Source organism: Sycon ciliatum, chromosome 8 (genome assembly GCF_964019385.1).
Source record: "Sycon ciliatum chromosome 8, ocSycCili1.1, whole genome shotgun sequence".
In the NCBI taxonomy this organism is placed as follows: Eukaryota; Metazoa; Porifera; class Calcarea; order Leucosolenida; family Sycettidae; genus Sycon; species Sycon ciliatum.
The window spans coordinates 8,547,313-8,669,208 of NC_088650.1; the positions used below are offsets into that span (position 1 = coordinate 8,547,313).

General features: G+C 49.3%; 3 protein-coding genes and 1 long non-coding RNA gene across 7 annotated transcripts; 2 read left to right on the forward strand and 2 right to left on the reverse strand.

The window, feature by feature from the left end:
• Nucleotides 1–20,750: 20,750 nt before the first annotated feature.
• Nucleotides 20,751–93,546, forward strand: LOC135823528 (uncharacterized). Its single transcript, XM_065336371.1, has 23 exons — nt 20,751–21,820; nt 33,842–34,346; nt 43,458–43,560; nt 44,316–45,411; nt 47,305–47,458; nt 48,110–48,234; nt 48,725–48,902; nt 50,135–50,237; nt 50,678–50,939; nt 51,233–51,492; nt 54,367–54,458; nt 59,557–60,567; nt 61,449–61,664; nt 61,955–62,085; nt 65,134–76,218; nt 76,638–76,759; nt 78,227–78,700; nt 79,002–79,219; nt 84,203–84,417; nt 84,861–87,409; nt 88,334–89,895; nt 90,489–91,803; nt 92,458–93,546. The coding sequence occupies exons 2-23, from the start codon at nt 33,879–33,881 to the stop codon at nt 92,886–92,888; spliced, it is 22,170 nt and encodes a 7,389-aa protein (XP_065192443.1). The 5' UTR covers nt 20,751–21,820; nt 33,842–33,878; the 3' UTR covers nt 92,889–93,546.
• LOC135823214 (uncharacterized) lies at nt 55,495–58,509 on the reverse strand. The gene is made up of 2 exons (XR_010554628.1): nt 58,125–58,509; nt 55,495–55,695 (listed from the first exon to the last, which is right to left on the reverse strand). It is a non-coding gene; the product is annotated as an uncharacterized LOC135823214 (long non-coding RNA).
• LOC135823213 (uncharacterized) lies at nt 60,791–65,137 on the forward strand. Of its 2 annotated transcripts, XM_065336058.1 has the most exons (4): nt 60,791–61,664; nt 61,955–64,161; nt 64,327–64,683; nt 64,829–65,137. In XM_065336058.1, exons 2-3 carry the CDS (start codon nt 62,197–62,199, stop codon nt 64,666–64,668), a joined length of 2,307 nt encoding a protein of 768 aa, XP_065192130.1. In that variant the 5' UTR covers nt 60,791–61,664; nt 61,955–62,196; the 3' UTR covers nt 64,669–64,683; nt 64,829–65,137. The 2 variants fall into 2 exon arrangements, with proteins under 2 accessions (XP_065192130.1, XP_065192129.1); XM_065336057.1 differs by having other exon boundaries at nt 64,327–65,137.
• Nucleotides 93,547–98,150: 4,604 nt separating the features above from the next.
• LOC135823215 (FMR1-interacting protein NUFIP2-like) lies at nt 98,151–120,294 on the reverse strand. Of its 3 annotated transcripts, none has more exons than XM_065336059.1 (9): nt 120,081–120,294; nt 108,556–109,001; nt 105,489–105,830; nt 104,281–104,649; nt 103,573–103,770; nt 101,854–101,967; nt 101,113–101,331; nt 99,917–99,994; nt 98,151–99,243 (listed from the first exon to the last, which is right to left on the reverse strand). In XM_065336059.1, the coding sequence occupies exons 2-9, from the start codon at nt 108,800–108,802 to the stop codon at nt 98,876–98,878; spliced, it is 1,935 nt and encodes a 644-aa protein (XP_065192131.1). In that variant the 5' UTR covers nt 108,803–109,001; nt 120,081–120,294; the 3' UTR covers nt 98,151–98,875. The 3 variants fall into 3 exon arrangements, with proteins under 3 accessions (XP_065192131.1, XP_065192133.1, XP_065192132.1); XM_065336061.1 differs by lacking the exon at nt 120,081–120,294 and adding an exon at nt 110,536–110,647; XM_065336060.1 differs by lacking the exon at nt 120,081–120,294 and adding an exon at nt 109,246–109,469.
• Between the last annotated feature and the right edge of the window lie 1,602 nt (nt 120,295–121,896).

Genomic DNA, 121,896 nt, shown 5'->3' on the forward strand with positions numbered 1-121,896 from the left:
TAGCTGCAAATTCTCTGAAAATTGTGTCCCGACCTGACCGGCCGTTAAAGAGTTATGGCCGAAAATGTGCCCTTGCAAGGAAAGATTTTTTTGTTGCACGCTGTCATTTGTTGGCAGCACTATATTTGAATGTGAGCAGACCGTGCGCAACTTGTCGTATCATGGAAACACGTGAAAGTGTGCAGAATTTTGCTCCAAAAAATCAGGTTTTTGAGCCACGTATTGGGCTGCACGGCGGCGGGCTTCGTGCAGCAGGACTTTTGCCAGCACCCTCGTGACGTTGCAGATATGTGGCTTGATTATTGTAGTTGACGTTGATTTAGTGACTTTGGCAAGTTTGAGTCGTGTCAAGAAGTCAGGTAGGATTCAGTACTAGGCAGTAGTGAAACGTGAGTGGTAGTCTTTGCCGGTTTCTGAGGGTATCCTGGATTTGGTGTGCAGCGCTGTGGAAATGGCTTGCTGTGGAGGTCCCAGCACTGGATGTTGTGTCAAAGGTACGACCTCGTAGCACGTGCTAAACCTAAAAAATTCAAAAATTGACTTGGGTCTGTGGGAGTGTGTGAGAGAACGCCCACTCGTTCCGTTGTGACAGATTCCAGGGCCTCGTTGAGGGGCCCTACCCCATCACCCATGGCTGCTTCTGGACTTGTTCTAGGTTTGAGTCCCGCGCACGAACAGAATGAGCACGAAAATGTGAAAAAAATTGTAAATGCATTTGTTTGGCTCCTGGGTGGCTTGCACACCGTGGCACTATGCCGGAAAATTGAGTTTTTCCGGCCTGGAAAGCCTGTCAGTGAGGCGCAAGAACTTGTAAATCATGTCCTGAGGGCCAGCATAGTGGCAGGAGTGTGTGGTCAAAATTTCACTCAAATCCATTGAGAAACACCAAAGTTACGGTCAATTGAATGCCATATGAAATTTATGGGTAGGCTGCCCCCTTAACAACTCCGTTCCGTCGATGGAGATGTCAATCGCAAACTATACTTTATTTCGGCTTGACAGGCGCGACAAACCCGGAGGTGGTGTATGTTTGTATGTTAATAACTCACTGTTTAGTCACCTACGTCCCGACTTAACAGCCGATGGCGTTGAATGCATTTGGGTAGAGATCAAAGCTCACCCACAACCTCTTCTTGTCGGGTGTATTTACCGCCCACCGAGTCAGTCACTAGCTTACTGGCAGACTTTCGAGGCTATGTTACACAAGGCATCGGGAGAAGCCAAGAATATTCTGCTTTGTGGTGACTTTAATGTTGATCTGGCCAGTCAATCTCCCACATCCCAGCATGCCTCCTTGCATGACATCACAACCAGCTTAGGCCTGCATCAACTTGTAAAATCTCCAACACGCATAACGCTGCAAGGGAGCTGCACTCTATTAGATCATGTCTATAGTAAAGCAGTATATCCTCATTTCTGGACAAGGAGAATTTGTACCCTCCCTGTCAGTTTGGCTTTAGACATCAACATTCAACGGAAGACGCTCTAGTTTTCGTCACGGACACGTTTGTTCGCGCTTGCGATGCCGGACAAATTACTGGTGCTGTGCTCGTGGATATGTCCAAATCATTTGACAAGGTCAGGCACCAAGTGCTCAGTACTAGTACTCCTTTGTAGGGTCAAAAATCGAAGTTAAGAAATCGGCTTTTTTGACTCTTTCAGTGGACGCACAAGGCCCTGAACCTGTGGAATCCAAAATTTGAGGCGAATCGGCACAGTCTTTGCAGAGTTACAGGCCAGTGAAGTGCGTGGGTATGTACGATGTACGCACTGCAGCGTGACCATGCTAGCTGTCAGAAGAGCAAAAATGAGTACTCATGCCACGTGGCAAAAATTCAAATATTCGTTACCATGACTGCACAAAATGGCGACCCAGCGTATGTTGCAAAAGAAGGATCCACGAGCGGGATTCGAACCCAGCACCCCTGTCTTTCCGGGACAGTGCCCTACCGATTAGGCTACCGGGGATCACACACACTCATGGGTCCTTCTTGCTACACTGCTCCCCCGCCCCAACATGCTGTGTCCTCACGCCGTACCTAGCTCGCGGGGGGTACGATGGGTCGTGGGTTCGAGCCATTGCCAGGCGCCAATGTTGCAAAAGAAGGATCCACGAGCGGGATTCGAACCCAGCACCCCTGTCTTTCCGGGACAGTGCCCTACCGATTAGGCTACCGGGGATCACACACACTCATGGGTCCTTCTTGCTACACTGCTCCCCCGCCCCAACAGGCTGTGTCCTCACGCCGTACCTAGCTCGCGGGGGGTACGATGGGTCGTGGGTTCGAGCCAAAACTGGGTTCCCTTGCGCTTTTTGCATCACAAACAGCAACTATTCTGCACTCGCTGTGCTGAGCTTGAAGATGGGAAACAAAAAAATGGAAAGGTAGATACTACGTTGCCAAAAAGAAGAAATATTATGGAAAGAAGCCTGAAACAGCTCCCGATCCTAACCCTGTTCCTGTGGAAGCGGAGCCAGAAGATATTGGACGTAGCTCTTCATTTGCAAAGCTCGTCGGCTGCAAACCCTGGTGGGAGCAGGAGACATCAGACAGCGATGGCGATGTTGGAACGGAGTCTGATACCTCACTGACCTCGAACCCAGACACGAGTGACAGCAGTGATGACAGTGATTGTTTCGAGGCTGATGAGCCCCATACTGGTGCGGGAAACGTATTTTCGACTTGGAGCAGCTGCAGGAGATTCTGCTGAAATGTGTGTGCAGTTTGGAAAGTTGGCGGTATCATTTTGGAAAAGGAGAGACAGCAAGGCTTAGGATCACACATGGTCATATCCTGTTCATCAGAATCATGTCCTGGTGCTAATGTCAAGTTTTCATCGTCCATAAGAACAAGATTTTTTGACGTCAACCGATGCTCCGTTTTAGCTGCCAGGCCCATTGGCCGAGGACACTCTGGTCTCCAGAAATTCTGTGCCATTATGGACCTCCCCAAGCCTGTCAACAAGACGATATTCCAGAAACACCAACAAGCTGCAATTGAGGCTGCACACACGGTTTGCGAGAAAAGCCGCAACTACGCTGCCCAGCAGCTGTTAGCAGAAAATCCCGAAGCCGGAGGCCATCTACAAGTTGCTGGTGCCTGTTTACCGAAGACTGGCAGACCAGGCACTTCTGAAACGGTGCTTGCTTGGTGCCACACAAAATGCCAAAGAAGCATTCAATGGTGTCGTGTGGCGCATGTGCCCGAAGGAAGTCAATGCAGGTCGCTGTGTGGTGGAGCTCGCTGCAAATCTTGCTACATGCACTTTCAATGATGGTGCCATGAGCCTTTGTCAAGTTCTTGAGAGAAATGTCGTGTTCTGTTGGCCATAACACCATCAAGGCACTGAAGAAGGAGGATACGGACCGCATTGCACATGCCGAAGTGGCCAGTTAAGCATTGCAAAAAAAGCACAAGAAAGAAGAGGAGAAGAAAGAAAAAGGGCTGGGAAGAGCAAAGAACAGAGCAAGAAGGTGTCACATATGAGGCTGGTGGATTTTAGCTTGGTTTGGTGAGGTTTTGTTGCTGACATTACAGCTTATGCCTGCATTTTTGTCTGTTTTGGACCCCTTTTTTTCACTGTTTTTAGCCTACTGCGAGTGTGTTTTCTGAAGTTTTCTCTTGGATAAAGTGTCTGGACACCCCCCCCCCCCCAGAAAAAATACATTTTTGGAAAGGTGATGCCCAGGCCTAGGGCACCTGGGTGTTTTCAAGAGCAACACTTTAACTGGAACAATCTTTGCCCTCTCTCAAATGTTGCAACACGGTCGCGTATTATATATGTTGTTTTATAAGGTGTATTGTGCGTCCTTTGTTCCTTTGGATGGACTTCTGCTGACCCAGGTGCCCTTCCCCAGACCTAGATGGTTTGGATCCAACAAATTTGGACCCATCAAATAGTCTTTTCCTGGACATTTTTTTAAGAAAATGTGTAGCCCGTCATATCGACAGAAAGTGTACATTCTGATTTACATTTTCCAAGGATCTCGCAAAGCATGACACTATATGTTCTGCTGTTGCAATCACTACCCTTTCATCTGTGTGTGGAGAAAATTTGGAGTGATTTGCTTGTGTGGGACCAAAGTAATGCCTCTTCTTGTGCGGTCGGCCCAGATACAGCCGCGAAAAGAGTACTAGTACCTTAATGATTTGTTTGAGCTTGGCATATCTGGTTCAGCATTAGTTTGGTTTGCCGACTATTTGTCCAATCGTCGCCAAATAGTGCACATTGCTGAGAACTATAGCCCTCCTTTCCCCTGCATGTGTGGCGTTCCCCAGGGCTCTGTTCTTGGTCCGCTGCTTTTTGTACTCTATGTTCGTTCGATCCTGTCCATTGTCTCCGAGTTTTGTGTGAAAGTTATTCAATTTGCTGACGATATTCTATTGTATGTTTGCGGTACGCAGAAGAATGCGCTTAGCAACTCCCTGTCTGCAGCTGTCTCAGCCATTAGTACCTGGCTGTCAAACCGCAATTTAATTCTAAATGCCCGGAAGACACAAGTGCTCTTCCTGTCTACGCCACATATTACTGACCAGACCACCAATTTGCAGTCTACTGTCATGGAGTGCAGCTCAAGCAAGTGACATGTGCAAAGTACCTTGGAATACATTTGGACCAGGATCTTTCTTGGAGGACTCAAGTTGATTCTATGGTCACCAAACTTGCCAGTAAAATTGGTATTCTGTTCCGAAATCGAAACAATATTCCGCTGACTTGCCGAGAAACCTTTGTAAAGTGCCTAGTGTTGCCAGATTTTCTATATGCATCAAATTGTTTTTCTGCTGGCCTTTCCTTAACCCAGTTAGGTAGGCTTGAACGAATGCTAAAGCGAGCTTTGCGTTCAGTGTACAATACTGGTTTTTGTAGCCCATCAAGCCCTTTATTTGCGAGACTTGGTCTAGATCGTTTGGCATCCATGTATTGCAAGAAATTACTGTATCTGACGTGGCGCTGTTTGGAAGGCCGCTGTAGTGTCACATTGAGTCAAATGTTCGAGCGTTTAAATAATGGTCTTGCAACGCGCAGCCTTGTATCACGCACTCTTAAGTTGCCCATGCTCAGAACTGCCTTTGCCCGTCATGGCGCTTCCTTCCAATGTGCTAAGCTGTGGAATGATTTACACCCTCTAGCTCGCTGTGTGGATAACTCCGCCCGTTTTAAGAAACTGTTACCCCAATGCCTTGCTTTTTCACGCTAGTACTTATGACTTTTCAGCTATGCAAAATGCGAACATCATCACCTATCCAATACCGGTAGTCTATTATATTAATTATTCATATCTTTTTGCATCTTTCCCTCGAGTGGGTCTATTGTTATTAGGCAATTGTCTGTTATAGTCACCACTATAAATAAAAATCCAATCCAAAAAAATCCAAAGAGGAGGTCTTCAAGTTACGAGGTTTTTCAATCACGGTTTCCTGAATTGATTCATGATAAGCAGTCGATACTACATAGGGGTAGAGAAAAACCAATCATGAATGGGGGGAGTTGAACTTGAAATCATGGTATTTGAATTATTATTATTATTTTGAACGGATTGGGAGGACTTCAAATTCAAAGGATCATTTGGGTTTAAAGTTCTCCCAATCCGTTCAAAATTTATTACTCTCTTTCACTTCTGGCAGGGTCCAGAAACTGACCGTGGTTGGTCCCCTGGGGGAGGGAGAAAGACCCAAGTGCCATCAGTATGTGTGGCACGTGTTGTGAGCTGCCTTTGGAGTAAAAAAACTTGTCAGCGCCTTCTAGGTTCAGCCCGGTCCCATTGCTCAGTGGTTAGAGCATTGCTCATGACAAGCAAGGTCTCGAGTTTGAGTCCTGGTGGGTCTGGCGATTTCTCTCTTTTCAGGATTTTTCTCTTTTCTAACCAGACAACTAAGCGTAGCTTCAACACCTCGATGTTTACTCAGAACCCCCAGGTCTGTAGTCAATTCCAGGAGGAGGTAGACAAAGCACTGGCAACGCAACAAACGCAGCAGGGAACTGTTTCAGCTGAGGCACGTTTCGGAGGTGTGAGGGATGCACTGGAGTCGGCTGCAACAAAAAGTTAAGAGTTGGATATAAAAAGAGAGCCGAATGTAGCCGAAAAGCCCATGATCCTGGCATAGCCCTTCTATCAGCCCAACAAAAAGAACTGCGGGTAAAAATCGACTCGACAAAATGCCCAGACGAGAGGAAATCACTGAAACGCGATCGGAATCAGATATTACACCAGATACGAGATATCGCCCGGAACAACTCTGAAGCCCGCCTGGAGTCCTTCGCTCAAGAAGTAGAGAAGCTGAAAAACAATGCAAGGGTCTTTCAAGCAACCTCTTTGCTGCGGCGGCAGTCTCCCGCGCCATTGGTTGTTCATGACGCTCTTGGACGGATAATCGCCAACGATAAAGAAGCGGCAGAGAAGGTAGCTGACCACTTCAGGCAGCAGTTTCGGGATCCATCTGCAGTAAATGATATTCTGAGACCGCTGGGCTCGAAGTATCTTGAAGATAGGATCAGCGCTGCGGAGGTTGCCCTGGCAATTAGATTATTCAAATCGCAGAGGGCAGCTGGGCCGGATGGCATCCCCGGGGACCTGTTCAAGCATGCTGGTGAGAGGGTCGCACATGAGATCGCTGCCATTCTAAACCAATGTTTTGCGGATGGCAGTGGAATGGATCTTGGATGTGGAACACTAATCCCGCTCCCGAAACCAGGGAAACCCAGAGGGCCGCTAACCAGTATCAGGCCAATAATACTCTTGAACTCTATACGCAAATGCCTGTCAACAATCACACTTCGCAGGATTATGCCAAAGATTGACTCCTACCTATATCCAACCCAGAGCGCTTCCCGTCCGGGTCGGAGTACCGCGGATATTGTCTGGTGTGGCCGGTGGCTGGCAGCCAAGGCTGAACGTTTCAAGTGGCAATGTACGGTCCTCGGAATGGATATGAGCAAGGCGTTCGACACAGTGCAGCGGGGAAGATTGGTGGAGGTAATGAAACAAATAGTTAACACAGATGAGGTACGAATGGTGGAGATGTTGTTGCACAACACAAGGCTAAGAGTGAAGATAAAGAATGCGCTCTCGGCAGAATTTCCAACATCAATAGGCATCCCACAAGGAGATAGTTTGTCGCCGGTGCTATTCACCTGTTATCTCGAAGCGACAATGCGTTGCCTGCGTCCCAGGATATCGCCAAGACCTGCCATACTGAATATTGGAGGGACAGCCTACACGACTGTCGATATGTCCATACCTTGCGAAACAGCATACATGGACGACGTTAACCTGTACTCCACGGACCGTCAACATCTAGCGTGCGCACTAACAGAGGCAGAGGTAGTGTTCAAAGAGTGGAACCTCAACATCAACCCTACCAAGACCGAGTGGACCCATCTATACCAAGAAGAGGATGTTGCAAGAAGAGGTGAGGAACGATGGAGGTCCACCTGGTTGCTTGGTTCACTGTACGGAGTCACAGAAGACCTCAAGCGCCGGCGCCAGCAAGCCGCAGCTGCCTTCAACACACTTGTCAACCTGTGGATGCGGAGACAAGTTACCGGTATCTCTGAAGCAACCCGCCTGAGGTTGTTTGATGCATTTGTTCTATCTATTTTGACCTACAACTGTGGCGTGTGGGTGCTTTCATCCCGGGATGCTACAGCAATGGATGCGTTCCACAGAAAGCAGCTCCGCCGTCTATTAGGGATATCTTACCCGGAAATTATCTCCAACACAGACCTATATACCCGCTGCAATGCCGAGCCAATATCCGTACTAAGCAGAAGAGCACGGTGGAAACTGTTTGGTCATATTCTACGCCTCCCTGAAGCAACTCCAGCGCAGGTGAGCATGACAGCGTATTTCCAGCGACAGAATCGGGGCTGGCTCGGACGCCCACGCATCACCCTACCAGTGGTGATAGACAACGAATTAGCCAAGGCAACGTCCATGCGTCTCCGGAGTCTGAAGGACCTGGAGACACTGCGTTTGGTGGCTCGGAACAGGCAATCATTCAACGATATAATCGCACAGGTCACATTGTAGAGTGCAGATCACCTAGTGCTTTCAACAATAATAACGTACTTCCACATTATGGGAATTTGGTATAACCCCACACCCGTCATTGTTGAATATTCGATAATAGCGTGGATTTCCCCAACCATATATTTTCATTTTTTGTTATCCTCTCCCATGCCGTTGTACATAAGCGGCTTGCCGCGGATATGTCAATACTACTATACTACTACTACTTCCCCAAATGATCCTTTGAATTAATATTATTATTATTATTATTCAACGCAATAAATAGAGTAAGCTGCGCACTCAGTACAAACACCATAAGCAAAACTTGTTTTCATGTATAATAAATAAGCTTGTTCCTAAACGTTTTCGTCGCCATCTCATCAGAGGATTACTGGCAAATCAACAAAAGCTCTTAACTCAATATATATACGCACAATGCAAGTAATAATTTAGACCCTAACTAGCGCGATAAAATGAGAGCTGAAAGAAACATTACACCATTCAACGATATCAGGTGACAACAAATGCGATAAATTCACCACTAGAAAGTTACCAAGCAACCACAAACGAGAACTACTGATCTAAATTCACAAACAATTTCAACGTAAACAAATTCTTTTTCTGCCTACACAAAATCGGCCTGGTGGTAAAAATGTAAATAGACTCCAATACACGCAAATACCTTTGACTACGTGAACGAGACCAAACAGAAAAGCAATCATCAGCATAACTAGAACGACAATCACTATTCTGAACAAGATGGTTGGCGATAGAAGATTCATACACCCTAACAACGCTTGTTTGTGAATTTAGATCAGTAGTTCTCGTTTGTGGTTGCTTGGTAACTTTCTAGTGGTGAATTTATCGCATTTGTTGTCACCTGATATCGTTGAATGGTGTAATGTTTCTTTCAGCTCTCATTTTATCGCGCTAGTTAGGGTCTAAATTATTACTTGCATTGTGCGTATATATATTGAGTTAAGAGCTTTTGTTGATTTGCCAGTAATCCTCTGATGAGATGGCGACGAAAACGTTTAGGAACAAGCTTATTTATTATACATGAAAACAAGTTTTGCTTATGGTGTTTGTACTGAGTGCGCAGCTTACTCTATTTATTGCGTTGATTACATTTTTATCTCCACGGAAGCTTTTTAATTATTATTATTATTATTATTATTATTATTGGGGCTCCCCGCGTGCTAGAGTGTGCGTGAAGTGTGTGGGTACAGTGAGGGCTGCGTCCCACCCGCCTGTGTGGATTCACAGGAAGTGTGTGTTTCGAAGTCTGAAGAAAATGTTGAACGGTCTCTTCTGGGATGACGACTACACCATGCTCAGTGGTTAGAGCATCGCTGGCTACAAGCGAGGGTCCCTGGTTCGAGTCCTGGTGGTGACAGTCAATTTTTTCTTCAGACTTTTCCCGTTTGTCACTTTCCCTCAAACCAGTTAATATTTTATGACTTGGGGCTCCCCGCGTGCTAGTTTGTACGTGAAGTGTGTGGGTTACAGTGAGGGCTGCGTCCCACCCGCCTGTGTGGATTCACAGGAAGTGTGAGTTACGAAGTCTGAAGAAAATGTTGAACGGCCTCTGCTGGGATGACGACTACACCATAGCTCAGTGGTTAGAGCATCGCTGGCTTCAAGCGAAGGTCCCTGGTTCGAGTCCTGGTGGTGACAGTCAATGTTTTCTTCAGACTTTTCCCGTTTGTCTCTTCCCCTCAAACCAGTTAATATTACTTGAAGTATTATGATTATTATTAAACTCAATCTCGTAGCATGTGCACGCATTGCCAATGTGGGGAGCAACCCCAGAGATGAGGCCGATAACCAGTCATGGTAAACAAAGCTCAGCCAATTTTAAAAGTGAGATAGCGGGCATTACATTGTTTAGCTAAACACGCGAATCAATGTTGAACTCTTCTTTTTTTATTGCGAGTGGACTTTGCGCACTGGCACTCAATTCTGGCTTCACAGGACGCACTGAACTGCAATCCTTGGGGATACTTGCACATGCCGAACGAAGGTCAAAAGATTCGGGGGGGGGTACATATGCCCCCGTCCCCCCCCCCCCTTGGGCGACGGGCCTGTGCCGGGTCCTCAAAGAAGTACATGTATTCCTATCCAATGCAGAGAAAAGTAAGTTATACTCAGGGTGCCTGTAACAGCTACCCATGAAACACTCATGATGACCAGTAACAGCAAACATCTGGATCATGACTAGCTAGTCTTATTATTATTATTATTATTATTATTATTATTATTATTATTATTATTATACGCATTCCCGCATTGAAGTGTAGCAGCAGTATGCTGCGTCCACAGCTTCGCTTATGCAGAATGGCTTGGGTGAGAGGAGAGGGGAGAGAAAGCAACAAGGCAACCAACATCTATGAAATTGGTCACAATAACATGAAGAGAACCAACCTACATATGCATGATTGCACAAGAATGGAGACGACAAAATATAATGGCTATTCATTGTGCCACAAAACCGGTACACAGGAGATCTGTCGACAATGTAACGAAACATAAAACTCAGTTGCTCAATACAGGTTCCACTAAATTACAAGAGAACAACGCTACAACGTTAGAATTGCTGCTAAATTATCGCAAGTGTAGAGAACGAGTCCAATACAAATGAAAACCATGAACAGACTGTCCCGAAGTTATTTTGGGAACAAATAATTGTACTACACACCTGCTTTGAGGAAAGACTCTACAACATTGGATCTTCGAATGAGGACATCATTGGCTACAGCACCAGATAGCCCTGTTTCTCCCAGCTCCTTCTTTTTAGTTATGGTATGAAGTGTACTTCTCCAACGAAGCTGTTAGCGCTTGCTGGTGTAGCTGGGCTCGCGACTTTCGCTCTTTGGCCGTCTTGTGCTTTTGGCTCGAAATGTGTGATTTCACAATGCTGTTCTTCGGTTGAACTGTCAGGCTGCAAGCACTGCAGAAAATCTTCCCACTGGGCACGGTCAAATATTCCCCTGGAAATTGCTGCACGCGATGGTGGACGCTGACACGAGGTGTCAATGTGGAATTTCCACCGGCAATTCGCCCACGCTTAGCGACGGACTCCTTCCCACTTCTCTGGAAAGATCGTTTTCGGGATATCGTTGCTCTGGCTAGTTCGGGAAGACGTTCACACGCTGCCCTGACCTTGTCCTCTTCGGACTCTGATTCTGAGGCGTCTTATCGTCAAACTCGGAATCAAAGTGATCATCGCTACTACTTACTAGATCAACAATGTCTCTGGCTGCTTGCTCGGACATAGCCATGACGTGTGTTCTTCATCAGCTAACAAAGAATAATAAGCAAAAGTTGGTGGAAACAAAACGATCCCATTCTCACCGCCTTCTCATGTACACACACCCATCACAAGTTTTTTCCCAACCCTTGTGCCCAGACTCCCAGCCAGAGTCATAGATCTACTACAAGTGGTAGAGGGCTAGATTGAAGATTTGCAGTGCACCAGTGTTGTCGGATGCGAACACAGTTCTATAATTAGTTTGCGTGTATATTTTCTCTGCAATCGACTGGTCCCGTACTACTAGTATACGGATCCGATCGACCGTCCTAAAGATGGCAACAAAGATTGCAATAGTCTTGCACGAGTACTGGAACTGGAATTAGTTACAAGGACATTATACTTTATAGGTAACTGGTACTTGTGGTGGAAGATGGCCATTGTACGTCACTGACACTATGTGTATTGTAGTTAGGTGCCAGGCGAGATTTGCGTGACCCCAGATTCTAGACTTGAACTTTGTTACTTACCACCTTACCGTCCGGTACTGTCTCACTAGAGTGAGAGAAGAGCCAACATGTACATGTACATGACATTGTAGAGCCGTAGAGGATGCAGAGTACACCACTGCAGTCTGCACTGCCACATTATCATGCATGATCAAGGCTGCGCGCCCACCTCGCGCGATCGCGAGGGCTAGGGAATTGTGAATTCTCACGAAAATCCCATGTTTTGCAAGAATATGCTAGTTTTCTGCAAAACTTGATGATTATGCTAGTGCAATGCTAGTTTCCAGAAAGTGCTAAATATGCTAGATATAATGCTAGCATTATCCGCCGGGCCGCGGGGCCTAAACTCGGCTAAAGGCTAAAACACAGCCTAAGGCACGGTCCGTCACAGGGTGACTTGGACCTAATTTCTCGTTTTTCGGGACTTCTTTTCAATTATTTCTCCTTGAAAGAAGCGGAATCAAGTTCACAATACCAGTTTTTCGTGAAGACCCAAGCTCTGAAAGTTGTGGCATTCAAATAATAGCCCCAGGAAATGATAGAATAGTTGGTCTGTCACGCTTCTGAACTATCCCTAAATACAATAAGTGACATGAGATCTTATGTTGCTAAAATTCAACTCAAGTCGTGCTAGCCATTCTGTAAGTTACTGTGTTCGAAATGCTAAAAATTTCCAAGTACGAATCGGGAGCGGTCGGCGCACGACGTCGTCTCCTGTTCACACTCGAATTGCAGCCGTTTTGTACGCTTGCGTCCCCGTCTACGCCCGTCTACGGTATGAAAAGTTGGATCGATCCAACTCTTCCCGTCGCTTCGCGATCTGTACGGTAGTACGGTTGCGTTCCCGTTCCTGGTGTTCACATTGGACGCCGTCAGACAGTCCTGTCGCTTCCCGTCGATCCTTACGCCGCGTCCCGTCGCGCTTTGCACTTGGCCACTAGCTCCGATCGCTTGTTGATGTTCACCCTTCTGTCAGCATGCAAGATCTCCAGCTTCTCACACAGACAGAGAGGGCAGCGCTTGGTGGCATTGGAGTATGCTGGTGTTTGGGCGACAATTGACCAACTGATGCTGTACCCGGCATACTTGCGCTTCATGTCCCAGATGAGCTTCGACAACTCTTCTCCATTCGCTCATGCCTCATTGACGTCATGTGTCCGTCGTATCGCTTCTTGAACGTCATTTCCGTTAGGCCGAGGTACTCATTTCGTTCGTCATTTCCGGTTTCTGTCATGCTGGCCTTGTAATAATTGTATATGATTGACTGGATCTGGCAGTTTCCATGCATGGGGCAGTTAACTTTATACCTGCAGTTGCATCTTTTCTTTGTTCTCTGTTGATCATCTTTCTGCTTCTTCCGCAAGACTGAATTGTTGTGCGCCTTTAGTACACCAGACATGTTCTGCATGCAGCTGTAACTTACTTTTACTGTGTTACTGTTGAATATTTTGTTTAGGCGTGAGCGAGGTGGAAAATGCTTCTCGACGAGGTGTAAGAATCTTTGCGAAGACCGAATTGTTGTGCGCCTTTAGTACACCAGACATGTTCTGCATGCAGCTGTAACTTACTTTTACTGTGTTACTGTTGAATATTTTGTTTAGGCGTGAGCGAGGTGGGAAATGCTTCTCGACGAGGTGTAATAATCTTTGCGAAGACCGAATTGTTGTGCCCCTTTAGTACACCAGACATGTTCTGCATGCAGCTGTAACTTACTTTTACTGTGTTATGTTATGTTATGAAGTTGAAGTCGCAACTTCTAAGTTTGTTACTAGTATGTTATGTTACCTTTATTTTACTTCGCCATAGGTACAGGCATTGCTGCCTTCTTGCTGTGGATCATAAATGATGCCACAGCTCCTAGGCTATGATGAAAAATATAATAGTATGGTAGATTAATATGATCAAATATGAACAGCATGGGAAGTAATAAGATGTCATGACTGTCAGCAGGACAATTATAAAAATACCATGCAGCAGTGTATTTTATCATGTGTGTTGTGGTTGTACATGTAGATAATATTGATGATGGACAGGGGACAGAACGTACTAGTGTGTCAATAGCTAATGGAGTGAAGTGAGATCAAGATCTGAAAGAGATTTTTTGAAATGCACAAGGTTTGTTAGAGAGCGGGTAGCATCGGGTAGAGAGTTCCATGTGGTGCTGCCCAGAAATTGGATAGAACATCTCCCAGCAGGATTGGGTAGGAATGGGATGCGAAGTAAATTATGCAGCTGCCCACGGGTGACTATACGATCAGCAAGTGGTATCTGAGGCTGGGCAAGTAATACAAAATAATCTTGAAAAAGAGAGCTTGCAGATCCGTGTATAGACCGGAAAACAAATACAAGCAGCTTCTGTAAAAGGACTTGGTGAAGTGATGGCATGGATAACTTAGCAAGCAAGGGAGCTGTTGCAGTGCGGCGGGGAGCCTGAAACACGGCACGAATACCAGACTTATGCAGTTTTACAAATAAACTACGTGGAGATAATAATTTAAATATAGCTTTGAATAGGATGAAGGCCGCAGACATCACGCAACTACTAGTTCAACTTACTTCGTTCGGTGCCTTCTCGCCTTTGGTTATGTAATCTTGTTACCCTTTTTTGCGTTTCCTCTAGTGGTTTTATTGCACTTGTATCTTGATGTTATTTCTAACACCTTTCTATTTACAGTACTTAACTTCAGTTTCTTTGGTTGTATCTTAGTTCCGTTTTTTCCACTGATGATAGGAACGAGAAAATCGATTCTGGGTTTTCAATAATATTTTTGTTATAAAATACACAGTAATACATGTCAAACAAGTCACGTAGTTGCGTGATGTCTGCGGCCTTCATCCTATTCATACCTATATTATGCAGTTTTACAAGGCAATTTAGCAGAGACCGTGAAAGCGCAGGAAAGAAGCAATTAGAGGCGTAACAGAGATGAGATAGTATCATAGACATATACCACATTCGACGTGCTTTCAGTGACAAGGCCCGGCCATGCCTCCAAAGCTGTCCAGTGGTCGCCGCCAATTTATTTTTTCGCCAGAAACTCGATGTGGGGTGCCCAAGTTAGCTGGTCATCAATCAACACACCGAGGTATTTTGCCACGTGTGTGACTTGCAGAACACTGTTGTTGCAGGTGACCAGTGACGGAGCAGCGTCAAACGCACCTCTGGGACGAATAAACATCACTTGAGTCTTAGCTGAGATTTTTGTTTAGGCGTGAGCGAGGTGGGAAATGCTTCTCGACGAGGTGTAAGAGTCTTTGCGAAGACCGAATTGTTGTGCGCCTTTAGTACACCAGACATGTTCTCAGTGCATGCAGCTGTAACTTACTTTTATTGTGTTACTGTTGAATATACTCTTTCTTTTTCCCTCCCCTTATTTCTATTTATCGCCGGGGTTGGCAATCACCCACTCTCGTAACATTGGCCGGTGTTTCCGCCGAGTCTTGAGATGTTGTAATAAATAATAATAATAATTTTGTTTAGGCGTGAGCGAGGTGGGAAATGCTTCTCGACGAGGTGTCTGATCATTGTATGTGATGATCGCCACATGCGTGAAACTCTGAGTCACAGCCAACCCAAGCTCCGTATCCCATTCTATTCTTTTTTTGGCGATTCTGAATCAGCTAGCGAGCCCAAACCGTGAAAAAGAAAGTCGCTGCTTCTCCAGCTCCACAATCACGATCACACGCCGTTGGCTACACGACTACTCACGACTCAGGGGCAGAAGGCTATGGCTAGAAAGAACAAATACGCGATCGGCAGTATAATAAAAGGAGGAAATTTGAGAGTAGGGCAACTGAAAGTTGTTGTTTGTTATCACGGAGATACATTCCCGATAGTCTTCCTACGGGAGCCTTAGATAGCCGTTACGTTAGTCGTGATGAAAGTGGATAACTGGCCAGACCAAGTTACTAGCGCTACTTCCTGGGAAGAAGAAAAAGAGGAGAGAGGAACTGAGACACCACAACAAGATACTAGCGTGCAAGGAGGAAGCAACGACCGATCGACAGAAAGTTTAGTTCTTGGTACGTTGTACACGATCCAGGGTATGTGACCGGCTCAATTCTAAAGCTTGTTGTATTGTGCTTCTCTGTATAGTCCCTGCGGGGCTTGGTGCCAGCATGCAAATTTGATTTAGCGACGGTGTCTCCGACCCCGGTCGGATGCCTCTCTCCGGCTGCGAGCTAGCAATTAATTTGAGAATTAGTAGCTGATATAATTATCTTTATTAAAGGATCTCCCAGAGGCGATGGCCTCAGTGACTGTACTGCTCGCCCGTCGCGCCAAGACGCTTGGCAGTCACTAGGCTTCATGCCACCGATGTTGTCCGCAAGCTACCTTGTTATCTGCCCATCACCCACTGCCGCTGACACGCTGGGAGGCCCCGCGGCATTCGCCCAGTATATCGTCGTCAGAGCTGTGTCGACGGTACAATAACGCTGGTAGAAACAAACAGTTGGTCGTATGGTATTGCGTCCTCCGGATTGTCCCTTGACTCGTCTTGTCCCTCTTCTTGCTCTGACGCTAACGGCGCACGTATCATTCTAAAAGTACCAGTATAGTCAAATATACGGTTAAAAAAGAGTCCGCAGGATTGCCGTGGCGTAGACTAGTAGGTTATAACCGACCTTTAGCTTAGCAGTTAACCGTTAGGGGTAAAACCGTGACCGTTTGAGCCCTAGTATATTATAGTAATACCGTACCCATATCCGGCCTGCTCCGCAGTCGGGATGATATTCGGGAGGTATCACCCTCTGACTCGGGTACTAGTAAGGGGCCGTCCGTAAATATCGAACTTTTTTCACCAAACAAATTACCGGTATTTTAGTTTAGACCCAAACCCTCCCTCCCTCCCCCTCAGAACGTAAAAAATATTGACATACATGCATATACAACGGCCATGTACATGGATCAATGTTTTCTGAAACGAAATGGGTCAACCCCCGGCCCCTCCCATAACGAAATTATTTCGTTTTGTGAAAAAAGTTCGATATTTATGGACGACCCCTAATGTCCTCTACGTATCAGTAGATGGACTATAGTCTATAGTCGACTACCACTAGTCATGATTGTTATGTAGATCAGTCTACAATGCATGCTGCGCCAATGCACCTGATGAAGCACTCGATCTACTCATCTGCCTGTGCCTGTGCCTGTTTTGGGTGTGTGTGCGGACTGGGTGGTGTGAGGTCAGACTTCGGTTGGGTTTAGCATTCCGATGTAGACCTACGGAGTAGATGCAGTATTAACCCTTTGCGTGCTGAGTAGATCTACGAGTTAACTCGCACTTCATGCATGACCTGATCCACTACGTACGAGTTAAGGTGGCTCCTACCCCTCGGGTCCAATTTTTTTTTGTTTGAAACGTGGCTACAAACGATTGTACTTTGTTCCGTTGGATATCTAGTGTACGGAGACAAATTTGTATCAAGTTCTACCGGCCGGTTTCACTCGGGGGAGGGGCCAAACATAGCATACTCACAATTGCCAACTTAGGCCAAAAAATACCGGAAAACCACTTTATTGGCCGTAGCACTGGTAGTTACCCCATTTTTCTTGATGTCCAACATCAGGACAGTAGTATACTTGCTAAATATCAGCATAAGCTGTAGAAGTGGTTAGAATTCTGCGAGAAGGTGACCTTTTTTCTCTTTTCGGAATCATCCCATTTCAGCGCACACGTCCCACATATTAGCCCCGCCCACAAGTATTTGACACTGGACTTGCCCTGTATTCGATGGTTATGCTATCATAACCTAATAATGGTACTGTGTAACAAGTTTGAGCAGGTTCTACCGAAGGTAACTCGTGAAATAAAACTTTGAAGTTTCAAGTTATGCCATATTTCAAGAATCAGCACATTGCACTGGGACATTGTCCAACGCCTTAGAACCCCTGACTCCACCATATGACAGATACGTGTCTTACAATAATTGATTGAAATATCTTTCGAACATAGTAGTAGAGCTCTGGATCAAGTTTTGGCAGTTTCCACCGAAGCTAACTACCAAAATAGTACTTTGAAGTCGCCCACATACTAAATGCCATAGCTGAGCATGTGCATTGAGTGTATGGTCTAAAGGTTTTCACAACTAGCTCCAATGCGGCAGATACGTGTCTTACATTACTTGATTGCAACATCTTCAGAACATAGTAGTAGAGCTTTGGATCAAGTTTAGACAGTTTCTACCGAAGAAAACTACCAAAATAGAACTTTGAAGTCGCCCACATACTAAATGCCATACATGTAGCTGAGCATGTCTATTGAGTGTACATGTATGCTCTAGTGTTTTTCACAACTTTCTCCAACATGAAGCCGATAGTGATGTGGAATTTGTTGACTGCTTTGTCCAAAACATAGTGCTAAAGCAATGCACATTGGGCACTTTCTACTGGTAATGTAATTATTATATTATACAGTGTTTGCTCACAACTTTGCTGCCAACATAGCAAGACATACTTCTATACTAAATGCGTATTCCACGGGGTACGGTCCAATGGCTTTTCACTTCACATCTAGCCACTGTTCTTCGTGCATTACTTGAATGCTTAGCCGGTCTCCGTGGTAATGAAGCTAAGAGCCACACTGGAGAAGTTTCTACTGAAGCTAACTATCAAAAATATAAAATTTCCAAGATGCTACTACAGTCAACTTCGCTTATAACGACATTCGGCGGGCATCAAAAAATTGTCCTTATTCGCGAAGTGTCGTTATATCCGAAGTCTTATTATATATATTACAGTTGGAAGGGACTTTGCTCTGGGCATGGAAATGCTGTCGTTATTCGCGAATTGTCGTTATATCCGAAGTCGTTATTAGCGAAGTTGACTGTATTACATCAAGTAGCTGCGTGCAATGCCACTCTGTTGAACACAGTAAGCAAAATCGAGTCACTAAAACCCTATTTGCCAGATACAAGCTGTTGAGACTGATAGCAGCTGTATGATCTGATATGGATGGCGGTTCCACACTGACCAGCACATGTACACGCGCACAGGCAGAAGAACACACAAGTAATACACCTAACGTTACTTCGAAGTACACTGTGTACATCATGTAAATACAAGCGTATATACAAGCATAACTCCTGTTCTCCACAACTGGCAGTCCTGGGCCACTCCAGCTGGTCAGAGTGCAATAATTTCTGCAGCAGGCTTGACTTGGAAAGCTACTCACAACTGCCATGGCTGCAACATAAGACTTAGTATTACCAGCGCTTTTACAGTGCTACTTGTATTATATTATTGTCAATCCATTGTGGTGCGGCATGGCACTCGTTTTCAACAACCGAGTTTATGTCATTAGTTGCATATCCAACACCAGCAGAAAAAAAGAGGGGGTGGGGGCAAATTACCACAGTTCAACACTAGTCATACTGAACGGCGTTATGCCATGCCAGGCGCGCACACAAAACGCCCGCGCGAGCGCGCATGCATGTACACACCCGGGTGACACACATTGATGCGACTTTACATAGCCTGCACTGTCGTTCTATGTCATAGGAGTGAGTGCACACACATATTATATGTACATGTAGATTGCCTAATTTTGCATACGTAATAAAATTGTATAATTATGTATACACACATGTGCGTGCACATATAGATAAACTCAACGGCATACGCATGAGTGTGTGCCAGTAGGGCCACACGCCAATTATCGGATTAGTCTGTGAAAGTTGCACGGCACGACAAACTTTCGGACAGTCTAAAGATATGACACAATGAATGTGGAATACCCTCCAGTGTGTAAGACCATTTCATATCTATTTCGCAGCGTTTGTGATTTTCGGAGCGTCCCTGTTGATATTTGATGTCCTCACTTGGTTGATGACACAGTCACAAATTATCAAATTCACCTCCAATGCCATCCAAGCATCCAAAACTCCCAAGCAGAGGATACAATTCTCGCAACAGCGTATTGAAGTACGAATTGTTCTAAACAATTTTCAAGACACAATTACAAAAATTGAAGTGCGTCTTGAAACGTGTTTGAAGTGCTTCGATGTATTTACCTTCGATCTCCCTGAATCGATCCATCCACAGCTACCTGACGAATTTGCTAGTCAGTGCGGGAGATGATCGAGCAAGTTATAATATTTGAAGGTCGCGAGATGTCAGTGGCACTGGCAGGAAATCTACACAAGCGTGTTCTGAAATAATTTTCTAATACTCAGGCATGATTCAAGAGCGGACTTTGATTTCTCCCTTCTTATGGTACGAGCCACCAGTCGACATTGCATTCTTGGAAAATCTTCTGCGAGTGCTGCCTACTTCCCCTTTCAAAGAAAGAACGAGTGAAGAGGGACACTAGCAGCAGGTTCTAGCTAGGTCGCCAGAATTGCAGAAAAGCGAGAAGACGTTTCCTACAACGATTGATCGCACAAAAATCATCGCTACCGAAAAATTTACTGAAAATCTACACTTTTCAAACGATGCGCGCGCAGAGGGTGTGAGCCACCTTAACTCGCAAAAAGTTCGCGCGCTGTATCGCAGTGCATAGACCAGTGTACAAACTTTCGTAACTAATTACTTCGTCAAACATTAACACATCGCGACAATCAATACACCGTTGGAAAGATCATCACCTCATCTTTCCGGGGATATAAAGTTCTTCGCGATAGGATAAGAATTCATTGAGCGGCGACAAGATGAACACGGAAATCACGGCCCAGAGTGAACGCGCGCTGTATCGCAGTGCATAGACCAGTGTACAAACTTTCGTAACTTCGTCAAACATAAACGCATCGCGACAATCAATACACCGTTGGAAAGATCTTCACCTCATCTTTCCGGGGGTATAAAGTTCTTCGCGATAGGATAAGAATTCATTGAGCGGCGACAAGATGAACACGGAAATCACGGCCCAGACTCCAGAGTGAACGCGAATTTTTTTGTTCATAACTTCTTTTTGTTGCAGAGCTTGCCAGGGGATTTCCCTTTTGGCACGGCGCATGCGTAATGGACATCAAATGAAGCGCTTGGATCTGAGCTTTGCAGCGCAGTTTGAATTGTGAAAATCTGTTGAATTTGGGCAAGAAGCCGAACAAGAATGTGAAATTGAGTTGTTGTGCCGTTCCGAGGCACGGTGGAGTAATTCGGAGAGGACCTGGATGTGGCCCTGATGTGTCTATGGAGCTGAGAGCTGCCAGGATGGATTCGCTTGGTCCTGATCTTTCCAACGAGCCCAGGACGATGAAAATCCATCAAGGTTGAGTAAAATCAGAATAAATTTCGTTCGGAGCTGTGAGTGCATACTCCACCAAGAGAGTCAGTGCGCTGGACGGCCAGTGGATTGGAGAAAAGGGGCTCAGCATGCAAAGGGTTAATAGTAGGACAGCTCGTGTGCACTGGTGTGGATTTGAACATGTTCTTGTCGTTGGCTGCAACGGACTCAGTCAACAGTCGACTTGTCTTGCAAAACTCTTTGACGAACAGTCTCAGTCAAACCCGTGCCAGCGGCTGGCTTCGACGAGACAAGAGCTGCTGATCGGTAGGATCGACGACGACCGTGAACAACTGTGTTTCACAGAGTGAGAAAGAGAGTTCAATTGACCGGCGTCAGGGTCACCGCTGCAAGAGCTGTGTATGAAGATTGAAGTACAGTGTGCAAGAAGTCCGACATTTGCACTTGCTCATCGAACGACGTAGATCTTCGGGAAATCGACACTGATGCTGACTTCCGTGCTAAAATCTCGATGAGAAAAGCCGTAGATTGAACGTCCAGCGGAGACGATTGAGTAGTGGCTGGATAGCTTTCTGGGCGAGATAAGACACTCGTCTATTAGATTCAACCTCTCTCGGAAACAGCGCCACGATACGAGCCTTTGCATCTGTGGGTATCAACGTCGCTACACTCATCATTGTATGGGCGAGAAGCCCACATGCTTCAAGTATTCCCATCTGTATGAAGCGGCGGTCGCCGTTTCTGCTATTTGACGACCTTGTTGGCTACCCACTCTGGATAGCTGAGCGGACAACAACGCGATCCGAATCGTGACGACGAAAGCGTTCATTGCTTCTCGATTTTAGGAATACCATTGGCCCATTGGGTGAGTTGCATTTGGGCATAACCAGATCGTTAGGTCATGGGCGGCGTGATCTTGGTGATTACTGGTAGTCCATCGGCCAAATCTCAGAAAAGGCCTCTTTCGGAGAAGGTGATGCACTGAAGCTCCAAGTAAACGCCCTTTGGCACACTAGCTCATGAGACCCCATACTAAAATACGAATCCGATTGTTGGACGTTGCCAATCCAGTCCAGAATAGTCGAACTGGGTCGAATACCTTCTTCCGATTTTCGTAATTTCGTCCACCATTACATCTTTCTCATCGACTTTTTTTCGCTTGGCGAATGTTCTTGAGCCGCTGAGCAGAATCTACGCACGCTCGAACACTTGAAATGCCAGCATGTTGACGGTTCGCAAGATTCTAGCGAGCTTGGTGGAAATCTATTACTTATTTGGACATTTTTGGGGGAATCTGGATTAGAACGGTAGAAGCTCATTCGGAGAAGACGGCGTGTCGCCGCTGTCGGATTGTCGCTACTGTGTTTCAGACGCATTTGCTTGAACGTACTATTGAGGATGGACAGAAGATGAAGTGACGGCTTTCTTGAACACGGACGTTTTGTCTACATTGTAGCTGAAACATCTCATCTGGCGTCTAGAACGCAATTATTATGAGTTGTGAGTGCCAGCTGAGCTGAACACAAGCTGGACACCATTCGTCAGCTGGGAATTTGTATCGAAGCTCTTGATAGCCACGATACGCATAATTATACAGAGGTATCCTTGTTTAACTTAAAGGGGAAGTTAAGGCAAAAATTAAAATTTCACCAGTTGTAGTCTTCGGGGTGCTGAGTCGAATGGTCTTGGTCCGAGAAAGCTGAGACGCTCCCTTCCTACTTGAATCCCAATCGAACTCGCGCACTTCCACCGAAACTGGGTGACTGCGCCCTTCTAGATGGGGATTTGTATGCAAAATGTCACTAAAAGCGCCATTTCGTTCTTATAAAAGCACGGATGACCGCGATTGGCCCATATGTTGTAGTCTTTTGGATGCTGAGTCGACTGGTTTTGGTCCGAAAAGGCTGCGATGCAGCGTTCCTCCTTTATTCCCAATCGAACATGGTTGAAGAAGCGGTCACGTGCTCCTGGGTGCCCAAATCACCTGGTCACCACGCCAGGCGTCGCCAGCAGGCGACAACTTTCACACCAAGGTTCAACTCGAGTTCAACTCGAGTGACAGGACTGCACCCAAAAAAGGTCAAACAGGCTAGTAAGTTGTCTACTCTTCTGCTTCCCTGTATGTCCTTGCAAATGCTTGCCCACTGTCGACCCACCGTCAAAAATTAATTTGCACTTTTGCTCACAAATTTAACCTAGCTCTACATCCTCCTCATCTTAACGTGTATAAAAATAAATAAATTTCACGGTTCGCGTGAGACTCGGCTGGAAGCCGAGTTTTCCGCATCCGCCGTGGGAACGCCACCACCCTCTAGGATCAAAGGCGCAGATAACGTGTATAACTGGTTCCGAATCACAGATGGCTCCCAGACAAGATGCTCTGTTGCCCTCCCCTTGGCTAAAATGTCCTCCCTTGTACGCTCTCCACTCTTTGTTGCTTACTCTGCTTGGCTTGCGCTGCCCGCTACTACGCGCAATGCCAGTACCCTGGACGCATTTAAATCTGCTCACTAGATTCACCATCACCTGTCCCTCCCATGCTTCTCCGTCTTGACCATTACTTTTATTCTTTTATTCACCATGGTTGGTTAACACCCACATCTCCCGTACTGGCTGATTTTCTTCTCATGCCATGAGGTGTTGTCTATAATAATAATAATAATAATGATACCCTGCAGGCACGGTGACCAGGTGACTGGTGTACGCAGGAGCACGTGACCGCTTGTTCAACCATGTTCGATTGGGAATAAAGGAGGAACGCTGCATCGCAGCCGTTTCGGACCAAAACCAATCGACTCAGCGTCCAAAAGACTACAACATATGGGCCAATGGCGGTCATCCATGCTTTTATAAGAACGAAATGGCGCTTTTAGTGACATTTTGCATACAAATCCCCATCTAGTAGGGCGCAGTCACCCAGTTTCGGTGGAGGTGCGCGAGTTCGATTGGGATTCAAGTAGGAAGGGAGCGTCTCAGCTTTCTCGGACCAAGACCATTCGACTCAGCACCCCGAAGACTACAACTGTTGAAATTTTAATTTTTGCCTTAACTTCCCCTTTAATACGCATGCAGGTGATACCACTAGTGGCTCTACAATGTAAATGATGCAAAATTGATGCAACAGCGAATGTGTACTTCGTACAATCACGAACAATTGTAAGGCAAGTGTTCATGCCTGTCATAGAAGAATTTCAGCCCGGAATACTTGTTGTCATGGTCATAAATAATACAGGACTTGAGTTGGTTCTGGACATAAACACATTTGTGGTGAATACGGTCATTGTTGCGAGAAAAAATATTTAGCCATTGTATGTTAACACCTGATGCCGCACTACAAGCAGTATTTCATGTACATGTATGTGAGACTCAATTGCGTCCACAAGGCCGTAGATGCATGTAAGCACACAATGCTGTACAGTATAAGTAGTAGTCGACATGTGGTGCCTTCCTGCTGCACATGTAAATGCACATGCGGCAAGTTGGCAACGACGCATGACCTATCTGCACCGCACAGCGTGAGCTTAGAAAGGAATATTGCACACATAGTCCACCGAAACTGGGTGACTGCGCCCTACTAGATAGGGATTTGTATGGAAAAAGTCACTAAAAACGCCGTTTCGTTCTTATAAAAGCGCGGATGACCGCGATTGGTCCATATGTTGTAGTCTTTTGGCCGCTGAGTCGACTGGTTTTGGTCCGAAAAGGCTGCGATGCAGCATTCGGCCCTTATTCCCAATCGAACACGATTAAAAGTAAGCGGTCACGTGCTCATTTACAGCCTGCTTAGGCCCGTTTATGTCACTCGAGTTGAACCTTTGAACCAGGGAGTCGTAAACGCCTCTTACGACTCCCTGCTTTGAACCTTTGTGTAGAATGATGTGAAAGTAACTGTGCAGGCACGGTGACCAGGCGACTGGTGTTAGGCCTTGACGGATTATGCTAATGTTTTCGTGAAATTATGCTTTTCGCATTGCTGAAAAAATTGCAGAATTATGCTATTTTTATGCTAAAAGTTATCATATTATGCCGCATTATGCTCACATATGCTGCTAATGTATATGATGGTTCTGTGCAAAATAACAGGGGATTTTTTTATAGGGCATTGTACTGTAGTAGCAAAAGTTCAACGGGGTCAACGCACCGTCCGACCTACAATTGTAGCTACGACCATCACTGATTGTAATGGACTGAACATGGTATCAAGGGAGTCGTAAACCTACGACTTCCTGGTGTATCCACTTGTACTTGTAGAACATGTACAACTCTATGGAATTTGGTGCGAACAGGCGGATTATTCCATTATTTATGCAATTCGTATGCGATTTGCCTTGAATTAGGCGATTATTCGATTTTGGTAGGAATTATGCGAAAAATTATGCTAGCATAATCCGTCAAGGCCTAACTGGTGTACGCCTGAGCAAGTGACCGCTCACTCAACCGTGTTCGATTGGGAATAAGGGCCGAACGCTGCATTGCAGCCTTTTCGGACCAAAACCAGTCGACTCAGTGGCCACAAGACTACAACATATGGACCAATCGCGGTCCTCAGTGCTTTTATAAGAACGAAACGGCGTTTTTAGTGACTTTTTCCATACAAATCCCTATCTAGTAGGGCGCAGTCACCCAGTTTTGGTGGAAGTGCGCGAGTTCGATTGGGAATAAAGGAGGAAGGGAGCGTCTCAGCGTCCTCGGAGGCTCGGACCAAGACCATTCGACTCAGCACCCCGAAGACTACAACTGGTGAAAATTTGATTTTAGGGTATACTTCCCTTAACCTTAATGATTCATGCATGGTGGAAAATTACCACCAATGGCGATGATATTGCTTTCACAACAATGACATCAGTAGGAGCAGTGACACAACCTTACTGCTCCAAGTAGGATTTACAAGCGAGTGAAGGGAGAGCAGACTGGTGTAATAGCAGACCGGGTCTAAGCAAGGAAGTAATCGGCATCAGAGGTGAGCTTGCACATCAGAAAACAGATGATGATCACCAAACACAGAGACGTTGGCTATGTGTATGTTTGTGTCACTGTGTGCGCGTGTGCGTGTGTCTGCATGTGTGTTTGTGTGTATGCGCGCACATCTGTGTGTGAGAGAGAGGCAAACAGACAGCTGGCATGTGGTGGGAGGAATCAAGGTCTGACCTCAGAGTTAGATGTTGACGGTGTGGAATAGCAACAGTGCGAAATCGGGCAGGGTGGTCAATGGCCCACACTGGAGCCGAGTAGGAGCGCCAGTGGTTGAGGGCTAGCACAGGAGTAGCAGCAGCTCCAGCCTAGGAAGATCAGCTTCTGGATGAAAATCTCCCGGACACAGTAGGTACCAAGCTTCACTAGCAGATTGCTGGCAGGGACGCACGGCGAGCACCCGTACACCCCTCAAGCCACCAGAGCCGCAGTACTTGGACACGATCCAGGTGCTTACCCGCCAACAATGCTGAGAAGGCACTGGTGTAACAGTTCCCTGTTAGCGCTAACCTTATCTGCCCTCTAGCTCTGTATCTTGCACCTTTCCCTATCCTGTCAGCACTCGCGTTATCACCTTAGGGCATGAAGTGCCCTATATCAGTTGTGTTGCCTTGAGCAAGCATTGTCTTTTCCAAGAATACCTTCAAACGGTTACACTGGTAGCAGAGGATGGTTAGCATGGTGTTCTTGGAGCTCGCCATTGTCGTGGCGATCCTTGTTCTTTCTGTGTTGCTATTCAGGTTGGCCAGCGAGGTCCGTGAAGCCAGTCGCCAAGTCAGCGCCCGTCTGAGCAACCGACAACAACCGCTCCCTATGCCGCCCGCTCATTCGTCCGGGAAGCCTCGACACGCTAAGGAGCCGCCGATCTTCGATGGCAAGCCCTCGCAGTTCAAGGAGTGGGCTTTCTCCATTGAGCTGGCGATTCGGTCACTGGGAATCACCGACTCATCGGTGATGGTGGATTACGCAGCGGGCTTCCTGAGCGGCAACGCCAAGCTATGGCTCATCGCATCGTTGGATACGGGTGTGGAGTTCTCGACGTGGCCAGCGCTGCGTGAAGCCCTCGCCAAGGTGTACGGTCCGTTGCATCATCAAGAGCGGGTGCGACTGGATCTCTTCGCTGTCAGGCAGCACTCAAGCTTGGACAGAGCTATGTCACCGAGTTCTCGCGCCTAAGCCTACAAGTGCCTGAGATCGACGAGCTGACCCGAGGACTGCTGTTCGTAAATGGACTGCACCCATCTGTCAAGACCCGGGTGCTGCGAGAGCACCCCACTGATCTGAGCCAAGCGATCAGGTCAGCGCAAATGGCGGACCAACAGCCGAACCCGATTCAGCACCGAAGGCCAAAGACCCCAAAGGCTAACACCGGAGGAGAGGCGTCATCGGAGTCGGCAGGGTGGATGCTTCGCTTGTCGGAAGCCAGGTCACCTAGCTCGGGATTGTCCCAGCAATCAACACCCAAACGCTGGTCGCCAGTGAAAAATGGCGTGCGCTCGCTGGCGACCAAGCGGAAAGCACCCAACGGTTACCCGGTTGACATACGAAACCGTTACAGCGTACTAGAGCTGGAAGAACCGACGCTGCAAGCTGATTCGGAAGAGGTTGCCGAACAGGAATCCCATGTCAGCAACGTTGATATCGCAGTACAGGACACGGAGCTTCCTTTGGAGCATGACCTTCTCCGTGTTGAGGGCAGGATCAACGGCCGCCGGGCAATTATGCTTATTAACTCGGGATCGACGCACGACTTCATATCGGAAGCTTTCGTGCAAAGAAACGGCCTTGTTACGGAGAGCAAGGACGAAACACTGAAGGTAACCCTGGCTGATGGCTCATCGACATCATCGGGACTGCAGAGGACCGGTCCGGTAAAGGTTATCGTGAAAGACTTCAGCGACACCCAATCTTTCACAGTTTTTCCGTTGAGCCGCTATGATGCTATCCTGGGCAAGCCATGGCTGACCAGACACAATCCGGATATCAACTTTCAGACCAACGAAGTCAAACTGAACGGAGAGCCGCTCGTTGCTAAACCCCCTTCCGGCCAGAATAGTGATACGGAGCGTCAGGAGTCGCCGCCAATTGAGAGCATGCTCATATCTGGTTCTCAGGCTCGCCGCGAGTTGAGGAAAGGCGCGCAGGGAATCCTGGCGTGGGTCAACGCTACTGACGACGAGGAGGAGGACAGCAAGCCATCAGCCGCCAGACAACACCCAGATCATCAAGAGCAGCTGGCTAACCTTCTGCGGCGGTACTCGGACATCTTTCCAGACGACCTGCCGACCGAGCTTCCGCCAGAGAGGGATGTCGACCATGAGATTGTGACTGAGGAGGGTGCCGTTCCTCCATCACGGGCTGCCTACCGTCTCCCCAAACCCGAGATGGACGAATTGCAAGCCCAGCTCACGGAACTCCTCCGCAAGGGCTTCATCGAACCCAGCAAGTCACCATACGGTGCCCCAGTCTTTTTCGTTAAAAAGTCTGATGGCTCATTGCGCATGGTTTGTGATTGGCGGAATTTGAACAGGATCACCATCAAAAACAAAGCTTGCCTCCCAAACATTGATGACCTGTTTGATACCATTCAAGGTAGCTCATACTTCAGTAAGCTGGATTTACGCTCGGGATGCAATCAGCTTAGGATCCGTCAGGAAGATGTACCTAAGACGGCTATCAATACTCCCTTCGGTCATTTCCAGTTCCGGGTCATGGGCTTTGGATTAACTAACGCCCCTGCCACGTTTCAGTCACTGATGAACAGTATTCTCCAACCGTACTTACGGCGGTTTGTGGTAGTGTTTCTGGATGATATTCTTATCTTCAGCAAATCCTGGCAAGATCATCTTGAACATATCCAGACAGTTCTTGAGACGCTCCGGAAAAATAGGCTATTCTGTAAGCAGTCGAAATGTGAGTTTGGTGTCAAGGATGTTCTGTTTCTAGGGCATCGCATCGACGGTGAATGTATCGCTCCAGATCCAAAGAAGCTTAAAGCAGTGAGGGAATGGCAGCCACCGACGACAGTTACGGAGGTGAGACAGTTCCTTGGTTTTGCGAACTACTTTAGAAGATTTATTGAGCACTACTCTACTATATCGCGGCCATTAGAGGAGATCACTGGCAAACATGCCAGGTTCGAATGGAGTGGCCCCCGTCAGCATGCATTCGAATCCCTGAGACAGGCCTTGTTGAGTGCACCGCTGTTGAAACTAGCAAACGTGCAGAAGCCTTTCAGAGTTGCAACAGACGCAAGTGATTTTGCAATAGCAGGCGTCCTTCTCCAACAGGGGGAAAGCGATGGTGCTTGGCATCCTGTGGCATATGCCAGTCGTAAGCTGTCACAAGCGGAGCGAAATTACACTGCTGCAGAACGCGAAACCCTGGCGGTGGTGTTTGCACTGCGATCCTGGAGAATTTATCTATTCCAGCATTTTGAAGTGTTCAGTGACAGCATGGCCGTAGTCTACTTGAGCACAAAAGCCAATCTCACTAAGCGCGAAGCTAGATGGGTTGAATTTCTTGCAGACTATGACTTCACAGTTGATCACAAACCCGGCAAGGAAAATATGGCTGATGCGTTATCCCGCCGCCCTGATCTGCGCGGGTCAGCAATTGGCAATGTAGTTGGGGAAAAGGATTGCCCACCCATCCTACCAGCACCCCATTTGAATACGATTGAGTTTGCTTTGGAACTGAGTGATAGGGTTGCTGAGATGATTTCGGAAGCATATCAGAATGACGAGCAGCTTTCCCCAATAATTCAGCGGCTGCGCGGCGATTCCTCTGATAATCTACACGAGCGGTACTATTGGGATGAAGAGTCCAGGTACCTATACCTCCGTGCAGCACCAAACAATCGCTTGTGTGTACCCAAGTGTGCAGTAAGGCTTCAGCTCCTGCAGGAGTACCACGACTGTGTTACGGCAGGCCATCAGGGACGCGATCGTACATATTTCCGGCTTCGTCAATTCTTCTATTGGCCCAAGATGGGCCTTGACGTGAAGAAATTTGTTAAGTCTTGAGGCATATGTCAGCGCACTAAGGGTGGGTTGCCTAGATCCGGTTTGCTGCAATCGCTCCCAGTACCAGACACCCCCTGGAAAGATATTTCCATGGACTTTATCGTTGGCTTACCCCAGACCCCTCAGGGCTTTGATGCAATTTATACATTTGTTGACCGGCTTACAAAATGGTGATTTAGTCCCCACGACTTCCAAAATTGACGCTAAGGGTTCTGCTGATTTGTATCTCCAGAATGTGTTTAGATTACACGGTTTGAGTTCCACTATTGTTTGTGATCGGGACCCAAGATTTACTTCTGAATTTTCCGGGAATTGTTTCATCAATTAGGTACCACTTTTTCGTTTAGTACTGCCAATCACCCACAGACCGATGGGCAGACTGAGAGAATGAATAGAGTAATTGAGGATGTGCTTAGAGCGTTTGTTAACCACAAACAAGATAATTGGGACAAGCTTCTGCCTCTTTGCGAATTTGCAATTAATAGTTCATATCAGTCTTCCACTTCTAGCACGCCGTTTTATCTAAATTATGGACTTAATCCCAAGTCCCCACCAGATTTCCTGGCACGGAGGGGAGGAGGGAGTGCCCCAGACTGGATCCAGGATCGGGCGGATGCCGTCAAGTTGGCAAAGGACGCCATGATTGCCGCTCAGGCTAGACAAGCTCAGTATGCAGACAGGGGAAGGGTGCCCAGCAACCTGAAGGTTGGCGACATGGTGCTGGTGTACAAGGATTTCCTAACAACCGCAGAAGCCCGGGATCAGCCTTCACAGAAGCTACGCCCTAAGTGGTTCGGGCCCTACCCAATCATCAAGAAGATCGGACCCAACGCCTATCAGCTGGATCTACCCAGCGCTATTCGGTGCCACCCTGTCTTCAATGTCACTGCTCTTCGCCGGTATGAGCAGAATACTATTCCCGGCAGGCGGCAGCCACCCCCGCCACCGTTCACTGACTTGCACGGTCAGACCAGATACATGGTGGAGAAGATTCTTGACGATCGCCATCGAAGGCATCAGACTCAGTACCTTGTCAAGTGGCAAGGGTACCCAGACGACGAAGCCACCTGGGAGCCAGAAGGGAACTTGCTGGACGAGGCCGGTAGGCCGATAGTTGCTCTGAGGCGTTACAGGGCGTCCAGGGCATGTTAGTGACACTATGGTTACCGCGAAATGTTACTCGCTCAAATTCAATTGCACGTGTACCTTGAGAATTCCCACTTGATCCTTGTTGTGTTAAGCAATCCGTTCCCCTCCTGTTTTAGATTTTCCCCATTTCCGTTATCTTCACTCGCCTGACTGTCCTTGGTTACCTTGCACGGTGCTTCAATTAGATGAGCGTTATTGGGTTGACACGATTTCATTTTGATTATTCCCTTTCCACATATTCCTCGACTCCCTGGAGGCACCTGTGCCTCGCTTAGGAGGGAGGGATGGTGTAACAGTTCCCTGTTAGCGCTAACCTTATCTGCCCTCTAGCTCTGTATCTTGCACCTTTCCCTATCCTGTCAGCACTCGCGTTATCACCTTAGGGCACGAAGTGCCCTATATCAGTTGTGTTGCCTTGAGCAAGCATTGTCTTTTCCAAGAATACCTTCAAACGGTTACAACTGGAGCCATACAGGAACTTATGATCGAGCATGACCACAGACTTGGAATACAGGGTCCGGCGTTGAATACTGAGACAGCGACGTCTCCTCCACAGAACACCATTCAGCCCCACCATTGCATTATTTTCGCTTTTTCATGATTTTTACAATTGTGTTAGAGCACACAGCACTCGATGCAACATTTACCAGTGACTAAATAACTCCGCGTCTCCGACCACAACTGCAGCGTTCCCGTGAGCCTGTTGCATTTCCGTCAGCCTGTTGAGATTATCTTCATCTCGTCACATGTGAGCCTGTGTGTTTCATCCGTATCGTGGCACAATTACACAGACACGATTTCTAACACAGGCCGGTTCCGTTGCTCGAAGGGTTGGCGGTAAGGAATTGCTACGCCGTCTGTGGCTGCATGGGAACTTGGCGAGTCGTCGTCTTTCTCCATAAATCCTGATCGTCACGCGAACAACAGCCACTATTGCCTAAAAACTACGACACAACAGTATCAAGCTCGCCCCAGCAGAAGGACACGAATGACGAGCGCTAAGACGGAGAAAGAGAGACAGGGTTAGCGAGAGCTGACTAGTACAGGTACGCTGTCATCTCCTGAGGTGGTGGGCCAAGCAGCGAAGTGAAACGAAGGAAGATAGAAGGCATATACGGAGGCACCAAAACCTATTGCCTGTCACATACTAAGTGCCATATTTTAGGGTTGACAGCTGTCAGCTGACAGCCTCAAAAATTTGAATATCTGCTCAAAAAATTCTGGATCGGAACTCTGCGCACTCTCAAATGGAGCGCCCAGTAAAAAACTCGGCGACGAAGAACGCTTCGTATCGACGCCCTGGACTGAATTCGGCACGTCCAACAAACGGAATAGTGTTCTCTGATTATAATACTCTACGTGCTGGGTATGGTCGATTAATATGGTGGTAAAAACACACCTGGCAATATGGCGGTAAACACACGCCTGCCCACACACGCTCTCTAGGCTGCAAAGTTCTGGCACAGAGCTCTCCTTCTCACCACCACCACCATCAGTTCGCGCCTGGCGCCTGGTCGATGCATGGCTGGCGATATCCGGCATAGCAGGCTGGTACATCAAGTAGCGCATGGCACATAGATGATGACACAGCAACGACATAGCTCGATTGCGACGTACGTTTCGTCCCCGCTGGACTCATCAGGCAATCTTCTTCTTGGATGTCTTCATATGGAGCTTGACTCGGGAGAATGAAGTTGAAGACACCACTGCAGCTGTACTTATGGTTGATTAAGTTAATATGGTGGTAAAGACACACCTGGCAATATGGCGGTAAACACACGCCTGCCCACACACGCTCTCTAGGCTGCAAAGTTCTGGCACAGAGCTCTCCTTCTCACCACCACCACCATCAGTTCGCGCCTGGCGCCTGGTCGATGCATGGCTGGCGGTATCCGCCAGGCGCGAACTGATGGTGGTGGTGGTGAGAAGGAGAGCTCTGTGCCAGAACTTTGCAGCCTAGAGAGCGTGTGTGGGCAGGCGTGTGTTTACCGCCATATTGCCAGGTGTGTCTTTACCACCATATTCATCAACGATAAGTACAGCTGCAGTGGTGTCTTCAACTTCATTCTCCCGAGTCAAGCTCCGTATGAAGACATCCAAGAAGAAGATTGCCTGATGAGTCCAGCGGGGACGAAACGTACGTCGCAATCGAGCTATGTCGTTGCTGTGTCATCATCTATGTGCCATGCGCTACTTGATGTACCAGCCTGCTATGCCGGATATCGCCAGCCATGCATCGACCAGGCGCCAGGCGCGAACTGATGGTGGTGGTGGTGAGAAGGAGAGCTCTGTGCCAGAACTTTGCAGCCTAGAGAGCGTGTGTGGGCAGGCGTGTGTTTACCGCCATATTGCCAGGTGTGTTTTTACCACCATATTAACTTAATCAACCATAAGTACAGCTGCAGTGGTGTCTTCAACTTCGTGCTGGGTATGGTCGCGTTTACTTGGAAGCTCAGTGCATCACCACTTTCGATTTTGAGACTTGGCCGATGGACTATGGTGATTACTGGTGTATCAGCCCCAGCTGATCCGTTCACACCCCTTCTTGTCTTGATCTTCATCATAGTTCATGGTCTGTGTTTTTCTTCTCCGTGTGTGTGTGTGTGTGCGTGTGCGAGCGTGTGTGTGTGTGTGTGTGTGTGTGTGTGTGTGTGTGTGTGTGTGTGGTGCGTGCGTGTGTGTGTGTGTGTGTGTGTGTGTGTGTGTGTGTGTGTGTGTGTGCGTGCACGCGCACCACACAGGTTGTAGCTTGTCTTCGCCCATCGCTCCCAGCAAGTCATGACCGTAGCAGGAGCGACAGTCATCGCGGTCAGCTTAGTCCTGGGCCTAAGCACGACATGTTGTGTTGGCCAAATCCTGTTCAGCGGCCCACAGCAGGTCACCATCAACGAGGAGCTCCCTAGCGGTTCCCTGGTGGCAACGTATTCAACGAGGGACACCCTGGCACGGCCAGTAACTTTGTCCGTTGATCAAGTTGACGACTACAAGTATTTCAATGTTCTGCAGAATGGCGAGCTGCAGATGACATCCGAACGCTTGGATAGAGAGACGAGAACGGTCTACAAATGCACGCTTCGTGCTCGAAACACCGCCGGGGACTCGAAGACCCACAGCGTGCAGGTGAGCTTGAGAGATGTGAATGACAATTCGCCGAAGTTCAGCATGCGACTGTCGAGCGTGGTCGTGCTGGAAGATGCAGCCGTGGGTGATTTCATCTTTCAAGCCAACGCGTCGGATCCGGACGAAGTAAGTACTGTCATTACTAATAATAATTATTTTATTAGTGTCAGTATTTTAAAATTGGCAAACAGTTCATTATTTTCGAAACGTTGGAATAATTTATTGTGAAATGAGTCTGACTTTCGCAGTGTTAAATGGGAAGTTATAGGGGCACTCCGGCTTCATTTTCGACGCCGAGTTTTCGATGCCAAGACGAAGGTTGGTGAAAGAGAAGACCCCTCGAACAAGAACGAGTCTCCAGAAGCGATCGAGTCGAGCAGGAAGACGACTTTTGAATTTCGCTGAGCGAGCGGTGATGAAGTAATGAGGGATTAGCTTGCCAGTGGAAATGCACCTGCGCATATACATTTCACACACTTTTTGGCCAATTTTCAATCGAAGACTCAGAAGAGGAGGTTGTTTGCTATGTTCTTTCAACGTCGTGAGCGATCCCGTCTTCTATACCCTTCCAGGTACCCTGAAGGTTCTCCAGAGGAGAATTTATCTCCAGCAAAGCGTTGTTGATCCACTAAATTCGTCTCGAGACATATTCACCCAGTGCAGTGCTGATCAATGTAGAATGTTGAATCTGTGATAATTGTCGACAATGGAGAGAGAGAGGCTGATAGCCGCTGTCGCAGGGAGAATGAAGCTGCTGGAAGTAACAACGGGGAGCCCGTTTGTATCACCTGAACAACCAGACTTCAAAGCAGCTTGACCAAATCGGAGGGTGCCTCGTTGCTTATCGTGAATATTACACCGACATGAATTACTACAATTACAAGTATACTGGTGAGTTTTTATCTTGTTTTGTTCGTATGCTAGTACCCTGGCCTGGAGTTCTCGTTAGCAAATTCCTATTCCCTGGTGTTTTCTAAACGTTCCGTGCAGTACTGAATACGTGATCAAGTATTCCGATTTGGGTAGATGTGGAATTTGGATATGCATTTTATAACTTTTCCAAATAGAGCGTTTGTAGAGAAATGGTTGCCCAAATACAACAAAATTGATTCTGCAGTTCTACAACTTGTACTGAAATCTAGTCAAAGTAAAAATAATTCTTCATGACAGTTGGGGTCAATGAAATCTGATCCAGGCACAACGAATGGTGACGCCTGTCACCCCGGGAACGAATGCCCATTTGGTGGGGATACCAAAGTACTCGAAAGTGGTGCGTGTTTCAATGTGGCATTTGGAAGTTTTATAATCTCTGGTCAATGCAACATACGATAGCCATCATGAATTGCAGGCCTCGAATGCAACTCGGACCAGAATTGGCAGTTCCCTGAGTTAAACTTTATAATTCCATGGCCCTAGCTGTAGTTATAGAGGTTTTTTGCACATTATTCTTATAGTCGATAGGTTTATACTGATGGCCACAAACAACGGCAGTTCAAACTTCACTGATGTGTTTATGAGCTGAGAGATTTCTCTCCACTATTTCTGCTGTGCACACAGGTCTGTCTAATATGCATTGACCGTCTCTGAGAAGGGAATCGCTGGAGCCACAGTCCAACTAGACAGGCTTTCAAGAAACAGAGAGGAGCCATCTTTGCAAGCTGATACCTGATGTGTACCGACAGAATTCTCACGAGATCCTTACGGACTACGTCTGGTGTATACTTCATAGTACTCCTTCGACTACTGTCTAGAATCAAGTCGACTGAAACAAGTTCAAACAACTCTGGCTTCAAACGAGCCGTCGATAAGACAAACAAAACATTCTCTCATAATACTAAAGCACTCTGACAACTCCCGACCTATTCCTAACGATTGCCACCGCTTATAAATATGTAGAGTGCTGATTGGAATGTGCTCATAATCTCAACAATCCAGTGCTATAATTATATACATATTTCTATAGAAGGGATCTGCAACTGTAATACCACAGTATAGTAGCCGGCAAATATGTAGAAAACAGAAATGCATTCATTGTACATGGACGGGCGCAGCAGGCCGAAGCTATCAGCCAGAACAGGATTTACAATCACCTAGAGATACTTGAGCTATTCCAGTATTCTCCGTGAGCTGTCCCATTCCACAATGGTTCATGCCACCATTATTTCTGGTAGTATCCATGTGCATAATTCCAAGACCATCTCGGATTCTTCAGCAATTTGTGCCACGGCAAAAGACAACGCTTGACTCGGTCACTGGGGCTGTCAAACTTCCCATCACAAATGAACTTCAATTTCTCATCTGTTTCAAGTATATGTACTGCCATGACTTGACCATGCTTCATCCACAGCTGTGCGAAGATTGTGGCGTTGAATTCCATAGCGCACCTTTTTGCTGCCATGCAGGAGTATGTTGAGAGAAGTGAACATATTTTTACTAAAAAACAACAGCCACTGAAGAGGATAGCAATAGCCTTGGGTGAATTTCCTGCAGGTACACATTGTTGGTAGGTCTACTGGTCCGTCTCCATATCATCAAGTTCAGAAATCACCTGTACTACACTACACATCTTGTAGAAAGGATCCCGATCGACTAATTTCTGGTCATAAAATCCACTAAACTGAGGGCGAAACAAATAGTCAGTGCTCCCCGATTCCGTCAAGCTACTTTGAAGCCTGGATGCTCATGTGATGCTAACAAGCTCCCCGTCGTTACTTCCAGCAGCTTCACTTTCCCTGCGACAGCGGCTATCAACCTCTCTCTCCATCGTCGACAATTATCACAGATTCAATATTCTACATTTATCAGCCCTGCACTGGGTGAATATGTCTCGAGACGAATTTAGCGGATCAACAACGCTTTGCCGGAGATAAATTCTCCTCTGGAGGACCTTCAGGGTACCTGGAAGGGTATAGAAGACGGGATCGCTCACGACGTTTAGAGAACTTAGAAAACAAACTCCTCTTCGATTGAAAATTGGCCAAAAAGTATGTGATATGTATGTGCGCAGATGCATTTCCACTGGCAAGCTAATCCCTCATTACGTCATCAGCGCTCGCTCGGCGAAATTCAAAAGTCGTCTTCCTGCTCGACTCGATCGCTTCTGGAGACTCGTTCTTGTTCGAGAGGTCTTCTCTTTCACCAACCTTCGTCTTGGAACTCGGCGTCGAAAATGAAGCCGGAGTGCCCCTTTAACCGGACGCCCGTGGTGCAGCGGAAACTGGTCTGATATAACATTATTCCGCTAGACACAGGGATGCACGTTCGATCCACAGCCCTTTGGTGCAGGAACATTTCCTGGTCAATACGGCATTCTGCTTGGTATAGGAGCAAGCAAACACAGGTAGAACTGTTCTTGCCAATATGAGCATGGCAGAACGGCATTAAGTTATGGGCGTGACTCTGGGCATGAAACAAAGCACTCGCCGGTGCTTGCAAAGCCACGAGACCATCGTTCATCACCAATGGACTAATGAAGCCCCCCCCCGACGGGGCCTGCCCACTGGCGTGACGGAAGCCACCATATCTACAATGACCGCACAGTCCACCGACATGGGTGGATGCGAGTTGGGCACAGACATTGGAAAGGCACTCCTGCTTTTCATGAAATTGCCCTGACCACACAAGGAAGACACGACTCAGGGCAAGAAACAAAGCACTCGCTGGTGCTTGCAAACCCACGAGACCATCGTCCATGGATAGTGGATGGATGGATAGAGTGGTTAGCGTGCGGCAAGGCACGCGGCAGGGCCTCCCCACTGTAAAGACCGTCGTCCATCGACAGTGGACGGATGGTAAGAGTGTAGCAAGGCACGCGACAGGGCCTGCCCACTGGTTCGACCATCATCCATCCGCAGTGGATGGATGGTTAGAGTGGCTAGAGTGTGGCAAGGCACGCGACAGGGCCTGCTCACTGTAGACTATCGTCCATGGACAGTTGACGTATGGTTAGAGTGCGGCAAGGCACACGACAGGGCCTGCCCAGTGGTGTGACCATCGTCCATCGACAGTGAATGGATGGCTAGAGTGTGGCAAGGCACGCGACAGGGCCTGCCCACTGGAGAGACCGTCGTCCATCGACAGTGGACGGATGGTTTGAGTGTGGCAAGACACGCGACAGGGCCTGCCCACTGCCGGACAGAAGCCGCCGCATATCCGCCATGTCCGCGTCGTCCATCGATGGGGTTGGATACCAGTTACTTGTAGGCAGGGAGTCGTAAAAGCCCGGGAGAGGACACGGCACACATTCCCAGAAAACATCTTTGCCTCGCGCTGCCGGGGAACGCTGCCAGGGAACGGTGTTGCGAGGCAAGGAAATTATTATTTTCGAAAATTGTGATGTCTTCTTGAAATACTAATTGGGACATTCTCCGATTTCTCTTAGAGCACGGAGACGATTGCTCCGTCGAGTCTTCTGATCTCTATTTTCATCCTCATCTTCCAGCTGCCTCACTCATTCTCTCTCAGTTTATCGAAGTTAATTTATTCTGAGGCGATGGAAATGCAAGACAAATCCCTAATTGTACTTCACTTTTATTTGAGTTGGGGTGAACGAAATGAGATTTGTGGAAAATGACGCCACTTCCCGTGTTAGCCGCTGGTCGTATCATACAGCCCATATTCCATTGCAGGTGATGGGCCAACGTTCGTGTTGAGATCCGCTGAGTTTCCTCGTACTCGTGGAGTTGAATTTGTGGCAGAAATTGCACTGAATTGCAGTCAAATGGTTGTGAATGAAACGAGATTTGTGGAAAATGACGCCACTTCCCGTGTTAGCCGCTGGTCGTAGCATACATCCCATATTCCATTGCAGGTGATGGGCCAACGTTCGTGTTGAGATCCGCTGAGTTTCCTCGTACTCGTGGAGTTGAATTTGTGGCAGAAATTGCACTGAATTGCAGTCAAATGGTTGTGAATGAAACGAGATTTGTGGAAAATGACGCCACTTCCCGTGTTAGCCGCTGGTCGTATCATACAGCCCATATTCCATTGCAGGTGATGGGCCAACGTTCGTGTTGAGATCCGCTGAGTTTCCTCGTACTCGTGGAGTTGAATTTGTGGCAGAAATTGCACTGAATTGCAGTCAAATGGTTGTGAATGAAACGAGATTTGTGGAAAATGACGCCACTTCCCGTGTTAACCACTGGTCGTATCATACAGCCCATATTCCATTGCAGGTGATGGGCGAAAGTTCTTGTGGAGATCCGCTGAGCTTCCTCGGCGTACTCGTGGATTTATGAATTTGTGTCAGAAATTGCAGTCGAGTGGACTTCTGTGCGTGTGTTGTGAGTAAATCGCGACGGCTCCCTTCCTTCAGCATCGTCAAAACGCAACATAGAGCATTATTACGCACTCGTTCCATGATTCATGATAATGCCTGGATTCTTTTAAAAACAATCAATGTGTGTTCCCTATCTATCTACATTGTACATGGTTGCAGGTCGTTATTTATAAATCTTGATAATTTCAACACTTTTCTACTCGTATACTGAGTACGCGGTGACTTGAGCCGTTTAGGAAACGGAAGTCTTGGCGAGTGTACAAAAGGTAAACCTATCATTTGTACTTCATAACGGAATTGTGCACAAAAATGCACACACACGTTCGCGCGCACACACACAAGCACACACACAAACACTGTACAAACACACACAAAAGTACAAGCACATGTGCACATACACCCCCCCCCCCCCCCCACACACACACACTCAACTCCCCACCCCTGTACTGAGTCTGACAGACATACAATCATGTTTATCCTTCCTTCGCCACCAGTTTCGGATAATGGTGTCAACAACGAGTTGTAAAATATTGGTATTTTAGGACTCCCTGCCCTGAAGACAAGCACAGCGCCGTGGATCGAGCAGATCCGGCCGCGCCGGCCTAGCGTGCTTCACTTTCTGGCCGAGGCAAACATCGTCCGCGTGCGCGCATCCCGTGTCCTCTCCCGGGCTTTTACGACTCCCTGCTTGTAGGTACAGAGATTGGCAAGGCACTCGTCAGGGCCTGCCCAATGACGTGACGGAAGCCGTCTGTTGATGTTGCTACGCGCTAAGCGCAGAGCCTTGGCAAGGCACTCGAAAGAGCCTGCCGAACTCGTGAAGGCCGCCCTGACCCAACAGGGAAATCGTGACTCGGGGCATGAAACAAGGCACTCGTCGGTGTTTGCAAACCCACGGAACCATCGCAGCGTCGCCATCAGCATTGGCCGCCGAAAAGGCCGAAATTTCCATATCGGCACTAACTAGTTACTTCAGCACTTACCTACACGGACAGCACGACGATCCGGTAGGAACTCTTACTAGTCCTAGGCCTGGACTGCGAGCTTCAGCTTCGGAGTCATCATTAGACAATAGACACTGCCATAGCGGCAGTAGAAGACTGAAGTCTCAAGGATACTAGACAAAGGAAAAAGGTAACCTATCAGCAAAGAAGCGAAAGAAAAGGCCAAAGAAAGCAAGAGGTGCTAGGTGCAATCCAAGCGTGCATTTGCATTTTTATCTTTAAACCGCTGGAAATTTATGAAAAACTAGAGCAATATGAGGCCAAACACACTGTCACATTCGAAGCCGAAGCTCCGAAGTGTAACTAACTTTTTGTAGATCCAGGTAACAGTCGTGACTTTACTCCCTCGCACCCAGACGCTGATTTTTGGAAACAAGTAAGTTAGTTTCTATACTGCCGATGGGAGAATCCGACATGGCAGTGCATTTCGGCGTGAATTGCTTTATCTGAGAGAGGAGATGTTCGTGCCCTTGACTCGAGACCCGAAGTCCCGTTTCCATACGACAACATTTAGGAGCTCTGCGCTCAGCGCTTTTTCAGGGTATGAATTTCGGTTTGTTCTGGTCGGGTCGCAGCGTCGCGGACTATTCCATCATCTTCAGCGTCGCAAAACTACTGGCCATGTGAAATAACAAGGCGGTGAGACGCTTTCGTCTTCCTCTACGAGCGAATTTGTTCTGCGCCAGCATACCAAAGTATGCAATTTCGTACGCGCAGTTCGAGTGACGAGGCGTGTGCACTGTACACCATGGTACACTGTACTGCATGCACGGACTGTGCGGTCGTTCTCGATTCTCCCATCACTCCCATTCATTTATGTTTCCAGCAAAAGTACAACTGTACTTGGCGCACTTCAAATCACTATAACTCAAGAATGGCTGGGCCGATTTGAATAATACTTACAGATTTCCTATGTACTACGCCTGGGAGAATCGAAGGAGACCAAAATCGGAGCAAGTTTTGGAAATTGGGTGTAGTCACTAGTAACCATGGTAACAGCGCCGAACCAACGAAACAAATGTGAGCCAGCATGGAACGGTGGAAGTGCGCAAACGCACACATTCCAGACCTTACCCGGTTACCGTCCACAATGTTACAAAAACATTCTTCATCGAAGCAAGAGTCATGTCTTTGTCGAAGAGTAATGCTGGACTTTCACCGGACATTGACCATTGTGTAGGACCAGCTAACTAGCAGCCAACGCTGATGGCTGACTCGCCGCGATGCCGTTCTTGGGATTGGGAGGAAGCTGGGCTTTCTCCAGATAAAGTTTTGGCGGAGTCCTCTGATGATAGTGACGTCGTCGAGTTGGAAACTGCAGATCCTGCCGCGATAGCGAGGAAGCGGTCTTTTCAGAAAACAGCTGTTAGCCTGTTACCAAGTCTGAAAATGTTTCCAAAAGGACGCGAGTAGCTCATGGACAGAGCACTGAAGTGGCCATCAGTGCCGAAACACGGGTGCGGGAGTTCCCAGATGAGCCGCTCAAAAGCGACTGTGGCAAGTAATTAGTGTGCCTGGCATGCCATACAACATTGTCAGGGAAGAAGAGTATAATCATGTCCCATATAGCTACCGCGAGACACAAACAAGGAAAGTCCCGTTTGGAGAGGGAAATTCAGAGGCAGAAGCTGGTCAAGGAGTCCTTCTTGGCGTATCAGAAACGACTTGGGAAGGCTCTAGCTGGCACCGGTATGACTCAATATGACTACATGTGTTTCTACTTAGCGTACATGTTAGAAGGCGGGGCGGGAGGCTTCTATTATTTCAATATTACTTCAATGCCAATTTAGAGGAGGCTTCTATTTGAGAGGGGCTTTTATTGTTTCATTCCATACTAGTATTCCAATCGAATCTCTAAAACTTTCATATTCACAGCAACTCGGCCCCGAGTTAGTTTGCACACACTGCATCGACCAGGATATGTACCAATATGAACTTGCACGAGATGTTTTTGCGCACTTGACCTTCATACATGGCACTAGCTGGTCGTGCCATGCTTTGGGAATCATGTGAGTTTGGTTGATAATGATTATTGCTAGTATTAAAACTCACGCAAAGTCACCCACACCTGCAGTAGCCTACATGTAAAAATACATTCGTTGGACATTGTAGTTAGTGCTGTCTGATGATCGCAATAACCGTAAAGTTTCATTGATCCGCCCCCTCTCTAATTGCCGCCCCCTGTCGAATTTCTGCTAGTGAAGCGACTTTGGCGTATACAACGAAATACGATGTTGAACCGACGCATGCACTGCTGCACACAATACGTGCCAGTGCAGGATGAAAATGTGCGCAATCCAGCACATCAAGTCTGATCTTCTACGTTGTTGTACATCACACTGCACTTGACAGCCTTGATCGAATTCCCGCCCCCTGCCGAAAATCCACCTCGGAAGCGGGCGCGGGGCGGATCAACGGTACTTTCCGGTCCATGAAACACTGAGCCACCACACTATAGCTCTTGTTTCACTCTCTATGCATAGCCTTCGTTGATTTTTAAAGCCCTCGAGCTGGGGTGGTGGTGTTCCTGCGGACGGGGAAACAGTCTGTGGGTCTCAAGCGAACTGTCGACATTTTGAATAGAACTTTCCGCTCCTGAAAGGGGCTCTGAGAAAAACAACCACTGGGATCGCTAATCCCGTAAGGGGCGGACGTGAATATCGAACTTTTTTCACCAAACGAATTGTTTTAATTTGGACCCAACCCCTCCCTCCCTCCTCTCAGAACGTAAAAAATGTTGACATAATACATGCAAAAGTCGCAAGTGTGTCACTGCTCCTATGGCCATGTACATGTACATGTATCAATGTTTTCTGAAACGAAATTGGTCAACCCCCTCCCACCCCGAACGAAATTATTTCGTTTTGTGAAAAATCTTCGATATTTATGGACGACCCCTAAGTGTGTGCTCGCGCGTATGTGTGCTCATTCGACTTGTGTTATTGCCCTCGTCAGGTGGCGCGAGAGCAACGCACGGTAAAGGATGCAAACGGCCTGGACACAATCGTCTACGTGTACACAATCTCCAATGGACGGGTGTTCTACAGTATTGCGAGCGGTGAGTTGTAGCCTGACTTGGCGTAGCCCATGGGAAGTGTATGCTGGACAGGAGTGCGTGGAGGGGATATATGGATAGAGGATAGGGGATAGGGGTTGCATGCACACGCAGGGTGGGTCAAGGATTTTTAAACGCCTTCTGTCCTTTACAGTCCATTCACAAAAAGATGGGCCCTGGCTCTGGCGAGCTCCCGTATTTGGCGATTTTCAAAATGTTATCGTACAGTGCAGTGCTGCGAAATTTGAAATTTGGAAAAGGGTCCAAAAAGGGTACCTGAACTGGGGTTCAAACCACACAATGCACTGTTGCAGGCGGGGTCAAACGGCCTGGATTTTGATGGTTTTTCCCAATTCAGTGCGCTTGGGGCAAAACCTGGCCGAAATCCTATTCTTGCTACGGCTTGCTTTATGGAGAAATAGACTTCAGAAACAGAATTGGAAGAGGATTCCACAGGGGATTGCAGAAAAAAATTCTAAAAAAACTCAACATTTGACCCATTTATGGCCGAAAGCTAGAAGTCCATCTTTTTCTGAATGGACTGTAGTTGCTCATTGCTACTTCACATCATAGTTCATATCATTGTGCATATCAATGTTCATATCAATGTTATCAATATTCATATCAATGTTCATAACTTTATATCAATGTTCGTCAGTGTTCCTGCAAATAGGGCACTTCAAAGTAACTTTGCAAAGTAACTTTGCCTCTTTGCTGATTTCTTTACCTGTGGCTGTTGCGGTGTTGGTTGTGTTTAGGAAATGATGCCGGCAAGTTTTCTATCAACCAGGATACCGGCGTGGTCACTGTGAAAAGCAGTCTTCTGCTGGATGCCCGGCAGCAGTTCACTCTGGTCATCAATGCAACCGATCCGGACGGCCTCCACGACACGGCCGACCTGACGATACGCGTCGGAGACCCCAACGACAACTCGCCGGCCATATTTGAGCCTCTTCCGTTCAACGTGACGATATCGGAAGCGACTGCACCGGGCGTAGTCATCCTCTCACATGCCTATGCCAACGACACCGACTTTGGTAGTAACGCTGAGGTTACGTTTGCACTGGTCGCCGGTAATGCAAACGGGGAGTTCGCTGTCAATCGCACCACCGGCCGTATCGTCCTGGTCTCCATGTTGGACTACGAACACTCGCCGATAATCCATCTAGACTTGGCAGCACAGGACGGAGGTAGCCCTATGCGCCAGAGCACAGTGCGCATAACGGTCATCGTCGAGGACGTCAACGACAATGCTCCCAGCTTCCTGTTGCCGTCGTACCTCGCACCCGTTTCGGAGAGCGAATCGCCGGGCAGCACCAACATCCTATCTGTCTCGGCCGTAGACCCGGACGGACCGGGGAATGGCAGTGTAGTGCGGTACAGCTTTGCGCCTGGTCACGATGCCGGCGGTGCATTCTCCATTGATCCAGTTACCGGTGTGTTCCAGTTGTTGACCACCCTGGACCGAGAGACCACTGCAGAGTATCACCTAGTGGTGGTCGCCAGTGACCAGGATGTGATAGGCAAGCAGCAATCGTCGTCCGTCAACGTCACCATCGTCGTGTCCGACACCAACGACAACTCACCTCGCTTCGTCACCAGCCCGTTCGTCGGCAACATCCTGGACGGCCAGGTCCGCGGGAAAGACGCTCTCCAGCTGAATGCGACCGATGCTGACGAGGGTGACAACTCGCGCATTCAGTACAGCATTCTCGGTGGCGATAGTTCGTCCTTCGCAGTCGACTCCACCACGGGCACCGTAACGTACGAAGGGTTGCAAGCAGCGGACTACGCTATGAAGCGCTTCTACAACTTCACGGCACGTGCTGAAGACCAAGGCGCACTTGTGAAGAGGTAGATCTACACACATCCTCATGTACAGATTCGTATCGGCTATAGCGTTGGTCTTTGATTGGCAACATTTACAATGTATTATCACTCCCTTAGTATTGACTCACATAGATCATTTTTGCCATACCTAAGCAGTCAAATATTCCTGCATATTTTACTCCTTAGGGCTATATTGACTGCTTATATTTGACTGCTTAGGGGTTGCGCAGTTGAACGGTGCCTAGTGCAGCATTGTCACTGCATGAGTAGGTGGTGGTGCAACGGTTGTGCAATCATAAAACCGGGATTCATGAGGTTATCGTTTTGGAATTTGAAATACGGACTGTTTGTCGTGATAAATCTAATATTGACTTCGTACTTGGTCAGTATAGGAAATAAAAACCTCGTAAAAGACCTCGGCTTCGCCTCGGTCTTTTACTCGGCTTTTATTTCCTATATTGACCTCGTACTCAGTCAATATTAGATACTTACTATACGCGGTGTATTACTACAAGCGATAGACCACCGCACACAACGCCGAACCAACGAAACAAATGTGAGCCAGCATGGAACTGTGGAGGTGCGCACACGCACACATTCCAGACCTAACCCGGTTACCGTCCACAATGTTACAAAAAACATTTTTCATCGAAGCAAGAGTCCATGTCTTTGTCGAAGAGTAACGCTGGACTTTCACCGGACATTGACCATTGTGTAAGACCAGCTAACTAGCAGCCAACGCTGATGGCTGACTCGCCACGATGCCGTTCTTGGGATTGGGAGGAAGCTGGGCCTTCTCCAGATGAGCTTTTGGCGGAGTCCTCTGATGATAGTGACGTCGTCGAGTTGGAAACTGCAGATCCTGCCGCGATAGCGAGGAAGCGGTCTTTTCAGAAACCAGCTATTACCAAGTCTGAAAATGTTTCCAAAAGGACGCGAGTAGCTCATGGACAGAGCGCTGAAGCGGCCATCAGTGCCGAAACACGGGTGCGGAGCCACTCAAAAGCGACTGTGGCAAGTTTGTGTGCCTGGCATGCCATACAGCATTGTCAGGGAAGAAGAGTATAATCATGTCCCATATTGCTACCGCGAGACACAAACAAGGACAGTCCCGTTTGGAGAGGAAAACTCAGAGGCAGAAGCTGGTCAAGGAGTCCTTCTTGGCGTATCAGAAACGACTTGGGAAGGCTCTAGCCGGCACTGGTCTTACTGAGGCCGTTAGTTAAGCCGAGTCTCTGCGGCGGATCCAGATTGTGCGTTCTACATTGCATAGCATGGGTGCAATATTATAGTGTTTTTCTTAGCCCGATACTGCAGGGTTCAGGAGTTTATATTCCATCCGGCAGAGCATTATCAGCATTATTTGGAGCATTATATGGCCTTTTGTGGAGCATTACTGAGAGCATTATATCCCATATTACCGAGCATTATCCGCCAACACCTAGCTGTAACAGACTTCAGTTGTACCTGCGGACGGACATGTGCTACTGCATGCAGTGTACAATGACAACAAAATAGATTTTGCTCCAAGTATGCATAGTTGTTTTTAAGTGTGATGTATAGTCAAATGACTAGGTACTGGCATGAAAAGCGAATGTTTTGAGGCCCTCCACCAGGCTAGGCAGTGCATGCGTCTTTGGTGGATTGCTGTAAACACGCATCCATCAACTTCCTTTGCTCTTGTGAGCAGTGAGCACGTGTGTATGGTACTGTGACGTCTTATAAGTTAGAACTTGCCCGTCACTCTACGTGTGTAATCTTAGCTATCAGAATAGTCCTGCATGAAAGGGAAGTGTGTGTAGTGCTCAATTTGGTTCTGTATCAAACTGGAGTGCTCGTCCAAATCTGGTAAGGATCCTGACACACTTGGCCAACTCATTGTTCGTGTAAATCTTTCCCTCCTGTTTATGCTTGCAGGGCTACTACGGTGAAAGTGGTCGTGGAAGTTCACGAGCTGAATCCCAACGCGCCCGTGTTCAGTCCCGTCGTCTACTTGGCCACCGTCAACGAGTCTCTGCCCATAGGAACGAGCATACTGCAAGTCACTGCCACTGATGCAGACTCCAGGCAGGTATGTTATCTATGTAGTTAGACTGTAGTAACTGAGTAGCAAGTCAGTTCGCTAGAATGTCATGCGGTTGGCAAGTGGTTAGCTGCTGATTATGCAGACAGACTTCATCTTGTCGGGCCGTTCAGCATACCGTATTTTCCCCATCATAAGTAATGTACACGCCTCCAATACTAGTACGTCTCCAATTGTAGTACCTGTTGACTGTGGATCAAAAATATAAGAGGACACGTCTCTAATAATAGTACATGCCGGAATGATGTGATGGGCATTACTGGGATCCAGGTACTAGGGTCCACCTTACTTCGTTTTTCTTACCCGTTTATCATCGTTGTGTCTTTGTACACTGATTCTTACCATGGTTGCATGTACATGTATTTACAGCTTTACATTATCATTATCACTAGTTGTTTACCACCCAACCCAGGCAATCAATCTTTCCAGAATCAATAAAAGTACACGTCTCCAATACTAGTACAGTCTCCAATACTAGTACACGTCTCCTGTAGTAGTACAGATCTGACCACCTTTGAAAAAACAAAAGGACTGCACATTTATTGGGGAAAATACCGTAGTTCATATGCAAAGTAAGTGAGCAACGGAGATAGCTCTTGATTGGGTATCCTCTCTATCCGTCTCCACTGGTACTCGCAGATTGGTGAGATCACCTATGAGATCCACCGAGGAGATCCGGACTTGTTCCGGCTGGGAGGGAGCTTTGATGTGGACAGTGTGACAGGAGTTGTGTCCGTGGCCACTTCACTGGACAGAGATGTCAGGTAAGGATGTGCAGGCATGGTATGGACACTGCAATGGTGTTTGATGAGGTACGGTCATATAAATTTTGATGTGTGTGTGCTCTTGTCTTGAAGTTTCCTTCAGATATTTGTACTACCTTGAAGTAGAGTGTGTAGATATCGTACATGCAGTTGTATGTAGTACTATGTACGCACGTGCTTGTACCGCTTTATGTATAGCACGAGAGAGATGACATGGCGCAATTCTGATAGAGAACTAAAGAAGATCTGTTTAGGACAATGGCTGTCTTGTGAGTGACTGAATAGAATGTCTACAGAGTGGAATTAATTTTCGCTGGGTTTCATTCCATCGAACAGTGGCATCACACAATTGCAAAAACCGTGCAGATTTTTAAGCAGTTCGTGTCACTGTCTTTTTCCTTGCTGGGCCGAATGCTGCTGCTTACCCCGGTATTTTGTTCCTTGCTTCTTGCTGGTACACCCTCGCTTTGCGTTGTCTGTGTTGTCTCAGATCACAGCACGTGTTCTGGGTGGTTGCAAAGGACGGCGGCTTCCCTCCCAAGACGTCCCTGGCCAACCTGACAGTAATAGTGACGGACGTCAATGACGTAGCGCCGGCGTTTCCGTCAAACATGGAAACTCACCTGCAGGAACACCTGAGCAGCGTATTGCCACGGACCATTTACCAGGTATGATGACCCGCCTAGAGCGACGCATACCAACAATGAAGAGACTCTGGCAACATACACACGTGTGCGATCATGTCCTGCATTGTGGCAATGTCGTCAACTGCATTGTGGCAATTCTTCCCGCTACAACGAATGACCGTCTATATTAGTATTGACTGCAATACATGGCCTGGAGGTAGTGTGGACTGGGTGATAAGGATCACACAATGCACACACCACTAGTAGGTTATTCACATCTGCAAGCAGTGTTAGAGAATGTTCCGTTTTCTATGTCTTGCATCGATGACTATCTGCTAGCAGTATTTGAACTGCTAACATAATATTATGTGTTTTTGTTGATGCAATGACACGATACGTTCTCCCGGACCTCGGCACATGTACGGTGTTCTGGCCAGAGAAATCCAACCTCATGACTAAAGTAGCGCCGCATTCGAGCGCGCAGAGCAGTATGTGCAGTGCTAGGACTGTGCAGAGCAGTATGTGCAGTGCTAGGACTGTGTAGCGCCCGGCACTAGTTTATTCATGAGGTTGGATTTCTCTGACCAGTATCTTACCTTACTCTGTCCCTCCAGGAAATCGCGATTCCACGGACGCAACAAATTTCGCGATTTTGGCTCAAACCCGCGATTTTCTGAAAAATCCGCGATTTCCCGCGTTTTTTGTTGTTGTTTTCTGCACTTCTTTTAACATTTTTCTGCACTTTTCACGCAGTATCCAGTGCTTTCCATGATCCTGCTTGTAGGTTATTTCCACAGTACGCAAATAGCGATTCTAAGGATACAACAAATTTCGTGATTTGGCCCAAATACGCAATTTTCTGCCAATAATTCCGGGAGTTCCTGGCAAGTTCCGCACTTTTTGCCGCATTTTTTGTTGTTTTCTGCCGCAATTTCTTGCGCAAGTTTTCGAGGATTTTCCGCAAATTCCCGCAGGGACAGCTTACTTGATGCTGGCGTCAGAACTTGAAACGGTGTCGGAGTACACGTCCGCAGTGTTTCACACTCTCGTGCCTTGTGCCGCTCTGCTCATGTGCTGTTATGTCCCCTTGCGGACTAACATTCCATTACATTCATGCATTCTCACTGGCACACACAAACACTAGCATTTGGAAGACATTACTCTTGGTCAGGTAAAGCAACAACAACAACAATATGCGAGCATGCGCAATACAGTAGCAAACGGTGTAGTAGATACAGTATGACTAACTCGCATACACAACATGTGCCATGCAGGTCAATGCGACAGACCCTGACCTGGGCGCCGGAGGCAGCTTCACCTATGCGCTGGATGCGGGCGATTGGCCATCGAGTCTGTTCAGCATCGACCCACTGACTGGTGAGCAAGTCGAATTTGAACATCTTAAAACAAGCCGGAAATTCTAGCCATTTTTAGATTGTTGAAACGACAATTAACACTGGCTGAACTCTGCATAGCCGGAAAATTTAGCCGGAAAATTTACTAGCCATCCCAAACCCCGGCCACCTTCCCCACCCGGGAAGAAGTGTACACATAACACGGAGGAAATCAAGTCTTCAGACACTGTATTTGTTTGTTTCACTAAGGAAATCTTGTTGTTCTCCGTCCGGGTGTGGCTCTTCTCACTGTTCACCTCGCAACTCATCAATGAATAGAACGCACTCATTGTATGGCCGGTACAGGTATTCAACGACAAATACAACTGATGCAGTCGGTATTCTTAAAAGCTGTAGTGTATTCCTAATTCAGCTCCCATGTCATTCTTCTGCTCATCCCTCTCATGTATCGATGCATGTCAGGTGTGATATCGGTGCATCAGGGTCTGGACCGCGAGGCACAGGCGGTATACACCATCACCGTAGCTGCCACGGATCAAGGCGTGCCGAGCCTGACCGGCCGCGCCAATCTCACTCTGTACGTCACGGACATCAACGACCAGGCGCCATACTTCACCGCCAACTACACCGCGTCGATCATGGAGAACGCCAGTCTAGGCATGTTTGTGCTAACTGTGTCTGCACTGGATGATGATGTTGGTGACAACGCTGTCTCCACATATCGGTACGTACTCGTACAGGTGAACGTGACCTGATGGCAACTAAGCAGGAGCATGCTATCAGGATCCATTGCATACGCACACATGCATGTGTGTGCACGCACGCATGCACACACACACACACACACACACACACACACACACACACACACACACACACACACACACACACACACATACACACGCACACACTGACCGGCCAACGCACCTTTGAGGTATTTGATATGATTTTTGGAATGAGTCAAACTGACTCAAAGACTGTCTTTCTGCATTCCTTCCTTTGTTGTATGCCCTTCAGGTTTGTAGCTGGCAATGCACAAGGACATTTCAGTGTCGACACAAACAGTGGTGATATCAGGGTGGCTGCTGCGCTTGATCGAGAAATGACTGCCGCATATCTACTGGCGGTGGAAGCGACGGATGCTGCGGGCTTCACTGCGACAGTTTGGGCTGCTGTCAGCGCTGTGGACATCAACGACAATGCACCTCTGTTCAGCAGCTCTCTGCTGGTGTACAATGTGTCCGAGGCCACACTGGTAAGCAGCCAGCCTCCGGGATGCACATAGAGTGAAACATCGTTAAAACAAGAACACTGATATGAGAAACTTTCGCTTTTGAAAAACTAGAACTTCTGTAAAGTGACAAACTTTCGCGGCGCGCAAATTTAGGGTTTTCATAAATTGAGCTGGTTCACGATGAGAAACTTTTGCGATTCTATCTCTTCAGTCGGATCTTGTACTGACTACAATCAATGTACAGAGAGGTTTGCGGCGATTTATATTCGCGAATGTGTGATGGTCGCGAAAATAGCGAAATTAAATCTCTAGCGAAAGTTTCTCACTTTACAGTAGTATGTATAACTCTATTGGATAAATCACGGTGTATTCACTGGGTATTCACGGGTATTCACTGGGTATTCACTGGGTATAAAAATTAAACGGCTACACCTTAGCTCAGTGGTTAGAGCATCGCTGGCCTCAAGCGAAGGTCCCTGGTTTGCATCCTGGTGGTAAGAGTCAATTTTTCTTCAGGCTTTTCCCGTTTGTGTCTTTCCCTCAAATCAGTGTATACACATTAATGTGTACCGTATTTTCCGGAGTATTGCTCACTTTAGACGTGCTATTTTAGGCCCTAAATCGCGGGTGCACATTATGCTCCGAATATGAAATGCATGAATTTCAATGAAGATTGAAGTGCGCACCCCCAATGAAGATTGGGGGTGCGCATTATACAAAGGTGCGCACTATACTCCGACAAATACGGTAAAAGAAGAACTCCCGTTTTGCAAACGAATACCATCGTCCCCTGGTGTTTGTCCTAAAGACAGTACCGTAAAACTCCCCTTATCCGGGGCACTCTCGTTTACCTGTCACCTTTTTTACCCATCAGCAGTCATAAAACCGGGCTTTTCTATGGAAAATGGCACCAAATATTTTTGAAAGGCATAAAACAAGTGTTCCTTGACACCCTATTGCACACACGAAGTATATGATCTGAGTTGCGGGCAATTTCTAGTTACGGCCAGTGCCCGGTCCCAACCTGCCCGAATAGGGGGAGTTCTACTGAACATGTGATACGAGCTGTAGACAGAGATCTCAAGCTTGTCTGAATTCTGAATGGTTGTTTGCCCTTTCCTTCCTTGCCTTTCCTGAAGCAAAAATCACGAAAATTCCACAAAACCTTGAGTTCACTGCCTTCACCTCTCACACACGTCTCAGGCCAGTAGTCATGTATACGTGTATTTATAACTTTAAAGGGGAAGTTAAGGCAAAAATTAAAATTTCACCAGTTGTAGTCTTCGGGGTGCTGAGTCGAATGGTCTTGGTCCGAGAAAGCTGAGACGCTCCCTTCCTACTTGAATCCCAATCGAACTCGCGCACCTCCACCGAAACTGGGTGACTGCGCCCTACTAGATGGGGATTTGTATGCAAAATGTCACTAAAAGCGCCATTTCGTTCTTATAAAAGCACGGATGACCGCGATTGGCCCATATGTTGTAGTCTTTTGGACGCGGAGTCGACTGGTTTTGGTCCGAAAAGGCTGCGATGCAGCGTTCCTCCTTTATTCCCAATCGAACATGGTTGAACAAGCGGTCACGTGCTCCTGCGTACACCAGTCACCTGGTCACCGTGCCTGCAGGCTACAGTGCGGATCGGCTATAGGGTTGTCGGCTATAGCAATATACCTCTTATAGTGATCGTATTCTCAAATTCATTTTCGTAAACCACCCCTTTCTATACATATCAGATCGGCTATAGTAATAATCGGCTATAGTAATATATCGGCTATAATGATACGATTTCTTTGTCAAAATGATCTTATTGCATACATTTTTCATCGGCTATAGTGATGATCATAAACAATTATACATCGTACATGGCGAGATCTGATCGCGGCAGCCAGGAAGCGCTGGTACGACTATGATATCCCTCGGAGGAAATTCGAAATGTTTGGCGTTGGTTGTGCTTGTTGTTCCGAGGGCATCCTCGAGCGAGATCGGAGGCAGTAATGAGTAACAGCGCTGAAGCGCTACCGTGGTCTCCGCCGAGATGTTGGTGAAGGCATTATTGCCATTAAAGGGGAAGTTAAGGCAAAAATTAAAATTTCACCAGTCGTAGTCTTCGGGGTGCTGAGTCGAATGGTCGTGGTCCGAGGAAGCTGAGACGCTCCCTTCCTACTTGAATCCCAATCGAACTCGCGCACTTCCACCGAAACTGGGTGACTGCGCCCTACTAGATGGGGATTTGTATGCAAAATGTCACTAAAAGCGCCATTTCGTTCTTATAAAAGCATGGATGACCGCGATTGGCCCATATGTTGTAGTCTTTTGGACGCTGAGTCGATTGGTTTTGGTCCGAAAAGGCTGCGATGCAGCGTTCCTCCTTTATTCCCAATCGAACATGGTTGAACAAGCGGTCACGTGCTTCTGCGTACGCCAGTCACCTGGCCACCGTGCCTGCAGGGTACAACTTACTAGCCTGTTTGACCTTTTTTGGGTGCAGTCCTGTCACTCGAGTTGGACCTTGGTGTGAAAGTTGTCGCCTGCTGGCATGGTGACCAGGTGATCTGGGCACCCAGGAGCACGTGACCGCTTGTTCAACCATGTTCGATTGGGAATAAAGGAGGAACCCTGCATCGCAGCCTTTTCGGACCAAAACCAATCGACTCAGCGTCCAAAAGACTACAACATATGGGCCAATCGCGGTCATCCATGCTTTTCTAAGAACGAAATGGCGCTTTTAGTGACATTTTGCATACAAATCCCCATCTAGTAGGGCGCAGTCACCCAGTTTCGGTGGAAGTGCGCGAGTTCGATTGGGATTCAAGTAGGAAGGGAGCGTCTCAGCTTCCTCGGACCACGACCATTTGACTCAGCACCCCGAAGACTACAACTGGTGAAATTTTAATGTTTGCCTTAACTTCCCCTTTAAGGTAACAGCGAGACGATCAGGGACGCGGAGAAGCTTCTCCGTGCCATACGACATTACGCGTCGATCGACCTGCCACTTGGAACGGTTTCAGCGGTGATGAGTCGAGTGATGGTGACCCAGACTGAGACTCTACTCCCACTAATCGATCCTGTAGATATTGTTGATATGTCGATTGAATGTGTTGAAGTGTTTCTCTTCCGAAAGAACACATTTGTTGAGCACAGCAACTCCTTGAAAACACATGTCAAAAGGTCATGAAGTTTTTGTTTCCGCGGGAAGTACATGTAGCTCTGCACTGCGCGTATTGTACAGTCACATGCACAGCACGCTTCTGCACGCTGCACTGATTCAAATGACACCATACACGCATTTGTCAGGCATACTTAAGTATGCATTATCGCCTATAGTAATATACATGTATCGCCTATAGTGATATATTCACGAAAATCAAACACCAACGCTACAGCCGATCCGTACTGTACAACTTACTAGCCTGTTTGACCTTTTTTGGGTGCAGTCCTGTCACTCGAGTTGAACTCGAGTTGAACCTTGGTGTGAAAGTTGTCGCCTGCTGGCGTGGTGACCAGGTGATTTGGGCACCCAGGAGCACGTGACCACTTGTTCAACCATGTTCGATTGGGAATAAAGGAGGAACGCTACATCGCAGCCTCGCAGCCTTTTCGGACCAAAACCAGTCGACTCCGTGTCCAAAAGACTACAACATATGGGCCAATCGCGGTCATCCGGTGCTTTTACGAAATGGCGCTTTTAGTGACATTTTGCATACAAATCCCCATCTAGTAGGGCGCAGTCACCCAATTTCGGTGGAAGTGCGCGAGTTCGATTGGGATTCAAGTAGGAAGGGAGCGTCGCAGCTTTCTCGGACCAAGACCATTCGACTCAGCACCCCGAAGACTACAACTGGTGAAATTTTAATTTTTCCCGTAGCTATGCAGAAGACGTTACTTCAGTAACGTTTGGCGCTAGCCAGGGTCCACACAGCTTTAAGGGGGTTCGGGACAGTTAGGCCCAAACATTTAATTTCAACATCAGCCCAATCTGACATCAGGTTTGAATAGGTACAGCCTTATATTTTCGCTTAGTAACATCAGTTTTTCAATTGCCCGAATAGGTCTTGCCAAAAACACAATTTTCCTTGATGACACAAAATAACACAAAATCCCAAAATTGATGAGAAATCGTCCATAACATCAGTTAGGACAGAAAATATGACATAAAATTTTACAGACTGCTCGAGGTATTGACTAAGATGATGTCAACACCGAAAAATGTACACTTTGGTTGACGATGGGATCCAGGTCGTCATTTCCTGGAGAAGAACAAAAAGACGCAAAAAATGAAACTTTGAATATTTTTTGCAGCTTATTTTTGAGTTTGCCCCATATGTGGATACTTCAAATACGTTCTATAAGTGGGTTGGAACAGGTTTACCGCGGCGAAAATAGGGGTGACCGTGCATATTCTGGAGAAAAATCCAAAAACTGTCAAAATTTGCCTAAAATTGGTAAATTCACGTATCTATATTGCTTGTACTTCTCTGCTGCTGCTTTGGTCATAACTTATTGGATTTTTGACTGTTAGGTGTTGCATAAACTCACTAGAGCCCTCGGCGTTCAGAACAATACAAGGATGGAATACCGTAATGTCGCGTGCATAAGCCGGATTTGTGCATAAGCCTGTCTCGTGTAGAAGCATGAAATCTGCAACAGCTTTTCGCGTACAAGCCTGTCGCATGCATAAGCCGGGCTAGTACACGAGACGCGCCACGTGTCGCGTGCGTAAGCCGGGCTACTACGCAAGACTGGTATCGATAGCTGACACTTGTCTCACTCTGTGCGTGCACATCCTGTTGCTTGCCTCTCATTCTCACGGCACCATGTACGAGCATGTTCTTTATCATCGTACTCCACACCTCATGACCTGAAAAGGAGTTGAACTCTACTGTGAAGCTGCTGGTGTTTGATGAGTTGGCTTGTTCGTTTGTGTGTGTGTGTGTGTGTGTGTGTGTGTGTGTGTGTGTGAGAGAGAGAGAGAGAGAGAGAGAGAGAGAGAAAGGAGAGGGGGGACGCGGTTCAGGGAGCGAAAAAAAAGAAAAAAAATCCCGTTGGAAAATGTTGGTTTTGACGTCCAAAAGTCAGCAGTTTGCGCATACAAGCCTGGTCATTGAGTGGTGCTTGTCATATAAGCCTGTCTCGTGTATAAGCCTGTCTTGTGTACAAGCCTGACTCCATCACCGGCTTATAGGCATATAAGCCCCGGCTAATGCACGCGACATTACGGTAGCTGAACTAGTAAATTTGCCGGAAAACCCTGGGTGCATGCATTATCGATAGGTACTTTTCTCCATGATTACTTTCCTGTTGGCACTTTGTTGTGATACATGTACATGTACATGTAGCTATGATAGCGCTTAGCACTGCCCCATATCAAACTACAATGAAAGCTGACATGTTGGAACGAATCAGACAACATTGAGTCCTCTTGTTCTTCAACTATGCGAGCTAGAACGTGTCCCCACACTGGCAAAAATGATGGTATTTTACGGTGCGCACAAACAAGTGAAGCCCTGTGCCACAGGGCGTTCCTTACAGTTGGGTTGCTGCTGGTTCTTCGCTAGGTGTTCAGCCACCACTAATATAATCTTTCTTGAGACTGTCACCCGCTTCTTACCTCCGACTTGCTCCTTCATCAGTCTGGAAATGGCTGGCTCACCACTTCGTTTGTAGGACAAGACAAAGTGCTTCATCACCAACCCATTGGCAGCTGCCCGCACTGCAACTGATTTAGAGAAGCATGTTGCTTGGACCAACGGTTGAAGGGTGGCCAGCCGCTTTTGCTGATGTTCTGCAAACTCCATCGCCAAACATGCTGATGTAAAAGTGACAGAGTACTACAGGATACTGGCATCAGGGCGAGCTTCGACAATTTCAGCTAGGGCCGCAACATCCGCAACAGCATCATGAGCAGCGAACTCATTCCCAACGATGAACTATAAATCAATCTGAGGCTGTAGCTTGCGAGCTCCGGTATCGCGGTTTAGGGATCAGAGTGTTCACCAATCACAAAAATGCACACCATCGATACACACATCCGTGCACACACACACACACACACACACACACACACACACACACACACACCTCAGACCTCAGACATGCCCATCGCGGGAGCGATGATAGCGAACAGCTATGTTAGACATAGCAACTTGTGCTGGGATTACACCATTCAACAGCTTGCAAGGCTGATGAATTGACCGCCACTATTTTTAGCCTCACACACACACACACACACACACACACACACACACACACACACACACACACACACACACACACACATGCATGCTCTCACACGCAATAGAACACACGCGCGCGTACACACACACATACATTCACGCACGTGTGCGTACCCACCCACATGCATGTGCACACTCATGTGCATGAGTGGATATGCCCGCATACACATGACATGTAACACCAACAATCTGCAACATGCCCTGGGAGCGGTCATGCACGTGTGTATAGTATGTGTGCGAGGGCACGTCCACATGAGCGCATATGCATGTGCATGTTCATACATGCGTATGGTGCACACATGCACAACATGCAGGTCTATGCAAACACACAGACGCTCGCGGCCGCCGCGCATACAGTGTGCTCATACATTTTCATAGCCATAGGGTGGAAATGACTCCCAAATATCATGAATAAATCTTATGAGATTGAAAAACGCACTTACCCAAAGCAGCTTTGGTGTTGCTTGTGGAAGCACGGGGGCCAGGGTGTTGAGCAGTTACAGGGCTATCTGTATCTATAAAATTCTCCATCCCACACTGCTGACACGGAATGACAAGTACGCTGCCCAGGTCGTACCTCTTCTCTTCAACGCAATCAATGAGCGCCAGAGGTTTGCCACATCCAGGATTCTGGCACGCAGACAATCCCACAGCCAGATACCTGAGATGAACGATTCGTCGACCGTGAAGAGGGGCACTGAACGACCTCTTCGCGGGAGTCGAATCCAGTGGCGTTAGTGATGGAGATCGCCCTTTCCGTTTTTCAGGAACTCGATCGATCGTTTGAGTTTGCGAAGCGTCCCCCTCCTCGGCTTCTTGCATCGTCCAGTACGCAGAATGAGAAGCCGCGTCGTGGGTGACGAATTACTCTCCCGCGTCTTCATCTCCAGGACACGTCGGCAGGAGAACCGAGCTATCCAAAAACCGCCAATGTCAAAACAAATCCGCAAGTCCACTAGTGGCTGAGCTTCTTCCTCCAAATCTTGTCCCGACTCGAGCACTGCGAAGTCATGGCAAACTATTTTCTGTGCATGATCGCGTCCCATTTTTCCACTCCGAAAGGCATTATTTTTCAGAAAAAAATTCGGAAATCCAACATGGCGCTAACCGTCGCGAACCTCCTTAATTTGGTATTTGTTTGTTTGTGTATTTGTTTGTTTGTTTGTGTCACGCCTGGCGCTATCCCGTATCTGACGGCAAAAAATCATAGGGGTGTTAAAAAATTTTCAATTCTCCTATTTTTTCCGGCATATCCTGGGATTCGAACCCGCACTATCGCCCTACATGCATTCCCCCATACACTTCGCATTCATACCCATTCTCCAAGTTGCTTCACGTTATGATCTTGCGTTTGAAAGCCCTATTTGAATATTGCGGGCAGCTGTATGTGGCCAGCTGTGTTTGATGGTACGGTTCGGGAGACGGTGTCGTATTACCCTCGATCGTACCTGTCCCGTACCTATCCCTACCGTATCGTACATTCAAAGACGGCTGGCCACAATGCATATTCAAATAGGGCTTTCAAATGCAAGATCATAATGTGAAGCAACTTGGAAGAATTAGTATGTATGCGAAGTGTATCGGGGGATGCATGCAGGGCGCGATAGTGCGGGTTCGAATCCCAGGTTATGTCTTAAAAAAAAGGAATTTTTTAAAGACCAGGGATGCATACAGGGCGCGATAGTGCGGGTTCGAATCCCAGGTTATGTCTTAAAAAAAGGAATTTTTTAAAGAATTTATAACATCCCTATGCTTTTTTTGTCTAGGTCATCAAGGAAAAAAAGCATAGCGTAGGGCCCTGAGCTTCCAAGCTCTCTCGTTGCCTTAACTTCCCCTTTAAAAGAATGAAAATTTCCAGCAAGAACTGTTCTATAGACAAACATTTGCTCCCCACCATTTTGTAAGAGCTGTTCTGCATGTGTTTCTGTATTTCTTCTGCAGAAGAATTCGGTTTTATTCCGTCTGTCAGCCACTGATGCTGACGTTGGCAACACTCTAACGTACAACATGACAGAGGCAGCAAGCGGTGGTGGTGGTGCGGCGGCTCTAGGGTACCTCCACCTGTCACCGGCCACTGGGAACGTAACGCTGGTACGACGGCTCGACCGCGAGACTCTGCCCGGTCTGCGTGCCATCATGTGGGTGAGCGATGGCGTGTTCACCAGCAACGCCACCCTGCAAGTCGACGTACGTGACTACAATGACCTGGTGCCCGTGTTCAGCCAGTCACAGTACAGTGCAACTGTGAGCGAGGACGTGCCCGTCAACACCACCATACTGACGGTCACGGCCAGCGATGCCGATGTTGATGTCACCCACCGAGTGCTGCGCTACCAAATCCTGGCCGGCGACGTGCGCAACTGGTTTGCAATCGACCCGCTCACAGGAAGCCTGCGCAACAAGCGGCCGCTGGACCGCGAGACGCTGGCCGTTGTGAATCTGACGGTTGGTGCCATCAACACGGCCTCGCCCAGCCTAACCGGCACGGCGAGCGTCGTAATCACGCTCGACGATGTGAATGACTCGCCGCCCGACTTTGGCCCCGGGCCTCATGTGGTGAGCATTGCCGAGGCCGGCATGCAGGGCAACAGCGCCGGGTACGTGAACGCCACGGATCCCGACCTGCACAACAGCACCGTCTGGTACAGTATCGTCGACGACGACACGCGCCACGCCGCTCGCATCGACCCGCGCACCGGCGAGATAACGCTCGTGCGCGCGCTCGACTACGAGGTGCAGCACACCTACTACATTGTGGTGCGTGCCGAAGACCGCGGCATTCCGCCGCTGTCCAGCACCACCAACGCTACACTGAACACGGCTGTCCCGTGCATGCGATCAGTGGCCATCCAAAATGGCGTCCAGAAATTTGAATTTTCAAATCTGGTACGTCCGTCGTACCTGAAAAATAGCATCGTTTTAGAGTATTTCGATTGCTTTCAGACCCGTTTTCAGCGTTAATCGTAACTTTCCCGCAGAAAAAATTGGTGTTTGGGCGAGGAGAAAGAACGGCCTTCTTCCTGACATCGCACTCGAGAAAATCCGAAAGTGTTCCGTCTTTCTTGAGGTCGCGCATGGCGGAAATGTAGTTCCACGAAGATATTGTGATTGTCTACAATACCGACGTCTCTGTAGACCTTCGTGGAGTTTTCTGAGCCTGCTGGGCAGTTTTGTAGGCTGCTCCTGGCCTTTTTTAGCCCCTTTGTTCATGACTTGTTGAGTCCCACGCAGCGGAACTTGGTCCCGTGCGATATCTTTAGTGGGCAGTCATGGACGAACATTTGTCCATTTTGGACTCAGTATGTCGTGTTGGTGGTGCCAAGTTCACTAATCTAGGCCACAGCATGCGCTATAGCACTCAGCAATATAAAGAGCAATTAAAACAAGTTCACCAGATCGACATCACAGAAGACAAACCTGATACACACCCTAAATACATATGTTCGCTATGCCAACGTGCACTGGCAAGGAATGCATCTGGCACACAGCATTGTGGAGGTGGTTGTGGGTCACCAGTCACATGGGAAGGTCACAAACGTGCTGGTTGCACTGTCTGTAAGTTGTATCAACAACGCTCAAAGGGTGGAAGGCCGCCGAAGAAAAAGACCAAATTGCGCGGCGGAGCCTTACCAGACACGGGAACCAGCCAGGCTACGGCAGTACCAACGCAGGTAAGTGTGGTCAAATTTGGATGTGCAAAAAGCAACATGTCAGAGCCTAATCATGGATGTAATGCTTTTTATATTAATTCTCTGTCTTCATAACAGGTCCCAGCCCCAGCCGCGGGGATCGAGACTCGCACCGTCGAACAGCCGGCATCATTAACGCGTGGTGCAGCTACAGCTGAACAGACTACCAGTGCCGAACAGTCTGTATCACAATCACAGAACACAACAGCAGCCACACCAGCTCCCTGTGCGCAGCAGTCCGTATCGGCTACGCCCAGTACAACCGTTGTCGGTGAAACAACAGCAGACACTCAGGTATACAAGCAGAAATTGATGAAACAAAATTGGGAATGAACACACATGCGCGCACACACACACACACACACATGCGTGCACACACACACACGCACACACATGCAAACACGAACACACACAACACAGTGTTCAACGGCAGCAGACATACATCAAAATCAATGCTTGTAGGCACCTATACAAAAGAAGTGAATTCAGTCGAGTCCTACGCATGCAGATAACCATTCTCAGCAGTAGTATGGTACAGCATTCCATGAAACACAACTGTGTATACTACTATTATATCTGTGCAGATCTTTGAAACGGCCACGGCAAGCAGTACCTCACAGCAGCAGCTGCCAGCACCACATGAGCCCGAGATATCTATCGACACACGCGCATCAGTATCCACACAGGTGCGTATCTCTGTTATAGAGCAGTCTGTGTATCCAATCCAACCAGGTCTTAAAACTAAAACAGCAATTGTCAGATTAGATAGTGGAGATATTACAGAAAAGAAATGAGCTTCGCAATGGACTGAATATAAAGAAAGGGAATGATAGAGCAAAATGGACTGCATGTGGCAAAATTCCTTGCCAACCACAGTAGTCAACAGCGTGGTGGTTCTACTTGTTTATTGGCGTCGTTGCAGGTGTCTACACCACTAACCCAGCAAGGACTGACACGTCCGGTCACCAAATCGGCTACAATCGCTCAAGTCCTGGACGCATCACCATCCAAGCTCCGCGGTGATACTGCTGACAGGCTGCTTGGCCACCTGGTTTCCGCTCGTTCTGACTCAGGGAAGCTGGAGGTGAAGCAAAGTGAGCGTGGCAGACCGCAGGTATATCAAAGGCTTACATTCGCTGACACATCCTCCGAGGCAGCCAGTGAACGTACGAAGAGACGGCGAACAGCAGAACTGAGGTCGCTCACTGAGTCTGTATGTGGTGGAAGTGCCGGCGCCAGTGCCCAGACTGTAGCAATTCTTCGCAGGATGAGCAGCGACGAGCAGATGGATCTCCTCAGAGAGGCTGGGTTGGCACCACATTCGCCCGAGGCTGGAATTGGCTTGGCCATCAAAGCCGACCTCATGCTCCCGTGGAATCAACTCAGGAAGCTGCGGCAATGGCTTAAGCAGTGTGGAGTGAAGTTCGAGTCAGAACGCAAGATGCGAACAACACTAGCAGCAGCCCTTCCACCCTACACGGCCAAGGACGTGCCAATGGTGGTGAAAAAGCAGATCGCGCTGGCACCGGTGGTGTACATGCCCAGCTTGGAGGTAGTCATCAACCACTACCTCCAGCTATACAAGGATCGTGGGCTACTGACATGGCACGATGGTGCAATACCGGAGAGCGAGGTTTGGATAAAGCTGGGCGGGGACCATGGCGGTGACTCGTTCAAGTTCTCCATGCAAGTAGCCAACCTGCAGCACCCCAACTCGCCGGACAACACCGTACCGCTGTGTGTATTCCACGCAAAGGACACGCCAGCGAATCTGGAAACTGCACTTGGTATGTACCGCGATGAGGTCTTGCACCTTATCTCACATGGCAAATGGGAGGGGAAGCGGCTCGTCCTCTTCATCTTCGGAGACTACGAGTTTCAGTGTAGTATGTACGGGTTGTCGGGACCAAGTGGCCTACGTCCGTGCTTACATTGCCACTGCAAGAAGAAATCTATGGAGACGCCAGTATTGCAGAGAGAGCCTGAGGACAGTGTACCCCGCTCCCTGGCCACCCTCAGTAGCAACCTGCTGGAATTCATCGCAGACGGGGAGAGATTACCAAACGCCAAGTTACACAACAACGTCATTCGTCCGGCAATCCTTCCTGTGCCACTACCCAACGTCATCGTGCCAGTCCTCCACCTGGACTTGGGCATATTTGCCTGGATGTTCGATGCAATGCTGAAGGATCTGCGTGAGCTGGACAAGCTCTTGGCCAGCAAGGCCCAGTCTGCTGCTGGAGATAGCGACGCTTTCGGACGGCTATCTGGCCTCTATCGCGACCATCACGACGCAGAAGAGCAGATAGCAGCAGCGTCGGAACAGGCCTCTGGTTACCAGCAGCAGCTGAACTACGTAGCACTGCATGCCCACAACCAGGGTGTTACTGGCGGTAACTTAGAGTTCGTGTGTGAGCAGATCAGAGCGGAGTGGCAGAAGGCCAATGACACAGTCGTGGAGATGACAAATGCAAAGGAGGGCATCTCGCAGCAGATACTTGCCGCAACTGCTGAAAAAGACATATGTGGGCCTTGTGAATCGGCAGTCGAACCTGTGCTGCAATCCCACAACATCAAGCGCCAGGTGTACCACGGAGGTGCATTTATCGGAAACCACGTGCACCGCGCACTTCAGCCCGCTGTCCTGCAGTCGATTGCTGCTGCTCCCATCTCAGTAATTCAGGAACGCTGTCCCGACCTGATGGATGATGCCAGCGTTGTCCAGTTGCGTTACATGAAGCTGCTGGACGAGTACAGGAAGTGTACTTCTGCCTTTGGCCATTGCAGGAAGGTAAACATAACTCAATATAACTATTTATTCCCTGGGAGCTTTTTCGTCTGTTCCAAGCCATCAAATTCCATTATCCACATGATTCCACTTTCGATGCAGGTACTCTGAATTTGATTATGAATATTTGATCCAGAGCTGATATTTAATATGTGCTGTTTATTCCAGGTCACACGAGCAGAGGTTGAAGAGCTGGAATCCAACATCAGGACCTTCCTCAAGTCAGCACGGAAGGAGGTGGTCGATCGAGGGCTTGGCCACATAACGCCGAAGCTTCATCTTCTGGAGAGCCACACCGCTCCGGCAATGGAGAGGCTCGGAGTAGGGCTCGGTTTGCTGGCCGAGCAAGGAGCAGAGAGCATCCATGCAGAGTTTAACACTCTTGAGCGAAGATACCGCCAGATTCCTGCTCTTCTGCAGAGGCTGAAAGCTATGGCTGAGCAGCATCTGTCCCGAACCTTGCCTCAAGCCATTCACCGTCCCACGACAAAACGTCGCCAGTCGACATGATCTCTGGCAAGTATCGTGAGTAACCAACTTTATTTGCTCTCTCTCTCTCTCCTGAACTCGAGTGGATTTCTTTTTCTGCGGCGCAACTCTTCATAGGAATGTACTCGGGTGTGCAGTCTCTCTACCTACTGTTTGCTTTCTTCATCTTTCTGCTCTACAGGCACACAGCTACTTGACCACTTGCCTCGTCATCAAGATCGCGATGCACCGTCAATACTCAACAAAGAACTGAACAAGAACTTCTTGAAGAAAGCTTTGTTGTTTGAACGAACAACAACTGACTTGAACTTTTTTTAGTTGAAGTTTCCAGCTCGCGCTGCTTTGATCTATTTGGGTTTTACCTGCTTTGCCGTATGTTTTTATCATTATTCCCTCTGTTTTCTAATAATTCCACTGGTATTGGCAATTTCCTGTGTAAAATCGCATAAACGCGATTTTCGACAAAAATCGCCGCCATATTGTTAGATGGCCGCGTACGAACAGCCGTGTGAAGGTGATCGACGTCAACGACAATCACCCGGTGTTCAGCAGTCCAGTGTACACGGTCACCGTGCCCGAGGACACCAAGAACAACTCCGGCGTCGTACAGCTGAACGCCACCGACCTGGACGCTACTAGTAACGGCGAGTTGACGTTCGCACTGATAGCGACGGCGACCGACCCAGCCCCGTTCTCGGTCGACCCCAAGTCGGGCCTGGTGAGCGTTAACGGCATTCTGGACCGAGAGACCGTGGATATCTACAATCTGACCGTGACTATCACCGACAGCGGCGTGCCTCCGCTGAGCACAGTGTCTCGCCTCGAGGTCACCATCGCCGACGTCAACGACTCGCCGCCGAAGTTTGTGAACGTGTCGTACAACGCCACCATTACGGAAAACACGGCAGGGGGAACGGTGGTGACGTGTGTCCACGCTGTGGATCCCGACATCGGCGACAACAGTTTTGTGACGTATAGTATCACGGCCGGGAACAGCGCTGGCCGGTTTGCCGTGAGCGCGTCGAGTGGTGTTGTGCACACCGTCAAGGCGCTCGACCGAGAACAACAGGAGGTGTACAGCCTGACCGTTGTGGCTAACAATAGTGCGTCCTCAGCGCCGGCCACAGACACTGTCATCGTGACTATTACCGTTCTGGATCTGAATGACAACCGGCCGCATTTGCCGAGTGTGTTGCCAACCGTCCACATCAACGAGACTCTGACGGTGGGTGACATCGTCGGGTATGTGCCGTACGTAGACGGCGACAAGGGACCTAATGGACGTGTCACCTTTTCTATTGCCGGCGGTAACGACGAGGGGCTGTTCAGGGTGGAATCGAGTACCGGCGCCATACTACTGCAGGGCAATGTCGACGCCGAGACGAGACATCTGTATAGCGTGTATATTCACATGTACGATGGGGGCAGTCCGGCGCTCATTGGCAGCGGCTCTCTGTACCTCATGGTGCAGGATGCCAACGACAACCCGCCCGTGTTCAGCCCGCAGACGTACCGCCAGACAATCCCGTCGGTGCGCACGCAGGGCGACGATGCGTTCGTCGTCAAGGCGGTGGACGCTGACTACAGCTCGCAGTTGCACTACACCGTCACGGGTGGCACTGCGTCGTCATCCATGACACTGACCCAAGTCGGCGGTGTCGCTCGCCTGCTTCTATCGGTGGACGCCGGCACGCTGCTCGGTCAGACCCTGACACTGCAGCTCAGCGTCAGTGATGGCCTGCACACCGCAACGGCCTCGGTCACATTCTTCGTGCAAGATCTGTCCAGCGGGCCGCGATTCGACGCCATCGACATCACGTCCACCATTCCAGAGACAACGAAGAGTTCGAACAGGGCCGCGCCGATCTCGATTTCGGGCTCCGGCAGCTACTCCCTGGCAATCGACACTGCCGGCGTCACTGACTTCCAGGCGGTGACGTCCAGCAAACAAGTGGTTGTAAACAGTGGACTGGACGTCAGACGCCAGTCCTACTACCACATTGTGCTGCGCCTGGTCGACACGGCAACGCAGGTCACGCAGTACACACAGGTGAGGATAACGGTGTCGAATGACGAAAACAATTACGCGCCGGTCCTGGGCGCGTCCACCATTGCCGCCGAAATTGCCGAGCGTCAGGTTGGTCGCCACGGATTCTTCATCACTAAGATGAGAGTGGAGGATCGAGACACGGTCTTCGCCAACTATCACGTCGAGTGGGAGGCGCCCAAACCGCAACAGAACATATTTGCTGTCGACTTCGTTGGCAGCGTGCGTTTGGGAACGTCATTAGACTACGACACTGGAGCGAAAAACTACTCGCTGGACCTCACCGCATCGAATTATCGCGCGGACAACGTCCGGTCCGATACAGCCACACTCACATTCATACTAACCGAGGCTAATGATAATCAGCCGATATTCGCGCCCAGTGCGTACGCTGTGTCGCTGTTTGAGAACAACACTCTATCTCTTACGGCACCTATTGTGACGGCAGTAGCAACCGACGCGGACGTTGGCAGCAGCGGCCACCTGACGTACGGCCTGATCAATGATCAGGCAGCCGGCGGAGGTAACTTTGACTATCACACTTTCCGGATCGATAGCAAATCTGGTCAAGTGTTTCAGGCGGGCAGCCTAGACTGGGAACAGCACCGGGAGTACTTTCTCAGGATTGTTGCGCAGGACGGTGGTAATCCCGGCATGCAAGCCACGGCTAGCCTCAGCATCAGAGTCATCGACATCAATGACAACTATCCAGTATTCGACAGGCCCTCGTACGCCGTGAGCGTGCACGAGAACGCTACGCTAGGCTCCACGCTTGTAACCGTGCACGCGACTGACCTGGACCAGATTGATCTGAGCGCGGACCCTGCCAACCAACGCTCCACCATCCTGAACGGTTACGTGACGTACGGCATTATCAGCACTGATCTAGACGGACATTTTGGAATGTGTAACACGAGCGGCGAGATTACCCTGCTCCGGAAGCTGGACGTCGAGACGCGCTCAGGATATGAAATTGTTGTTCGCGCCACCGACGGTGGAGGTCTGTACACTGATGTCAGACTTTACATGACCGTCCTGGACAACAACGACAACCGACCGATGTTTGGGCAGTCGAGCTACAGAGCCAACGTGAGTGAGGATGCGCCAATAGGCACGCCCATTGTTCACGTGATGGCCATGGATATTGACGTGCATTTTCCTCATCGCGATGTCAAGTATGCAATCGTTGGTGGCAATCCAGGCTCGGTCTTCTCTGTCAACGTCACCTCCGGGTGGATCACGACCAGTAGCTCCTTGGACCGCGAGCTCATGACTCGTTACGACCTCATCGTCGAGGCATTTGATCAGGGAATTCCCCGCCAGGTGCAGAACGTCACGGTCAGTGTCGATCTGCTGGACGTCAATGAGTTTGCGCCTGTGTTTGTAGGTGTACCGTATACTGTGTCTATCCCTGAGTCCAGTGGAGTCGGTTTCCAGGTTCTGCGGGTAAACACGACTGACCGCGACTTTGCCAAAAACGCCACCGCCTCCTACTCAATCCAGCCCGGCAACGCGCTCGGTCACTTCCGCATTGGTCCGCTGACCGGCGCCGTAGCGGTCAACCAAAGTCTGGACTTTGAGACGGTCAAGTCTTACAACCTGACAGTTCTGGCCCAAGACATAGCACCACCGGGATATCGTCTCAACGCCAGCACGCTGGTCAGCATACACCTGCTGGATGTAAACGACAACGCGCCCGTGTTCGCGAACGCCTCGTACACCATCTCGGTCATCGAGACATGGCCAATCAACTCGGCCATGTTCGTGGTGACAGCCACGGACGCCGACTCTACGTCAAATGGCAATGTACTCTCCTACCAGCCGATCTTTTCCGGGTCTGACGATGCGGCCAGCAAGTTTTCCGTGAATACCACCACCGGGGCGGTGTTCTTGATAGGCAATCTGGATCGGGAGCGCTACTCGCGCTACGTCTTTACTGTGCGAGCCACGGACGGGGGTGGCAAATCAGCGGACACACTGGCCATCGTAACAGTGCTGGACTACAACGACAATTCACCCGTGTTTCCCAGCGCCGATGTCAACGCGTCGGTGCTGGAGGATGCGAGTGTTGCCACGCCTGTTGTAACCGTGCTGGCTTCTGACGCCGACGCCGGGGCCAACGCGAACCTAACCAATGCGCTCGTCAGTCCGCAGAACTTGACCGAGTGTCTGCAACTGTGTGCGGTGAAGGCGGTGCAGTGCCACATGCAGTTCAGCATCGTAGCACGGCAGAGCGCATCGCATTTCTCGGTCGATCCGCTTACGGCAATCGTCGGGAGCACTGCTTTACTGGACCGCGAGTCGGTGCCAGTCTACGTTCTTGTAGTCGTGGCAACGGACAGCAGTGCCGACGGTCCGCGACGTAACGGAACCACTTGCCTGTCCATCACACTTGGTGATGTGAACGACGAGACGCCAGCGTTCGGTCAAGCAAACTACGGAGGGGAAATGCCTGAGAACCTTGCGGCAGGGCAGTCGATATTGACGGTGACAGCCACGGACAATGATGTCGGGCTGAACTCAGAGCTCGTGTACTCACTGAGCACCACGGGAGCGGGAGCTCTTTTTAGTGTTGACCCGGACAGCGGCACAATCTCCTCTGCCGCCGTCTTCGATCGAGAGACATCGGACCTGTGGCAATTCACGGTCACTGCCACTGACAAAGGCGTTCCACCGCGAGCTTTTACGGTGCCAGTAGCAGTCAACATCACTGATGCAAACGACAACCATCCGCAGTTTGTGCTCGGTTCCAGTACCACCACGCAGTACAACGTGACGCTGCCAGAAGACGTTGCAGTCGGGTCCGACATCCTCCAGTTGATGACAACCGACGGGGACATTGGGTTGAACGCCCAGGCCCGGTATGCGCTGAACAGCAGCTCCAGTTCGCTATTCAATGTCACAGGTAATGGAAGCGTTCTCGTTTCTGGCGCCCTGGACCGTGAGAGGCAGCAACACTACAGCTTTGTTGTTGTTGCAAACGACTTGGGCACGCCGCGGCTCTCGTCGACCGCAATCGTGACCGTCACCATCACGGACGTCAATGACAACCCTCCGGCGTTCAGCAACGCAACACACGTGGTGCATGTCCGCGAGGACGCACCGCTCGGCCTCGCCCTGCTGCGCTTCATGGTGACCGACGCCGACGTGGGATCCAACAGGATTTTCCACTTCTCCTTCGCGTTCGGTGTCAGCTTGTCGTCGCCGTTCAGCATTGCGGCGGACAATGGTACAATCTACCTTACCAGTATGCTCAATGCCGAGATACAGCACATGTATGTCGTGAACGTCACGGCAACCGACGACGCAGCGAAACCGGAGGATCGCCTGTCCACGGTCACCCAGCTCACGATCATGGTGGTTGACGTAAATGATGTGAATCCGGTCTTTACGTCCCCGCTGTTTCAGTTTTCCGTCAAGGAAGGCGGCCTGGGCAATCGGTCCGTGTTCCGAATCACGGCCACCGACGGCGATATCACGTCACCAAACAATCAGGTCAGGTTGAGTATTGACGCGTCGGGCGTCTCTCCGTTCATCATCAACTCCACGTCGGGACTCGTCTCGCTCTCTCGGGCCCTTGACCGAGAGACGCAGGCCGTGTTCGACTTCGTGGTGGTAGCAACGGACGGAGGCAGTCCCAGTCTCCGGGGCCGTGCGAACGTGACGGTATACGTTCTGGATCAGAATGATCACTACCCGATCTTCAGGCAACCGGAGTATGGGTTCTCAGTTGGCGAGAACCTGCCAGCGGGGTCTGCAGTCGGGCAAGTGGAGGCTACTGATCTGGATTTGAACAACGTCACGTTCAGCCTGCACAACGACAGCAGTACGGACGGCTTTGCCATCAACAAGCACACTGGCAACATCACCACACTGCGCCCGCTGGATCGTGAAGTCAGCGGTCGTCACGAGCTGCACATCGTGGCCGAGGATGGTCTGCCGTTGAGATCACCGCTCTCGTCAGCAGTCGTCGTCGTGACAATCCTGGACGAGAACGACGAACGGCCAAGCTTTGTCAGACCCGAGTTCTACAATCAAACTATCCCTGAAAGCCTGCCCATCGGATCTGATGTGTTTAGGGTGGAGGCCGTCGATAAGGACGACGGAAGCAATGCTGTGCTCAGCTACGCCCTGATTCCAAGCAATGACTCCGCTGCGTTTGAAATCAACACGACAGCCGGCCAGATCTCACTGTGGGTGCGGGTGGACTATGAGACACAGGCTGAATACCATCTCGAGGTCATCGTGCGTGACGCTGGATCGCTGTCGCTGTCACAGACTGCGTCCGTCAACATCACAATCGCCGATGTCAACGACAACACGCCGCGATTTGACTCGCCAAGCGGCTACACAGCCGTGATCGATGAGAACACGCTAAGTGGATGGTCGTTGCAAATCCTGGCATCGGATGCCGATAGTACGCACAATGCCCGGCTCGAGTACACCCTCGCGGCCGGAAACACCGGCGGCGACTTCCACATAGACAACACGACGGGTTTTGTCACCGTACGGAATGCACTGGACTACGAGAGAACGCAGCGCTACAACGTGACCGTGCTGGTGGAAGACATGGGAGCAGTGACGCGCAGTGCAACGGCATTCCTAGTCGTCACCGTCGTCGACTTGAACGACAATTCGCCCGTATTTGCTGCATCTCAAATCAATGTCACCGTTCCGGAGACCACGCCGCTCTACGCAACGATAACGAATATCCGTGCTACGGATGCCGACTCGACAACCAATGCCCGGTTGCGGTTCTACCTTTCCGCTGGAAACTCTAAAGGGCATTTCTCCATCAACGAGCAGACAGGTACGTTGTCACTGGCATCCTTGCTGGATAGAGAGCGGCAGGCCGTCTACGAACTTACGGTCACTGCCGAGGACTCTGGTGTCCCATCCAACACTGCCAGTCAAGTCGTGAGAGTATCGGTCGCCGACGTCAATGACGAACGGCCAGTCATCAGCCAAGGAGTGGCCGGTCTGCGGGTGACACTGCTCAGCAATGCCACGGCGAGTTCGGTCGTCTCGACCGTCACAGCGCAGGACTTGGACACCGGTGTAAATGCACAGCTGCAGTTTTCTATACTGACTGGCAATGCATGGGCACTGTTCACCATCGACCCACGGTCCGGGGTGGTAAGTACTACACGCGCTCTGACTGACATGGATCGCCTCTTCCAGCTCAGCATTGGTGTGCAAGATGGGGGTGTGCCAACGCAATCTGACCGAGCCGTGTTGACTGTGACCGTTCACCACCCAAACACCAATCGGCCACGGTTCGTCACTGCAACGCAGTCCGTGTCGGTGTACGCGTCCACCATCGTAGGTGCACAAGTGGCGTTTGCGGCCGCGGAGGACAGTGACTTTCCAGCTGGTGCCTCGCCAGGCTTGGCGTACAGCCTCGACCCGACGCTCTCTAACAGCACTGTGCCATCGTTGTTGTCCGCAGACTCGCGTACCGGCGCACTGTCCGTAAGCGCATTGTTAGTCAACGTTGCCGACACAATACTCACTGCTGGAGTCTGCGCGTCCGATGGGGAGCTCAGCACCTGTCAACTCGTCCACTTAAGCATAGTGTCTAGTCAATCACTCGCGTTCGATCTGCCCTCGTATACGTTCTCGGTGGACGAGGATGCAGTCCCAACCGGTGCCGTCGGGACAGTGCGGATGCCGTCCGCTGCAGGCTACTCTGTACAGCATGGAAATGACAAGCAGTTGTTCGCGATTTCCTCGTCAGGCGATATCATGCTTGGCGGTAGCTTGGACTACGAAGCACAGCAGGTTCATATCCTGATTGTTGCTGCTCTGGACTCCAACCAAGGCGAACTGGCGAGTGTGGCTGTCCGAGTTCAGGTGTGCGACGTCAATGAGTTTGCACCAACGTTCCCCGCCAGCCAGTATCGGGTATCAGTCTCGGAACTGTCGTTCCCAGGCCGGTCAGTGTTGACACTGGAAAGTCACGACGGGGATCTCTCTGCAACGGAATCGTCAGTGGCGTACAGCCTTGTGTCCGGAAACCACCTCAACTGGTTCACCATCGATCAGCGTAGCGGCAAGCTGTCCACGTATACTCTTGTTGACCATGAAATGGCAAGCAATGTTGTGCTGAATGTTTCAGCCACAAACTATGCGAGCAGCAAGCCCTTGATGACGTTCACAACTGTAGACATTGCCATTGCCGATACCAATGACAACTCACCGTCGTTCCCGTCCGCCAGGTATCACGCGTCCGTGCACGAAGACGTTCCGATTGGCCACCGCGTACTGATGACCAACAACACTGACCCGGACAGTGGCTACAACGGTATGATATTCTATGCTGTGAAGCACACCAGCGCTCCAGGCTTGTTCGCTGTTAATACGTCCACCGGTGTCATTACAACCACTGCCGATCTTAACGCGTCTTCCGTCAGTTCCGTCGTACTGACAGTCGTAGCCGGAGACTACGGAACTCCAGCCTCGCAGATAGCATCCGCTGCCGTCTACATCACTATCGTGCCGGTTAACCGTAATGCGCCGGAGTTTTCGCAGTCGCTGTTCACCGTTGATGTAAGCGAGACCATCGCCACCCCGGCGGTGTTGGGAGTGTTCGCGGCCACCGACACTGACGGCAGTGACGCCCTGATACGCTACGCGTTAGCCGCACCGGCGCACGTTCTCTCCAGCCTTACCGTGGACGAACTGTCCGGTGCGTTGATCCTCACCCAGCAGCTAAGCTACAGTGATGTACAATCTGTTAATGTTAGTATCACGGCCACTGACCGCGGCAGTCCCAGACTCCACTCCACCGCAGTGATCACCCTGCGCATTGCCGACGAGAACGACCACAACCCGGTGTTCGAAAAGACCAACTACACGTTCTTCGTGCCCGAACTCGCCGCGGTTGGCAGTGTCGTGACACGCCTGGTGGCCCGTGACCCGGACGCAGCATACCTGAGCTACGCCATCTCGCGCAACGCACTGGCACCGAACGGCCAGGACTTATTCCTGGTAAACGCCACCAGTGGCGAGCTAATCCTGCAGGAGTCGCTGGACCATGAGATTGCCACAAGCTATGATATCGAGGTGTTCGCGCTGGATCATGGGTATGTTCATCGGCGATCCACTCGCCAGCGCATCCGCATTGAGGTGGTGGACGAAAACGACAATTATCCCTGGTTCATTGCCGTACCGGAAACACTCAACATGAGTCGCTACCTGCCCGCTGGCTATGTGGTTGCCATGGTGAACGCCTCTGACGCTGATGAATTCTATGGCAATGTAATGTATAGCATTTCGGCCGGCAATGATGATGGGTTGTTGAGTATCGACGCCGTAACGGGACATGTATCTGTCACTGCACAACCAGGACTGGATGCCAACACCCGCTACAACGTCACGTTTGCCGCGTCTGACGGACAGCTGGTCACGTACGCACTTGTTGACGTCAATTTCGACTTCAGCGGGAACTTCTGCTTGCCCCACCTCTGCTACCTGACACAGCCGGCCGCAGACTGTTCGCAGTACGACAATGCGACTTCAGACAATATGACTACATCATCGCCAGGACAGTGCGGAGCATGTTCTGCCGGGTGGCTGCCGATTCTCAGCGGCAAGGCATGCGCGTATCTCTACTGCTCTTCGTCGTCAACCCACTGGGTGTGTGCTGCGGTTAACTCCACCAACAGTACGTGCATGCCGCTCGAGCAGCCGTGCGAACAGACGCGCTGTCACACGACGCACTCGCTGTGCCAGCCCACCGCGCGCTGTCTGCCCCTGGACACGCACACGACGTGTGACAACTCGTCGTCCGCAACGACGTGTCTCGTCGACCAGGCTCTCGTCGAAGCGGACGGCGGCGTGCGTACGTGCAGGAATGCCGCAGTCCTGATGTCGTCGGTCGGCCAATCGTGCACCGCCGCCAGCATGGTATTCTGCTCCCTGCGTGACCGCTGTTTCAACGTCAACGTGCCCGATCCGTGCGTGCAATGCCGCGCTCCGCTGCTGGAGTGCCCCAAGACCGGGGTTTGTACGCTGGACATGGGTGAATGCTGTGACAGCACTGCACTGGTGTACTGCAACTACACACGCTCGTGCATCAACGCGTCCGTGCCGTGCGTGCTGATGACGACCGAGCCGCCGTTCGTCACACCGACACCAAACTCATCGCCCGTCCTCAACACAGACCTGCTGTATGTCGGGGAAGTGCGCAGGGATGATTACGCAGACCTGATTTCGCAGCTGTTGCTAAACGAAGGTGTCTGGGTGTCCGAGGTACTTGCCAACGGCTTCAATGGCCAACCGTTTGCCAACGACAGCGATTCAGATATTCTTGGCCTAGCAGTGGTAGGGACAGGTGCTGACAATGAGACTGGCTGGCAGTACGCCGAGTGTGTTTCCTCTCCGCTAGAGCCATCCGACTGCCGTCCGTCGGCATGGATGGACATACCACAGCACGTATCCACACGACATTCACTGCTGCTCGGTCCCATGACTCGCATACGACCCGTAGCCAGTACCGCCGCTATCGGTGCCGTCTGGTTCAAGGCGTACGCGTACGACGGCAGCATGGCTGGGCTGCAGCATCCAGTAGGCAATGGCAGTTTGGCGAGCACAGGTCAAGTCGTAACCGTGGATCCACTAAGTACGGGTGGCGCCAGTGCTTTCAGTGCTGGCACTGCATTCATCATCGCCATCATTCAACCGGCCATTGAGTTCCCGTCCTTGTTCAACTCCTCGCTGACATTGGTTGATCTCGTAGAGGATACACCTGCCTACCTGAATGACGGAACGCCAATGGCAACACTCCTTACCGGTCCCATCCTGAAGCGCTGGACACAGCGCGGGAACGACTCCCACATCCCGTACCTGCCCGTCGGTGTTGATCAGCTGTTGGTCAGTGCCGGGAACCTCTCTGACTACTTTGATCAGGTGCAGCATGTCAACCCGATCATTGCCAGTCGTTTGCTGTCCACACAGGACGGCTATCAACCAGGCCTAGTTGTCACCTTTCAGTTACCGGATGAAAGCGGTCGTTGGCAGATTTCCCCGCACGGTACGCTCTCCACGTGGTACTACATTGACCGGGCGCTTCCCGGCACCACGGGTAACGTAAGCGTGTTCGTCGATCAACGTGCACGGCTCCGGTTCTTACCGCGGGCTAACTTTTACGGTCGCCCCGATCCCGTCACCGTGCTCGCATGGGATGGTGTCACGACTGCAGCCGAGGGCGCTGTGCCCATTCGAGCAGCCGCCCAACGCTCACTCATCTCGGTGGTTGCGTCAACGAGCGTCTCGTCTGCCGCTCGGGCGGTCCAGTTAGCGGTGCTGAACAGCGAGGACAGGGCAACAAGAACACAGCCAACTGCCGGTTTGAAGCCAATTCCGTACCGCATTCGTTACGAGTATGACCATGTCTTCACTGCAGTCGTGGAGCGCTCAGCGAGCGACTTACGTCAAAGCATCGATAGTTTCAAGCAGCACATGTTCGTAGCGCTATTGCACAGCATCAGTGTCCTGCGCATCGAACCCGTCAACACAACACGGTAAGACAAGGACATCAAACAGCCACGTGAGATGCGATGAAAATTAATAATAACGAGAAAGCTACCAGCCCAGGACCCTCCTATTCTTCTTCGCCTCGGTCATCATCATGATCAAACGAACAACTCAGAATACTGCTTACAGGCTTGCAGCAGAGGTTATGCGAGACAGTCATTTGAGATAGCACAGTGTAGATGCAGTGGCATGTGGCCACTCCATACAAAGTATACAATATACAATGACATCATCATGATTATCATGATGTCATTGTATCAGTATCATGACATCATTCACATAACCTCTACATATACAATCGATCGTGCTGACTTCATTAGTTGGGATGCGATGGACAGGATATTGCTTGACATAGCATGTGGCTCATACATGCGTGTCTCTTGCCGTGGTTTTGGTGTGTTTGCAGCTCCGAGATCCTCTTCAGCGTCGCGGGCAATGCCCTCACACTGCCGCAGGTTCAGATGCTTGTAACAACCAGGAAGTCCGTGCTAGCATCGCTGGGATACCACGTTGATGTCATCCGCGATGGTAATATCTTTTCCACGGGCACATGCACACACGGGTCAAGCGTATAACACGAGAGGTCTCTGAAGATTCATTCCACACTAGAATAGTACCTCGTGTGCAGTGATCCCATTATAATGCGACGCTATTTGTGCTATGGACACTGTGCTGAATGGGGAGGCGGCTGGGTTAATTAACAAATCTGATGTATTGGTGCAGTGGACATGAATGGGACATGTCGGTTACTGAAAGTTCTGCTGGTCCATTGATGCTGGTTCATAAAGAATCGTGTGTTGCTCCCTACGTGGGAGCTCGCGCTTTTCCTGCCGACTTGAATTCTCACTTGACTGACTCACGACTGCCATCCAGAGCACATAAAGCTGGGTCAACGAGGGGTGACTGCAGCGAATTTCGAGGCGCTGAAACTGTCTGTATATGCACATGTTTTGAACACAAAGTGCTACTAAAAGGTAGGTGAACGGCAGTGAAGAAGGGGTCCATATTTCCACGTGTAAATGTGTAGACCGTGGAGCCGAATCAAAGTGGTATGAGCCGAATCAAAGTGGTATGAGCCCATGCGACCAGTATCCCGATGCTGACGTGAAATGGCAAAGTACTGGGTACACTTTACACTGCACAGCTCAGACATGTACAGTAGGTATCGGTTATAGCGTGGGTGTTTGAAAAACGACATTTGATTCTTATTGCCGATATTTCTTACACACGATAAATCACGTGTGACATATCATATGCACGTGTGACATAATACATGTTTGGCATGTGGACACGTACAATCATGTAGGTCTACACAATCATGATACACACGGATCAGACTCGCGGTCGTGCTAGGCGACTGCGGAGCAGCAGATAGGAGAGAAGTCGGAAGAAAGAGTCCGACTGGACAGAAAAAGTGGTTCTACAAATTACAATGCTCAGTTGGACATAACTCTCTTTTTGTGTTGAATATTATTGTATTGAGCATGCACAGAGCACAGATGTTATTACTACAGGCGATACACTTTGCACTAATCTGTCATATTTTGCTACACAAAATCCATTCTTAGGGCCGATATATTCTACTATGCGATAATACTGCTTGTAAGAATAAAAATACACATAAAATAGGTGTTATGATTATGAAAAAATGAGTGGTCATTCTTGTAGGCAGTATATTCTTGTATACGACCACACTATAACCGATACGCACTGTACACATACCGTATTTCCCTGAATATAAGTCGCACCTTTTTGCACTAAACTTCAACGGTAAAGTAGGGGGTGCGACTCACAATCGAGAGCGACATCCTACTTATACGGAGGTATTGAAACAATGCGGTTCAAGCCTCAAAGTGGGGATGCGACTTATAATCGAGTGCGCCTTACAATCGGGAAATACGGTACATAAATTGCAAATACCTCATGGGACGTGTGCCACCACATGTGTCACAACTGATGACATTATGTTGGTGTGTGTACCCTATTGCTCTGCAGATGCATACTTTGGAAAGGGGGCTGGTTGTCAACCCTCCAGTGCCGGCGGCAGCAGCAGCAGCAGTGATTTCAACTACGGTACTCTGGTCGGCGATCTAGCCGAGCAAGCAGCAAGTGACTTGGACGGCACGCCGATCGGAATTGCAATCACGGGTACGCAGAGCCAGCAGCATGGCACCTGGCAGTATCTCTTGCAGGACGACGTCGTGTTCAACAGCATCACCGTCGGTGACGTGCGAGCAGTGGCTTCCAATACGCAGAAGCTGCTCGAGCACGCTCGCTCGCTGAACGTTTCCCGGACGTCCCGATGGCTGACCTTCCCGACGTCGCTTTCTGAACAGCGTGCGCATCTGCTACGGCCGTACGATCGAGTGCGCTTCAGTCCAAACCCTGATTACTACTGGGTCACTGGTCCGACTAATGGGCCTTCTCTGCGTGTCAAGTTCTGGGACGTAGTCCTCGGAGGCAAGTCAGGTGAGTAGTTCTACCGGAGCAAAGTCATCATTGGGAGCTTGTCGTGGCACCTGTGTCACTGACTGGCGTGTGTGTTTATTAAAACGGTGGTCTTGGTGGAATGGAAAATTCTTATTGTGTGGCTTCCCTTCCTTACGTCACAGTGTGTGTGTGTGTGTGTGCGTGCGTGCGTGCGTGTGTGTGTGTGTGCGTGCGTGTGTGTGTGTGGTGTGTGTGTGTGTGTGTGTGTGTGTGTGTGTGTGTGTGCGCGCGTGTGCGTGCGTGCATGTCTGTCTGTCTGTCCACATTCCACTACTCACAGGTCAGATGAACGTGAACACAGACTGCTACACCACCCTGACAAACGCAAGCGACGCACCACCGTGTCAAGCATTCAGCACGGGCACGGTCAGCATTCTCGCAACGCGGCTAGGCTGCGATGGAGTGGCCGGATCGGCTAACGTGCATGGCAGCTGTTGTGTGTGCGCCGGAACCGGGTCGAGCTGCATTGGCTGCGATGGAGTGTCGGCTTCTAACAAGGTGAGAGACCCGGAGCAGTGAACTTTGTTACAGTGAATAGAGTGGTTTTCACATCTATCACATGACCATACAGAACAGCCATGTTGTTGTTGTTGTTGTTGTTTGGCTTTATTTAAAGTGGAGTTCCAAAACAGGCCTAAACCTAATGACAATGGTCCCACTGATAATAAGAGAAAAGAAAATATAATAATAAGCGGACAAACAGAACCAAGAAGAAGATACAGCTGTAGTTAGATAACTAATATGAGCACGGCAGCAGGGGAAAAAAAGTCACAAGCACGGCAACCGGGAAGAAAGGAGTGAGTGAGTGAGAGAGAGAGAGAGAGAGAGAGAGAGAGAGAGAGAGAGAGAGAGAGAGAGAGAGAGAGAGAGAGAGAGAGAGAGAGAGAGAGAGAGAGAGAGAGAGAGAGAGGTAGTGAAGCAGATGAGTTCATCCTAGTTGACGGTACTGCCTAACAGAAAGGCCAGGCTTAGCGATTTGAAAGTGGAGCGCTTTCTTTCGAGGCGTGCTGTGTCTGGGAGCTGGTTCCACAGGATAGCTCCAGCATGGCTAATGCGCTTAGCTGAGGATGCAGTGGGGGAGACAGGAATGATGAGTAACTTGCTGTTCCCTCCTCGTGTTCGGAGAGAGGGACTACGGGTGAAAAAGCTTGCAAACAGAGTACTTGAAGATTTGTTCAGGCAGCGCCAAATGAATACAAGGATGTGCATGTGGGTGTATATGCTGAGGGTATGGGCATTCATGCGTTCAAGTAAGGGAGCCGTGTGAGTGCGAGGGGCTGCCCTGCACACCGAGCGAGCCGCACGTTTGAACAAACTATTTAGGCGCTTATCCTGATAAGACGATAAGAAAGGGGCATAGGCAGCAGATGCATAGTCAAATTCTGATAGTATAAAGGACCTGAAAAACTGAACACGGCAAGAAAAAGGCAAACATGCTGCACTTCGATTTAGTAGCCCAATCTTAGCGGCAACGCGGCGTGCAACATGGCTTGTCATGGTGTTCCAGCTCATGTCTGAGTCGAAATGTAGGCCAAGATACTTGGCCGTTTTCACAACAGGCAGCGTCTGCCCATTACAAATGACATGCAGCTCAAGTGCTTGAGATGGGGATGGGGGAATAGGCAATATCTGTGTCTTTCTTTCATTAAGAATTAAACCACGGCCCTTCAGCCAGGTGGCCAGGTGCTGAACAGCAGCTGAAAGGTGTGCAGAAACAGCTTCCGCAGACTCCCTGCTACATCGTATAGAGATGTCATCAGCAAACTGGATTGCTCCCACATTAAACGGTGATAGTTCTTCTGCTATGCCGCGGGCATAGACAATAAATAGCAGTGGGCCCAGTACCGACCCCTGGGGGACACCTGAGTAACTGGTGTACGGGAGACTTCTAGTCTGGCCAACCTGAACGTACTGTTCTCTATCAGAGAGGTAATCCACCAGCCAACAGAGTGCCGTGTCGCAGATGCCAAGTTCGAACAGATCTTGCACAAGAGTTTGATGTTTCACTTTATCGAATGCCTTTGACATATCAACAAAGGCTACACCTGTGTTGAGTCTGTTCATACGGGCCTCACAGATACCTTCCACAGCTAGCACTAGTGCGTCGGATGTAGAGTGGTGGGATCTGTAGCCGAATTGAGTTGGCGGGAATAAATTGCTCTGAACTAGATATCGTGTGAGTTGCTCGTGGACTATCCTTTCCAACACTTTGGATGCAATCGATAACAAGGACACTGGTCGATGATTCTTTGGCATGCTCGGATCTCCGCCTTTGAAGAGTGGCGATATCCTAGCACTTTTCATCTGGGCAGGAAATATGCCCTCTCTCAGGGACTTGTTAAAGATCAAAGTCAGGGATGGCGCCAGTACGTCTGCATGTGCGCGGAGAAGGGCTGCAGAAATGTCATCATCACCGCTGGACTTGGCCGGATTTAAACGTTCGAGGAGCTTCCTCACTCTGGCAATAGACACTGGCGCAAAGGCTGTCAGATCAGTGCTTGAGGCGGGCCCGTAGGGAAATGAGAGATGCACTGGGCGGCTGGCGTCCTCTACTATCTCTGCAAAGGTGTTTCGGATGGCATCAACAGAACATTGAGGTGGCTGAGATTGTCGATGTTTACCACTCAATTCTTTGATCGTGTGCCATGTCTGTTTGGTATTGCCAGACGCAGCTCGAAACTTGGATTGGTAGTAGGTCTCTTTCTGTTGCCTATTATAGCTGGTAGCTTCCCGCCTGGCAGCCTTGAAAGCTGAGTGGGAATGTTCTGTTCCATCACTAAGCCACCTCCTATGGAGCCGGTTGCGCTTGGTCAAGAGGTGTAATAACTGGCGGTTCATCCATGGTACTGATTTTTTCTTGCGTCGAGGGCTTGGTGCAAGAGGAGCATGTCTGTCTAACACTTGTAGAAAGCGGCTGGCCCACTCAGTCCACATGACAGTTGGGCTTCCGTCAATTTCACAAAAATCCTGTTGGACCAAATCTGCCTTGAACTGGTCATGATTTATGTTTCGGTAGTGTCGCCGTAGCCCAGAAGTTACAGTACTTCTTACTGGGCTGAGTTGAAATTCACTGAGAACTGCTGCATGGTCACTGAACGCGATGGGGATAACAGTAGCCATATTTAGAGGGTCGAATGTATTGTAAAATTGATCCAGTGTGGTTGGTGCAGAGTTTGCTGAGAACCGAGTCGGCTGGTGAACTCCGGGATATAAACTGTAGCTGGCCACGAGGTCAGATAGATAATGAAGCTGTGGATCTGGAGGTGCTGTTGGATTGGTGTTTATGTTGATGTCGCCACAAATAATCACGTTCTTCCCGGGCATTATAGCTGAATGGAGATGGTCGTCCAGGCAGTCCCAGTATCGAACTGGCTCAGATGGAGGTCGATAAATGGTTCCTATCAAACAAGTTCCAGATTGGCAATGGATTTCTCCCCAGCAGCTCTCAATTGCCGATTCTGTGAGGTCCATTCTTGGCTTGACCAGGAGGGATGCCTTGGAGTACAGGCAGACTCCTCCACCGGCCTGATCTTTTCTGTCTGAGCGCAGTATGTTGAAGCCATCCAAAGCTATCTCTCCATCAGACACGGTGTCGTCTAGCCAGGTCTCGTTGACACAGATGATGTCAGGACTGTGAAGGTCGGCAAGCCATGCCAGCTCTCCAACTTTGTTCCTCAGGCTCCTAATGTTCAGCAGTAAAATTCGAATTGTTGGAGTTTGCGTTTGCATATTCAGTTCATGAGCAGCAGGGTCGTTGCCTAATCTTCTTCCAGTCATTGCACAGATATATTATCCACATCCTGACTTAGAGATGCAAATGCGTTGCCAACAGTGACACTAAACTTCGCAGCTTGCGTCTCGGGCGGCGAGTCACGCTGATAGCCCCGTGATTTCTGGCCTGGAGTCCGGGCCGGTGCTCCACAGGTGTCATCTAGGATATCGCAATCCACGCCGTGTCCGCTCTTACTGTCGTCCGTTCGGCTGCTGCTGCTGTTGGTGGTCGTGGTGCTGCTCTGCGCTGTTTGTTGATCTCCACTGGCATCAGACTGGGTGTACTTATCGAAGTTCCACTCTCTTGTGTACACAGGCCTTGGCCAGAAGCGCTTGTTGCTGAGAAACGATTCGTCCGCTGCACTGGCAACAATACGCGCAGTGGAGGATTTTTCTTTTTGAAATATTTTTACGTCAAACACTTGGACATTGTGGTCAGCCTCAGCTGCTCTTGCTGCGATGAACTCCTTCAGCTGGTCTGCAGTAATTGCATGCATCAGATTTCCGACAAACAGGACTCTCTTCTTCGCTGTGGGTTTGGTGGAGGTGATGAGTCGCCATGTGGCGTCCGAATCCTCACTCATCTCTTCAAATTTCGGCAAGCGATCCACACGTGGCGGGGTCAACTCCGAGCTGGGTCCGGGTGTACCATGTGTACGGGAGTTGGACGGCTTGTTGTTTGAGCTGTCAACGTCGGATCTGACACTGCTAGTCAGGTCCATCTCGGGATCAATGGGTCGTGAACTCTCTACGGGTACGGCGGACTGTGAACGACTTTCTGTACCTGTACTACGTTTCTTTCGATTTCGGCGCTGCCTCTGGCTGGTTGTTTCTTGCTCTCTCTCTTGGTCTGCAATGGCGGAGGAGTTTGATTTACAAGACGCACACGTAACATTGCCGATGTCCAAATTTTGGCAAAGGCGAGTGTCGGCCAGGTCCTCTCTCAGCTGGGAAAGTTCGGAGCTCAATTCACTAATCCTTCGTTGATATCGTTTCTCCTGGTCCTGAAGTTGGCTTTCAAGACGAGCTAGAGTTCTCAGCACTTCTACAACATTGTGTTCGATGCCAGGCAATGAGCGAAGCTGTGTATGGACCTGTTCGGCGCTCACCAGCTGCTCAGTGTGATCTGGGCTAGCCATCCCACCCAGGCTGTTGGGGCTAGTCCCCAAAAGCTACCTAAAAACTACGGAAAAACGGGAGCCTCAATACACGCAACCTACTACACCCCTTACACTGTTGGTTCCAACTCCATTCAATCCTTGCATCTATGGGTCATAGTCATGATGGGCGGTCGGCCATGTTGGTTCCACTGCCCACATACCATGATCATCTTCTGCACAGATGTGGTCACATGACACGTGTCACATGGCGGAACTGTGAAACCCCTCCATAGGAGAAGGTAGGGAATGATGGCCTGTTGCGCACCACTTACACGGTACATGCAGCTGGATGTAAGAAAAGGTGAAACCTGTGCAAATGCCTGCCTGGTTTCAGCAGCAGCCGCCTGGTGTGTCGGACCACTATTCCTTGTCACCAAACATGGACAGCGTGCAATGGTCATCCTGGTTTGAGAGACGAGACTGCATGTGTTTGCAGAATCTGATCACAATGCACTTGCCATAAATGTGTAGGCGGTCATTGAACGCATGCTTCAAGTGTACGTGTATAATCTACCACCTGATCAAGTTCTGTATGTTTGTTGCCTTTCAGGTTCGGGATTCTTGCGATTCGTGCGGTGGCGATGGCTCCTCATGCCTGGCCTGTGACTCAGTGCCGTTCAGCGGACATGGCAGTGATGACTGTGGTGTATGCCGCGGACGGAACACAAGCCGTGACTGCCACGGCACATGCTTTGGCTCGGCCGTGATTGACGACTGCGGGCAGTGCGTGGAGGGAGGCACATCACGACAGTACAACACTGTCAGGTAAGGCCAGTGCTATACAATATGATTGGCTGAGTGGGAGAGGGAGAGAGAGAGAGAGAGAGAGAGAGAGAGAGAGAGGGGGGGGGGAGAGAGGGAGGGAGGGAATGAACAGGATAGGGGTTTATCAAAGGTATTTTGTATTGAGTGGCAAGCTATATGTGCGATACCACTCACTGATCATCGTAATCGCATAACCTTGACACATGTAGCAGATCGTATTTAGAATAACTTGCCAGCATTGGCACACTACAATGTAACAATACATCACATGATCAGTGAAAGTGTTATTTCATCAGGCTCTAGTGAATGCCACCGTGTACATGTAGGTAGTGCCTTGTAGAACAGCCAGACTACCAGTACCTGTACTTCACATGTGTCCCCGTGTGTGATGGTGTCCATACAGTGTACTTGTGTGACTGTGTCTTGGTTCTGCTGACATGCAGGGACTGTGCTGGAGTGTGTCACGGGAATGCCAGCATTGACGACTGCGGTGACTGCACTGGCGGGACGGCACTCTTCCCGAGGAACTATCGCCTGGACTGCACGGGTGTGTGTGGCGGGTCGTTTAAGCAGGACGCGCACTGCGGCGTGTGCCGCAACGTCAGCACGCCCGGAGTGCCGCTGGAGTATCGCGACTGCGAGGGAACGTGCTTCGGCGCGGCACTCCGGGACGCGTGCGGCGTGTGCTACAACAGCACGGCGCACGCCAACACCACCCTGGACGACTGCGGTGTGTGCGGTGGAAGCAGCACGACATGCAACGGTTGCGACGGCCAGCCGGCCAGCGGCAAGGTGCGTGATCGCTGCGGCCACTGCAACGGTCACAACTGCGGCTGCCTGAGGATTTACGATCTTCAGCCGCGGAGCGGACCGGCGTCGGGCGGCACCCGCATTTCTGTGCAGGGCGCTGGGTTCTTTGTAAACAGCTCCGGGTCGTCCGCGTTCGACGCCAGCGGGAACTTCATCCCGTCGTGCGGTGGCGTCGTGGAGACTAACTCGCAGGTGACGGTCAACCCGCGCTGCTTGTTCACGGGCAGCACCGGCACACAATTGAGTCCCAGGGCGTACATGCAAGACCAGAGCTCCATGAGCTGCATCGCACCACTGTCATTGGCATCTGGTTCGTTCAAGCTCAGCGTGCGGCCCGATGACCGCTACAACGACCTGGAAGACATTGACGCGAGGTTCGTGTTCCTCGACACCGCCAACATGGCCGTGGATGCCATTGAGCCCGACAGGTCGCTCACCGAATCATCGCCTCGAGTCACAGTGACCGGAAAGAACTTTGTGCCCAGTGCCGACGTGCGCTGTCTGCTGGGAAACGTAACACGATGCGGAGCGCTGGCCGGCAAGCAGCTTGACGTTGACGGCTATTACAGCATAGTGCCAACGTCCATGAACGTAACGCACGTTACCTGTCAGCTGCCAGAGGTGGCGCAGTCGTGCCGTGTAGAGATGTACATTAGTATTGATGGGCAGCATTCGGGCATACTGCGTACATCGGTTGGTATGCCAGCATTGTTCACCTACGAGCGGAGTGCCCCGGCGATGCAGACCGCGCAGTTCTCCAACGGCCTGACCACACTGAGAGTGCGCTGGGACCGAGCCATCACCCTGGACTCTGGCGACTTGACCAACTGTGCGCAGGTCTTCAAGGACGCAGCGGCACTGCTCGGCGGCGGCTTGGCACGCTGCGCCTGGGAGTCTGACAGCCAACAGGCAGTGGTGGTCACGCTCAGCAGTGCAGGCAGTGTGTCGCTTGCGTCGCGCCTGCACACCGTAGATAACAGCATCCGTGCTCGTTCCCAAGCCCACCCTCGGGCCTCTGTGGGGGATCAGATAGTTGTGACCGCTCCCTTCCGCGAGGCGCCCAGTGCGACCGCATCAATCGTCGGCCCTGCGGAAGTCCCCCGCTGTGGATCCATTGTCGTGCGGGGCTACGCGACTGGCTCGGTTGGGTACAGGTCTGTGCTGTACCAGTGGAGCGTGGCGACGGAGGATGCCGAAACGCCTGGCTTCTCAGCTCTGCAGCAGATGGCCAGCACGCAATCGCCGTTGAGCAGCACTCTGTCTCTAAATGCCAGCTTCTTTCAGCCCGACGTCCGGTACTATGTGCACTTGACTGTTGTCAACGCTCTCGGCATGCCGTCCAGTCCGGCTCGACATCCCGTCCTGAAACCAAATGTGAGCAGCAGCGACGTTGATGTGAGCATCACTGGCCCGCCCGAACTGTCCCTGACAGCTGCGGTGGACTCTGTTGTGCTGGGCACGCAACTGTGGCATTCGGTGTGTACAGTTGTGACAAAGTCGAACACGCTGTGGCAGCTATGGAGACTTTCTGGCAATAATTTGGTACCCGACACGCTAGTGTCGTCATCTTCTCAGCCATCGAGCACATTCCTGCTAAGCGCTTCATCAATCGGCACTGGACAATTCTCGGCGGTGGCAATTTCCACTGTATGGTATAACACAAAAACTGGTAGTGTTTCTGTGAACACTGTAGCGACCAAGGCAGTGTCGGTGCGTCAATCTGACCTGGCTGTTGTGATCCAGGGCGGTGATCGGGACGTGTCCTCGCAAGAGGACATTTCGCTCTCGGCCGTTCTGCTTGCGCAACGAGAAGGCGAGCAGTTCACCTCACCCCAGTACCGGTGGCAGTGTGTCGACGAACAGGGCATCACGTGTGAGTTGAGTCGCAGCGTCAATGCGCCGCTACCTCTGTCAGCAAGTGCACATCTGTCTATACCAGCGGGCAAACTGTCGCCGAATAAATTATACAAGTTCAGCGTCACGGTCCGCACCGGAGACCGTAGCAGCGCGAGCGCCACGTCCCTAATCAAGACTCACGCCACACAGCCGGGCACGCATATTCGAGTACTATCTAGCCAGGTGCCTGTGGTGTATGCTGGACAGAAGGTAGCGCTGCGAGCGTGGATTACTACGTCCAGCCAGTTGCCGCTGAACGTCACTTGGACATCAATCGGCGGAGCGGGTAAGTTGTACGTGATGTCTTATTCTAAAACTGGAAAATTTCGGTGGAGATTTATTTTCGGTAACTTCAGTACAGGCAATTTTTACCTAAAAACATAACGCGACCTAACATTCAACCATGCCTTGCCACACGGTGTGCAAAATGCATTTTTGAATCTGGAAAACTGGTTTACCGAAATGTCCGCGCTACCGAACCGTTGATTTTGGGAAATACCGAAAATTCCCGGCTGTACAGTACTGGTCTGGCTCGGTGAAACTGTGACTAGAGAGTAGCAGCCGTGGGAAAAGGAATCCGACCCATGAGCCGAAAGCAGCACCACGGTCGTGCCCCCTTGCCCCCCCCCCCCCCCCCCCTCCGCTGCGTCCCTCAGCTGGGGTTTTGGACCGTGCAAAACGTAATTGAAATGGAAATGCGGCGCTGCTTCTGCCCCGTGTATCGGATTTCTTCGGCCACGGCTGTGCTACTCCACAGCTGTGTCTGTACTACTCCACAGCTGTGTCTGTACTACTCCACAGCTGTGTCTGTACTACTCCACAGCTGTGTCTGTACTACTCCACAGCTGTGTCTGTACTACTCCACAGCTGTGTCTGTACTACTCCACAGCTGTGTCTGTACTACTCCACAGCTGTGTCTGTACTACTCCACAGCTGTGTCTGTACTACTCCACAGCTGTGTCTGTGCTACTCCACAGCTGTGTCTGTACTACTCCACAGCTGTGTCTGTTCTACTCCACAGCTGTGTCTGTACTACTCCACAGCTGTGTCTAGCAAACGTTCTTTGACTTATGCCTGTATGAAACTTATTCCTTACTTGCCAGTTTTGTAACTTTGAAGCTTACAGCTTCTGTACGTTATTGCATAATGTTTGTATATGATGTTTGCTGACTCAGCACATGTGTTGTTCAACGGTGGTGTTGCCTTGCAGGTTTGACCGTATTCAACCTGTCCGACAGCCGCGCAACCTTGATGTCACCAAGTCACCGCCAACAGCAGTTCACCAGCAACAGCTCAGTGACCTCGCTGACACACTCGCTCTCCATTGCTCCGCAGATGGAAGCGGAAGTGGTGCTGATTGTCGCTCCGACCGTGATGTCCAGCAACAGAAGGTACTCCGTCAATATCAGCATCTCCGACGGCAGCGCCGCTACATTGTCATCAAATATCCAGTTCCGAGTCTTGCCCCCAGCTACCGGCGGAACTCTCACCGCCTCTCCCTCATCGGGTAACGAGGAGACCGTGTTCGTGTTGCAAGCGGCCAACTGGCAAGACGAGGTACATGGCAGTGACCTGGAGTATCGCTTTGGGGTTGAGCTGCAAACGGGTAGCCGCAATTGGTTGACAGGCTGGATGGTTAGGCGAGAAGTGAGCACCCGGCTACCACATGGAAACTATCCGGTTAGTTTAGAGATCCGCAGCAGGGCCAGCACCGCCGCAACGGCGTCTGCATCATTCCCGGTCGCCGTTTCCAGAACGGCAACCGCAACTGATGTCCTGACGAATGCTGCGTACAGCCGCGCTATGCAGGACTTTACGGAGCGCCGTGATTGGTCCAGTGCCCTGCGAGAACTCACCGTCATGTCGCTAGAGGCAACAGGGCGTGCAGGTAGCCTGACAGAGCAAGTCACCAACGACGGCGCACAGCTGCTTTCTAACATTGTGCCCTCTCTTCCCACACACTTGTCAGCACTGCAGCAGGCACAGCGTACTGCGGTTACATTCACAGGAGCAACGAGCATCTTGAGTGAGGGGACGACTGACTTCTTGCTGCGTTCCATCGACACCCTTCTAACGGCTGCAGTCCCGCTCAAGGCAGGCTTAGTGGAGTTACCCCACACCACAAGCGTGCTGGTACCCACCAACCCGTCTCTGATGCTCAAATCCGAGCCAATTCTCTCGAATGATGACAGCACCTCAGTTTTGAGGAGCCTGTCACAGATAGTGGAGCGGGCGCCACGCAGCCGGCAGTCACAGTCAATCGACCTTCTTCGGAAGGCAACCCAGCAGGTCGCTTCAGCGATGTGTACAGAGTTGGCGCTCGATGAACAAGCGGAGATGATCAACGTCCCTGGCGCCAAAGTAACTGCTGAAGTCACCATCCCGCGTGGCAAGTTCTGCACGGATTCCAGCTGCGTCGACTTCGGTGCCCAGCTCAGCTCGGTGCTAGCCAACTGGGGCTGTGGCCGTACGGACGGCAGCGCATGCCAGGGAGCGTGCGTTGTTCGTGCAGAGTACAGCCAGCAAGCGAGCAGCACGGCTCTCGACCCGGCGGCTCGGTCCATGCTGGACCAGCAGTTTCCCGGCCGAGACCTGTCGACGGTGTCAGTGCTCAGCGAGCGCCAGCTGAGCGTGTCCGTTGTGCACCCCATCAGTGGACACGCGTTCCGCGTGCAGAACCAATCGCAGCCGATCCAAGTGCGACTGCCTCTACCCAACGGTGGTGCACTTGAGCCGGGGACCAATTTCACCTGTGCGTATCGTGCACTGCAGGTAAGAGATGACAAAATATAGGTTGAACTCGGATGGCAAGCCGATATGAATCGTGGGTAAGAGGAAAGGAAATACAAATTGGTTTCGGTTACGATGGTCATCATCGAGTGCACTAACCACAGATACATGATGTGCATTGTTGAATCATGCCTGTCTGTCTGTGTGTGTGCAAGTGAGCTGTATCCTTGTTGAATCATGCCTGTCTGTCTGTGTGTGTGCAAGTGAGCTGTTTCCTTGTTGAATCATGCCTGTCTGTCTGTGTGTGTGCAAGTGAGCTGTATCCTTGTTGAATCATGCCTGTCTGTCTGTGTGTGTGCAAGTGAGCTGTTTCCTTGTTGAATCATGCCTGTCTGTGTGTGTGTGTGTGCAAGTGAGCTGTATCCTTGTTGAAAAGTACATGCACTGTTAGTGATGTGCAGGTGAACACACTCCCATAGCTCACGTGCTCGACGGCTAGTTGAATGGCCTAGATTGGCGGTATTGCCAATTAAAGATTCAGCGACGAGTGATTGTTTCACCGTGTTTTGGTATCGCTAACTGAAGACTCGGTAGTAAAGAGTCATTTTTTTCTTTCTCCCTGTGTGTTTCCGCAGGACTCGCAATGGTCGATTGGCGGCAGTGTGCAGCTGCCGGAGATTGTGCAGGACGGCGCTCAGGCGTTTGCTGTTTGCCAGCACAACCACCTGACGCAGTTCGCAGTGATCCGCATCCCGGTGCCGCTGCCGACCACTCCGTCGCCCCCGACGACGCCGACGCCATCCACCGTCCCCACGACAACGGTGACCACGGCAGCAGCCACGACGCTGGCCACCACTGCCGAGCCCACGAGCAGTGCCAGCCAACCACCTACCGGTCCGACGCCTGGAGAAGTTACGTCAACGGATGATACCGGGACGATAGTCGGCGCCGTCATCGGGGCAATCATTTGCATACTGCTCATCCTCGCGCTGCTGTATTTCCTACACAGCAAGAAAAAGTGGAAGTCACGGGTCACCGGCGACTCTGCTGCGCTCCCCATCAACAACGAGAAGAGCGTCGAACACGTTGTCCTGACCGAGGTGCGCAACCGTCCCAAGACGGCGGCCTTCCAGTCGGAGAGTGGCGCGGAGATGAGCGTGATCATGCTGGACGAGCACAGTGTACGGCATAAGATTGGCATTATCAGTGCACTGCCGACGACGCGCCTGCGCAAGCTGCGCATCGATCTTAACGACAGCTTCCAGTGCGTGCCCAGCACGTTCTACTTCCTGACGCGCGACTTAACCGACATCGAGCCCGGCCTGGAGCAGAGCAAGTTCGTCAGCACCGTCTACGAGGATACCGTGTTCATCAGGAAGATGGTGCCGGAGATGCTGAACAAGGAAGGCCAGCAGGGGCTGATGCGTCACTTCTGCACCTGCGGCAAGGTGGCTCAGTTCGAGTGCACCACGTGCGGCGCGCGCGGCTACTGCAGCCCCGGCTGTCAGCGAACGGCGTCACGATCTCGCATAGATTCCAACAACACGGTGTTTACAAACACTAGCGTAGCCGAGACCAGCTTTGACCCGAGTGCAATACCGGACGGACAAGCAGCAGCTGTAGTAGTGGGCAATGACAGCAGTATAGCGACCATGCAGAATGTGCCGGCGAGCTACGTCGGCCCCGCGGCAACATCTCCCCCGGCGACTGCTCAGGCGGGCAGGAAGCCGCTGACGTCGCGAACGTCGTCACACACTCCCCTGGCGCCGGTCAAGTCACCGCCGACCCTGTTGCCGGGGTCAATGCCGCTGGTGCCACTGAACGAGACTCGCAGCGTCGGCGCTGTTTCCCACTCGGGCAGCGGCCCGACGACCCAGCGGTGTACGTCGGTGAGTTCGCCCACGACACCACCGACCACTCCACCAGCAACGCACCAGGCAAAGGCGCCAGGTACGTGAACGGAAACATCCATGCCTATAAGCCCTAGAGTAAAAATACTGCCCTTTCTGTATTGACTGCATGCAACCCCATTGCATAAAGAACACGATAGCCGTAATGATTCGGCGAGCAAGCGGGGTTTAAGCCAACCATGACTACAACGACGATTACCACAACAACAACAACAACAACAACAACAACCAAAAAGAGAAGGGAGACTTGCTATGTTTATGGATGTACTGATATTGTGAGGCATGATTATGGATGAGCTGATATTGTGAGGCATAATTTTAGATGTGCTGATATTGTGAAGCATGATTCTGGATGTGCTGGTTTATTGAGGCATGGTTATAGATGTACATGTACATGTACTGATGTAGCGAGGCATGATTATGGATGTGCTGATATGGTGAGGCGTATTTTATGGATGAGCTGATATCGTGAGGCACGATTATAGATGTGCTGATATCGTGAGGCATCCTTTTGTGACTATCTGTCATCATCGTAGGTACCATCATTATACTTATAGCAGACAAGCCTGGCTGAGCGTGCAATGTGTAATCCTACCTCAAGTTGCTCTTGTGCGCGTGTGTGTGTGTACGTGTGTGTGTATGTGTACGTGTGTGTGTGCGTGTGTGTGCACGCGAATACGTATGTGTATTGCAGGGCCACCTGTGCGGCACGACACCATCACCTCCATTGTATCGCTTGGCAGCCCGGCGGAGGAGTCGGAACGGGCACCCGCCACCGAGGGCAGCATGCGGTCCAGGTCCAAGCAAGAAGCATTCCCACCGAACACCACCTCCGTGTCCAGCACACAGGAGCCACAGCCCGAAGAACCAGCCACAGCTGGGGCCCCTACCACTCCTGCACAAGAAAAGCTACAAAGACGGAAGCACCCGGGGGTTGGGCGAGAAATCAGCAAGCACCTGTCGGTGAAATCCTTCATGAGCAATGACATGGCTGCCGCTGATGATGTCACCGTTCAAAGTGAAGGCTTACGCGCGGCTGGCGAAATGCTGGAGGATCTGAAAGAAGTCAGTGACGACGGTGGTGAAGACAACGCCGATGTGACAAAGTCCGACGACTATGTGTAAGACACGCAGCCCACGGGGCAGTCATATCGGAACACATTTTAAAGTGGGACTTTTTGTACCGGTTGAGACCCATTGCTCTGCATCAGTGACAGTAAACCGTTGACAACGTATTCGTGTGGCCCGGTGGTTCTAGAACCGCTGGCCAATATAATTGTATACTTCGAAACATACGGAGACAGTTGATTTTGACCACGTTGTCCACATGAACGTGAGTGACTAAGGTGTGCAGGGGGTTGCAGATGGCCCCGCTGGACACCACAGCTACTGTAGGGAAAGCTCCTTTCTAGATCTCATATCTCCGACAGATCCTGCCTTTACCATGCATGTCACGACATAAAACATACATTCCGCACATAAGCACATGGTCCTAGCACACAATGTAGTAGATGGAAACACACACTGCGAGTGCACGTAGTCGACGATGGGTGGTCCTAGACAGCCCTGATGAATTGATAATGATCTTTCATATTCAGTATTATCCATAAAACTTAGTTTATCAACTTCTGCTTTTCTTCTCTTATAGATTGATGGATTTCTTATCTGTCTGATATATTATATATATTTTTTTCTTTGTTCATAAAGGAGGTACTACATGTAGTTCATGCTTTGAAATGCTCCAGCTATGCATACCAAGTCGGTGAAGTTTCGGTTTTCTCAATCTGGCCATGTTGTGAATGCCCAGAGTTTTACTAGGGGTGTCATCGGCCAGTAGGGTACAGCACCCATGCTACCCGGATAGAAATACCCGAACTCGTTACCCGACCAAACCCCTACCCGTTGCAGCCCTAAGAGCTACGGTGCAATATACTGGGTAATTTTGGTGAGAACACGATAAAGTTCTCCAATGTGATTTGGTGGGTGTGCCGTGTGAACCTGGTCACGTGAAAAGCAGTCATCTAGTCTAGACAGGGACTGAATCCGAACATTGCAGGCACTCAGGCAGACGCCAAATTATAGAGGTTATGCGATTACACCTTCAGTTGAGATGCTTTGACAAAGTCGCAGGACAGCGATGTTCTAGCGATTCACACTGCATACATAGTGCACATAAGCAGTTCCACTGTGTACTTAGCGTCCTTAACACTTTAGTTTAGGGGAAGTTAAGGCAAAAATTAAAATTTCACCAGTTGTAGTCTTCGGGGGGCTGAGTCGAATGGTCGTGGTCCGAGGAAGCTGAGACGCTCCCTTCCTACTTGAATCCCAATCGAACTCGCGCACTTCCACCGAAACTGGGTGACTGCGCCCTACTAGATGGGGATTTGTATGCAAAATATCACTAAAAGCGCCATTTCGTTCATATAAAAGCATGGATGACCGCGATTGGCCCATATGTTGTAGTCTTTTGGACGCTGAGTCGATTGGTTTTGGTCCGAAAAGGCTGCGATGCAGCGTTCCTCCTTTATTCCCAATCGAACATGGTTGAACAAGCGGTCACGTGCTCCTGCGTACGCCAGTCACCTGGTCACCGTGCCTGCAGGGTACAACTTACTAGCCTGTTTGACCTTTTTTGGGTGCAGTCCTGTCACTTGAGTTGAACCTTGGTGTGAAAGTTGTCGCCTGCTGGCGTGGTGACCAGGTGATTTGGGCACCCAGGAGCACGTGACCGCTTGTTCAACCATGTTCGATTGGGAATAAAGGAGGAACGCTGCATCGCAGCCTTTTCGGACCAAAACCAGTCGACTCAGCGTCCAAAAGACTACAACATATGGGCCAATCGCGGTCATCCGTGCTTTTATAACAACGAAATGGGGCTTTTAGTGACATTTTGCATACAAATCCCCATCTAGTAGGGCGCAGTCACCCAGTTTCGGTGGAAGTGCGCGAGTTCGATTGGGATTCAAGTAGGAAGGGAGCGTCTCAGCTTTCTCGGACCAAGACTATAGGGCTTGAAAGTGCTACGTCACTCCATAGCAATGGCATAGCAACAATTTGAAAAATTCGAAAACTGGATCCACCTAAACTGGATCCACCTGGATCCAGTTTTTGTATGGATCCAAGCACATTTCAAGCGGTCTCACTCACAGCAAGGTGATGTTGCCAGTGAAACTGACTGATTTGGCTAGTGGGGGCGGGGTGACAACTGGTGGCGAAGTAAAAGTTGCACCTGCATACGACATGAGTGGGTTGCTATGCACCCACATACTGAGGCAATAGCAAAGTCACACCTTAGTGGATCCAAAATAGAAATCTGATGTCAATTTACTACTCCCAGGCCGTTTTTGACGTCATCACTTTCAAGCCCTATTCGACTCAGCACCCCGAAGACTACAACTGGTGAAATTTTAATTTTTGCCTTAACTTCCCAGTTTAAGAGCCACAGGAAAATTTCAAAATTCTGCATTTTTTCGTGTTCCTTGGATCATAGCTTCAGTTCTACTCACTCAATCCTCACAATCTAGGGCTTCCTGGAAAGGTCTCCGCGAGAGGAAGAGAATGAGGTCGATCATGATAGCCAGCACACCGTCTATCCAGCGCTAGATCGCAGCGACAGTACGAAAAATGCCCCAAATGCGTCCAATTGCGTCCCGCTCCAGATATTTCATTTTACTCGATCGTGGAGTTCCAATTTTTTCGCTGTGTACTCTTGACAATATCAACAGTGAAACCCGTGCAAATTCGAGTAAACCAGCGTGACGAAAAGTCTCAAAATTCTCAATACTAAAGTCGCACTGCGCGCTTTTGAAATTTAGGGTTCACGGATTGGCATGCTAGCGTCGCCAGCTACATCATGCACGTGACAGGCGCGTGCATATACTGTCCCACACAATCGGTCAGTGCTCAAATCGCATTTTCCCATCAATATCACTCACTTTCAACTCTACGGGATTCATTACGGTTGGCTCAAACTGCCTGAATTTTTGAATCCACACGCACGAAAGACGTTCCAAGACTTCCACCGTTCGTATTTTTTCAAACGAGTTCCGCGTTTTCCAGTAACTTTGGCCAAAGTTCGGCTAAAAAAACAGGGGGAGCCGTTGCGTTTCCGTAAAATACTGAACGGTAGAAAGATAGCCAAGGTCGAGAGCAAAACAACAAGCCATTATTTGTCAAAATCGAACAAGAAACGGCTCAGCGCATCTATTTTCCGTGCACGCGCGCGCGTACTTTGGCCGACAAGGTGTGGAGAATTTCTGAAGAAGAATAACAAGAGCAGCAGCGCTCGGAACAGCCGTGCTGGATGCTTCCAATCCCGACGATGGAGCGTGTTGGCTGTCGTGAGCTGCTGAAACGACCATGACATTTCTTTTTCTTTGTATACCCTACATATCTTGACGTGCCCTAGCTCAGTTTCGGCCTCTTTACAGGAAGAATATTTTCTTCCATGGCATCAGCGGCCAAACAGCAAGAAGAGCAACAGATCGAGATTTGCAGGGCAAACAAAGGATGCGTGCAGCTACATCTAGTCAGGTTCGATGCAGCTGCGCTTTGCCAGAACCTCAGCAGATAAGAAAAGACGACAGAGTGTCTCAGATGGAACTGGATCTTTCGCCAAGACCGCCACCGCCGCCATCATCAAGTCCAGGTCAGTCAGAAAAATGCAAAGCCCGAGTGAAGTGAAGCCACTGAAGCCAAGGAAAAATTCAAAAAGTACGCTCTCCGGCTAGACTTCGAGTCGATATTTTTTTACTTCGATAGGCGCTGTCGCGGCCTGTAGCGCGCGTCCATAATCCAAAATGGAGGCGCACGTGACGGGTGCTTTTAGTGGCAAGCCGTGAACCCTAAAATTGCCGCGATCGCGGCTCCACTTACGAGTCAGTGGAGTGATTTATCTCAGGAACCGTTGCTCGCAGCGCTTAGCGGATTGTTTCTCCCGACAGGTGAGAGTTTTCTCTTCGCCCTGGATATTTCGATCACTGGATTTGAGCGAGATTGGACTGAGTTACGATCTTTTGAAGTTTTGCACTTGAATGCGTCGTTTACGACGCATTCAAGTATGCATAACCTCTATGGTGAAGTTGTAGTGGAAACACACACCGATTACTCGTACATGATTGTACACAATATACACTACACGTCAGGGACAAGCTTGCCATAAAATTCAAGCAGTGTGCAGTATGCACGGTGGAAATTATTCTTGAAGCAGTTCAAGCAGTTCAACTTCAAGCAGTAGGTTTGTAATTGAAATAATTGCAGCGTACCCGTATAGTTACACTGCACATTTGTACATTAAATTCGTAAATCATCATTACCGGTATTCTATAGCATTAAGGACGGACACTATCTGATGCCTGTTCGTTAGATAATTCGCCAGCCACTCCAGAGCCAAACCATCAATACGAAATGAATCAGTGAGCTTAGATAACGGCCCTCTGTGCCACACGGTGTCAAAAGCTTTCGCTAAGTCAAAGAAGCATAACCCTACATATTGTCCTCTGTCCCGATAAGAATAAATGTCCTGCATGATCCGACTAAGTTGAAGGATAGTGGAATCACCTCTACAGAAACTCCAGAGTGTTTTGAACTGATGGCTGAGTTCACATGAGCGTAGAGTTGATCAAAGACAATTCGTTCACATATTTTGGATACACAGCTGAGAAGTGAAATGGGACGATAATTGGCAGGGTTAGACGGCGAACCTTTGTTCTTAAATATGGGGATAACTTTTGGCGGTTTTCCAAACAGATGGAAATATGCCAGTTGAAAACGAAAGATTAAAATATAAGGCAAAGGGGAAACGCAATTGCCGGACACAAGGCCTTTAGAACGTCATTGGTCAGACGATCTAGCCCTGGTGACTTTCGCGGTTTGGATCTTATGATATACTTACGCACCGCAGCAGTCGTAGTGTACAGAGAAGAAAACGAGGAGGAAATGGAGCAGTGTCTAGGCAATGTTGGGCAAGGCCAGGATGGATCATCCACCACAGCCACTGAAGCGAACTGCTGATTCAGCGCAGAAGCTTTGACCCAGTGACATCAAGTCTGAGCATGGTCGGCTAATTAGTGGTACAGTCATCCCTCGCTCTATTCCAGCACTTTATAAGCCAGCACAATTTTCAGTAACGAAAATGTCCTCTTCATGCACATTGCAGCAGTAAATCAGATTTGTGAATCCAGCACCCTCCATAATCCAGCAGAATGTCCTTAGCACAAATTAATGGTGCCTGATTTATAAAGGGACCACTGGGCTACAACTTACTTGTGGCTTGATCCAAAACACTCACTATCATGCACTGAGCACAATGCAACGACCTGATTCGGATCCAATATACTTTTAAGTAAAGTTAACCCGGCAAATCAGCCATCAACTACCGCATGGCAATAAGTTACCTAAACGCTGGATAATACATGAAATTGTACCAGCTTTAATACATCCCTGTCATTATGACTGTCATATGCCACGTACTGCCTGGAGCGGCAACGGTGGGATCGAAATGAGAACCAAATCTGCAGAAAATAACCGATACCAGCAGTGATCATTGCCAGGCGCATACGTGAGTATTTTAGCGACAGATGTGAGAGAAAGAAAGTCTTCCGGAAAAAATCAATAAAATATCAAGTGGCCAAATTGTGAGCATTTCTTTTGGTAGTGTTTGGTGCAATGGCGCTCAGAAACTGATAATGGGTTTGCCACGTGCATAACACACGACCAACCATTTCCATGTTTGACATGGTATACCGTTGGCCTACATCAGCGGTATCAAATACGGCGAGACATCGGTCTCTCGGCCAACTTGAATCCCTGGTCCTTGCTGGAGTCAGTAGGAGTGGAGAGGCCCATGGTTGCACGAATATGATAGCTGGAGTCGGCAGGGGTGCGTTGCAGATCAACCACCGACCAGTTACAATCCGTAACTGCAGGTATGGTCCTTCCCTGATATTGTTGCAATGCATGTAGCTGTTCCTGACTACAATCTCATACTGAGGTGATCAGAACGGGATACACCTCAAGTAACGAAAGCTGTGCCGGGCATACCAACACCATGCCGGCGTTCTTGTTGCATCTATTCAAGCCTCGCTGTACTATTACTGCTACTACTGGTACTACTACTTCCAGCCTAATGATACCAGCATGACGGGTTCTGTTGACGTGCTAGCCCGTCGGCGGAGAAGCGTGCCGCGGCGCCTTTCCTGCGATCCGCCCAGCTCACGAGCCGACTGCTGTCGCTGCGGTCGAGCTGACCTTGGGCTGGTGTTCTCCATTGTTGACATGGCCATGAAGACGGAGGAGCTACTTCGACGACGCTCGTTTTCACGCAGTTGCTGCGCTTCGGCTATTGCAGCCACCATGTCCGGATCCAGCGTTGGATCATTGGTGCTTTCATCCAACGTGTGCTCTGTCGATGTTGCGCTTGAGTTTTTCCTGCCCCTCTTTGGGAAAAACACATTGTCGAGGCTTTTCCAGCGACTCTTCTCTGCAAACAGAAAACAGGAGAAATATATAATTCAGTATACATTGTGCTCTGTGAAGCCGCCAATCAACATCAAGAAGACCAACAATTCAGGCCCTGCAAGGTAGATAAAGGTTCGAGGTTGCCCTTAGCCAAGTCCAGGCATACGCGCAGCAGATGGTCATGGTTTAACACAGTATGGTCGGTGCTGGTCTCCTCTCTCCCTCGCTCCCTCTCCCCCTCCCCTCCCCCTCCCCTCCCTCTCCCTCTCCCTCTCCCCCTCCCTCTCCCCCTCTCTCCCTCCCGCTCCATCTCTCTCTCCATCTCTCTCTCCATCTCTCTCTCTCTCTCTCTCTCTCTCTCTCTCTCTCTCTCTTTCTCTCTCTTTCTCGCTCGCTCCCTCTCTCTCTTGCTCCCTCTCTCTCGCTCCCTCTCCCTCTCCCCCTCTCCCTCTCTCCCTCTCCCCCTCTCCCCTCCCTCTTCCTCTCAGCCCAGCCTAAAAAAACCAGCCCGGCCCGAAAAAGCAACCCAGCCTGAAAGGTAACCCAGTCTGGTTTCACTTGTTGCATGTTCTGCTGGTTCAATGAGCCCAGATGGAGAAAAAAACACACTTGTCAATCCACAGCAACCATCTGTTCCTGACCAGACTACTCATAGCGATACGCATAGCGACTGCAAATGATCAGTTACAACTCACTTTCTTCCTTCGGCTTCGACGCTGTCACGTGGCTCATCGTTGACGCTGAGCTGCTTCCAATAGGCCCATTATTGCCACCTGCATACGACCACAAAAGGAAAGAAATTAGTATACTCACTGGTTTGAGGGAAAGACACAAACGGGAAATTAGTATACAAATCAGTATTAGTAACATCACAAAATTAGTATACAAATTAGTATACAAATTGGTATTAGTAAAATTACAAAATACAAATTAGTATACGATAATAGTGTTGAGTCCGAAGAATAGTAAAAAGGCATTTGGAGGGCAATACATCATGCAGAAACAGGAAGATACCGGAAAAGAACTTGCGGGCCAAACTCAGGTTCAATTTACTTCGAATTCCTTTGAATGGTGTATAATACAGCAGTTTGCTTGGTCTGCCAATTCAAATGTATTACGGAAATTCTGCAACGCTTAACTTGCCAGTATGCAAAAGTTAGGAAGTATAGTACTTGACAATACTGCTAGTTGCTCCAACCTAGTTAGATCGTTTCAGCGAGGAGCTAGGAGTGACTGACGGACCTGATTGCTACAGGTTTGAGCTCAGAGAATAGCATAGTGTTCTATAGTCGCCTGAGAACGTCAAAGTTAGTACCTGGACTGCATGGTTTTCTTGACGTGGGGCATGCCTTTCCAAACAGATGTGTGGAGTCACAAGAGTGGTGGAAATCAATGCAATTTCCTGCCTCTTTTCTACCGTTCCCAAAATAACCACCAGGTGGACGATCAGGCATGTGGTGATGTCCTCAGGCACAAGCGAACCTTCCCAAGACGGCTGTGTTTCTCAGCACAATTGTATAGCCGGGGTGGGGGGGGGGGGGGGTAACAGCAATGCGCAAACTTCACTTTACTTCACACGAATACCCTGTGAATGGATGTGTGATGTACTCTAGTTTCAGAAATTTTAGGTGCTCAATATTTTCGGTATGAGGGCAAAGGGCCAGGTTAGGTGAACAGAAATTTTAGGTACAGAGGAGCAATTCCCTATTGTATTATGTGTGTTAGTGTTTTTTCGGTGTATTGAAATTTTAGGTATGAAACAGACGCACCGAAAGTACCGGAAAAAGGACACCGAAAATTTGGGTATTTACAGTATCCCACTCCTCCACCACAACGCATGCCCACCCCTGTTAAAAATACAGCTGAACACGAGACAGGCAAGTCCGCTTACCGGTGCTGGCGCTGCGCTTGCCCAGCGACGTGTACGTGTTCATGCGCGGCGTGGCCGCGGTGGTGAAGCTGGGCATCGACGTGCCGCGGGGCAGCGAGCCGACCGGGCCCCGCGGCGGCATGGCGCCCCGCGGCATGGAGAAGAATACGGGCGACCCGGATCCGTTCTCCGCCACCGGCGAAGTCTGGCTGAATATGCTGCCATGGCTGCCGGAACGTGCTGCAGAAAGAAGAGTACGAAGCGCACCATACAGTACAATATTTAAGCATTGCCATAGAGACTACTAGCAGTAACCAGGCTCAAAGTTCTAGCACTGGTAGTCCATACACATAGCGGTAAGAGGTGGCAAATGGCCCGTCCCGTGTATGGAAGAAATTCGCACATAATGGCGTACATTAAGGAGTTCTGAATGTTCGGATACCAGAGAGGTTTAGCAGCTGGTAAAAGCATCAAACTTAGAACGTTTGGGATGATCTCGTCTAAACACAGTGGCATCAACGGTCAGCTGCACCTGATTTGGAACGTGAAAATGTGAAAACAGCTCGTGTTGGTTTCACCGCACTCGTCGTACAAGTCTCTAAACCTCTCCATCATCTACTTTGCAACCTGCGTTTGAATAACTTGATTCCGGGTCAATGCAGGTCATTGGTTTGCGGTGAAGCTGACAATGACATCATCAATGCAGGTGATTGTTCGCGGTAAAGTAACACTACGACATCATCACAGCCATTGTTGCCTTACCGTATTGTCTGGTACTTGCTGTGTCTCCATCCGGTTGAGACATTGACTTGTTGAAGGAGGGCTTGTCCTGCGTCACGTCACTTCCCAGTGTGGAGTGAGAGGATGAGCGGCCTCCTGCATGCATTGCATCAACGTGTACGAAAGAACACGAGAACAGACGAGATGCCGATCAGCAAGAGTAGCACTGAGGTACCGTACTGTAGAACGGGTAATCCTAGCGACTATCAATTTTAGCGTTTTTCCCTTTGTCAACCGGTTAGCGACGTTTTATTTTAGCGAATTTAACAGATTCGCTAAATTGTACCAGTATTTATTTACTACTAATACTAGTACATGCATTTACAAGTAGTAGTATTTTGGCAAGACGTCGTGTGGATGTTGCTGTGAGTAAGTAACTAGTTCACACTGTGCAACTGTAGACCACATAGACCGTATAGTGTAGACTGTGGTGCTACCGGTAGTACTACATGTACCATGATGTAGTACTGCATTGTACTCACGGATCACCAGTGCACTACTAATGTCTCAACGGATTAGCGACTTGAAACTTTAGCGAAAATGAGTCGATCGCTAAATTCGCTAGGGTTTTTTACGTCGCTAAAATTACCCGTTCTACAGTATTTTCAAGAGTGTTACGCACTTTTTAAAAGCACTCGTAATTCACCCAAAAAAAGCTTATACTACGGTGGTCCAATGAACCAAAGTACTGTAAGACATGTATATATAACGAGGAAGCAAATCTAACGTTTTAACGGATGACATTTCTTCGTTATAATAAGATCCGTTGAGGCCGTACTGCTTCATATATGCTGTGTGTGGATATGGCAGAATACTGCAAGATCGTTAACATATCTTCTCGTTAACCTATGAATTTTGGACAATCGTTAAATTTGCGACTCGTTATAATAACATGTCTTACAGTAAAGCGTAAATGTCTGTATTTCGTAACAAAATCTGGGGACGGCTTATACTCCGGAAAATACAGTATCTCGATATGGCGATTGCCAGACAAATGTGCCCGCTCCTGGAAAATGTGGCACTAACTTGGCGGTCATGTGACGGGGTTCAAACCATTCATTGCACAGGTGGAGGGGTCAGGGGAATGGGGGTAGGGGATGTAAGATGGGGGTAGGTTGGGGCGGGCAGTTGGAGCTGCGCATGCACATACCCTATTCTTAGAGAGCATGCTTGAAGTGCACGCGACACAATGCGCTGTATGGAGGCCACATTCTCCATGTAGCTCAGAGTCGTATTAAAAAACAGTTCTATTTTCCCTGCTCTCAGCATCATAGCTAGACAGTTTCCTTTGCCCAGCTCTCAGCCTGGATGTGTATCATAAAAAGGCTTTGCGCCCACTGGTGTATAGAGCAGCCACATATCACTTCACATTGACGCAGGGCATTTGTGATTGTGACATTCAACTAATCGGTCTTTTGACTTTCTTTTTTTTCCTTTATACAAAAAGAATAATGGACCAAGGAACTACAAGTTACGCTATTGTCCACTAACACCACCAGTTTCTAAACAATCAGCTCATGCGATAACATTGCACGACACTGACCGACGGCACTGACGTTTTTTTCCTTTGTGTTCCAATTGATTTGCTAGTATTTGAATTGATTTTTTTATAGTTTACTGCATTCATACATGAGTTGGTTTGATGATAGTATGCAATTCATTTTGCCTGAACAAGAGGCGTATCTACTAATCGATCCTTACCAGTTGCTAAATCTTCCCGACTCTGCCCGAGAGATATGAATGTTGACATTCCCGGACTCGTGAGCTGTTGTGGAAAGCTAGGCATGGAGTAGCGTCTTGGCATTCTCGGCAGGGAGTTGGCTTTCGAACTCCTCGGCATTGACACAAACACATTTGATCCAGGCTTCTCGTTGATGTCACCTAGACTCGGAGACTTGCCTGAAAAGCACAGCAATGAGCAAAAGAAACCACTATGTAAATAAACAGCGTGGAGACAATTGACAATTTGATAAAGATCAGTTGATCAAGAAAACGTTCTGGTTAACAATACTGTATTTGTTCTTGGCTTGAAGAGAATAGTTTGAGAGATGAGAAAATGGTTGTACCTTGTTACAATGAAATACGAGAGTGCTGCTCAATGAAATCCGATCAAGCGAGTGAATGCTACGCCGGCCCGGCGCTGCGCAGCCCTAGACCTGCAGACATTGGGATGTGAACTAATGATCCTCAGTTATTTTAATTTCCGTTTGACCCTCTTTGAAGTTGCACATTGTACTGTTGAGGCAACGAACTACTTGAAGTACAATAAGTCAAAAACAAACAAACGGAAATGAACTGGTGCGGGCGTAAACGTGATCCACACTATCGGATTTCACTGATCAGCACCATGGTGTTTTAAAGTCCATTTCTAAAACAATTCAAAGCAGAGTAAAACTGTGATGTGCTTACTATTTCTTGCAATTCCGTTGTCCTTTGCGGACTGCTTGTTGCTGTGTTCATTGCGCTCCGTCTTCGCCACCTTTCCCTCGGTTAGCTGCGGGAGAGGTGACGGCGTCTTGCGAAATGCCGGCTGCGGCGCCGGCATGAACTTGTCGCTGAGGCCGGTGATGAACACACCACCGCCAGTGCTTTCTCGGCGTGTGGAGATGGTCGACGGGTCGGACATGGGAGACTTCGATGGTGCTGGCTGGGAGCTCTTCTTCGCTGTCGGCATGGAGAGAAAGACGCCGGGTGCGGCTTGGTAGACGACGGACGGCCGAGGCTCCGAGTGGCGCTCCGCGAACACCGGACTGTCAGTGCTGTCACCATGGTCTCCTACTGTGATTGTTTGATGTGTGCAAACAGATATATAGACACACACACATGCATACACACACACACACACACACACACACACACACACACACACACACACACACACATGTGATACATGCACATTCATTTTAGAACAATACACACCATAACAGAGAAACAGTCCAAAATGCCTACTCAAGGGACTTTCAAAATGTCTTCCCGTGTACATGTACAGGTCCAGGTACACTCAAGCCTTGTCAAGGGGTTTACTGTCCGTGCTCTTGTACATGTATGTACTGCTACACATGAGCAGCATAGTGACCAGGCTGAGACTGCCTCTGGAGGCTACCGTCTTCCCTCCACTTCAACCCCAAGTTGCCAGCATTGGTCTTACGTGTGATGGAATGCTATGCATGACATTGCAGATGCACTACACACTCCAATAATTATCTCAACACATGGAACTCAAAATAAAGGTAGGATAATTGCACTGTGAATACATGCCATCTTCCCGTATGTGAGTGTCCATGCATTCTTCATGACAGCTGAGTAACAACTGGCGCTAGGACAAAGCACGGGCCAGCATGCACCTGTCCTATTGAACTAAGCACGGTTCCCTTCAGAAACGTTCTCTTCAACACGTCTGCCGCCCATACTCAAACGCTGCCCTGAGATCAGCCCACAGCAACTGAACGCACCGCGCACGCATGCACCGCGCCGACTATATTTCAGCGAGTGCGAGTGCGAGTAAAACAGAACTAGTAAAGGCAAGGGTCAGCGAGGTCGAGTGCGAGCAAAGGTCAGCGCACTCATGACCCCTGACCGAGGACGGTTCATCTCATTGTTTGCATCCAGACGCTTACCTGAGTTCGTGTCGGCGCTGAACTCGCCAAGCGAGGAGGACTCGGAAGGCAACTCGTGGTTGAGCTTCATTTTCATCAGCTTGTCTCTGACACCAGCCAGGATCAGTGGAGTGACGTTATCTGACAGGAGCTCGTTGTCATTAGAGAACGGGTTAGGCCGACACTTCTTGCTGGACGGCTTCTCTTTATCCAGGCACAAGATATCGGCGTCTTGTTCGTGGTTGTCCAGCGAGTGACTACTGTCCGACAGCTCCAGGTTGTTGATCTTCCCAGGTTGGTCGTTCCTAGCCTCCTCCTTGAAGTTATCCACGAACGATGGTGGACTGGGGAAGTCGGGAGAATCTGCTCGAATCGAAGCAAAGACAACAACAACACAACCTTTGCGTTTCAGCTCAGGTCTGGGTACATTTGGCGGTAGCAAAGGAGACAAACTAGCCAGCACAATGGGTGCATCCCGGTGGATCTTATGCTAGTTTCCCTGCGTGCAAGTAGGCCTACGATGCAGGGCTGCACTGCATTTTGAGCGGAGAGGATAGTTGACTTGTAAAGTTGTAGCAATGGCTCGAACTACATGTAGTGGAACATGGCCAGTTGGCTGCGTGTTGCTCAGCTGGTCATGGGCAACAGCTCGGGGCTGTGCTTTCAATGCGGCAGAACCATAGTCTCAGACTGTCATTGAGCTCATGCGATGCGGGAACTACGCTCCGCTTGGACTAGTTGTAATGCTGCTAATCGAATCCTACCAAATAGAATGGCCGCGCGCCATGCACTAACTGAACACAATGCGACGTGACAAGCCGTCTTGTGAACATAATATTCGGTAACGAGTAGAGAGAGAGAGAGAGAACTGCTGAGGCATGGAGGTATTTCTGGCACTCCCTTGCTGTGAGGATTCCAGTCCCAGCCAGAACTGGACGTGAGCAGATTATGGCGGAAGCAGGTATTGATTTGCACGAATTGCAGGTACAACGAATCAATGTTGTTAAAAATCCCCGTGCCCTGTATGTACTAGCAACGATCAGTCGCAATCCGATTTGACAACTCTGCTATTAATGTATTAGGTAGGGCTGCCAATTCTCATTGACAGGCTTTGCCGTCGCATACACGTTGGAATTCTACGCTCGCCGGTGCGTCGGAATGTTCTTGATTCGACTAGAAGGTACAGACCGGTTTGCCCTCCTGGTTTAGTGTTTACCGCCTGCTGCATACCTTGAGAAATGCAGATTGTATTGTAGTGTAGAACGATTACTCGCCAGAGACGAGTGGATGCATACACAAAATACGTGTGAACAAAACGAACCCTGTCCCTGAGAAGACCCTTGCACTAGCTGGATTTAATCTAGTGCGACAGTCGTGAAATTTTGCGCAAGCGTCTTGGTAGGGCTCAGTTCTCCTTGGAAACAGAATAATAATACAGAGAACTTGGCCAGGACATACTTTCGCTTTAGAGGAACTACCGTAGCAGTAGTAGTAGTAGTAGTATTGACATATCCGCGGCAAGCCGCTTATGTACAACGGCATGGGAGAGGATAACAAAAAATGAAAATATAATTATTGTTGGGGAAATCCACGCTATTATCGAATATTCAACAATGACGGGTGTGGGGTTATACCAAATTCCCATAATGTGGAAGTACGTTATTATTGTTGAAAGCACTAGGTGATCTGCACTCTACAATGTGACCTGTGCGATTATATCGTTGAATGATTGCCTGTTCCGAGCCACCAAACGCAGTGTCTCCAGGTCCTTCAGACTCCGGAGACGCACTGCAGTCGTAAAGTCTATCTATTGGTCGGGTAATCATCCAGTCACCGGGCAGGAAAAGGCGGATAAGAAGCACTCCACGGCAAGTGCGAACAATCGCTCTCTGCACTATTCCACTCCCCCCCCCTCCTTTATCATCTATTGTTTGCCAGTTTAGCATGCCTCTATAAGTTTGAGGGAGTAGAAAAGGGGGGAAAGTTGAAGAAAAGAATTTACTGTCATCACCAGGACTCGAACCAGGGCCGGACCCTCGCCTCGAATCTAGGTCATTGATGCTTTACCACTAAGCTATGGTGTAGTTGTCATCCCAGCAGCGACCGTTCAACATTTTCGTCAGACCTCGAAACTCAAGTTGTATTTCTAACTTGACACTTCTTTGGTATAGTGGAGACCCTCTCGACAGCCGAGAAACCTTTGGGGAATCCCTAAGACAAGATAGCAAACCCCACCGATCCCTTGGTGTTCGTCCGAAAAAGGTTTTGACTGTGAAAGCGGTCTTCCATATCACTCTACAATATATCGCCGGGCAGCTTGTCATCTCGAATCTGTTAGGGATATGCAGGCATAAACTGCTCTACAAATGTCAACGGAGCGCAATATCCAAACATATTACAGGTTTGGGAGAGTCGAAACGGGAGAAGTCTGAAGAAAACATGGACTGCCACCAGGCCCACCAGCAGGACTCGAACCAGGGACCCTCCATTATGCTCTACCACTAAGCTATATGGTGTAATCCGAACATCTTGTCGCTTATATCCGTCAGGTAGGTACAATTATGTTCCTCATCGGTCAATGAAGCTAACAAACAGTGAAGTGGGTCTTGTGAAACAGCTGACGCTCCAAGGTCGCACAGCTGTCGTAGTACCAAAAACATGCACTCTTGGTACTACTGATAACTAATAAAAGACTTAGTAATAATACTTTGTTCTGTGCGTAGATCTACATGACAATTATTATGCATACGCCCACGGGGCGGTATTCCAGTCATGCCATCGCCTGCAGATAGTCTCGACAGGTACAGGTACATGTGCATGCGTGGTGACGGAAGTAGTTTGTTGGCGATACCACTGGTAGCATACACGTACATACACAATACATGACATGGCCATGTACATGTACGCCGTTCATAATTTTTCCGCCCAACAGAACAGAAAAGGTGATGTCGAAACCGAAAGTGCGTGTTCATGATCGATCAAGAACGACCTACCCACGGACCTACAAATCACAGACAAGGTATAACTTACACAAGAGGGCATCCGTATAAGCAAGAGTACATTATGTACCCTTGGTATCAGGCCTTACCTTCGTCGGGGTACACGCCATTGTCTGGGGTCCGAGGCGCGGTGAACTTCCGTGTCGGTAGGAAGACCTGGACGGTGGGCGCTGTACGCTTCTCCACCTGATCTTGCTGCTGGTGGTGGTGGTGGTTGTGGTGGTTGTGAGGTTTGTTCTGCTGACGTTGACGACTGTGGTGATGGTGGTGATGATGACGGTTGGTGTGCGGTATATCAGGGCGAGTATGCTGGTGATTTTGTATCGCTACTTCCATCTTCAGGACTAACAGTAATACTGCACACTTAGAGGTAGGCTATCGATGTCGAACGTGCACTGAAACTGCTAACTAACTCCACAGGGATGGAGAGGAACGACGCGCCGTCTTATACTCTCTGCCGTCGGTTGTGAGCTGGCTTACGTGTTGCCTACTCACTCCTGCAGGTCACTACTGCCAGTACTGGTCAAAGCGCATCCTGAATGCACAGAAGACAAGCGTAGCACGACAAAATTTAATAGGGAATGGTTTTGTAACTGCTATTTGGTATGAATAGAGTTGGAGTGTTTGTGAAAACTACACGGCGGGTACACTGCTCGCAGCCGTAACCACGCGTCGTGGTTTGCACTGCACACTGTGATAAACTAATCTTATCGCCAAGCTAGCGCGGCCCAGGTATTGCAAGTGTCTCAGTCTGTGGTATTAGTACCGCGTTACTGTACCTTGGTCCGCTACCTGCTTTTGAGTCTTGGTGAAAGAGTTCTGCGGTGTACATCCATGGACAGCACAGACACACTAAGTGGCTGGATATCGGCCATACGAGAACTGAACCCAAACCTCTCAGAGAGCCCGCAGCGCATGCTAGTGACCAGTGCGCGTTTCGTCGAAGACGTGGCGTTCAGACATACATGTACACGCGCGCAACGCGCCTGGCCAACAGGCGACCGCCTGGCAATTCAGCAACGATAACTGGACCTTTTGGCGTCGACGACCGGGCAAAGAGCTCCTGTCACGGCATGCGCAACTCTCTCATGAGCTCAGCTACCAGACTGACAAAGAGTGATTCGACGGATGGCCGTTCACGGTACTTTGCTGAAAGGCATGCACAGCGCTCACGTGATGTCAAGCTTTGTTTTCTCCCAGTCCAGACAACAGAGTTGCACTTCTGGGTGAATTGACAGCCATCACATCAGCTTCTTCTGGGAGAAATCTGATTGTTAGAAAGCGCTAGCAGTGGTGAGCCTGCGGCCAAAACTTTCACCACCCGTTCTTCAGATTATGATATTGCGGCACCGGCTTCTCCATGCGTTGTGCAGCCCTGACCCTGTACGTGAGTAGAGGCCGAGTCGGTAGTGTCGCTGTCTGCAGAGGGAAACCTGAAGTCTCTGCCTGAAATGAGAACGTGAGGAGGATTGCCCGTGCGAAGAGCTTCTCTACAAGGTTTGCCGGTGCAATCCGCCGACCGACAGATCAATTTCCCGGTCTTGCGACCGCGCTGTGGAGCTGCAGCAAAGATCCCGAAACAGGTGACTGTGCACTTCACAGATTAAAGGCCCAGGGTAGCAGCGCACGTGCATGTCGTATGTGCAGAGGTTGCATGAGCGAGGGATCAAGATCCTGCAACGCATGTCCTGGTAAGCAACAGCTACACGTACAAATTACAATGCATGTGTATGTGACTATTCAGCAAATCCCAAGTGATCGGGTTGGTCTGAAAGCTATCGCCGTCCGATTGCTGCGCTTCCTTAGATCTTCGCTAATTCCCCATTTGGAAGTTGAAGATAAAGTTGAAATTGCACGAATACTGCGAAATACACGTAATGCGAGAGGGAGGGAATGAGTTCTGATTTCTTCTCTTGTGTATGATTTATTGCATTTTAAACCATTGTGTTAATTTGCCCGTAAAAGAGGAATGAGTGAGGGAGTGAGAGAGGAGGAGCAAGATATGAAGAGAAGTCCAATTTATACGCAGCGCAAGAAAATCATAACTATAATAATGGAATTACACTTACAAGCTCGATGGGATGTAGGCGTCATTGCTCTAGAGTACGAGGTACCTTTTGAAAGGTCCTTGGGCTCAATAAAGTATGAAGACAACTGAAAGTAAACAACAAACGCTTCATCTACGCTTCAACTGTGATTGTCTGTTCCATTTGGATATTACCTGCAATTGTGGGTTACCACAAGATCGATGCATCGAATAGTTTAGACCGAATTGGCCACGATCGCAGCAGTAGACTAACTTCGTATGAATGCGGGTGAAATGTGCTCTTATCTGTTTGGTAGATCCCCCCCCCCCCCGAGTCACAGCCAACAATCATGACGCTCTCCGCGTGAATGGTCTTGTAACGTTGCCGTTACGTGCACATACATGTACATGGGTCTGCGTTTACTACACTACACCTTCTCTAGACACATGTATATAATTATATCAGTCAGTCATATGTATATGCAAATGTATATGCATCAGTCATATGTATATTATACACGTGAACATTCACTCCTTCATGCCGTTGCGCTAGCCTTCTTGAACGTGTTGAAATGCTAAAACAATGTTACATGGCCAGAGGCAGGGGCAGCGGACACACATGGATGATTCGCCGAAGGCTAACACGATTTCCGACACGATAAACCACCGCGAATGGACACAGGCGGCTGTATCCGTGGACATTGTCCATACTTTTTTTTACTATTGGCAGTATTGCTCTCCAGCCATGGCGCTAAGCCGTGGCACGTGGATACAATGTTGTAAATGTTTCAGTGTATCATCACGCGGACATTTACATCGAACATGTGAATCTTGAACAAGGATTGATTGCGGTGAGCGCGACCACAACATGCAAACGTTTCTATTATCTATCAAAGAATTTTAATGCTCTCGGAAATGGGATCACAGTTACTCGTACATGTACATGTGCCAAGACCAGGCTATGAGTGAACCAAAGACAATCGGCCACATCTCGAGACCATTAGCATTGGTCGGGGCAGGCAATCACCTCACCTGCACAGCTATAGTACCAACATGCCCTTTGTTGTCCACTACAGGTACATGTACATGTACATATATGTTCTTTTGCGGTTGCTGCTGTTCCCCACTCTACCGGTATGTACTGTACAATGTAGGCTTGGGTACTTTTCATGGATTTAAAAACATCCATCAAGCATTTACCAAATCGATAGAGTAAGGGGTTGGAATGACCACGAATTCATTCCCTCGCTACTGCCCGTTCGACTCTGTTACATCTGGTTTCTGGATTTCGAATGAGGTCCAGTCAAAATATATGTACCAGCTTCACATTCTTACCGGTAGCAGTCGTTGGCTTGCGTGGAAACGTTATTGCACCGATCAATACGCCCAGACAATCGATAACTCCCCGAGAAAACACAGATTGTGATGTACTGCGTCTAGTTTCTGGAGTTCGAATGAGTTTCAGTAAAACAATCAGTTCCACATTCTCACCAGTACATGTGACAGCCTGTGGCCTGAGTGGAAACGTTATTGCACCGATAAATCCACCCAGACAATCGATAACTCCCCGAGAAAACACAGATTGTGATGGCTTCTTGAGTTCGAATGAGGTTCAGGAAAAATATTAATTCCACATTCTCACCAGTACATGTAACAGCCTGTGGCCTGAGTGGAAGCGTTATTGCACCGATAAATCCACCCAGACAATCGATAACTCCCCGAGAAAACACAGATTGTGATGGCTTCTTGAGTTCGAATGAGGTTCAGGAAAAATATTAATTCCACATTCTCACCAGTACATGTAACAGCCTGTGGCCTGAGTGGAAGCGTTATTGCACCGATAAATCCACCAAGACAATCGATAACTCCCCGAGAAAACACAGATTGTGATGTACCGTGTCTAGTTTCTGGAGTTCGAATGAGGTTCAGTAAAACTTTCAGTTACACGTTCTTAACGTTACCAGTACACGTGTACATGTACATGTAACAGCCCGTGGCCTGCGTGGAAACGTTATTGCACCGATAAATACACCAAGACAATCGATAACTTCTCGAGAAAACACAGCTTGTGACTGCGAGACGTACCCACGGTATTGCAGGAAGTCATCACAAGGTTTTAGCTGGAGGATATCGCAAGGTCTTCGCTCTTTCCGCTGATCAAGGATAAACGGGCAGCGAGAACTGCAAACTAGCTTTGGATGGTGTGACTTCTCCAAATCACCATCACATATCCTGCGAGTCTGAAGAAGATGCTGAACGGTCTCTGCTGGGATGACGACTACACCATAGCTCAGTGGTTAGAGCATCGCTGGCTACGAGCGAGGGTCCCTGGTTCGAGTCCTGGTGGTGACAGTCAATTTTTTCTTCAGACATTTCCCGTTTGTCTCTTTTCCTCAAACCAGTGAACATAAGTATACTGCCATTTATACTTGCCTCCAAGTGAGATCTCGCAGAACAGTCAGAAGGCAAGGGGAGTAGCCTGTAGTGTTCGTGTTAGAGCATAGGTATATTTATAGATACTGTCCACGAGCGAGAGAGCAGTGTATTTCTGGACAGTTGTGCAGTGCACGAATGAAGGTTTCTCTGGTACACACACATACACACACGCGCGCGGAGTCACGAACGTATACTGTTTACATACATACACACATACGCACACACGCAAGCAACGCACACAACGCAAACACATAGGCTTCGCGATCGGCATCGACACGCATCATAACATACAGGTCACCTCACGAGGTCAAGTACTTTTGTATATAATCATCATACTCAATCTGCAGACAGAACTGTTTCGTCCTTTGTGGTCGTCATATAGATATCGTACATTGCACATGGGCGCAAGCTGCTACATGTGTCACTTCCGATTTGTTTACCTTTAGAATCAGAACTTTTCTCTAACGTTAGAGTGAGTATACTATCACTCAAGCCCAGAGTAATTTTTCCTTCGTTTCTTGCGTTAGTGTCCGTGGGATCTTGTCCACTCTGGATGCTAGCTTGGGCAGCTAAAACATAATAATTATAATCAACGCCTCGATCATTGTATCTAGTCAGAAGACTCAAGAGTGATGTGTTTACAGATCTTCAAGAAAGTCATTCGGTATCATGACTTCAATAATGTACTGTCAAACAAATTTCCTTTCGATGTTCATCAGTGAGATGCTATGGTAGTAGCGGCTTCGACTGCTCTGCGTCTGACTGCACCCATTGTGATAACGTTAACGATGTGCTCAGGAGTATTATTGAACGTAACAATGGCATGGCTTGCGATCATGAACAACATTCTGTGTTATCAACACTGTCACGTCATGCTGTGCATCCGTCTTGTCGTCCTCCTATTCTCATCGTGCAGTTAGCCAGTAGCTGTCTTTGTCCATAGCGAGTCTAACCCTTCCTTAGCAATGGCTAATGAACACCCAGATCAGGGTGTGGGTCCCCGTCACACAGCAGAGTCTGGAGTCGAGCGTCGCGAGGTTGTGAAACGTTACTCCCTGTGCCCAGAGGTGCCAACTGTATTGCAGCTTCACCCCCCCCCCCCCCCGCCCCCCGCGTGTCTCACCTCCATGCTAGACGAAGTCAATGCAGCAGCATGGCCATATCGGCGGAACATGAAGAAATGACTATTACCGTGTACTGCTGATCGTAGAAGTTGCTTCCACCGTAACTCCTTCATTCTAGAGATGCTATAACAAGTGCATGTACATTGTATAGGTAATTTCTTTGTTTGTGGGTCAAAGATTCAGTTTCTAGTTAATACTTCTACGATCGTAGTCAGTGCAACTGATTTGTGCATCTTGCCACTTTTTGTTATCGACCCCCTGGGCAAATCTTCCGCGGTGTTCACGTAGCTAAGCTAACAGGTGCTGATATCTTTTCTAAATGCCACATCCAATAGTCCTCCATGGAAGCTCGGTCAAATCGCATAAACTCTTTCGACCTGGAACGGGTAGATTGGCGATTATTACGGGCAATTCATTTGGCTGCTTGCACATGCCAGCGGCATTCTGATACATGCACACAGTTGATCTACGCTAGTGGGCGAATTTTGCCAAGCTAGGAATGTTCTGTGGTCTCACATTCCCGGGGTCAGTTCTTGAAGTGATCGGTACAGCGCCAACGGCTTCGACTGGTCCTCTGAGCTGTGGATCGTGTGGCAGGTTAGGCAAACGAGCCAGAAAAGGAGATTGGAATGCGAGAAGCCTAATTCTTACTGTCAGCAGCAGATCAGCGTTCAAGCGGCCATCTTGCATGCCATCACAAACCCTTCGGACATCGTCCAACATAAGAATGATGATTGATGGATATACCGGTCACTGAAATTGAATAGCAATCTCTCCCACTCTCTCTCTCTCTCTCTCTCTCTCTCTCTCTCCCTCCCTCCCTATCTCTCTCTCTCTCTCTCTCTCTCTCTCTCTCTCTCTCTCTCTCCCTCCCTATCTCTCTCTCTCTCTCTCTCTCTCTCTCTCTCTCTCTCTCTCTCTCTCTCTCTCTCTCTCTCTCTCTCTCTCTCTCTCTCTCTCTCTCAGGCTCTCTATATTTGCAACTGGAACAAACACCAACAAGGACTTTTACATGTGAGAATTACAGAAAGAGTGGGAGTGTGGCGACAGAGTCCATTTTGCTTGCCTTACACAGTTAGGTCTGGCTGTTGGTCGTGGATTTAAAAAACAGCGTCTAACACCTCAATTGAGAGAAAATACGAGCCAAACGCACTACACTAAACCGGGAATCATCAAACGACTGACGACACCTGTCACTTGCCAGCAGATGGTTGAACACCGCCGATATCTGCTTGCCATCACTGTCCTCATCTACATGTATGTACTTGTAATGTCATGTATGTATGTCTATTTTAGAATGTCTTTTTAAGTTCTTAGTACAGTGGAGATTGGATATGACGAACTTGCAAACTGTACATGCATGACATTCTGGGGGTTTCTCAAAGCCGGTGGTCATCTTTCTAGTCCACAACCGCTCTTCCACTCCCATCGCATGCCATACCGGCATACGTCCAAGCGGTCGGGCTTTCATTTTCAACCTGGCACGAACGTAACCAACGACGTGTTTGGCATCAGGCGCTTTGCCTGTGTACATGTAGTGCAGCGGAAGACGCCGTTTCTGCTGTCAATTCCTGTGGTGTATTGTTCGAAACGCTAGTGCCGTAATGCACACTGAGGTCGATTTTGGCTACTAGTATTCCTGCAGCTGAGAACGAGGGCACAAAGGACGTACCGGTGGCGGACCTCGATACGCTTTAAAGACAATAGTCCGTGGTCGCGAGGGGCTGCATTCCACACGTCCTTGTCACCGCGTGGCACCGTGCATCCGTCCGGCATCACCAATTCCGTGCGTATTTGAAGGAGCATTGTACCTAGAGTACCAAACGTCCTGTTTGATTATCAGCTGGCTTAGTTTTTCTCCACCTCTATCCTTATTACATCCCTCCCCAATTTCATTAATTCCTGCTTTCTATCTGCATTCGCCACCTTTTCATTGGGCAGATCTGCCCGTTTGGTTTGCGAATTAAAATAAACACAACAACAAACAACATTGTCCTTCAACGAGTTGTCCCCGAACTCAAGCTAGACAATCTCCATTATCCTGAAAAAGAACTAATCTACGATGAGTAGCACAGTTTCCCCCTCTAACGTTATTCCGCTCCCTTCCGTCACTCGCCTTGCTATGCACATGTAGAACATGACTTTGTGTATTGGACATTGTTGCCCTCAGCTTGACGTGGTGAGGTTTGCTGCTTGTGGTATTGGCCGGGAATAGCCTGGAAGTAGGAGATCTGTCAGATCGTATGCAACATGATTCGAGAACGGATTGGGAAAGTATGCAAGTAGTTAGTTGCACCGATGGACGGGTCGAGAGGTGAACTGACTCCAACACGCTAATAGCCGGCATTTACTCTCATCCGACGCTGTTTCGTGCTGCGTTTGTCTTTCTCTAATCAACGGATACGCAGCGTGTTTCGTGCTGGCACTCGAGGTTCTAGTCGTGTTCTATCTATGTGAACGCAACTGTACAGCCGGTTGTAACGCGGATGTGCGAACTCTACATGACTATTACTTATTAGTATTACTCACAGATTCAAACTCACAGGAGCATACTGTGGTGTTGGACAGGCTCTGAGTTACATCTACATGTAGGTGTGTCGTGGCATCAGGCGGAAGCAGCAGATTTACCCCAAGGCGTTGTGCTTTGGCAGCATAAGGAAGATAATGATCGTGTTCAACAAACTCTGCTCCCGGGCGCACACAACGAAACTGCTTGAGGTCGACCAGCAATCACGGCCCGGCATACGTCCACTTATGAATCGTATAAACTAACTAACGACGTGTTACTTCCATCGCCTACGGACCATCGCCCTGTTACAGAAGGCAGTCAGCAACTGCTCGGGGTGTTACGAAGACCTTATCCCCAGTGTACAATGTAGCCTTGTAGGTTGTGCGAGTTTGAATTTGGCCCACCTCACCAACAACGACGTTATCGCAGTGACACGAAGGTGACATCACTCCGACTTCCGCGTACAAGTATTTGTAACAATATACATGTAATGGGCGCACGACGATCGACGGATACTCATTCTGCACAAATCAGGTACACACGTGTTTTGGTAACAGGTTACGTGCTTAACTCGATATATACTTATATAGTCGTGTACTACTGTGCACATTTTTTAGACGTACAACGGCGTTACGTTACCCGCGTTACAACGTGTAGACGCGAACGCGGCGAGTGTAGCAACCGGGTGTTAACCGTTGAAACGTCGACCTCGCTCCGCATCACAACGACACCGTACTGCCTCCACTGGATACCCGCACCTGCATAACTATGTGATCACGAAGTGATGTCGCTGCATATGCTGGTGGGGTAGAGAAGATCCCAAACATGGGATTCGCCAGAGTCTACACGATGCAGGGTTGATAAGAAGTGATGCTATTCCCGGGCTACACTGACGGTTGCGTGCCTGTTCGGTGCTGCCTTGTACTACACGCGGAAAGAATGCTGAAGACATTACCAACTATTTATAACTGACATTTAATAGGACTCTTGATGACATGAGCAGGGAGGCCCTGTGTAGGCTACACGAGGACATCAGTTAGGAAAGTGTCGTGCCTGCGGAATGTGGACTAATATGAAATGTAGTTACGAAGACTAGGTGGCGAAACGCTCGCATCTTGGTCCACCCAGGTTAAAGAAGGAGAACGACCATCATCATCGACGAGTCTGCGCATCGTGGCTGGAGGACACGCCTGCGCGATGGTCCATGGTCCATCCTCCACGCCGCGCACATAACAAATGAAATGCTGTTGGAAAAAAGGTCAAACGGTCACTGTATCAGAACCAAAACAGCACAAATCAGAAGAAAAGGGGCAAAGGAGCCGCAGAAGTATAAAGTCAGTGGTGCCTGAACAATGACGTAGAGAGCGTTGAGTGATGGCGTGGTGGATCAGGAACAAAGACACCATCCGGATATCCACACATACAAGTACGTATTAGTACTATTACTAGTAGTTGGGTAGTTGCAGCTGCGATACAGGCTACGTGTAAATAATGTCAACTACTCGTACACTGATGAGATCCATGACTTCGAACATTGGGAATGGGAGTACTAGTAGTTGTTTTCACCTCAAGTTCCCGTCCCCCGCTACACCCCCGTGTGTACACAGATAGGACACAGAGCACCCTTTGATCTCCTGGAGCATGTCGCTTAGAGTTGCAAAAGTACTGTTAGTAATACTGTTGAGTGTTGGTTTCCTCTCTTTCGTTGCTGTGTGCACTGCTTGCGGTAACACAGCGTCCTATTTTAGAGGCAGGCGTCCATCGCAGCACTTCCTCACTACAAGGTCGAAGCGCACAAACACTTTTCTATGCCCTGTAGCTCTAGATCCACATACAAAACGTGGACATCCTCTGGCGACCAGTTGAAGCCGGGATGGTCTCTCAGCTCTGATCTCTGCACTGTGCCGCGCTAAACGTGTGACCAAGCCACCGCGGGTTAATACCATCTGCAACCTGAAAGTTTTCTGTACCGCCAGCACATCTACAGAGAAGGTATTCGATGCTCAGAGCCGGGTGTGCGGCGCGAATGCCTCACTACAACCTTGTGACTTAGCGGCCAAAAGACATTAACAAAGTTCCTAAGCGGTCTGGCGTTGTGCTGCGGGCTGCGGCTTGCTATGCATCCTGACAGTTTTCTGCACGATTTCGATCTCCTCTTTCGCACAGAGCCTATTATTGTGTATTTTGTATTTATTGTATTTCAAGGATTACCCTGAGGATCTGGGCCTGTCGAGGGTATCTCCTATTCAGATAAAGATAGAAGTGAGCTGCGTGGATATCGCCGATGCATCGCAGCCAGCATCGGAAATCTTGGAGGCGCAGCTAGTTACCCTCGAATCTACAAGAAACGGTTTAGTGCCATGGAGAAAGAAGTGGTCCTTGCACATGGCATCGGCTGAAGGGTGGAATGCGTGAGACGATCCACGACGCCACTACCCTGCGTAGTGCTCAATTCCACAATGGCTGCTTCCATGGAGCATCTCATCGCATGCAGACATGCACATCGTGACATGCGTTGAAGTGAGCGTGACAATAGACGAAGAGTGTTACAGCAGATGACGGGTATTGAGAGGAACAATATGACACTGTTATGTTCAGCAATGTCACTGCATTCCACGCGCCCAAGCCTCCATCTCGCATCGCCAGCACCGTTTTCAGAATGTCTCAGCCGTCGTCATGCCCAACTAGCATCGTCTACTTGCTGATGACTGCCTGATCTCGTCTTGTGATGCCTAGACGCGTACCGAGGAACACTTGAACATTCCTATGGCTAGCGAGCCAAGATGAACCTATCCACGTGACGACATGGGCGAAACAATGTGCCTCGATTCAGAGTAGTGACGGGTGTTATGCACAGAGGTGATGTGGAAGAAGTTCGGTTGCTATCATTGCTTGATCATGGAACTCTCTCTCTCGGAGAAGTCTGAGAAGGTTTAACCAAAGATATTTCCGCTTAGACCTCTGTGTGGTAAGGCTATGCCGTACTTGCATGGAGTGGAGCACTTTGACCTGCTGTCCACGGTATAATACTCTACTCTCTAGTCTCGACGGACATGGTATGCTGTTGATGCACATGTACATGTAGAATGTCAACTACGCGTATACTTGATTGTCCGGCGTTGTGATCAGTGGTGATCAGTGCCAGTGGTGATCCTGCTAGTCTGGGGATACTCCATGTACATGTACACCTTCCCACTCTACAATGAACATCATGTAGCTGACTACATGTGCGAAACAAATCACCTTGAACACAATACTGCTCGTAACTGCGGCACCATGGTGGAAAGAACTGAGGCAAACGCCTAAGCAAGTTAGTAAGTTAGTTGCGCACACAAGTAACACGCACGCCTTCTATCCATACAATTACATTATACTAACTGCATAACAACATTAGGAGTATACACACCACTCTGCTTTGTACGCCTTTACGGCTTTAGCATTAAATCTCAAGTCCTTTGCAGAGGTTAAACACGAGTGACGAAGCACACGCGCAGTTAGCATACATAAATGACTGCTTACCGCCATTGTCGTGGAATGTTGAGTATCCGCCACTGACGTCGTTCTTGTCCAAGGCAAAGGATCCAACCTGGGTAAAGGTAGTGTGCAGTAAACTAGCTCTCGCGGTCTTGCACTGAGTCGTCCTCACTGTGACTTCTTGTCCACGTCTGAGTCGTCTTCACCTCGGCCTACCTGGCCTGGGGGAACATCTAGACCTAGCAACTGCTATCGACGCCTCGTCCCAGCTAGGAACGACGGCCAGCACACCGTGTTTATCACGAGAGTCGCGCGCTGTCCTCCCGACCAATGCCTGCCCGTCGACGCGTCGTGATGGGTACGGCGGTGCACGAGATCGGCGCGTGCTAGGGATCCGCCGGCAGGATAATTATATCCTAGCCTTGCATGAATAGACAATGCATGATAATTATACCGAGTGGGTATGCATGACAAGAACGACAACAGCACATTACAATGCATTACATGATCACAGTGTTACGGCCGCATTGCAGTCAGGTCGTATCCTAGCCTAGGTCCTGACGTTTAGTTGGAGCCCGGCTTTGCGCCGTGTGTATTCTTGAGTGCATTAGACGATGGGATTGGGAAGGCAATGATTCACATAACAGTTAATACTTTTGCCCGTGTCTATAGCATTCCTCCAACCGGGCACGGAATTCTACCATCAGTTGATCATGGAGAGTACTATTTTGCACTAGGATATCTATTCTAGGACTGAGTAGGTCGGAGAGTTCTCCAACATTCCAGGGCATGACACACTGTGGAATATGCCGACCAGTTCGCCGATGATCCTACGTGCGATGCTCTGGCATACTATTTACTAGTATCCTGACATAACAGCCCTCCGTTCTCATTTTCATTTCAGTTCAGCGCCTTTTCGCGTCCAGGCGTGTGTGATCCAGATCGCCACTAACGGCGGCCATACGCTGGCATGTATGCACGCACGCACGGACGCACACTCACACCACCCCGGTCAATACATATCGCGTACAATAATGATACAAGAGCACAGTCAAACAGTGTACAGTGTACGAGTGAGTTGCTTGTGCTCCTTAATTTGGCCTTATGCAAACGATCGCAACCAGGGATCACCCTGATCACTGCCCCGGTACATCCTCAGGGACACTCATTTCGGTGCGGATAATGATGTTGGACAAGGGCACGGCTTAAGACACCGTTCAATACCGACTTCAGTTTCCTGCCAGCGGAAGCATACACAGTTCGCTCACAGGGAAACCAGCGGGTCTGTGAGTCGACGAAAACGGTTTCGTGCCAGGCACGGCCGGCCTCGGCCGCTTAGATCAGAGCGAGTATGGCGGTGGGTCGGTCAGGGGGTCGAGCAGTATGTCAACCGAGAGATTATGGTTGGCTGACCTAGGAAGTGATAGTATACAGGCGATCTTCGTCGGCCTTCGCCTTCCTGCATTTCTTTCCGTCCTTGCTCCCGTCGCCGTTCTTGATCTTTTTTTTCTTTCATGATGGATGAATGCTGTCGTGTTGGTGAGTTCCAGATAATATTAAAACAACATTGTAACTTAATTCGATCACAACATACATCATGTATTTACATCTTCTGCACTTCAGTCCCCGCATCATCCATCGTTTGGTAGGTAGTGGGGTTATGAACTCTTCGTACTACAGTACTACTACTACTACTACTACTGCTTCCGTCACCTTTCCGCCATCACTGTGTCTCACCTCTCACTTCCTTTCGATTTCCTTGCTTTCACGGTTGCTCTTTCACATCAACGGTCATGAACGAGGTCTGATTCACATCACAGCTACCAAGAGTACAGTGTACTATTACTACTACTAGTGCCTG

What these genes read in the sequence shown, in the direction of transcription:
- LOC135823528 (XM_065336371.1), top strand. Translation starts at nt 33,879, where the DNA reads ATGACCGTAGCAGGAGCGACAGTCATCGCGGTCAGCTTAGTCCTGGGC. An exon ending in GTTCTACAGTATTGCGAGCG is followed by an intron (nt 43,561 to 44,315) that starts GTGAGTTGTAGC and finishes GGTTGTGTTTAG; the next exon opens with GAAATGATGCCGGCAAGTTT. An exon ending in CAAGGCGCACTTGTGAAGAG is followed by an intron (nt 45,412 to 47,304) that starts GTAGATCTACAC and finishes TTATGCTTGCAG; the next exon opens with GGCTACTACGGTGAAAGTGG.
- LOC135823215 (XM_065336059.1), bottom strand. Translation starts at nt 108,802, where the DNA reads ATGGAAGTAGCGATACAAAATCACCAGCATACTCGCCCTGATATACCG. An exon ending in CAACGGAATTGCAAGAAATA is followed by an intron (nt 103,771 to 104,280) that starts GTAAGCACATCA and finishes TGTGCTTTTCAG; the next exon opens with GCAAGTCTCCGAGTCTAGGT. An exon ending in GTCGAAGCCGAAGGAAGAAA is followed by an intron (nt 99,244 to 99,916) that starts GTGAGTTGTAAC and finishes TTCTGTTTGCAG; the next exon opens with AGAAGAGTCGCTGGAAAAGC.
- LOC135823213 (XM_065336057.1), top strand. Translation starts at nt 62,197, where the DNA reads ATGATAGAGCAAAATGGACTGCATGTGGCAAAATTCCTTGCCAACCAC. An exon ending in CCTTTGGCCATTGCAGGAAG is followed by an intron (nt 64,162 to 64,326) that starts GTAAACATAACT and finishes TGTTTATTCCAG; the next exon opens with GTCACACGAGCAGAGGTTGA.